This window comes from Dendrobates tinctorius, unplaced genomic scaffold (assembly GCF_039654945.1).
Source record: "Dendrobates tinctorius isolate UK_male_01 unplaced genomic scaffold, ASM3965494v1 ptg000022l, whole genome shotgun sequence".
NCBI lineage: Eukaryota > Metazoa > Chordata > Amphibia > Anura > Dendrobatidae > Dendrobates > Dendrobates tinctorius.
The window spans coordinates 113,796,945-113,941,123 of record NW_027361690.1 but is presented as its reverse complement, the minus strand read 5'-3'; positions in this window follow the sequence as shown (position 1 = coordinate 113,941,123).

Here is a 144,179-nt window from a genome sequence, read left to right as displayed (position 1 = left end):
CACGGTGCAGGGAGACTACAGTACAAAGATGAGGTGCAAACAACAAAGGGTAAATTTATTGGATGGCAAGGAATGAAGAGGATAAGGAAGGTGCAAACAGGGGTATGCAATGGCAAAAGATAGTTTGCAAGAGTTTGAATTCTTTAGCTGGGCCGTCAAATAGCATGGTGCCCCAACTGTTACAGGATCAATATACAGTGCCTTGCGAAAGTATTCGGCCCACTGGAACTTTACAACCTTTTCCCACATATCATGCTTCAAACATAAAGATACCAAATGTAAATTTTTGGTGAAGAATCAACAACAAGTGGGACACAATTGTGAAGTTGAATGAAATTTATTGACTATTTTAAATTTTTGTGGAAATTACTCTTTGTGGATCCCTGAATGATCCATTGTTGTCCTAAATGACTAATGATGATAAATATAATCCACCTGTGTGTAATCAAGTCTCCGTATAAATGCACCTGTTCTGTGATAGTCTCAGGGTTCTGTTTGATGCACAGAGAGCATCATGAAGACCAAGCAACACAACAGGCAGGTACGTGATACTGTTGTGGAAAAGTTTAAAGCTGGATTTGGATACAAAATGATTTCCAAAACTTTAAACATCCCAAGGAGCACTGTGCATGCGATCATATTGAAATGGAAGGAGTATCATACCACTTCAAATCTACCAAGACCAGGCCGTCCCTCTAAACTTTCATCTCTCTCAAGGAGAAGACTGATCAGAGATACAGCCAAGAGGCCCATGATCACTGTGGATGAACTGGAGAGATCTACAGCTGATGTGGGACAGTCTGTCCATAGGACAACAATCAATCGTACACTGCACAAATCTGGCCTTTATGGAAAAGTGGCAAGAAGAAAGTGATTGCTCAAACATATCCATAAAACGTGTTGTTTAAAGTTTGCAACAAGCCACCTGTGAGACATACTAAACATGTGGATAAAGGTGTTCTGGTCAGATGAAACCAAAATCGAACTTTTTTGCAAAAATGCCAAACTATATGTTATGCGTAAAGGCAACCCAGCTTATCACCCTGAACACACCATCCCCACTGTCAAACATGGTGGTGGCGGCATCATGGTTTGGGCCTGCTTTTCTTCAGCAGGGACAGGGAAGATGGTTAAAATTGATGGGAAGATGGATGGAGCCAAATACAGGACCATTCTTGAAGAAAACCTGTTGGAGTCTACAAAAGACCTGAGACTCGGATGGAGATTTGTCTTCCAACAAGACTATGATTTTCCAACATAAAGCAAAATCTACAATGGAATGGTTCACAAATAAACATATCCAGGTGTTAGAATGGCCAAGTCAAAGTCCAGACCTGAATCCAATCGAGAATCTGTGGAAAGAGCTGAAAACTGCTGTTTACAAATGATCTCCATCAAACCTCACTGAGCTCGAGCTGTTTGCCAATGAAGAATGGGCAAGAATTTCAGAATCTTGATGTACAAAACTGATAGAGACATACCCCAAGTGACTTGCAGCTGTAATCGCAGCAAAAGGTGGTGCAACAAAGTATTAAGTTAAAAGGGCCGAATAATATTGCACGCCCCACTTTTCAGTTTTTGAATTTCCACAAAAATTTAAAATAACCAATAAATTTTGTTCAACTTCACAATTGTGTCCTACTTGTTGTGGATTCTTTACCAAAAATTTAAATTTGGTAACTTTTTGTCTGAAGCATGATATGTGGGAAAAGGTTGAAAAGTTCCATGGGGCCAAATACTTTCACAAGGCACTGTATATCACACAGGCAAAACCAAACAATAAACACAGAATGATGCTAATCTACGGATAACCTCCCTGGCCTCTACTAAACAGGCCACACGGCTGTCGTGTTCTGTATGTTGAAGCCTACACTATGCCCTGACATGTGCACAAATGGGATCAAACTCATGGTGATGTTGGGGACTCAGGTCCAGTCCCAGGGGCCCCCTACAGTCTTGAACGGTGGTGCGCACATCTATCTGGCAGATCCATGAAACGTGGTCTTCTACTTGCTTAAGGGTTCAGGAGGTGCTCCTGGAAACTGGAAAAAAGGAGATTGACGGCACTCCAGGAATAAAGAAAAAAAATATATATTATTGTGGCAAATTAAGCTATATTGAAATCAAATTGCCTGACGTGTTTCGAGTGCCTGGTGTGCACTCTTAGTCATAGGATCCTAATAGTAAGAGTAAGAGTGCACACCAGGCACTAGAAATGCATCAGGCAACTTGATTTTAATATGGCTTAATTTGCCACAATAAAATATATATTTTTTCTTTATTCCTGGAGTGCCGTCAATCTCCTTTTTTCCTGATTCAGCTATGCTAACTAGCTTGGACGTGCACCCTCCACATGTGAATTGGCTCTTCTAATTTGGATTCATCTTGTGGCAGCTCCAAGTCCTCCCTCCATGCAGCTCCTGGAAACTGTAAATCCCATTTCACGGTCTCTTCGTGGCTTCTCAAAATAGCACAGGATAGCCACCTTTGCTACATCTGAAAGGTCTGTTCAATCTCACAAGTCCACTAAGTCCCAAGATGTGCGACCTTTTTACACAGCTCCATGCACAGCAGCTCTCAGCAGCAGCTTCCAGCTCACATGCTCTCACAGGCTCAACTCCTCCCTTCCTCAGCCTCGGGCAGTTCAATAACACAGTCCTTTACAGAGGGAGCAGATCATTCCATCACCCCAGACAAGGGGGTGCTGTCTCTTAAAGTGTCAGCATGTTTCTTTTTGTCCATAAGAGCACCACCCCCTTATGCCTCCACCTTACCTGGGAAGTGGGATACCACACCTCTGGGTGAGGTGCAGTACCTCTGTGGTGATTGAACCCTCAGGGGCACCACATACCCCCCATTAAACACAGCACATCCACGAGCTGAAACAGAGCAAAACATAGGTGTTTACAGGAACACACAAAAATATATTTTTCTTAACAGTACTGCCAGCAGTTAGCAATATTCGACATAACTTCCCTTTATGGGAGGCACTTTTGCTTTAACGTTACTTAACATTATATGAAAAGAAAATATTCTTACTGTAATATCCTACTTTACATCATACATTCCTACGTTACCTATTAAATACTACTATTCCTTCTAGGGACTTATTCGTAGCAACCATTACTAGCCCAAGGTTCTCTACCACACTTTCAAACAATCTTCACTATAAAAGATCAGCATCATCAGCTTAAACATTCTGTATCATAATGGTAGATTTATAACATCAGCCCAGACCTTGAAGTGGACATCGCTTTAACTTCCCTAGAGGGAGAAGCCCGTAGAAACATCATTCTCAATCATTCAGAACTCAGCCTTAGTACCCTAAAGGAGTTAGTGAAGTTCCTGGAAGAGATCTACGGTGACACTGCTAGAGCAGGACACCTCCGCGCCAAACTTTTCTTGAGGCTGCAGTGGGAAGAAGAAGGAATTTCTGAATATGCGACAGCACTGCAAGAAGTGTTAGTGGAGGTGCAGAGAAAGGAGTCAGATGGACTTGGTGGCATGGGCTCTAAAGTCTGGATACTCTGGAAACAATTCATTCTGGGATTGCACAGCACATCCTTGAGACAAGCACTGTCAGAATGGGTCTTACATTTCAACAAATCATGGCAGAAACTGTGGCCCGAAGAAAGGAAGAAAGCTACGCATCTGGGGTGATGCATGTCCAGGGCGCCAATACCAGAGGGGACCCAAACCATCAGGAGGTGCAGGTCCAGGTAGTGCAAGACTTGCAGCGGTCCCTTGTCAATGTGCAAGAGAAACTGACCCAGATGGAACGAAGAATGGGAGATCTGTCTGCTGAACATCCCTACATGGCCATGCCGGCCCCCTGTCGGCCCTGCCCATGGCCTGCCGTAAAAGAACTACAAGAGGCACAAGGACAGGCTCGAGGTGCCCCCCAGCGAGGAGGAGCCATCCTATGCTGGGAATGTGGAGGACGGGGGCACCTTGCCAGAGACTGTCAGAATTACGCTCGAGGCCAGCGGAAGCCACTGTTAAACTACCAACCCCCGCAGTAGTGCCGCACTCTGTTGGGGAGGCGAGGAGAGAGGCCACTCCTTTTCATAATGAACACTTGATTGCTGGGTGTCCCATTCTGCGTGCTGAATTCGAGGGTGTTAAAGTAGACTGCTTGATAGATACTGGGTAACAAGTGACAACGATGCCCGAAACATATTTCAAGCAGCATTTCCAGGCCAAAAAACAGACATTGATTCGGTTGTTTGCTGCCAACCAACAACCGATCCCGGTCACAAGGGTCGTGTGGATGAATATTCGAATCTGTGGGCAAGAAGTGGGGAGAAAAGTGATCCTGCTAGTCCCTGAGTCCATCAAATAAGATGTGCCTGTAGTACTGGGAATGAATATTCTATGTGAACTCGATCAGATTATGTTTACAAAACGGGGACCCGGTTATTGGAAGAAGGCTACTATACATATACTTACTCAAGAAGCCCTTTAATGACTGATCCACGTCTGGGACGCAGAAGAGTGTGCCATCTTATCAGACGATAGGGGTCATCAGGGCTCCTGGGAAATAGTCTATAATCCTGCCTCCCGAGCGTGAAAGTATATTACACCTTCCAGTGGGGACTTATCGCATCCTCGACTGGTTGGAAATGATTGTTTAGCCTGTGGTAGGTGGAGGAGTGAACCAAGAAGTCATGATAGCTCGTACGATAGCTGTGGTCCAGCAATGACACGTTCCCATAAGAGTGTTGAATGTGGGCCCCGAGGAGGTCATCTTGCCACGAGGGACAGATCTAGCCCTGGTATACCTACATAAGGGTGAAGTGGTGAGTCAGAAGGAGATGTCTTTATCACCGATAGAAGGTGCGGGGTGGACCCTAGCAGTTGCTGTGGGGGCCGAAGAGATGCCATCACCGGAGAGGAGTGGACTGGTCATCCTTGATCAAATGGAAGTGGATGTGAAGGCTCTTGGCCCTAAGCATGTGCAAAGCGATAAAAACTATGTTGTGGGAAAATCAGGCCGCATTCGAAGATTTCGGCTGTACTGAAGCCATCACGCACGAGATACCAACTGGGGAAGCTCGTCCAATTCGAGAATGATACCGGCAGATCCTGCCCAAGATGTACCAAGAGGTGAAGACATTACTGAGACAGATGCTGGATTCAGGAGTAGTGCAGAGCAGTCAGAGCCCTTGAGTGGCCCCGTTGGTTCTCATCAAGAAAAAGGATGGGACCATCCGGTTCTGTGTAGATTACAGGAAACTCAATGCCTGCACTGTTCGAGACTTGTATCCGTTACCCCGCATCGAGGAATTCTTGACAGCGCTGGGGAATGCAAAGTACTTCTCCACCTTGGACCTAGCAAGTGGATACTGGCAAGTAGCCGTGGCAGAGAAAGACAAAGCAAAAGCCGCCTTCATCCTCCCTATGGGATTGTTTGAGTTTAACCGGATGTCCTTCGAGCTCTCCAATGCTCCAAGCACGTTTCAACGGCTGATGGAAAAGTGTTTGGGAGATTTAAATTTTGAAGCTACCCTGATATATCTGGATGACATCATTGTGTTTTCTGCCTCATTCGAAAAACACCTTGCCCAGCTTGGATAGGTACTCGGAAGACTGCGGTCTCATACCCTGAAGGTGAAGCCAAAGATGTGCCACCTCTTCAAGAGAGAGATTGAGTATCTAGGCCACATAGTGTCACAAGATGGAGTTCTACCCTCACCAGAAAAAGTGGCTGCTATCCAGAAGTGGCAAGTCCCTCGAACAGTGAGAGAACTCCAGGCCTTTCTTGGGCTCACTGGGTACTACTGCCGGTCTGTCAAAGACTTCGCGAAGGTGGCGGGTCCTCTAAATAAGCTGCTGAGGGGGACAGCCGGAGTGCTGAAGAACCAGTGCATCCCTTGGGCCCAGAGACAGGATGAGGCCTTCCAGGCCTTAAAGAATGCCCTTACTTCATCCCCAATTTTGGCCTATGTAGATTTCTATCATCGGTTCCTGTGGTACACAGACTTGTTGTACTTTCTGAGATACAGGATGGACATGAGAGAGTCATCGGGTATGCCAGTAGGTACCTGCGAGACAGCGAAAGAAACCCCCACAGTTACAGCTCCTTCCGGATAGAGCTCCTGGCCCGTGTGGGCCATGAGAGACAAGTTTGCGGGCTTCCTGACAGTGACCATGATTCAAGTTCGAACAGAAAATAATCCCCTGGCCCACCTCGAGAATGCTAAATTGGGGGCCTTAGAACAACGGTGGGTGGTTTGCCTAGCCAAGTTTGACTTTACCGTTCGTTATTGCTCTGCTCTTCCAAACAGCAGTAGATATGGGATGTAACCCGTGGTGGAGTGGACCCGATTGTTGTAGGCCCATCAACTCTGGCAGGTAGTCTGGCCAACATGCCTTCTTATCCTCCAACATTCTCAGCATTTGAAGTAGGGTTCGGTTGAAGAGTTCACACGCTCCGTTGCCTTGAGGGTGGTAAGGGGTGCTCTGGGACCGCTCGATGCCATACATACGGTACAGATCTTCCATCACCTTGCCTTGGAAACATGCATCTTGGTCGGATTGGATGCGGTTTGGGCACCAATACACGTGGATGAAGTCTTGAAAGATGGCCCGCGCCACCGACTCAGCAGTCTGATCTCTAGTCGGGGTGACTAATGTGAACTTGGAGAAATGATCGGTCATCACCAAACTGTACTGTAGCCCCCGGGCCGAGTGTCCCACGAGGAGATATTCTGTCATCAAGACTTCTAACGGTTCCTTAGTTTGTATGGTCTGGATGGGTGCCCTTTGTTCAGCACTCTTAATGAGGTTGCATACTCGACATTGCCAGCAAACCTCTTCCACTGCAGACTCCAACCGACAGCCCGTCAGCATGTGCATTTCCTTGCTCCCTTATGTCTGCCTTTCCAGAGAAGATATCTGTGGCTTGTAGTTAAAGTCCTTAAAGGTGCCTCAACCTTTGGCTTGCTAGCTGAGTCCATTTTTCACTCCACTAGGCTACAGGGCCGACACCACTCTGCAATCTGATCCCTCCACCCGACGTCCATCAGCAAGGAACGAACCCCACAGGCAGTATGGTCACTGCTCCATGCCTCTAGGACCCTTTACCACTACATGGAGCTTCCTTCTGTCTCTGTCCCTTCCAGAAGCTTCTCCAGACCAGGAGCCACTCAACACACATCTGTTCCTTTCTTCCCCTATGGGAAGGCTGTCTACACGCGTCCTTCCACTTCTTCCCCTCAGGGAATACTTTTCTAACTTCCACTCTATTCTCCAGCTCTCCTTCTGTTACACTCCACCCACCCCCAACACCCTTTACTACCCAGCAGGGATGAGATCATCCTCCCATAGGGTCCATCCAGGGTGCCCTGCTGATATAGGTGTTTGTTGAATACGGGTGTTAGAGTACTGTTAGGTGCCTCCACCTTACCTGGGAAGTGGGATGCAACACCTCTGGGTGAGGTACAATACCTCTGTGGTGACTGAACCCTCAGGGGCACCACATCAGTCTTTGTACCTGCCTCCATGGTTTAAGGTTCATTGAATAAAGAATTTTTATGGGATTCTGAGGGCACTATATAACACTGGTGGAAGTTTGGGGGCATAAGGGATCCTACAGATTCTCTTCAATAATTATTCTATTCCCCCATTTCAAATTCACAGTAGTGGAGTAGTATCTGAAGTACTCTATATAAGCAAACATGTTTTGCAACAGCATTCTACAAATTGAATACATGTATGTCACTATTGCTTCACAAGTAAAAATAGAAGGTTGTTACTAGTGCACATTTTGATCAAAGTGGGTGAGCCCATCTAACAGTAACAACGGTTTTTACATAATTTATGATCATGTTATTCACTGTTTCAATACTGGAAAGAATTAAATAAAAAAGCCATATTAGACTTCCTCTATAACCTCTTTCCACCCTACGGTATATGTTTAGTCAATGCAATAGCAACTGTGGAATCTAAGCAATTAGACAGCAAGAGGAGAATACCTCTGTCACCCTGTCTGCCCTATTGAAATGCATGCTAATAGGTTGTGGCAAAGGCCTAACAGTGCCCTAAGGGTGGGTCTGCTATGCAAGGAAGTCTTTAAGGCTTTGCCAGAGGCAGGACCTAACAGGCTGCCAGTTAGTAGAATGCTAACAGGCAGACATAAAACACATTCTATAAAAATACTTTACTGTGGAAAAATATATACCAAAAAACCTACACAAAACTGTTATTGTCACATTTGCAATATCTTGTAATTTGAAAAACCAGGTAAAAAAATTACAGAATTGCTGTTTTTGCTCATCCTGCCTAAGAAAAAATAAATGAAAAACGGTCAAAAAGTCTTAATTTTGTTTGCACTTTTTATTTTGTTTTGTCAACAGAAAACTCTAAAAGTTATGGCTTTCAGAATATAGCAATACAAAGTTTCTTGTGAGTTTTCTTATTATATTCTGAAATAGTATGAAAAGTTAAAAAGATGAAAACTGAATATTGCAATAATCATTTAACATGCCATTTATACATCATGGTAAACACTTAAAATATACTAAATTCTTTAGCAGTTTTAATATTTTTTTGTTCATGTCTGTTCCAGAAAAATAGAACAACAACTGAACAAAATATCATATTATAAATACAAAAGACATCTAAATCTCTCCACACATAAAAAAGCCTTCATATAGCTCAATTGATGTAAAAAGTAAAACATTACGACTTCAGAATATGGAGAAACAAGTAAACGGTGTTTTTTGTAAAGTGATTCTAAAAATTTAAATAAAACAACAACAAAAAGAAGTAAAAAATGAGAGAAGCCAGCGCTGCTTGTGGTCAGAACGCAATATATAAAGTGCACATGGACATATTAATTCCTAACTGTATTTCAAAATGAGACATTTAGCAAAAAATTGATCAATCATTTGAGCTACCCGCCACAAGGCAATCTCATATGGGGCAGTCCTACTCTACATTTTTTATATTCACTGTGCCATTGCGGCCTCTTAAATGTAATAAAAGCAAGACCATATTAAATGCACACTATACCTGAAGCATTTCTGAATCACTCCCATGAAGCCAGAAAGGCGAGCGCAGATAAAGGCCAACCAGGTCCAGAAAGACATATCAGGTCTGACCTCCACACTCTCCTGAACAGCAATCACAGATGAAGGGTGATACAGGCCAGACACAAGTGCACAATTAAATAGAGCCCTGGGGCAGGGTCAGGCTGCTGTGTGTGTGTACAGCAGCCTAGATCAATCATAATGAATACAGAAAAAACGGCGAACATTACCCAGCGTGCACGGCAACAATGGTGGTCAGCCACAAACCAACATCATGTAAAACAGGAGAGAAGCCAGTGCTGCTTGTGGTCAGAACACAATACATAAAGTGCATGTGCACATATTAATTTCTAACTGTATTTCAAAATGAGACATTCTGTATTCATTATGATTGATCTAGGCTGCTGTACACAAACAGCAGCCCGGCCCTGCGCCAGGGCTCTATTTAATTGTGCACCTGTGTCTGGCCTGTATCACCCTTCATCTGTGATTGCTGGTCAGGAGAGTGTGGAGGTTAGACCTGATATGTCTTCCTGGACCTGGTTGGCCTTTATCTGCGCTCACCTTTCTGGCTTCATGGGAGTGATTCTGAAATGTTTCAGGTATAGTGTGCATTTAATATTGTCTTGCTTTTATTACATTTAGGAGGCCGCAATGGCACAGTGAGGCCGGGGTCACACTAACCGACGCAAAATACGGTCCGTAGTTTATATGCGTAATACGGATGAATGACCCCTAAATAGTGCTCCGTATGTCATCCGTAAGCAAGGTGTGGTTGCATATTTTGCGCATGTCTGCATCCATATGCCATCCTTATGCTGAGATTTTCTCGCAGCCTTGCAAAATGGACATTTAACGGTTTTGAGGCCTGCAAACTATTTAAATCATTAGCCTGCACCCTATTTATTGCCTCAGGAACAGGTGGCTGCCACCATTCTGTCCATTTGTGACCTTGCCTTCACTAGGTGTGTTGGTGCTGTATGTGCAACATGGCAGAGGGTCTAAGTTTCAACACAACTGAGCAGGTTCTCTTCAACTGGCTTTTGTCACACCGCTTTGGTCACCCATACCCAGTGATAGTGGATCCGTGGAGGAGGAGACGCATGTGGGTCCATCCATTTTTGAGGCAACGACTCACAAGAGGTCATTTTCACCGCCTCTATTCTTCTCTGCGGGAGCATCCTGTTAAATTTTACCAATACTGTTGTATGAGCATTGCCACATTTGATCGACTCTTGGAGACAGTGCGCCCTGGGATAACCTTTCAGGACACAAGGATGCGCAAAGCTATATCTGCAGAGGAGCGACTTCTACTCACAATACGGTATGTACTACAAAACCACATTCTCTAAGTTCATAATGTGTGGGCCAAAGTATGTATTTTTGGCTTATTGGACTAAGTTTAATGCCCTCATCTTAGTCCACATATGTTTAAACTTACAGACCAGAATGTTAGGTCTAATATGTACTGAATTTCACTTAGTCATTGTGCAACCAAATATGTGTGTGTTAGTCTATCTCAATTCCTACCAAGTTTGGTCAGCATGTAACTGATTTTTTTGGACTTTCTGCATTCTAAAATTATCTATTTCTGTTGTTCTTCAGCTTCCTGTCCACTGGCCTGTCTTATGCCGCCCTCCACCATGAGTTTCTCATTGGAAGATCTACCATTTCTGGCATAGTCAGGTCAACATGTATAGAAATCTGGACAAGACTCCATCATGTCGTCATGCCCGAGCCCAGGATGGAAGACTGGTTGAGGATATCAAGGGACTTTGAGGAGGAATGCCAGTTTCCTAATTGTATTGGGGCCCTTGATGGCAAACATATCCGGGTGCGTAAGCCGCCGAACTCTGGCTCCCAATTCTTCAATTATAAACAATACTTTTCTGTTGTATTGTTGGCTCTGGCAGACCCTCAATACAAGTTTATAATTATTGACATTGTGGCCTATAGAAGGACGGGAGACTCTAGAGTCTTCAATACTTCCATAATGGCTCGGCGGCTACGCACCAACCAGTTGGATCTACCACCACCACGCCAGCTACCAGGCTCCACTGAAGAATCAGTCCCTTATGTCCTTGTGGCAGATGAGGCGTTTCAGTTAACGCGCAATGTCATGAGGCCATATCCCCGGTGCAACCTTGACCACAGGCGCAGAATTTTTAACTTGCGCCTATCACGTGCTAGGCGACAGGTGGAGTGTTCCTTTGGCATTCTTTGTGCCAAATGGCGGGTACTCCAGTTTGCCATTCAGCTGAGTGAAAAAAATGTTAATGAAGTTGTTAAAGCCTGTGTGGTTCTTCATAACTTCACCAGGATACATGATTGTTCCTCCTCGGCTGGTGTTGTGCGTAGGCCGGACAATGTGCGTAGGGTGAAACCACCTATCAACCCTCAACGTAGACCACTCTCTGGGCTCAAAGTGCGTGATATTTTCACTAATTACTTTATCTCACCTGAGTGGGAAACTTCTTGTCAAGAGCATGCTGTGTCTATGTTATAGTTTTTGGTTTTATGTGTGTCTATATATATATATTTACGCTTCTGATTCTATGACTGTTTCATTGCATTGTTAAGCGTATGTTAGTATGCTGACACTGTTTTTGAGAAATCACACCGATACGTAAACTGTAGTAGACAAATTTTTACTTTTGCCTTTTTTTGTTTGTTTCTTAAAGGCAAACATATTATTGCCATATGAAAACTGTGGCAATGGGCCAAATTGCCCTTTTTGCATAAGAAAACTTTTTTGAAAAGTAGCATTTTCAAACAGAACACAAAATAACATTATGCAATAACAACATTGCTAAATTTTCAATCCAACGGAAAAAAGAGGTAGTCTCCAGCACCAAAATTATTGATAAAAGATAACACTCACATTTCTTCTTAATGTTTTCCAAACCTATTAATAATCCACCATGACAGGCAAGGCTACCTTACGCCTTTCAGACAGATAATACATGTCTGAACAAAAGAGAATATTTCACTATACTGTAAAGTCAAAGGATGAAAATACACTACTCACTTGCTAATGCCTAGAAAAGGTGTGCTGGCCTTAGTGAAGTAGTCACTTTTTTGCCAGCTATCTATAGTCACAAATCAAGGCGACCAGCCTTAAGAACATCACGCTCTCTCTATGTCTTAACAAGTGAGTAGTGTATTTTCATCCTTTCACGTGACCAGTATAGCATGGTTCAATATTCTCTTTTGTACAGACATGTAATATCTGTCTGAAAGGCGTAAGGTAGCCTTGCCTGACATGGTGGATTATTAATATTATTGGAAAACATTCTGAAAAAATGTGAGTTTTCACTTTTTTCACAAAGTTTGGTGATCGAGACCACCTGTTTTTTCCTTTGGATTGGTATTAGTAGCACCAGTGAAACCGCACTGGACATCTCCTGGCATCAGACTGATTCTGGACACAGAATTATAAATTCTCATACGTTGGGGAAGGAGAAGGCGGAAGAGCAGCCTGTGGTTGCTGCTGGCTAATCTGCCCAACATCACCCTGTGTGGGGCCATACTGTTGCCCATGATGTGGATAGTGTCCTGCCTCCTGTGATTGTTGGGGGTACTGGCCAGAGTAATAATGAGGAGGGGCATCTTGTTGGCTGTGGTAGGCACGTGTCTCATACCCACCAAGATAGCCATATCGCCCCCAACCAGGTTGGGACCAGCCTCCAACACTGGGTGGGATAAAGTGGCCATATTGGTGTGGTTGGCTAGAGGCAGACATTTGTGGCTGCTGTATTGAAGGTTGGGTGGTGGGAGAAAGGGGGTGAGGTGTAGCCCCACGTATTTGAGGATCATCGGAGATAAAGGGCCAGGCTGCATGAGTATGCCTCCTCCCCATCATCACTATTTACTCTATTGGATAAATAATTTAGGACCCCAGTGTCCACATTAGTGCGGTTATCAGTGGCAGGTATTTGCCGCCTTCGGCTTCTTGCTCGCTGGGATGTGCCAGCAGGATGTGGGGAGCCCCGGATGTGGTCAGTTGGGCTGCTGCTGATGTTGCCCTGCTCCTCTGCTCTTGCTGATGCTGCAGCAGCACCAGATGGTCCTGGTGGTGGGCTTTGGGGCGCAGGCAATGGCACTTCCTGACTAGAATCTTCAGCCATGCTCCTAGTAGGGGGAGAAGATGGGCCAGCGACCTCTTCCCCTGCAGACACAGGATCGATGATGGGGTCGGTTTCGGAGCCAGTTCCTCTGTCCGTAAGGTTGGACTGAGTTCTGTTATGAAATAGAACAGAGCCAAAAATAACTAAATATTGTTGGCCCTGCAAAGTATCTGTGTAATGTGGTGTGAGGTATCTACTTACGGTCTGAGATCCAGACGCCTCCTTTCTTGCCCGGTTGGCAAAATGGGCATCACGTTGGTCCCATAGTTCGGGACGCTCCTGCACCAGGACAATTAGCATTTCCACATTCAGAAAAAATGTCGCCATGACGCTGCTGTACTCCGTGGAGGCTGACTTCCTGGATGTCTGGAGCGTTATTTGAGGTGATTTGCATGTATCAGCTTCCTGATGATGGATTGGGCCATTTCCTGGCTGCAGCCAAAAGACCTGTGTATTTCTCGCAGGTCACACGTGTGGTCCGTATGTAATCCGTATTTTTTGCGCACCCATAGACTTGCATTGGCGTACTACAGCCGTAGTACGCTGACAATCGCAGCATGCTGCGTTTGGCAAGGACCATAGAATACGGATGAGAAATATACGGCTGGTGCGAGGTACCCCATAGAGAATCATTTGTCCGTGTCTAATGCGTGCTTTTAACGCCTCTCACTCATCCGTATTCCTCTCTAGTGTGACCCCGGCCTGAATATAAAAAACGTAGAGTAGGACTGCCCGATATGAGAATGCCTTGACATGATGGGGTAGGTCAAATGATTGATCAATTTTTTGCTAAATGTCTCATTTTGAAATACAGTTAGAAATTAATATTTGCATATGCACTTTATGTATTGCGTTCTGACCACAAGCAGCGCTGGCTTATCCCCTTTTTAACAAAAAGAAGTACTTTATGTTTCCCAAAATGATACAATTGATAACTGCAGCCGATGATGCTAAATAATTAGATCACATACAGCTTTGTTCATTTAAACATTAAAAAGTTATGACTCTCGGTAAATGGAGACACAAAAACATTTTTTTATCTGTTTTTCTGGAACAAAAGTAGTAACTTACAGTCCTCAAGATTGAAATTGCAATACCAAGAATGAAAAGTTGTGGAATTCTGGAACTCAAGAAATCACAGGATATATAGACATGTGAATGATAATCAAATCAAAAATTGAAAACAAAATATAAAAAATATCTTGATTTATGCAGTATTAACTATGAGCGCCATGTGAAGAAATACACTTACTGTTATCAATGAGGTTATTAGTAGTTGTCTGAGGAATGTTCTGCAATGCTGAATGCACCTGGACAAATTATCAAGATTCTTCTGCTGGCAGCTCGTTTTGCAATTACCAACCAATGATGTCTCAAATGTGCATGAAGGGAGACAAGTTGGGAAAAACTGCAGGCAATGGTGGCATGTTTAGGCCACTCAGGCTGACAATAGTATCATGAGTAACATGGTACCTGGTACTGTCATTTTGAAAAATGGCTCCTAGTACAGTTTGAAGAAATGGCTTTACTACTGGTTTTATCATCAAATTAATAATTAATGTAATGCCGAGCTGTTAATGTATCTGGAATGAAGTCTAGAGGGGTCCGGGTACCATACATTATGCCACACCTCATCATAAACCTGTGAGATTCTATTGTGATTAAGACCACTTAATGGTTGAAGGATTCAAAATTAAGAGACTGGCTGATGAAGTCTGTTGAGTTTTCCAGACAACTTGTGAAACACAAGTGTGGAACACAGAAGAGAGTAGTAGCTCTCGCAAGGCGTGGACAGGTGCATAACACCTTCTCATGAAGGAAGTAATAATAGGGTAAGCTTTTATTATCTAATAAGGATTGGGAGCATGAGTTGGAGGGAAGTACAGTATGTGTGAAAAGACAGCATGGGAAGTGGAGGGAAATGCATGAGGACACAATATGGGCAGCGGGGGTATGTGTGAGGGGACAGTATGGGGAGCAAGGGAGAAGGCAATGTGTGAGGATAAACAGATAAACAGTATGAGGAGTGGAGAGGAAAGTGTGAAAAAACGGTATGTGGAGCGGGGAGACAATGTGTGAGGAGACAATATTGGGAAGAGGAAATTTGAGGAGACAGTATGGGGGGAGAAAAGTGTGAGAGGGCACTTTATAAAGATGAGTATTGTGATCGGGGCAGTGTAGGAAAGCACAGGAATGTGGGATGCAGTGATGAGCAGGAGGCAGATCAAGAGTTAAAGGGGATTTATTACAGAGGATACTTCATGCAGGGAGGTTATTGGTAATGAAGGGGGTGAAAGGAGAACGCATAAAACACAGGGGAAACAATAAAGTTAGCTAAGTTACTGGCAAAATTATCAGTCTGAAGTTTTCAGGGTGATGCCGGTTGGTGCACGTGAAGTCTCTGGCTTGGTCATGAAGATAGTCGAGGCACTGTTGCCTGACAAAAACGGTGTGTTCGAGTTCCCTTGGGTGAGGTCCTGCGGAGATGGAGCAGTCTCTAACTCCACCAGAGTTATGCAGAATTCAATGGTGGAGGCGGGATGTGAGCCAGCCGGCTCCAGCTGACAACGCTGTTCAAGGGTAGGCCGCGCGCCCACGTTGGTTTGCGGAATGACACACATGGTGAATTCTGTCTCAGAGTTAAGTGTAGGCACGCAGTCAATGCCTTCACGGTCAAGGGAGAAGTCCGGCAGAGTACGACAGTGAGGAACAGTATCCAGAAGTCGTCTCACGGAGAGTTAACTGTCTCCTGCTGCATACTCTGTCTTCCCGCCAAGTCTCCCTGGTTCCCATGCACAGCCCCTTTTATCCCCATCATGCCCCCTTCAGTCCAGTGCAAAGGTGGTCCAGGTCTGATTATCTTCACCCCTGCAACAATGGTGACAGTCCCTTTGGTTCCGGGACTGGCACAGGAGAGGCACCACTGGCCGGCTCCATCTTCCAACAGCAGCATGAAGGGGACAGTGTAAGGGAATCAGTATGGAGGGAAAAGTATATCAAGGAAGGAAAATTGGAGGAGGGGCCACAGTATAGAGACTATGGCGAGGAGGTGTGGAGGCCATGTACCATCAGAGTGACAGGGTGGGGATCATATTTTATACAGAGAGCACAGTGAGGGGCAATTATTTATTCAAGGGCAGAGTATTTGCATTCAGTAGCACTATAATCATAGCGGCACCATGTCAGGATTTGTTGTAGAAAATCGGAGAAGAGAGAAGTTTGCCGACATGAACTGTGGATGTGAAAAGTCAATATGGCATCTGGACCAGCTGTAGAAGAAAAAAAGGAGAACTACTCCAGTCAGAGGAGATATCATCTACGTGGATGTAAATGTTTACTTGTGATACATAGGGATGAAAAAACCATGAACATGGACTATTTACTGCACGTCCAGTTTAGTATTCAGGTTCGGCAGTACAAGAAAGCATGTTGAAAGGCCACAGCACAGCCCATCAACATGCTTTTAGAATCTGGTCACTTTAGGAGCCATCACAGCCATGCCAAGCATTGGCATGGTGGTGAATGGCCAGTGCCCCACGTAGCCCAGACTGTATAAAGGCCGGATCACGAGTGCCACTGATATTCTGCTATTGTTAGTGTAGTGGTAGGACACAGCTAGAGTGAGGGACAAGATTATGACTGCACACTCAACAAAAAAAAGCTGTGTGTACTCTGCAACCCGTATATGCGTAAGACGCAAGGTACACAGATAAAAATATTTTTTATTATTAACGAATGAATTAAAATATACATAAAAAGGTAAGACACAAGAAAATCATGGCTGGTTGACAAACCGAGATACAGCTGACTTGATGCAAAAAATATATATGAAGAGACAATTCAGAATTAGTAGGTAACACAAATAGTCTCAATGGTGTAAAGTGCATAACACTGTCCCAATATAACCGAGGTATACCAATGTATAAAAGTATACAGACATATACGAGGGGCGATCCAAAAGTAATGATAATCAATAATAAACACAATGAATATAGTCAAAAAAATTTTTTATTTTTCTACATAGTCTCCTAACAAGTCTATACATTTAGTCCATCTCTTTTCTAAACTTAGAATTCCCTTCGAAAAAAATTCTTGATCTTGACCCTCAAAAAACTCCCCTACAGCGGTTATCACGTCGCTATTGTCATCAAATTTCTTGCCCCGGAGGTGTTCCTTGAGCCGAGGAAAGAGAAAGAAGTCACTGGGGGCTAGATCTGGCGAATAGGGGGGGTGTTCCACCAGTTCAAAGCCCGCTTCTTGAATGGTAGCCATGGCAACTGCAGCTTTGTGAGCCGGTGCGTTATCTTGGTGAAACAGCACTCCAGCCCGCAGTTTGCCGCACCTTTTCTCCTTGATAGCCTCCCGCAATCTTCTTATTTGTTCTGCGTAGTAGGAGCCCATAATAGTGGCTCCCTTCTCCAAATAGTCAACCATAATAATTCCTTCAGCGTCCCAAAAAACGGACGCCATAACCTTCCCTGCTGAGCTTGACACTTTGAATTTCTTCGGCGTCGGTTCGTCGGCTCGTTTCCATGTCATCGATTGTTGTTTTGTTTCGGGATCAAAGTGGTGGATCCAGGTCTCATCCATGGTCAAAAAACGTGACAAAAAATTCTCCTTGTCTGCTTGGAACTTTTCGAGATTTTCTATTGAAATGTCAACTCGTTTCTTCTTTTGCTCGTCGGTTAACATTTTTGGCACCCAATGTGCGGAGACCTTTCTCATATGCAATTCTTTTGCAAGGATTCTTTGAACACTGCCATATGAGATCCCTGTGACCTAAGCTACATGCCTGATAGTCACTCTTCGATCTGCCAACACAACTTCTTCAACTTTTTTCACGTTTTCTTCATTGAGGGACGTGGATGGGCGTCCTTCGCGATGTTCATCTTCCGTCAATGTTCTTCCCAGCTTAAATTCCTTGGCCCAGCGTGCAACTGTGGAATATGGAGGAGAAGAGTCCCCCAATGTTTCCACCAAGTCACTGTGTATGTCTTTGGTAGACATTTTTTTCAAGCAGAGGTATTTGATGACAGCTCTGAGCTCGTTTTTTTCCATTTTGATGTTCACTCCTTGGCAGTTCATATTCAAATGAAATACCGCCTTATATTCTGCCATCTCCTAGCAGCGGTCTTACCATCTGCCGCACGGTGGACCCCGGGTGGCGAAGGCTCTTTATTCATAATTTTTATTTAGTGCCTTCCGCCACTCCTAACACCTAGTTGCCATTTCAAGGCCAAAGAAATAATTTTTCAGCACCGCTGTGTTTATACTACTGCTGCAAATAAATAAATCTTATCTTCTGCCATATTTTTGCAAGTAGTGTTTAGAAAAATCACTTCCAAAAATACAGTAGAGTATGAAATAGTGGATGTGGTCATGGTGGTGCTGGTGTAGCTGCTGATGGTGGTGGTGTAGCTGATGCAGGGAGAGAACGTGGTTGTTCTGTACCTGTTATGTGCCTAAATACAACACCTTCCACTGGTGCATACGGGTGACAGGACGTTAGTTGTTCTTTCATGGGCCTGAGTACCACTGCAGAAATGGTGATGCCACAAGATGTTGAAAAGGTGAGAGTGGCTCCAGTTCCTTCACATTGTCTTCCACCCAGTCCACTGCAGAAAGTGCAGAGTTGGCACTTGAGGACCACGGTCATCCATCTTTCCACCTCACCCCACTTGCAAATCACCCATGCAGTCTGAGCTTCAAGACATGCAGCAGTCTCTTCTGCTTTTTGATGACTTTGCTGGCTGTTGTTCAGTGGCCTATCCACCTGGACCTGCCGAAGAAGTGGAAGAGACTGAGTGCACTGATGCCCGACTACTTATTAAGTTGGAGGGTGAATACGTGGAAGGGATATTGCACACGGTCAGTGGACCACTGCAGCGCATGTAAGATGATGACGAAACTCAGTTCAAAACTGCTGCGTCTTTCTGATGTGTGCAGACCGGCAAGAAGTGCAGGGTTGAAGAGATGGTGAAAGATGATGCAGGAATGATGAGGTCCTAGACTCCACATGGAGCAGAGACCATCCTAGTGACAAAGCAGGGTGCAAATGCAAAGCGCGCTGCCCTTAGCCAGTATGTTGGCTGCTACTGCCCACTGCACCGCTGAAATAAGCACACCAAAGACAGCTCAAAAGAGCTCCCTAGTGTGGCATTTCTTCAGGGAATATGCTGCTGACAAGCGACAGGTAGTTTACACCCTGTGCCGTCAGATCCTGAAGCAAGGCAAAAATATTCTGAACCTGAGCAACATCTGTATGATGAGGCACCTGAATTCCAAGCACAATATGCAGTGGAGTACACACCTTAAAAAACAAAAAACCTACAAGAGACAAAATGAGAAAAAACCCTGCTGTAACTAAAGAAGTAAAAAGCAAAAGTGCATTGAAATAGCACAGAGTTCTTAGTAATACTGTTTTTGATCAAAAATATCACAAAAGCCATCACACCGTTGATAGTACTGTGCGCAACCAAAGATTTTATAATTTTCAACTGTGTCGGTGGGAGTGATGTGCGTCTAAACATTTTTCTACTCTTCTGCAACCATGTCTGTGATGGTACTGTGCCAAAAGCAGCTGTGTATATTCCTTAGCTCATATTTGTGGGAGTACTTTGCCCAAAGCTGCTGTGTGTATTCAATATTTAACCCTTATCTGTGGAAGAACTGTGCTTTAAGCTGCTGTGTGTACTCTGCAACCTTTCTTATGGGGTTACTGTGCCCAATTGCCTGTGTCTGAAATTTTTAATCAGCTTTCTCAGGGAAATGTAAAACCATGATCTGTTGGTGAAATTTGTTATCAGTTTCTGTGGGATACACTTTGAAACATGCTCTGTGGCTGAAATTAGTTATTAGGCTTTGTGGGGTATGTAAACATGATATGTGGGTGAGATTTCTTATTAGCTACTGTGGGGGTCTGTACAAGTAGGTTGCCTATGTGGCCCTGTGTCTTTGCTGCCACAAAATGGTCAAATATGTACTATTTTATATTTGTTTTGTAAATGATGGGAGCTATGCTTTCTCTGCTGGAGACAATTGCACACACAATTTTACCCCACTCCCTTACTTGCCTGAAGCTTAGAGCTTTGCAGAGATACCCTAACTGGGAGAAGAGGAGTTTTTAGCTGGTGTGGGAGGAAAGACGGTGTGAAGAAAAGTGGAGAATGTTCTTGGAGCAGTTACATGTCCTTTCTCCAGGAGCAATGCTGAGAAGGATCAGGGCTTCAGCCCCTAGGCCCTCGATGCTTCTAGAGTCAGATGGTAAGCTGAGAGGCTGCGTGGTTTACACAACTAGCAGTGGAGTGTCTTCTCCCAGAAAAACTACAGCAACAGAGAATCAGTGAGGGATTGTGCCAGAACAAACATATGCTTCACATAGGATTCAAGCTGCCTGTTGCCAGGGCAGAAAACACTGTGAGTACTGGTAGTACTGGAAGTTTCAGACTCTGGGAAACCTTTATCCCTGTAGGGATTAGAACAGCAGGATGTTTACACTCAACCACAGCAGAGAGGGATAACTCCCATCATGCAGAGCAGGCTGTAAACCTGGTGAGAGAGTTGTATTTTATCCTCTGAACTGCATCTGGGCTTCAGTAAATGATAAAGTGACTTTTCTTGTCTCCTGCCTTGTTACTCTGTGCCATCTACTTCTATCACTATCTCTGGGGGCCAGCCCTAGTTGGAGGGGGTTAAACACCTGCACTGCCATCATCATCTACCCCCCCCCCAGGGATCATCTGCAGTGCCGGCTATCTTACAGTCAAACACTCCAACTGGCGTCACAAACTCTTTTTCTAATTTTTTTTTGTTTTCCTGTTTTATTTTTCTTTTATTTTTAACCCCTATTTCACTGTCCCCAGAGCACAGGCATCGGGCACGGCTGCCACCCCCGTGACCCCCTGAATCCAACGCTGCTCGGCGACCTGAGTCCCCCGCTCTGGGTTATACACCTACAAAATCATTTTACTCCACCTTTGTGGCCAGGCCTAATGATCATTAAAGCATTTAGCTACTCATTCCAAGTACAAAGCCTCTAAATTCTCATGGATGGCTATTTTGTATCGCAACATCAACTGCTGACTCCGTTGAGAAGTGCTTCATTTGCTTGACTGCTGCCTTTCTACCATTTCTTGGATGACGTACACATTTATCAGACTGCTTTTCTGGAATAGAACACTGATTTTCTGTTAACTGTGGGTACTCTGCAACCATTCCTGTTGGTGGTTTGAGATTGGTTGGCTGAGAGTACGTCCAGTTTCTTCACTTTGTGTTCCACCGGGTCCCTTCTTAATCATGGTCCCAGTTTGAACAAACAAGAAAATAGAAAAGATAAGCCAAGGAAATCAAATTAAGGTTTTTCAAATGGAAAGGCAGTGGGAATGTTCCCTTATTTTTCTGCAGTCCATCTGGTGTAGGTGTGAATTGTGCTCATAATGGGCACATTCCCACATAGCAATAAAAAATGGAAAACTTGTACCACATATCACCACAACAAATACTTTCCGCATACCAAGCACAAAGCAGAACTATAGGATCATGGATTTTTTTTCACGTACATCCTCCAATGTGGTGTACATGGAACAATGTACAAGGTGCCCTGAAGAAATCTACATTGGGGAAACCATGAAAAAACTACAAACAAGGATAGATCTACACCGAGACACAATCAGGAATGATCTGGACAACTGTGGAAAAACATTTCTCTGGACCTCAACACTGTATGACATATTTAGAGAGAGAGAGAGAGATTTTTTTTTTTTGTCCGGCACCCAGACAGAATTTTGGTTTAAATCAGTGTCTGGAGGATCCGCCGGCCAGAAAAACGTTGCAAGCTCCGTTTTGAAATCTTTGAGGATGTTGATGGACAGCAACATTATGGCGGATCCGCACAAAAACGGATGCAACGGACGGCAATCCGTCAAGATCCGCCTATAATGAAAGTCAATGGGGAAAAAAACGGATCCGCAAAAAAAAATTGCGGATCGTTTTTTTTCAAAACCTGGCGGATTTTGACTGATTGTAAAAAACGGAAGTGTGAGAGAGGCCTTAGGATGTACAATTCTTTGACCATAGAACTCAATTTAACACCTGGATTTATGAACTACCACATGGACACAATTCACACCTCCACCACACGAACTCGAAATGATTAATAGAACATTCCCACTGCCTCTCCGTCTCAAAAACCCTAATTTGATTTACCTGACTTATCCTTAGGAGGCATCATCCCTTCTACCTTATCAACAAATGTCATGTTGTAGTATCTCTTAAATGCTGTGCTCTTGTCGTATTAATTGATTTATAAACCTGCCTAAAGAAGGAGCCCCCTGTGCTCTGAAAGCTTGCAAATGTATATATTTTTTGGTTAGCCAAAAAAAGTCATCACTCCAAGAATACTTCTGTCATTTTTGGGCATAAAAGTATTTACATCGGTTTTCCTGGCTAATACAGTACCACAACATAATTTTTTATTGTACATCATGAAGGTGTGGTAAAGGCAGGTACGCGGGATGCAGTGACAAGACACGAGACGGATGTAACTTTTGGTGGTGCTTTTATGTATATGGATGCCTACGGGGCTATCCTGAGCAACCGAACAAGATAACAACAATTGTCCTCGCAGGGACCAAACACAAATAAACACGGGTAATGAGAACATGAGTAACCCGACGAAGGCCTGGTCACTATAGGGCCGCGATATGGCCGACTACGGGTCCTTAGTTACTATTTGTCACTTAGCCATCCTGATGTCCTACGGCGTGCTGTCTGATGATGCAGGCCCCAGCCGCGGGCTGGAGTGGGGCGGCAACGGCCGCGGGCGGCAGCCGTGGGCTAGAGTGAAGTGGCAACGGCCGCGTGGGGCAGCGGGCAGGCCGCAGCTGCTAGCTGGAATGCAGCAGTGGCTCTCTGTCGGTCTGCTTGGTGCCGTCTCCTTGCGGTCCACAGAGAGTCTCTCTCCTGTCGCTGTCCTCTCTGGTTGCTGCTGGAGGCTCTGGCTCCCTGGCGCTCTCTCAGTCTCCTGCTCCTTCTCTCCCAATCTGCTGACTCACTCTGACGCGCATCCTCTGCCCCTTTTTTAGTAGCTCCTCCCCCAACCTTCCCAGGAGTCTCTGCGGTCCGTCCCCTAATTGTGTCCCCTAGAAACAGTCTCCCTAGGAACCTTTGTGACAGCCCCCTTGGATCCAGCCTGCATACAGAGCGGGGACTCCTCCTCCTACAAAGGCACTGTTAAAATTTTAGTGTTATTCATTTACATCCTATCTTACCATGATTGCTATGGTGACAGAACCCCTTTAAGTCAATTCCCTATCCATATTTGTTTGCAGGGCAATAGTCCTGCTCTTACCCCCATTTTTCTTCCTTTGCAGCTCCCTAGTTCTTAATCTGACTATTTTCAAGCGCTGAAGTTTGAGTCAACATTAACTTACTGTATATGGGGTTCAGCGTTCAGGGTCAAGTTCGGTTGAATTTCAGGTCCCGAATTAGATTTTTTAAAATGTGTTGCTAACCACCCGAAAATCCACAGGTTTGCTATTCACTAGTGATACAGCCTGTGTCTCATCAGTCTTGTGGTTCTTGTATGGTTCGCTGTTTGATGATGACAACAACTCTGAGCATCAACTTACCAACTTACAATTGTTAAGGACATACTGGCAATTTTTGATTCATGCAATGCATTTTTATATGATGCAGAAGGCAGAGACGCCAGTGCTACAGTTGCTACATTTGTATTTATTTTAGTGGCATAAAAGGGGTTGCCCATGCGTATGATGAAAATCTTCTATGTGACTGTAGACTTCTAAATCCTTGCAGCATGTACACTGCACCCTGTCAGGTTTCTTCAGTGTCGATGGTGAGAGTGGGGGAGATCATGTAACCACATCTATGCAATTTGAATACATGTGGTCATATGCCAACTATGCCTCACATCACCATATTTTTATTATTTTATTTTTATTTTAGGCGTATTCGACGTGCGTGAAAAATCGCTGCATGCTGTGATTGTACACGCATAGCATTCGAGACTCGCCAATGCAAGCCTATGGGTGCGAGAAAAACTTGGACGCCACACGGACCATCCGCCTAGCTTGCGACAAATACCCTCACATTTTCTTCATTTCAGCCCATTGAGCAATTTAAATCAATGTGGAAAGACAGTGAGAAATGTAAAGCCATATGAATATCATACGGATGCCATACGGATACATGGGTGGGACAAAATCGCATCATCGGATTGCAAAAGCATTGCACACGGATGACCATTCAGAGAAAACTTGTGCGACTCTCAGCAGGGAGACTAAGACCAATTTTCCATACGTTTAGTGGGGCACCAGCCTAAGTCTGCAAATCGCATATGAGCAGCCACATGACAACTACTCAGAGCTGTGTATAGAAGGGGTAACCAAACTGAATTTTCACTCTGGGTTCTTGAAAGCCTTTGGTTAAAGTGCTGCGATTGGCACTTTGTCCGGTTTAAGCACTTGCAGCCGTAGCCTGGCCGTGTGTATCAGCTGGCTCCTGCTACGGATGACATGGGCACAACTCCTGCAACTGTGCAATTCATGAGACGTAACTGTATGCCAGTTTTCAGGAAATCACTTGTAATCTGACGCAAAATTGCGGGAAGGTGTTAATAGCACAAGTTATGTGCACCTTGATTACTAAAAAATGGGGCAGTGAACATGAGAAAAATTTACTTCTGTCTGTGGTTTTGTTTTCCTTTCTGCATCAGAGCATAAATGTAGGCGCTAGGGATGACATTGGCACAGACATTGTGCCTATACCATGTGCAATGGGAGCCAACTGTAAGTGCCACCGCAACTACTCAGACTGGAGACAGCCAATTCCTCAAATGCCACAATAACTAGTACTCCCTCTATCCGCCCATCTCAGACCCCACCACAGGCAATGTGCTGTGCCACCACCACTCCTAGAACATTTATTTTTCTTACCATCTGACAGCAGTAATTTTACTACAAACCAATGTTTTATGAGTCTTAGTTACTTGATACATTAACTCTCATTAATCAGAACAACTACACCTGGGATACATACATTTAAAATTACAAGTGTTTGTATAATTGGCACTTTTTCAGATGTTCTTTATGTATTTTAAGTATGTATGTATTTTACAGTGCCGTGCCCAAGATAAGACACCCACGCAACCTGCAGAATACCTCATACACATGCACTTTAATTCAGAACAGTGTACAGAACGTTCTTCTCCACTGAATCACACAGCTGCGTCACTTTAACTTCCTGTGGTCCGACATCAGTGTGACATATAGAACATATCAGATGACCTATTGATAATGACGATAAACACTGTAGGTTGCTCAAAGGTCACTTCACAAGTACTCTAGTGTTGCAAATATTTACTAATGCATTATTAGTCCATTTAATTATCTTGCTTTTCTAATATACTTTTTAATATAACGCATAATTTACTTATGTTTTATTACATTCATTGCAGTGAAATGGTTATTATTATTTTAATAAACTTTATATAAATCAATAGAGCAAGCAAAAAAAAGAAACTTTGTAATATCTACTTTTTTTCTCAATTTATGATCCACTTCTCCCCATGTCCTGAATTACCCATTCACTCACTCTGAAACACTACCAAAATTCATCTTGAAGAAATCATCTCAGCACTGGATTCACAGCAACACGACTCAGTACTCCAGTATAATATCGTCCTTGCTGCTGCTGTTTCTGAACATGTCCTACATAGAGGCAGGAATCTCTCATGTCTGTGTGTACTAGTGAAAAATGAAGGATTAGGCTACTTTCACACATCCGTCTTTTTGAATCCGGCACGATGCGGCAAAAAGTGTGAAAACCGGATCCGGAATAGGATCTGGTTTTGTCACATAGAAAGTAATGATCGCCGCATCGTGCCGGATGTACATGCGGCGGCCCCGGTTCTTTCCGGATACGACAAAAATGCGCCATCCGGCGTCTGCAAGAAACGTTCCCTGCAACGTTTTTTGGCAGCGCCGGAATGGCTTTTTAAAGTGTGCATGCCCGGACACTGTGTGATTTAACCCCACAGGTGCCCGGCAAGCGCAAGTCTCTCTCTCTCTCTCCCTTTCTTTGTCTGACTCACTTGTCGCTCCGCTCTCTCCAGATGACTCTCATCGCTGCGGCTCCTGGCTCTCATCGACCAGTGCTGCGGCTCCTTTAAATTTTATCCAGGCCGCATATGGCGACGCATCCACATCTGGTGTCACCGCTACAGGCCGGTTCCGGTGGCACGGATTTTCGCCGCACGCCGCCGAAACCCTGAAACTGGATGTGTGAAAGAGGCCTTAGTCATATAAGGGATAGAAATTTTGCCACTTATTTATATTTATATAATGTCTGTATATACATAGACATACAGCTCTGGAAAAAAATTAAGAAACCACTAGCAAATGTTCAGTTTGTCTGATTTTTCTTTTTATCGGTATATTTTTGAGTAAAATGTAAATTGTTCTTTTAGTCTACAAACTTCTGAGAATATTAATTTTGTTATTTTTTTCTGAAAAGGAGAAATGGTCAAAATAAAAAAAAAGTGCTTTCAGACCTCAAATAATGCAAAGAAAACAAGTTCATAATCGTTTACAAACAACAATACTAATGTTTTAACTCAGGAAGAGTTCAGAAATCAGTATTTTGTGGAATAACCATGATTTTTTAAAAAAACAGCTTTCATGCATCTTGGCATACTTTCCACGAGTCTTTCACGCTGCTTCTGGCTCAAAAATGTAAGCAGTTCTACTTTGTTTGATGGCTTGTGACTATCTATCATTCTCTTGATTACATTCCAGTTGTTTTCAATGGGGTTTTGATGTGGTGGTCTCCTAATTTTTGCCAGAGCTGTATATTCATGACGGCTTATTCTAAACAGTCCCATGGAATGACTTGTAGAATTTAAACACCAGTTGAAATGTATTCTTTTGGACAATTAATTGATATATAATGATCTTCCAAATTTTTATTCTTGAGTTTTACTTTATAATATGCCTTATAAAAGGTAAACCTAATTGCCCAATGTGTACCATAAGCAGAAACCCCAAAAATAATAATGGAATTACAGGGTTTTTTTACCATTTCACCCTATTTTTTCCCCCAGTTTTCAGTACAATATATAGTACTATATATACAATGGCATGTAAAAGTTTGGGCACTCTTGGTCAAAACTACTGTTATTGTGAGCAGTTAAGCAGGTTGAAGATGAAATTATCTCTAGAAGGCCTAAATTAAAAATGACACTTTCTTTGTATTTTAATCAAAAAAAAAATGTTTTTTTCTCATCTTTTACATTTTAAAAATTGCAAAAATTAAAATGGGACAAAACAAAAGTTTGGCCACTTTGCATGGCTAGTACCTAGTGGTACCCCTGTTTGAAAGTATCACAGCTTGTAAATGCTATTTGTAGCCAGACAAGAGTCTTTCAAGTCTTGTTTGATAGATTTTCATCCAGTCTTCTTCGCAAAATTCTTCTGGTTCTGTTCTGTGATATTCGTGAGTCATCTTGCCTTCTCTGCTATTTTGAGGTTTAGCCACAGATTTTCAATCATGTTCAGGTCAAGGGACTGTGAGGACCATTATAAAACCTTCAGCTTGTGCCTCTTGAGGTAGGCTATTGTTGATTTTGTCTTGTGTTTAGGTTCATTATCCATTTGTAGAAGCCATTCTCTTTTCAACTTCAGTTTTTTACAGATGGTGTTGGCATCAAGAATTTGTTGAAAGTTCATTGAATTCATTCTGTCCTCTATCTGTAAAATGTTCCCCCTGCCATTGGCTGCAACACAACCCCTAAGCATGATTGATCCACCCCCATGCTTAATGGTTGTCGAGATGGTCTGTTCCTGAAATTCTGTGCCCTTTTTTCTCCATGCATAGCTCAGATCGTTGTGGCCAAAGAGTTCTATTTGAAACTCATTTGTCCACAGAACTTGTTTCTAAAATACATCAGGCTTGTATACATGTTTTTTTGCATACTTCTGATGCTGAAAGTTATGGTGAGAATACAGGAGGGGTTTTTTTCTTATGACTCTTCTTCCATGAAGGCAATATTTGTGCAGGTGTCTTTGAACAGTAGAACAATATAACACAACTCCAGAGTTTGCTAAATCTTTCTCAAGGTCTTTTGCACTCAAGTGGGGATTCTGATTTGCCTGTCTAGCAATCCTACAAGAAGCTCTCACTGAATTTTTTCTTGGTCTTCCAGACCTTATCTTGACCTCCACTGTTCCTGTTAACTGACATTTCTTAATTACATTTCAAACTAAGGAAAGGGCAACTTGAAAACGCTTTTCAGTCTTCTTAGGCTGGTTTCACACTTGCGTTTTTTTGCGCTGTACTTTAGCGTTAAAAAACGCATGCGTTTTTTTCCCTATATTTTACATGGGATGCGCTTATGTGCGCATACACATGCGTTTGTATGCGTTTTTACGCTCATGCGTTTTTTTGTGGTGTGCACTCGGGCGCACAAAATGCATCCTGTTGCATTTTTTGGGCGTCCGACTTGCCTCAAAAAAACGCATGTGCGCGCAATGTGTTTTTTTACAGCAAGACACCCATTATAAGTCTATGGGTGCGCATATGTGCGCATTGGCATGCTCATGTATGCGTTTTTTGCGCATGCTTTTTTTGTTGACCATTAGTTAGACAATGGAATTTAGGGGTTTGGGTTAGAGTTAGGGTTAGTTAACCCCTTCACTACCAAGGGTGGTTTGCACGTTAACTCCCGGGCCAATTTTTACAATTCTGACCACTGTACCTTTATGAGGTCATAACTCTGGAACGCTTTCATGGATCCCGGTGATTCTGACATTGTTTTCTCGTGACATATTGTACTTCATGTTAGTGGTAAAATTGCATTCAAATAACTTGCGTTTATTTGTGAAAAAAACGGAAATTTGGCGAAAATTTTGAAAATTTCGCAGTTTTCCAACTTTGAATTTTTATGCCCTTAAATCACAGTGATACAGCACACAAAAAACTTAATACATAACATTTCCCACATGTTTACTTTACATCAGCACAATTTTGGAACCAAAATTTTTTTTTGTTAGGAAGTTATAAGGGTTAAAAATTGACCAGCGATTTCTCATTTTTGCAACACCATTTTATTTTTAGGGACCACTTCACATTTGAAGCCACTTTGAGGGGTCTATATGATAGAAAATACCCAAAAGTGACACCATTCTAAAAACTGCACCCCTTAAGGTGCTTAAAACCACATTCAAGAAGTTTATTAACCCTTTAGGTGCGTCACAGGAATTTTTTGAATATTAAAAAAAAATGAACATTTAACTTTTTTTCACAAAAAAAATACTTTAGGTTCAATTTTCTTTATTTTACCAAGGGTAACAGGAGAAATTGGACTGCAAAAGTTATTGTGCAATTTGTCCTGAGTACGCTGATACCTGATATGTGGGGGGGAACCACTGTTTCGGCGCATGGCAGACCTCAGTAGGGAAGGAGCGCCGTTTGACTTTTTCAATGCAAAATTGGCTGGAATTCAGATCGGACGCCATGTCGCGTTTGGAGAGCCCCTGATGTACCTAAACAGTGGAAACCCCCCAAGTGACCCCATTTTGGAAACTAGACCCCCCAAGGAACTTATCTAGATATGTGGTGAGAACTTTGAACCCACAAGGGCTTCACAGAAGTTTATAACGTACAGCGGTACAATTAAAAAATCATATTTTTTCCACAAAAATGATCTTTTCACCCCCAATTTTTATTTTTCCAAGGGTAACAGGACCCTAAAAGTTATTGTGCAATTTGTCCTGAGTACGCTGATACCCCATATGTGGGTGTAAATGACTATTTGGGTGCATAGCAGAGCTCGGAAGGGAAGCAGCTCCATTTGACGTTTTTGGCTAGAATTGAGATCGGACACCATGTCGCGATTGGAAAACCCCTGATGTACCAAAACAGTGGAAACCCCCCACAAATGACACCATTTTGGAATCTAGACCCCCCAAGGAACTTATCTAGATGTGTGGTGAGAACTTTGAACCCCCAAGGGCTTCACAGAAGTTTATAACGTACAGCAGTACAATTAAAAAATCATATTTTTTCCGCAAAAATGATCTTTTCACCCTCAATTCTTATTTTTCCAAAAGTAACAGGACCCTAAAAGATATTGTGCAATTTATCCTGAGTACGCTGATACCCCACATGTGGGTGTAAACCACTATTTGGGCGCATGGCAGAGCTCGGAAGGGAAGCAGCGCCATTTGACGTTTTTGGCTGGAATTGAGATCGGACACCATGTCGCGTTAGGAAAGCCCCTGATGTACCTAAACAGTAGAAACCCCCCACAAATGACACCATTTTGGAAACTAGACCCCCCAAGGAACTTATCTAGATGTGTGGTGAGCACTTTGAACCCCCCAGTGCTTCACTGAAGTTTATAACGTCCGGGCGTGAAAATAAAAAAATCGTATTTTTTCCACAAACATGATCTTTTAGTCCCCATTTTTTTATTTTCCCAAGGGTAACAGGAGAAATTGGACCCCAAAAGTTGTTGTCCAATTTGTCCTGAGTACGCTGATACCTCATATGTGGGAGAAAACTACTGTATGGGCACACGTCAGGGCTCGGAAGGGAAGTAGTGACGTTTTGGAATGCAGACTTTGATGGATTGGTCTGCGGGTGTCATGTGCGTTTGGAGAGCCCCTGATGTACCTAAACAGTGGAAACCCCCCACATGTGACCCCATTTTGGAAACTAGACCCCCTAATGAACTTATCTAGATGTGTGGTGAGCACTTTGAACTCCCCAGTGCTTCACAGAAGTTTATAACGACCGGGCGTGAAAATAAAAATATCGTATTTTTTCAACAAACATCATCTTTTAGTCCCCATTTTTTTATTTTTCCAAGGGTAACAGGAGAAATTGGACCCCAAAAGTTGTTGTCCAATTTGTCCTGAGTACGCTGATACCTCATATGTGGGAGAAAACTACTGTATGGGCACACGTCGGGGCTCGGAAGGGAAGTAGTGACGTTTTGGAATGCAGACTTTGATGGATTGGTATGCGGGTGTCATGTGCGTTTGGAGAGCCCCTGATGTACCTAAACTATTGAAACTCCCCACAAGTGACCCCATTTTGGAAACTAGACCCCCCCCACGGAGCTTATCTAGATGTGCGGAGAGCACTTTGAACCCCCAAGTGCTTCACAGAAGTTTATAACGCCTGGGCGTGAAAATAAAAAAAACATTTTTTTCCGCAAAATTATATTTTTGCCCCCAATTTTTTATTTTCCTAAGGGTAACAGGAGAAATTGGACCCCAAAAGTTGTTTTGTAATTTGTCCTGAGTAGGCTGATACCCTACATGTGGGGGTAAAACACTGTTTGGGCACATGGCAGAGCTTGGAAGGGAAGGAGCACCATTTGACTTTTTCAACGCAGAATTGGCTGGAATTGAGATCAGATGCCATGTTGCCTTTGGAGAGCACCTGATGTGCCCAAACAGTGGAAACCCCCAATTATAACTCCAACCCTAATTTCAACACACCCCTAACCCTAATCTGAGCCCTAGCCCTAACCCTAGCCCTAACCCTAGCCCTAGCCCTAGCCCTAACCCTAACCCTAGCCCTAACCCTAGCCCTAACCCTAGCCCTAACCCTAACCCTAGCCCTAACCCTAACCCTAGCGAGAAAATGGAAATAAATACATTTTCTTTTAGTTTTATTATTTTTCCCTAACTAAGGGGGTGATAACGGGGGGTTTGATTTACGATTTATGGCGGTTTTTATGTTTGGCGGCTGTCGCACGCTAAAAGACGCTTTTTATTGTAAAAATAGTTTTTGCATCACCACATATTGTGAGCTATAATTTTTCCGTATTTTGACCCACCGTGTCATGTGAGGTCTTATTCTTTGCGGGACGAGTTGACGTTTTTATCGGTACCATTTTCGGGCACGTGACATTTTTTGATCGCTTTTTATTCCGATTTTTGGGACGCAGAATGAACAAAAACCAGCGTTTCATGAATTTCTTTTGGGGGGTGCGTTTACACCGTTCCGCGTGCGGTAAAATTGATAACGCGTTTTTATTCTTCGGGTCAGTACGGTTACAGCAATACCTCATTTAGGTCGTTTTTTTATGTTTTGTCGGTTTTTTGCAATGAAAACAATTTTATATAAAAAATAATTATTTTTGTATCGCTTTATTCTGCGAGCTATAACTTTTTTATTTTTTGCGGATGATGCTGTATGGCAGCTCGTTTTTTGCAGGACAAGATGACATTTTCAGCGGTACCATGGATATTTATATGCGTCTTTTTGATCGCGCGTTATTACACTTTTTGTTCGGTGGTATGATAATAAATCATTATTTTTTGCTTCGTTTTTTATTTTTATTTTTTAAGGGGTTCGCTAAAGGGGTTAACTAATGGGACAGTTTTATAGGGCAGGTCATTACGGATGCGGCGATACCAAATATGTGTACTTTTATTGTTTTTGTTTTTTTTTATTTTGAAAAAATGGATTTATTGGGGAATATTTTTTTTTTTTTTTACTAATTTATTTTGCGATTTTTTTAAAATTATTTTTAACACTTTTTTTTTTTTTTTTTTTACTTTATTACCTTGTCCCAGGTGGGACATCACTGTCCTGTGACAGATCGCTGATCTGTCACATCACAGATCACTGTGACAGATCATCGATCTGTCACAGGCACTGCTGCAGACTTCCTCATGCCTGCGCTTTGCAGGCAGTGAGGAAGTCAGCTCCCTGCAGGCCCCCGTCGCCATCTTGGATCCGGGGGCCTGTAGGGAAAGAGCCCCCCGCAGCAGCGCTGCACATTGCACTGCCGTGGGGGGCTCAGGGAAGCACGGAGGGAGCCCCCTCCCTGCCGATGCTTCCCTTTAACCCCCGGTACACCGCGATCGCGTTTGATCGCGGTGTGCAAGGGGTTAATGTGTCGGGGGCGGTCCGTGACCGCCCCTGACACATTGTGCCGAGTGTCAGCTATGATAATTAGCTGACACTCGGCCGCGATCAGCGGCGCTCACCACGTGGGCGCCGCTGATCGCGATGACGTAATATTCCGTCCATGGTAATTAGGTCCATGGTCACATGGACGGAATATTACGTCAATTGTAGGTAAGGGGTTAAGGGGGTTTAAGGTTAGGGTTTGGGTTAGGGTTAGTATGGTTTGGTTAAGGGTTAGGGTTTAGGGTTAGTTAGGGTTTAGGGTTAGGGTTAAGGTTTGGGTAGGGTTTGGTTAAGGGTTAGGGTTAGGGTTAGTATGGTTTGGTTAAGGGTTAGGGTCAGGGTTAGGGTTAGGGTATGGTTTGGTTAAGGGTTAGGGTTAGGGTCAGGGTTAGGGTCAGGGTTAGGGTCAGGGTTAGGATTAGGGTTAGGGTTAGGGTTAGTAAAGTCATGGTTTGGGTTAGTGTGAGGGGCCAACTAATGTTGGGAAAAAACGCAAACGCACTAAAAACGCATACAAACACATAGAAGCACTGCGTTTTTTTCATGCATGCTCATAAAAATGCTTGAAAAAAACGCAGCATTTGTATGCGTTTGTATGCGTTTTTTCTATGCGTTTTTTTGCGGGAAAAACGCGCTGCAAAACAAAGCAAGTGTGAAAGCAGCCTTATAGCCTTGTCCTGCTTTGTGGGCCTCCACAAAGCAGGACACATTTTCATTTTCAGAGTACTAGACATCTGCTTATAAGTACTCATGGTTGTTGTTTTTTTTTGCACAAGGTTAGATGAGGCTTGGTTTTTAAAAAGCAGGGAAATTTTCATCACCTGGCCTCCACTAATGATGATCGTGTACAAGCCATAACCCTAACAAGCTAATTAAGTTCTGAAACTTTGGTCAAAGTTATCTGAATGCACAATTCTCCAAGGTTACAGAAGTAAAGGGGAATTTATACAGTCTAATAATCCTTCAGATTCTAACATTCATGATAATTGTGTAATGTGAATGGATTGAGCGACTGAACGATGTGTCCAAAAATGCTCATTTGTCATCCATGAAATATTTTATGCAAATGAAAAAAATCTTGCTCATGTTTTGAAAATTGTGCTTTATAAATGGAGACTGTTCACTCGTTCTATGATTAGAGGGACAAAAAGAATACGTGGAAATTCTAAATCCTAAATAGTAATGGCTTTCAGTGATTGGTTGATTGTGTTCTGAGCAAATTGGTCAGTAGCAGTTGGAGCATTGGATTAGGTACATATTCATTTGATGTTGGTCATCATTATTATTGCAAATGCAGCTGTTCCTATAAAATAAAAATAGACTATTTATTGAACATTTTATCGCTAATTAAATTTGCGTTGAAAATTTTTATACAATATTTAATGAATTTATGTATTCAAAACAAATAAGATAAGATAAGATAAGATAATCCTTCAATCGTCCCACCATGGGGAAATTCAGAGCATTACAGCAGCAAGGCAGGAACAAGTACAGATACAGATGCATAAAGGCATTACATTGACAGTAGGTAGGTACATATACGAAAAAAAAAAAAAAATGTAACCGGACTGTCACAACTTTGGATCTCTGTTTGGGTCGTTCTCCGTTTTGGACAGTGCTGGTTATACAGCCTAACTGCAGCAGGAAGGAAGGACTTTCGATAGCGCTCCCTCTCACATTTAGGATGAAGTAGCCGGTCACTGACAGTACTGCACGGTCTCATGCATGGGATGGGAATCATTCTGCACCATGTAGCTCACCTTGGCCAGTATCCTCCTGTCGCCTACTTCCTGAACTGGGTCAAGGGGGCATCCCAGGACAGAGCTGGCCCTTCTAATCAGTTTGTCCAGCCTATTCCTGTCCCTGGTTGATATGCCACTACCCCAGCACGCCACACCAAAGAAGATGACTGATGCCACAACAGATTTGAAGAAGGATGCAAGGAGTGCCCCTCTAACTCCGAAGGCTCTCAGCCTTCTGAGCAGATAAAGCCTGCTTTGGCCCTTCTTGTACACTGCATCCAAGTGATGGGCCCAGTCAAGCTTATTATTGAGGATCACACCAAGGTACTTATAGGTGTCGACTATCTCAATGTCATTTCCCTGAATGTTCACCACTACTGGTGGATTTTTGCCCTTGCGAAAGTCCACCACCAATTCCTTGGTCTTCCGGGAATTAATCCTAAGGTGGTTCCTCTGACACCACTCCACAAAAGCTTGGTTAGTATCTCTGTACTCTCTTTCATCTCCTCCTGTGATGAGGCCTACTATTGCAGAGTCATCAGAATACTTCTGCAAGTAGCAGCTAGATGAGTTGCACCTAAAATCCGCAGTGTACAGTGTGAAGAGAAAAGGGGCAAGAACTGTACCTTGAGGTGCCCCTGTATTGCAGATTACTGTGTCTGACACACTGTCCCGAACCTTTACAAACTGAGGTCGGTTCGTGAGGTAGTTAAGGATCCAGGTGGAGAGTTGGAGGTCCACACCAACAAGGGCCAGCTTGTCTCTCAGTAGACCTGCCTGTATGGTGTTAAAAGCACTAGAGAAATCGAAGAGAAATATTATCACCTAAGGCATTTGGACATCGAGCATAGCTACACTCCAGATTATCTGTCTGTGTCACCTTAGTGAACGATGTAACGATCATTATTCAATAATTCATTCCCAATTCTTAACCTGTATAAACAATTGTCTGACATTGTTTTCTCATTGTGAGCTATGATCCCATTGTTCTCTGTTTAACTTCTTCGGGACAGCCTACAGACTTTAAATGTCCAGGCGATTCCGGTTCCTACTCTGTAGTGACGTTCTAAGATTTGACAGCCTAAAAGCACATCTACCCACAATTCCCACAGAGAGGCGTTATTACTGTGTGTGCCTTCTCCATCGCTGTATGAACAGCACTGAAGAAGCACCGTGTACACAGCAATAGGATGTGCTGATGGCACTTCCTCCTACATACCCAGCTGTCATGTGAGCGCCAATTCTAGTTAGGGAGTAGGAGCTGCTGGGGCAAAGTCTGTATTTCCCATGATACTGAGGCCGATAAGTCAGCACTAGTTACATGGGAAATAGCATGAAAATTAAAATATTGAAATATTTAAATGCCCCCCCCCCTGAAAAAAAAGGTATTTTTTGACCTCATGGGGGGAGCCATGTTTAAGATAAGTAAAAAACAAGTAAATAACAGACTACAGGTATTGATGAATAAATAAAAATGACAATATGAATCCAAATGCCTATTACTATCCCCGCCGCTATAAAAAAAAGTGTCCAATTTATAAAAATATTTGTTACAGAATTGGGAACAAATTTTTAAATGTATAATAAAGGTTTTGTGTGATCATGAAAAAATGGGAAAAACACATTTGTTTCCCTTATTTTTCACCGATATCGCCCCAATATCAGCAAAAAAAAGAGAATATGACAGTGACATAAACAGGAAGCCCCATGTATCATGAAAAAAAAAGCAAAAATTATTTGAATATCTGAACAAGAAGGTAAAAAGTATGTAGCTCTTTAAATCGCATGTACTAAAAGAAAACACAAACTAAAATGTGCCTGGTCCTTATGTAATTGTGCAAATAAACCCTAAGTAAAGCAATCTTGCAAAAAAAAGTGCAGCTACTGGTTTGCAATGTTTTCAGGTATGAATCCTATCCTCTCTGATCAGTAACTAAAGAAAATCCTGGCTGTATAAATAGCCAATACTTTAAAATCCATGATGAATCAAGCCCTTGTGTTGTTGCGTGGCTATTTGATCACATAACATGGCTCTCCAACTTTTGTTCCCTTCTAGTAATGTGACCGACCTTAGAACGCAAGAGAAGTTTCTGTTTCTTAATTTTTGCTCATATCCATCTTCTCCATCATTATTGGCTTCACTTAATGAAATACTCCATGTTTCATCCACAGTATGTTTCCAGTGAACGGCGTCTCTCAGACAGTTAGGTTACAAATGTCACTGCTGTGCCAGCATGTGTGAAGAAGACAGCTTGTAACCAGGGCAGAGATATCACACTGATGAGACTGACTCCATGACTTTGATAAGACGTTCAACTCCGGTCAACCCAGAGTGGAATGTAAATCTACTCTCAATATAATTTTCTTAAGAAATATCTTGTCCTATAGATACTATATCTCTAAACGTACTGGCAAGCTTTAAAAAGATGTCTAATTCATTGGGATACAGGAAAGGTGTATATCATTGTACCGATATCCAGTAGATAAATATTTAGAATTGAGAGTCCTCAGTGGTTGATACCTTTTAATGGCTAAGGCTGGAGTCACACACAACGTTTTAAAAATCGGTCCGATTTTAACGGTACGAAATCGCACAAAGGTTTCTGGTCCAGAGATCCATCTGTCATCCCATTTTCCGGTGATGAACCGATTTTATTCGCATCTAAGCATCAAACTGACATCCAATGCCAATGCCTGATGCTCTTCCCTGTTGACCAGGAGAAGTCTTGCGATTTAATCGCAAGTCACACGTGTGGTCCGTTTTCAATGTGATTTTTAATCGCATCCATAGACTTGCATTGGCGATTCCGATCCGAAAATCGGTGACAATCGCAGCATGCTGAGATTGTCTCGGTCCGAGGAACGGATCCGATCAAAAAACGCATGATGGGAGCAGCACCATTGAATAACATTGGAACGAATGCCCCCGATGTAACCTGAAAGATAAGAAAAATGAGTTGTATTATACTCACCCAGGGGCAGTCTGGGTCCAATGGGCGTCACGGTTGAGGTCCGGCACCTCCCATCTTCTAGCGATGTTATGTCCTCTTCCCATGGCGGCTACAGCACAGGCATACTGCTCTGCTCTGCTGAGGGCAGAGCAGAGTACTGCAGTGCACAGGCGCTGGGCCTATCTGACCTAGTCCGGCGCCTGTGCACTGCAGTACTCTGCTCTGCCCTCAACAAGGCAGAGCAGTACACCTGCACCGGTGCCACGATGGGAAGCAAAGAAGAGAATGCCATCGCTAGAAGATGGGAGGTGCCGGACCTGGACCACGACACCCATCGGACCCGGCCCGGACCCGGACTGCCCCTGGGTGAGTATAATATAACTCTTTTTTCTTATCTTTCAGGTTACATCGGGGGCTTATCTACAGCATTACAGAATGCAGTATATAAGCCCCTGATGGCGGTGGCTGCATCTTATATGCCAAAAATGGGGTGACAGCTTCTCTTTAAGCAGATTTGACATTGCCTTTGCAGCAACATAACAGCACACAGGTACTAAAACTGGCAAGATCCAGAGAGCCAGAAAACTTCATAGCAGCACTTACAAGCTGAATTGCAAACATTTTTCAAGTACACATCCCTGCTTAGGAAACCATCCTTCTCTGATAGAGGCCAATAACCTAGTCAATGATGTTTACTGATTGTCTGCATGTATCCTTAAAAATCGCTCCATTCTTGAGAACGGAGACTATTTTTAAGAAGAGGTCAATTTGGAAAGTTGCTTGTTTTTACAAGTATTATGCAATTTTACCCATCTAAGAAATTGAGATGACCCCTTTAAAGTGCATTACAAAGAGCTAAGGGGTGCCACATCTATTACATGTAGGAAATCTGTGAAGGTGCCAGTTCTTTGTGAATGGTTACTTAACGTGATTACCCCACCGGTCCTTTGTAATGATTTATACCAATCTCATCCATTGTTTGTTTCTCTGGTCCACAGAGCGTTTGTGTGTTCATTTTTTTTCATTAAACACATTAATCTCGTAAAGTTGTCATTAGCCTGGTTCCCTGCAGGTAGACTGCACAATGGCTCACAGTAATTGCAGTGCCAGGTATATTCGGCACCGGACGGCACTGTGCTGCTTTCACACAGTCTCTTCACAGGTAAATAAAAGCAAATATAGATTCACCGTCCCACTGGCCTGCTCTTATTCTGCTTTATGAATAGCAGGCTATGGTATGTTTATAATTGGATCTTTAATCACTTTCTTGCTTCCCTGTAAACTTCCTTTCCTCAAGATATTAATGGCAGGAGGCAACATAATACACATTTGCTAAAATAAGGTTTGTCTTCTAGGATGCCGGCAGTGCTTATGTTACCTGTTTGGTAAGTTTCTCAAAATTATTTTTTTAATATATGGAAATTCATTCTTGTAATTACCCAGAGGATTTGTATCATATAAAAATTACATTTTTAAAATATCTTTTCAATGTTTATCTTTTCATGGAAATCTGTAGAAAAATAATTTACAAAATATGATTGCTTTCATTTGAACAAACATCTATTAACCAAAAATGCTACAAATCACGTGGCAAGTAAAAATCATTTCATTTTACAGTTTATTAAAATTGATGCTTTCACGTCATCATTAACACAAAAAGTGTTAAATTCTTTGTTTCATTGCAGCCATTTGGCAAATTCAAAAATGTTCATTTTTTCTCATTAATGTACATTTCGCACCCCATCTTGACTAAAAAAAAAGCAGAAATGTAGAAATTTTTGCAAGTTTATTAAAAAAGAAAAACTGAAATATCACATGGTCATAAGTATTCAGACCCTTTGCTCAGTATTGAGTAGAAGCACTCTTTTGAGCTAGTGCAGCCATGAGTCTTCTTGGGAATGATGCAATAAGTTGTTCACACCTGATTTGGGGATCCTCTGCCATTCTTCCTTGCAGATCCTCTCCAGTTCCGTCAGGTTGGATGGTGAACGTTGGTGGACAGCCATTTTCAGGTCTCTCCAGAGATGCTCAATTGGGTTTAGGTCAGAGCTCTGGCTGGGCCAGTCAAGAATGGTCACAGAGTTGTTCTGAAGCCACTCCTTTGTTATTTTATCGGTGTGCTTAGGGTCACTGTCTTGTTGGAAGGTGAGTCTGAGATCCAGAGCACTCTGGAAGAAGTTTTCATCCAGGATATCTCTGTACTTGGCCACATTCATGTTTCCTTCAATGGCAACCAGTCATCCTGTTCCTATAGCTGAAAAACACCCCCATAGCATGATGCTTCTGTAAGGGGATCAAGGAATGTGTTTTCCTTTGTTACTCACTCTTAATAGGTTCTGATATCGTTTGCTGTAATGTTAATAGTATTGTTATGGTACTGCTACACTTATAGTGTATTACCACTCATATGGAAGGGTATTGCTACACCTACTGGTGTATTACCTTAGAAGTTAAATCTATAATGTGTATATATGTTCTGCTATGTCTTTATGTATACTGTATTATATCTTTTGCTGCTATATACATAGGTTGTGCACTGTGGTTTATAGGAAGAGCGTAGTACCTTCATTTGGCCACAAGATGGTGGGCTTTTCAGTACATACAGTTCTAAAGCCCCTGTCACACACAGCGATCTCGCTAGCGAGATCGCTGCTGAGTCACAAGTTTTGTGATGCAACAGCGATCTTCCCAGCGAGATCTCTGTGTGTGACACCTATCAGCAACCGGCTCCCCTGCCGGGTATCGCTGATCGTTATGGAAAGCCCTGGACATCTTTTTGATCGTTGGTCTCCCGCTGGCCAGCACGCATCGCTGCGTGTGACAGGCGGGAGACCAGCGATCAGCAAGCTGGCAACCAAGGTAAACAGTGGGTTTCTAAGCGCCACACGGCGCTTAGAAACCTGCTGTGTACCTTGGTTACCAGCACGCTGATTCAGAGAGCTGGTAACCAAGGTAAACAGCGCGTTTATAAGTGCCACGCAGCGCTTAGAAACCCGCTGTTTACCTTGGTTACCAGCTCCCTGCACCAAGCCCTGGTATCTAAGGTACACAGTGACACGCGCGCTTGTCGTCACTGGTGCTGATCGCTGGTAAAGCTGGCTGTTTGGCAGCTCACCAGCGATCATTTAGGGACACACCAGCGATCCCGACAAGTTCATATCGTTGTCAGAATCGCTGGTGAGTCGCTATGTGTGACGAGGCCCTTAGATTAATATACAAGTCAGGACATGTTTAGCTTAGGAGGGGCTTGCTGTAAGTTAAGCTGCAGGATTTCCTGTATCAAGTCAGTCGGGCTAGGGAGCTGGAGGAGCTCAGTTGGGGCCAGAGAGCCCCTCATCATTCAGGGGGCTAATGCCCTGGGGACAACGCAGTGGCGCCGTAACATTGAAAGCTTAAGCCCAGCCATCCAGGGCCAGTGGGAAGAAGACTGCAGCAGTGACAGCTTTGAGAGCAGTGTCAGTGCAAGGAGAGGCCAGTGTTCTAATTGTGGACACAGCAAAAAGGACGGGCAGGTCACTCATCATGTGGCAGATCGCAGTCTGGGTGCATCCTCTCACAGCCGGGGCAATATGGCTAAGGGAACCACCAGTGAAAGTGAGTCTGGACAGGGAGGACTCTGTCACAGTCCAACCTGGGTATGTGCAGTGCGACAGTGAGAGAAGTACAGGGAAGTGGAGATATGTACTGCTTGAAACGTGATGTTAATGCTGTAAGAGGACTGGATGTGCTGTGTCCTGAAGTCAGTAAAGTTGTTCAGTTGAAAGTTGATATGGACTGTGTCTCAATTCTTGCAAATCTGCCTGGAGAGGGTCTCCTGCAGCAGAGGGAAGATCCTGAAGGAGCTGGATCTGGAGACACAGGTATGCTAAATAATGGACATTATTTTCATGTAAGAAGAGGTCAGGGCACAGAGATGAATAAGTGTGCGGCCATGACAACAACCCTGGCCCTCCCTTACACTGTGACCACCATGTTTCACTGTTGAGATGGTATTGGGCAGGTGATGAGCAGTGCCTGGTTTTTTCGACACATACCACTTAGAATTATCACCACAAAGGACTGTCTTTATCTCATCAGACCAGAGAATCAAATTTTTCATAGTCTGGGAGTCCTTCATGTGTTTTTTTTTAGCAAACTCTATATGGGCTTTCATATGTCTTGCACTGCAAAAACTAAAAAGAGGAGGAGCACACTAAGGCGGTAAATGAGGGACACCAGCGTGTTTAACAAAGGTAATCCACTCACCTGATGTGGTTGTGAAGGGTCACAACCACCTAAGGAAGTTTTGGCCGCTGCAGATCCCGGGATGCAGATAAAACAGTAGAGAAGAGAAAAGCCGGGGTTCGTCCGCGCTAGACCACAAGGAATCAACCGAAGATGCAAGCAAACCTTTATTCACATTCAAGCCAACACGTTTCATGGCCTCCTGGCCACTTCAGTCAGGGCCCTGACCCTCTGCTTTGGGTTCAGCTCCTGTGACCATTTACCGTGCGTGCGGTTCTCTGAGACCTGTGAGTCCAACAGGCTCAGTATTTACTTTTAAGTTCTAAGCGTCTCTGTGGAGATAACAGAGTACGCTCAGTGCACACCGGGTAACGTTCAACCCGTGAGTGATATACCGCCATATTGTGCGTCTGCCATTAACTAGCAGCGGTGTAATATCTACTGCATGGTGGCCCCCGGGCGGCGAATGCACTTATTATTTATTTATTAGTGCGTTCCCCCATCCCTAACATTCACTGTGAGCTGTCAGGTCTTATGTAGACACGTGTATGCCTTTCCAAATCAAGTCCTATCAGTTTAATTAAACACAGCTGGACTCCAATGAAGGAGTAGAACCATCTCAAGGAGGATCACAAGGAAATGGACAGCACAGCATGTGACATAAATATGAGTGTCTGAGCAAAGGGTCTGAATACTTATGACCATGTGATAGTTTGTTTTTTCTTGTTTTATAAATTTGCAAAAATTTCTACATTTCTGTTTTTTTCTGTCACGATGGGGTGCAAGAGTGTACATTAATGAGAAAAAAAATGAACTTTTTTGAATTTACCAAATGGGTGCAATCAAACAACGATTGAAAAATTTAAAGGGGTCTAAATACTTTCTGTACCCACCATATGTAAGCTCTTATGGTGAGGCAAGTCCTTTCTCTATTCTGTAAAGTGTATGCTCTTATGATCAGCAGGGTCTTTTCTCTCTATTCTGTATAATGGTAAGCAAGGTGCGCTCTCTTCTGTAATGTGTAAGGTCTTATAATCACCAGGGTCCTCTCTCGCTTCTGTAAATTCTAAGCTCTTATGGTTAGCAAGGTGCTCTCTCTTCTGTAATGTGTAAGGTCTTATAATCACCAGGGTCCTCTCTCGCTTCTGTAAATTGTAAGCTCTTATGGTTAGCAAGGTGCTCTCTCTTCTGTAATGTGTATGCTCTTATGATCAGCAGGGTCCTTTCTCTCTATTCTGTAAAGTGTATGCTTTTACGGTCAATGGGTTTCTCTCGCTTCTGTGAAGTGTAAGCTTTTATGGTCAGCGAGTTCCTCTCTCTTTTGTAAAGTGTAAGCTTTTATGGTCAGTGGGTTTCTCTCACTTCTGTAAAGTGTAAGCTCTTATGGTCAGCGAAGTCCTCTCTTCTCTTCTGTATAGTGTAAGCTCATTGTCATGACACAGAACGGGGTTTTTTTCTCCCCTCCTGGTCAGTTGGGGGTTAACTTTGTTTAGCTTACCTTTGGTTCAGGGAGGGCTATTTAGGTCTGCTGCTGGCCTGGTTCTGTGTCAGTGATACTTCTGCTTACCCAGCTTGAGTTGCTGACCCAGGTTATCATTCTGATATCATTGTGCCTCTGTGTGCTTGTGTTTTCCAGTGTATGACCCTGCTAAGACTCTGTTTCTCCTTCTGTCTCTTGATTTGGTACTGCTTTGCATTCCTTGGTTCTGACTCCCAGCTCTGTCCCTGACCACTCTCTGTCTTGCCCTTTGGACCCGCGCTTCATCTGTTTACCGACTTCGGCTTGTCCCCCACCATCCTTCTGTCTCGTCCCTGGAAACTGTTTGTCTTCCCGGCTTTTGACCTCTGCTTGCCTGACTATGTACTCGGTGCTCATCCAGCTGTCAGCTCTCGTCCGTTCATGGAGGTTAACTCCGCCCCCCTTCAGACGCCTCCCCGGCTGTCACGTGATCTGCCAGGTCCTGCTCCGTGCTCCTCGCACACTGCGTTGTCCGTGCGTCCCCTGACTGTCCTGTGAGTCATGTGCAGCGACTGCTAGAAAGACACACAGTATGTGTGTCTTTACATTACCACTGACCGTTATACATTTAACGACTTGGGGGGCACTTGTTTTTTTTGTGTAATATGTATCCCCTGCATACTCTGTCCGAGCAGGGTTCAAATCTTTCCCAAATGATGCAAAACCTGTCAGTAGAACAGAGGGCACTCTCTCAATCTCATCAACAGGTGTAGAGAGAGAGATGGCGGATACGGATAAAACCGTTAGGAGTGCTTCTCTTTCTGGCCGTACGAAAGGCGGTGTGACTGATGTCTCCTTTCCTTCTTCTGAACCCTCCATTAAACTTCCGGATACTTTTTCTGGGGGAAAAAATAAGATTCAGGTTTTAAGAGATGGGTGCAAACTGTTGTTTTTCCTGCAACCTTGATCTTCGAGCGACAAGGGTCAAACTGTGGGGATCATCATATCTCTGTTGAGGGAGGGTCCGTAGGCGTGGGTTTTTTCTCTTTCTCCTACCGATCCTGAGAGAATGTCTGTGGATCAGTTCTTCGAGGCCCTAGGGCAGATCTGTGATGAACCCGATCGTGTGAGATTGGCTGAGGACACGATTATGAGTCTGTCCTAGGGGAAGCGCTCTGCTGAAAAGTATTGTTCTGAATTTAGGCGTTGGACTGCAGAGGTATCCTGGGACGACTCTGCTCTCAGGGGCTTGTTCCGCAGAAGTTTTTCCGAACATCCGAAGGACTTTCTGGCCCTGCACCCGACACCTGACTCTCTGGAAGAAGCCATGACACAGGCCGTCCGTATGGACCGCAGACTTCGATAGAGGCGAGTGGTGCAACAGGAAGCCTCTCTGTTTCCTGTTAAAACTGAAGTTTCTTTGTCTGTTGAACCCATGGAAATTGCAGCAGTTTCAGTTAAGGAGAAGGAGAGTGTCACGCCGTTCTGTTTATTTGGTTGTCGGCGTGACAATGCATGTTTTTTGCTTTAACCCTTTGCTCCTTCCCCCCCTAATTGAGCTGGGATACTGCTGGCTTTTACCTGTATGGAGCCTGCTCAGTTCCCTGCTCTGCTGCGTAGCTGCACATGTGGTGATAGGTCTTTGCTCTGCTGCTTGACATTTCACATGTGTGGTCCCTGGTCACCGCTGTGGAAGCTGTCCGCGGGTTGTGAGGTCATTTGCAGCTGGTGAATGACTTTCCACGTGTGTCTAGGCTTGCAGACGATGCCAGGTGCTCTAAGCTGCAGTTCCTGCACTGATTGTGCTGCAATGGTTTCTGTGTGTGCTTAGGCCGTGCGCAGCCAGACCTTCCCTGCTTTTATCAGGGTTAGTGTGTGTACTTGAAATGCTGTCCCCAGCCAATTGCTGAGGGGCAGCTCCTTTATAAACTGACTCGGCCCTATGGGCGGGGCCAGAGCTACTCACAAAGCTCCTGGACTTTGCCATGTGTGTCTCATGTCTTTGGACCTCGTCTGTCTCGGTTATGGTACCAAATTCCCTACCTTGATTCCTGCTTTGTCCTGTTCCCTCGCCCTGCCCCAGAGGCAGTATATCGGGGCCTGAATCCCTGATCCTGTACCTGTCCTGTACCTGACCCTGTCTAAATTCACTCTGGCCTAGAGGCGGTGTATCCAGGCTTGAATCCTTGATCCTGTACCTATCCTGTACCTGACCATGTCTGAACTGTCTTCTATGTTGTGTTCCTGGAATCCCTCTGTGTTTGGAGCCCTGCACCCAGTGACTCTGAGACTCTTGTAACCGGTGTTCCTGCTGAGCATCTACCATGCTGTGCTCTGACTACCATGTGGTCCTAGCTCCATGCAGGCCCAGCAATCCTGCGGTGTTAGCACCATCACGCTTGAGTTCCTTCCTAGGTCCGACGCCCGGAGCCTGACGACCGCAGTCTGGAACCTGATGACCGCTGCCTGGAGCCTGGAGCTAGATGACTGCAGTGGTGCCTGTAGGTCATGTTGGATGTCCGGAACCAAACGACTCCCGTCTGATGTCTGCCGGTGACTCTGATGTCCCGTGGGTGACCCTGATGTCCTGCCTGTGTCTGGATGACCTCATGTATCCTGATGAGCTCGTGTGTCCTGATGTCCTGATGACCTCGTGTGTCCTGATGTCCTCGTGTGTCCTGATGACTTTGTGTGTCCTGGTTTTGTCTATGTACTGTGACTTTACTTTAAGTAAACCTTACTTTATTTATACCTGAAGTTGTGTGGTGTCATCAAGTGCTACGTGTCCTTGTCCACATGCTCAGCTGCCACAGAATCCCGGTCGCTGCCCTTCCTTAGTTCGGGTAGGCCCGGGTCCCCCTCTGTGGTATAGAGGGTCCATAGTGCATCCCCGGGGGACGCCCGCCCCCTCGCCATGGCGTGGAGGTGCCTGTTGGGCCGCCTCTGTGGCTGCAGTCGTGACAGAGAGGAGACATCATAAGGAGGACAAGTTCTGCTTCTACTATGGGGACCGGGGACACTGGAGGAAGGACTGCCCATCCTGCCCCCCGTCTTCTAAGGTGTCTGGAAATGCCTAGGTCTGGGTAACTGTTGAGGAGGTAACCCAGACCCTCAGGTACATTTTTCCTCAGTTTGTAAATTGTTGCTTCAGGTGGAACTGGGTGTGAATAACTGTCTATTTCCTGCTATGGCTTTTGTGAACCTTATTGACTCGAAATTTGTGACTCATTGCAAGATAGGGACAGTTAGGTTAAATGCTCCCATGAAAGTGGTAGCCATCATCTCTACTATGCTCACCAAGGATGGGATCACTTCTGTTTCTGAGGTTTTCCGCCTCAAGGTGGGTTCTGCATACCTAGAGCACATAGCTTGTTTTGTTCTGGATAATTTACCTGCGGGATTTGTTCTGGGGTTTCACTGGTTGCAATGTCACAACCCTGTCATTAAATGGGTTACTCGGGAGATTGTTCAATTGGGTACGAACTGTCTTAACAAATGTCTGAAACCTGTATCTGTGTCGTCTGTTGGTCTGAAGGGTATTCCGGAGTACCTGATGGATTTCGAAGACGTGTTCTCCAAAAGCGAGGCTGAGGCTCTGCCACCCCACCACCCCTTTGATTGCACTATTGACCTGATTCTGGGTGCCAAATTGACCAAGGCCCATTTGAGCAGGTTGCCATGAAAGAGTATATTTATTCTGAGTGTCTCCGTAAAAGGCACATTTGCCCTTCTGTTTCTCCTGTGGCAGCTGGGTTCTTTTTTGTAAAAAAAAAAAAAAAGCGTGGTCTTCACCCTTGCCTCGACTCTCGGGAACTCAATAAGATCACTGTTCGAAACACATACCCACTTCCTCTAATCCGTGATTTGTGTAACCAACTGTTTGGGGCCAAATGGTTTTCTAAACTTAATTATACGGGGGGCCTATAATTTGATACAGCTATGAGAGGGGGACGAGTGGAAGACAGCGTTCCTCACATCTGAGGGATTGTTCGAGAATCTTGTTATGCCCTTTGGTTTAACCAATGCCCCAGCAGTCTTTCAGAATTTTATCAATTTTGTGTTCTCTGACTTTATTGAACATTTTGAGGTAATATATCTGGATGACATCCTCATTTATTCATCTGATAAGCAAACTCATCTTGATCATCTGCGTTTGGTTCTCCAAAGGCTCAGGGAGAATCAACTCTTCACTAAGTTGGAAAAATGCTTGTTTTTTTGTTCAAGAACTGTCATTTTTGGGGTTCATTGTTTCAGAGGAGGGGTTTCGCATGGATCCCAAGAAGGTTCAGGTCATCATTGATTGGGTTCAACCCCGAGATTTGAAGGGTTTGCAGCGCTTCTTGGAATTCGCTAACTATCATCAAAGGTTCATCAAAGGGTTTTCACAGGTGGTCAAACCCCTCACTGATCTGACACGTAAAGGGGCAGATATAAACAATTGGTCTAATGCAGCCATAGCATCATTTCTGTCATTGAAAAAGAGTTTCATGTCTGCTCCGTTTCTGGTCCAACCAGACAGGTCCAAACCTTTTATTGTAGAGGTTAATGCTTCAGAGGTGGGGGTGGGGGCAGTGTTGTCACAGGGGCCCGCCACTTTGACCAATTTGAAACTCTGTGCCTTCTTTTCCAAGACGTTCTCTCCGGCCGAGAAAAACTATGATGTGGGCAATTTTCTTGCTATTAAGTTGGCTTTTGAGGAATGGAGGCATTTTTTGGAGGGTGCTACTCATCCTATTACTGTGGTGACTGACCATAAGAACCTGGCTTACATTGAATCAGCCAAAAGGTTGACTCTCAGGCAAGCCAGGTGGTTGCTTTTTTTCTCTCGTTTCCAGTTCTTGATTACATTTCGTCCGGGATCTAAGAATATTAAGGCTGATGCTCTGTCTCGGAGTTTGGATCCGGTGTCCCCATCTTCCATTCTTCAACCAGGGGTGGTGGTAGCGGACATTTCATCTGAGTTGGAATGGGAGATTATAGAGGCTCAGTCTCAAGCACCCAGCTCTAAGCCTGATGGTAAATTGTTTGTCCTGGTGCAGTTTGCATCTCAGGGTTCTCCGTGAGTTCCATGAGTTGGCTTTCAGTGGACATCCTTGGATCTTGGCTACCCGGGGGCCATTGTGAGGGTTTTTTGGTGGCCCTCGCTTGCTTCTGATGTTGGTAAATTTGTTTCTGTTTGTGGGGTTTGTGCACGTGCTAAGAGCTCTCATAACCGGCTGGCCTGGGAATTGGTGTTTTTGCCAATTCCGGATAGACCGTTGACCCACCTGCCCATGGATTTTATCACCAATCTCCCTCCCTCCAGGGGCAATACTGTGGTGTAGGTGGTTGTGGACAGGCTTTCTAAGCAAGCTCATTTTGTACCTTTGACTGGTTTGCCCTCTGCGGAAACTTTGTCCAGGTTATTTGTGCAACATGTGGTCCTTTTGCATGAAGTGCCGTTGATTATGGTGTCTGACCGTGGTGTGCAGTTTGTTTCCAAGTTTAGAAGGGCGTTCTGCAAAAGGTTGGGTATCACCCTGTCCTTCTCTTCTGCATACCAACCAGAGACGAATGGTTAGACTGAGCGAACCAAACAATACTTTGAGCAAATTCTGCATTGTTTGTCTACTCCCGTCTGGCTACCGACTTTGGCTTGTCCCCCACCACCATCCTTCTGTCTCGTCCCTGGCTACTGCTTGTCTTCCTGGCTTCTGACCTCGGCTTGCCAGACTACGTACTTGGTCCTCATCCAGCTGTCGGCTCTCGTCCGTTCACGGAGCTTAACTCTGCCCACCTCCAGGCGTCTCCCTGTCTGTCACGTGATCTGCCAGGTTCTCCTCTGTGCACCTCGCGCACTGCGGTGTCCGTGCGTCCCCTGATTGTCCTGTGTCTCATGTGCAGTGACTGCTAGAAAGACACACAGTTTGTGTGTGTGTCTTTACACTCGTACGATCAGCGGGGTTCTCCACTCCACTCGCCCACATGTATTGTGAAGTTGGCAAATTCGAATTTCAAGAGATTCACTCTTCTCTAACAACTGCAAAAAAAATTACATTATTATTTTTTATGCACACTTCTATTTTTCCAGACTGTCCACAAATCAATGGGCGGCTGGTAAGTCTGAATATAAATTTTCTCTAACTTATTTCCTCTACTACTTAGATGTGAAGAGGTGCATTTAGGTTTCTCCTCTTTCCTCCTCTAAACAAAACATTTCACCAAGCGCAGAACTATAGAATAAAAAAAACTGCAACTTGTGAACAGAATTAAATTTCAGGTTTCATTTACTAAAATGTTACATTCAACTGTACATTTACCATTAACGACAGATTACATGCCCATAATCGAAGTTTCTTAAAAGTTGCAATGCAGGTATGGTACAGAATAGATAATGGAGTAATGGAGTGATATTGATGCTTAAGGGAAATGGGAAAAATAATGATACAGTGGAGCAAAAACGGTTTAGGAGTTGGTTGAGTATACTGATATTTTAGGACAACAAAAGAATGTAAGAGAAGAAGAAATATTCTAAAAAGTAGAGATTATTTATAGAATGCAAGATAAACTACTACTATTGGGGCTAGTAATTGCTATGCACACTGGTCTGTAAATATCAGGTCATTATAGAAAAATCAATCAGAAGTTAAGATCTCTTAGAATCATAACCGTGTCCTATAAATTGATCATTACAGAGCGGCAAGGAAAGCTATAAATGAATTCAGAGTACAGACTGAAGCAAAGTATGGTGTATAAAAAGGTGGAGAACATGACTATTTTAATATATAATGATATACCACCGTAAGACTCATCTATTTGGAAGCTATAGTTGACCAACCGGCAAGCTGCCAGCATTCAGCGGCTCCTTATATTAATGACTTCTTTGAACTTCAACAATATTATAACTTTTTATAGTATTAAAAAGATACCTCATGTACACAAACTAAAAAGCAAGACGGTACCGTAATTGTATTTGGAAAATAGCCAGAGTTGGACCAGAAGCAGACTGGAATCTGTGCAATCTTTGTAGTAAGAGGCCAGATCAATCTAGGGCCAAGAAACATTTCAGAGATAATGGCTATAAAACATAAAAGACGGAAGACAAAAAGCAGTTGTGGTGAGCAGCCAAAGATGTCTCAGCTGCAACTTATCAGTTGTCAGGAGAAGTTGTTAAAGCGGCCTGTACCAGATGGAGGAGAAAAAAAAAATCATTCAGTATTGCTGCACAAAACCATTATGCAGCTCAGATTTTTTGACAACTCGTATGCTACTATTCCCTTTCTCAATAAGATGTCACTAAATAGTTTCTACGTGAATTTTAAATGCTTTCAGACTCCATAAAGACTCAGTCTTTTGCGGCACATAATGGTAATACCCAATTGTCTATTTATTTGCATATTTTCAGGATGAAAAACAGAGGAACAGCACAATTTAAAGTTCCAAGGAAATGTATTCTAGAATTGCTATTTCTTGAGCAATACAAATAATGCATTGCTATGTTTTAAAATGATGTTTTTTTCTATTTTGGGCCCAGCAACAGTGAGTTAGCAGCAGACAGGGTTAGTTATTGGGAGGAGTTACTTTGGCACAAAGGAAGACAGTTTCCTGTTGCTTAGGTGGATAGGGAAAGCACTGAGAAGGTAACAAACCAATAATCTAGCTGCTCACCGACATGCTTTGTAACGGTTGTTCGTGTGCGAAGAGGGGTCCACCATATATCATATTATATGTTCTGCAGAAAAGCAAGGATTGAGTGGCAACAGGATTCCAGATCTCAGGCAGAGGGCCTAGCAAAAACAAAAGGGAATACAAGTTCCTTATCACAGGCCAGAAGGCCTAAAGGCCCCGTTAAACACAACAATGTCCCAGCGATCCCACCAACGATCCGACATGGATGGGATCGCTGGGACATAGTTAGGCTAGTTAGACAGACTCACCAGCGATCAGGACCAGTGAGCAAGCTGGTTTCCAAGGTAAACAGCGGGTAACTAAGAGCCACGCGGCTCTTAAATACCCGCTGTTTACATTGGAAACCAGCTCCCAGCGTCGCTGATCGTTGGTCCCTCGCTGCCACACGCAGCGATGCGTGCTGGCCAGCGGGAGACCAACGATCAAAAAATGGCCGAGGACGTTCGAGCGCAATCAGCGATTCCTGGTGGGGGGCTGGTCGCTGATGCATGTCACACACAGCGATCGCGATGTCGCTGTGTGTGACGGGGCCTTAAGGCAAGGGCTAAGCTGGAGGAAGGATTCCTTATGTCACAAAAGCACATCTTTACCTTCTTATCTAGTACAGATAATTGTTTGCTTAAAGGGGGTTTTACACTAAGCGATATCGCTAGCAATATCGCTAAAACGTCACTGGTTTTGTGACGTTATAGCGATATCGCTAGCGATATCGCTATGTGTGATACTTACCAGCGACCGGCTCCCCTGCTGTCCATCGCTGATCGCGCGAGAATGTCCGGCTCCATTTCTCGTCGGGCGCTTCCTGCTGAGACTTCCTGCTGTGATGACGAGCGACGCGTGGAGGCGGGCGGGAGGACGTCAGGATCGCTGTGTGTGAATGGTAAGTATCGTGCGCTGCGTCGCTGCTGCATCGCTGTGAGATCTTTCTGTATGAAAGCTCACTAGCGATCATTTAGCGATGCACCAGCGATCCTGACCGGGTCGTATCGCTGGTCGGATCGCTGGTGCATCACTAAATGTAAAAGGGCCTTAAGTCTCTCCATACACTTACAAGAGTTCTCCTATAGAGAGCTGAAGATGCAGTGGCACAGAAAGGAATGCATCGCCCTTATCAAATGGATTTTGAGAGTAGTAGTGGAGAGTCATACCAATGTATCTAAGCCAGTGAGGTCTCCATAAATCAACAGAGTTTAGACTGGCAGTGAGGGACCACAGCAACACACATCAACCCGTGCATTCCTCACTGGGGAAGATGGAACTTCCAATAATAGTTTGATGGACTGTTGTAATAAGTGATGGAAGTAATGTACCGCTATTTGTAACCGTACAGTTTCAGTCTTTGGATTGTACAGAAGAAGCGGTCTTGAAGTGATGTGCCTGTTATCTAACATATATGCTTCTCATCAAGTTGTGGTTCAATAAAAAAAATATTTTTGAACTTTGGTATTGATCATTCATCTCTACCTCATCTGGTTCTGGCCCGCTGAGTTGAGCAGTAGCATGTATTCTACAAAGGCTTATCGCCAAGGTAACCATAGTACACACAACTAGCCAAGATCCCTATTTTTCGGTAGCATGGCAGGGGGTGAATGATGCTCACTTCTATCATGATGCATTGACAGGATCAAGTCTCACAGAACAAAGAGAAAAGAAATGTGGGGAAGACTCCTCAAAATGGTATCTCAAGCGTGTTCAAAGATAGAGTCTGAATTGAATGGCAAGATGATGGCTGGTGTCACAGTACAAAAAGGAGAAGCTAGTAGCTACCCATTATGAACAGAGAAGACACAAAAGGGCACAAAGAATTGCCCAGTTCTTCAGAAGTTCCACCCCAAGAAGAGAATGCCCTGCAAAGAGTTTCCAGCTCTCTTTGGGAGGTGCCAGCCTGGGAAAGGTGAGATGGAAGGAAAAAGCCTGCCCATCAGAGGGAGATAAAAGAAGTCACAGTAATGAATCAGAAATCTTGAGTCCAGAAGAAGATGGAGAACTCCTGAAGGGTGCAATCTTAGTAATCTGAAAGCTGAAAAATCTACCAAGTTGTGCTTGTTGCACCCCAGAGCTGGAGTAGTTCAAAAGGCTTGAAGTTGCAAATACCAGTGGAACTACATAAAAAAAGAGGACTGTTTATTCACTCAACTAGGCTGAGGACGGCCTCCATCTACAGTAGCCAGAAAGCTGAAATGCTTTCTTGTTTTTGTTAGGGACGGCGGAACGCACAAAATATAAAATAACGTAAAGTGCGTTCACCGCCCGGGGTCCACTGTGCAGAAGGTGTTAACACTATTGCTAGCTAATGGCGGACATACAATATGGCGGTATTACGCACGCGGGTCGAACGTCACCCAGGTGCGCTGAGCGATCTCTGTTTACTCACAAGATGCCTTAAGTGAAAAACACAAAAAGGCTGAGCCTGTTAGCATCACAGGTCTCAAAGAAGTGCACGCACGGTATATGGTCACAGGAGCTGGGCCCTAGGCAGAGAGTCTGCGTCCGTCTAGACCTACTGTGCGTGTGGCGTCGCAACTACGGATGCCAAGAGGAGCTGCAGACTGCACCGCAGCGAGAGACACTGCCTCTAGTGGACAATGCCCAGAAGCAGGCACACTGTCGGACGCTAGCACTGTGGAGGATGCTGTAGTGGCTTGTAGCTTGCCACTGGCTGGCGCTGACTCTATAGCTAAGTCCCTATACACACTCGTAATATCAGAGGGAGGGGATCTTAATGAGTCATTCGCAGGTTCATGCATCCATCACCATTCACACAGTAGCAACTAGAGACTATACTAGCGCATGGCTGAGCGGCCATGCAAACCTTTTATAGCCAGGATTTTCCAGAAGCTTCCAGATCCCTGAGATGGACCAATCAGATCTGGAGAAGGACCTGGACATGTGGATCCCGATCTCCAATGGGAGATCATCTCGTGAGCATGCTCAGTGGAGCAACAGAAGGACTTAGCCTCTGGAGCAATTTGCTGCTGAGCAGCCTGCATTGCCATTGCTGACTCAAAGGTGGCAGCAATAGCCAGCCCCACAGAGCAGGTCTGGGCAGAGCGTCTGGGAAGCCGGGATTGATGAGCAATCTCCTCTGTGGTCGAAAGACAATGGGAGACCGCAGAATGTGAGGCTCTGGATTCCTGTTGAACCGCTGCAGGAACCCGACGCCTAGCAGTTTTGCTGTACCTGTTTCACCTCTTTCTGCTGGAATAAAGGTGCTAAAGTGTCTGGAGGTCTTACACCTCCATCTATGGACTGAGCCGTATCCAGGACTCTTGCTTCACTTCATGGACTGTGCTTCTGCTTGAGGGTCCTTACCAAGAAGTACCAGGCAAATCCTATGCACTATTAACAGGTTAAAAGACTCTGTTTGCTGCTGTTCCATGGTCGTTACCAAGAAGGACAAATTAAATTCAAAAGTCTGTTGCACTTTAAATGAGAAGACCTTCCAGAGCTTCACAAATTTAAGAATGCATTATATATTATTTTATAACCCCCAATACAAAAATAAAAAAAGCCACAGCATATGTTGGTATAAGTGTAATGCATAGGTGTGCATTCAGACTGTGGCCATGAAACAGACAGAACCCAGGATAAAAACAAAATGAGCAAATACCATATAAGAAGTGAATAGTATTAGTACATGTAAATAAAAAAGGGTATTTATTTAGCACTATTTTAATAGAAAGAAAAGGTAAAAGCCATCTGTCATGGGTTTACCATGACAAAGAGGAGCCAGAAAATAGCAACATCTGATTCCTCCTACTCCTGCGCTGAATAGAAGCACTTCACCTTCATATTAAATTATGTAAATTTCTTTGGGCAGTGCAGGGGTTAATCTGCTCTCAGCTGGGCACTGTTAGCCACTCCCATCTCCTTTATAATCTGAGTGCTAACACACACATTGTCAGAGTTAGCTTTTTCTGCTTGGCTTGGAGTCACCAAGGAGGAAAACAAGACCAAGCCAAGTCACAGAAAACCAGAGAGGTTGGTAACTAAGCGGATTGCAGACCCCTGATCCTAACCACACAACTAACAGCAGCCGTGGAGCGTAGGCACCTCGTCACAGCTGGAGGACTAAATAAGCCTAAAGCAAGAAAAGGGGAAACCTAAAACTGCCCCAGAGCAGACCCCAAAGGAATAGACAGCCCCCACACATGTATTGATGGTGAGACAAAATGAAAACATGAACACAGGTAGGAAAATAGGCTGAGCAAACGATGGGGCCCACACTAGCTAGAAAGAACAGGAAAGGAAAGATACTGTCTGCAATCACGCCAAAAAACCCTGCAAAAATGTCCAACACTTCTGATAGCAAAAAATATCCTGAAGTCACTAGACTTCTCCCACTGTATCAGCACTCTGGCATATTCTGAGAACAGAGCAAAAAGAGGCCAATCTCATAAGGGACAAAAAGCAAACTGGCACATACAGTGACATAAGAGTGGAAATTCAGCACAGCCCCAGCCGGGGATGGCTGACCACACAAAAAACTGAATAGACCAAACCAAATCAAATGTGAACATTAGCAAAGACAACTTAGCTTGAGAAGACAGGAACTGAGCTGGAAACTATAACCTCAGGAGGCAGGAAAAAATCACCAGCATGGGAATAGGGAGTCGGCTGTCTTAAATCCAGTCTGAGACTCCAGATGTCCACTCCTTTTCCTCATTATCAGGTGGCAGGTCTCTGTTAATTAGATCAGCATCACTACCTCCTGCCACCACCAGAGGGAGCCCGGAAAGAGAACTCACAACTCCTCTGTCAGCACAACCAGCTCCCTCACCAAAAACCAGAGGCAGACCAGAAAATGAGTTCACAACAGAGGTTGTTGTTAACGGCTATTGGAATAGGTGGTTGGTGGATTTAAGTATGACTGTTGCTTGGTTTTGAGTGTGTGATATTTCCTTTTCTTCTCCAACTTTGGTTTAACCCCAACCTCCACTCCCTGGTGCACACATGTTATATGTGTGTGTATATTTGTATGTTTGGTATTTTCCACAACCCCTGATTGTATTACCTTGCTAAGTCTGGTTGGTGTATTGCATTACACTACTACTCCCCTCTTCCCTTGGTAAGGGAAGGGTACAGACCGAGGGCGAATTCAGCAGTTAAGATAAGGTACGTGGCCCCGGTATCTTCACCATCAGAAGTAATCCGGAGAGCAGGGTGAGTTAGGGTGCCCATTTCCTATTACTTTACTCTATGGAAACCAGCTATAATGGTAAAATACTGATAAAATTGAAGCAGTGACTGAACAACACTGCTAGGCAGGACTCAAATACAGTACATTAGATGAGGAGGCAGAAACAGAACACTGGCTTTATTGAAAAACTGAGGATTTTATGCCAGGCAATAAGGCTCACAGATAGAGTTGAGCGAAACGGGTCGAAATATTTCAAAAGTCGCCGACTTTTGGCAAAGTTGGGTTTCATGAAACGAAACCCGACCCTAGGATGAGGTCGGCCACGAGGTCGGCGACTTACGCGCCAAAGTCGCGTTTCAAAAGTTTGTTTTGCGCTCTTTTTCAGCCAATCAGGATCCACGGACACTGTGGGCAACGTGATGACATAGGCAGGGGTCACCACCATCTTTCAGAAGGGCATGCAAGTGATTGGCTTGCTTTGGTGGGTGTCACAGGGGGTATAAAAGGGCGTGCACGCCGACCGCCATCTTACTTCTGCCGATCTCAGTATAGGGAGAGGTTGCTGCTGATTCTGTAGGGAGAGCGTTAGGCAGGGAAGAAGACAAAAAAACTGCTTCTGCTGCTAGCGATTTGGCCTGCACAACACACCAGTCACTGTGTGTGCAGTGCAAGGGGAGGCTAAATAGTGGTGTATCAGTGGTGTTGGTTGTTGGGCTGCCTTCTAAGGCTTCCTGACATTCCTGCATTGCTGTTTACCCACTGCTCCGCAAACTGCTTTTTTAAAAGCAATCCCAATTTTTTTTTTTTGTCCTGCTGAGAAGAAAAAAAAACTGCTTCTGCTGCTAGCGATTTGGCCTGTACAACACACCAGTCACTGTGTGTGCAGTGCAAGGGGAGGCTATATAGTGGTGTATCAGTGGTGTTGGTTGTTGGGCTGCCTTCTAAGGCTTCCTGACATTCCTGCATTGCTGTTTACCCACTGCTCCGCAAACTGCTTTTTTAAAAGCAATCCCAATTTTTTTTTCTGTCCTGCTGAGAAGAAAAAAAAACTGCTTCTGCTGCTAGCGATTTGGCCTGCACAACACACCAGTCACTGTGTGTGCAGTGCAAGGGGAGGCTATATTGTGGTGTATCAGTGGTGTTGGTTGTTGGGCTGCCTTTTAAGGCTTCCTGACAGGCTGGCATTGCTGTTTACCCACTGCTCTGCAAACTGCTTTTTTAAAAGCAATCCAATCTCCCTTATCCTCTAGTCACTTTTGTCACAGCTGTGCCATCGAGCCTGTGACATAGCGCTCAGATATCAGTGGGCCTCACACAATCCAAAAGTGTCCAGTGTCCACAAGTGTCTGCAGAAATTCAAAATCTCCCTTATCCTCTCGTCACTTTTGTCACAGCTGTGCCATCGAGCCTGTGACATAGCGCTCAGATATCAGTGGCCCTTACACAATCCAAAAGTGTCCAGTGTCCACAAGTGTGTGCAGAAATTCAAAATCTCCCTTATCCTCTAGTCACTTTGGTCACAGCTGTGCCATCGAGCCTGTCACATAGCGCTCAGATATTCATTGGGCCTCACACAATCCAAAAGTGTCCAGTGTCCACAAGTGTGTGCAGAAATTCAAAATCTCCCTTATCCTCTAGTCACTTTGGTCACAGCTGTGCCATCGAGCCTGTCACATAGCGCTCAGATATTCATTGGGCCTCACACAATCCAAAAGTGTCCAGTGTCCACAAGTGTGTGCAGAAATTCAAAATCTCCCTTATCCTCTAGTAACTTTTGTCACAGCTGTGCCATCGAGCCTGTCACATAGCGCTCAGATATTCATTGGGTCTCACACAATCCAAAAGTGTCCAGTGTCCACAAGTGTGTGCAGAAATTCAAAATCTCCCTTATCCTCTCGTCACTTTTGTCACAGCTGTGCCATCGAGCCTGTGACATACCGCTCAGATATCAGTGGGCCTGACACAATCCAAAAGTGTCCAGTGTCCACAAGTGTCTGCAGAAATTCAAAATCTCCCTTATCCTCTAGTCACTTTGGTCACAGCTGTGCCATCGAGCCTGTCACATAGCGCTCAGATATTCATTGGGCCTCACACAATCCAAAAGTGTCCAGTGTCCACAAGTGTGTGCAGAAATTCAAAATCTCCCTTATCCTCTAGTCACTTTGGTCACAGCTGTGCCATCAAGCCTGTCACATAGCGCTCAGATATTCATTGGGCCTCACACAATCCAAAAGTGTCCAGTGTCCACAAGTGTGTGCAGAAATTCAAAATCTCCCTTATCCTCTAGTCACTTTGGTCACAGCTGTGCCATCGAGCCTGTCACATAGCGCTCAGATATTCATTGGGTCTCACACAATCCAAACGTGTCCAGTGTCCACAAGTGTGTGCAGAAATTCAAAATCTCCCTTATCCTCTCGTCACTTTTGTCACAGCTGTGCCATCGAGCCTGTGACATAGCGCTCATATATCAGTGGGCCTCACACAATCCAAAAGTGTCCAGTGTCCACAAGTGTCTGCAGAAATTCAAAATCTCCCTTATCCTCTAGTCACTTTGGTCACAGCTGTGCCATCGAGCCTGTCACATAGTGCTCAGATATTCATTGGGCATCACACAATCCAAAAGTGTCCAGTGTCCACAAGTGTGTGCAGAAATTCAAAATCTCCCTTATCCTCTAGTCACTTTGGTCACAGCTGTGCCATCGAGCCTGTCACATAGCGCTCAGATATTCATTGGGCCTCACACAATCCAAAAGTGTCCAGTGTCCACAAGTGTGTGCAGAAATTCAAAATCTCCCTTATCCTCTAGTCACTTTTGTCACAGCTGTGTCATCGAGCCTGTGACATAGCGCTCAGATATCAGTGGGCCTCACACAATCCAAAAGTGTCCAGTGTCCACAAGTGTGTGCAGAAATTCAAAATCTCCCCTGTCCTATAGACACCTTGTACCTTGTTTTACATTACTATATAGTTTGTTGGATTTTGTCTACACTTCTACCAAAAATGAGGAAGGCTGGTGGAAGAGGCCGTGGAATTGGGCGGGGGTTGGCAGCTGGTAATGATGGTGTTGGTGGTGGATCTGATGGTAGTGGCAAGAGCAAAATAGGACCGAATGCAGGAGGTGATGAGCCTGCGTCATCGTCTGGCTACATAAGGCCTCGAACGCTTAGTTTTCTAGGAGTTGGCAAACCGCTTTTAAAGCCAGAGCATCAGGAAAAAGTTTTGTCTTACATTGCTGACTCAGCCTCCAGCTCTATCGCCTCCTCTTCTTCAGTTGTAAAAAGTAAAAGCACTGAGTCGTCATTGGAGGCTCATGTTCATGAACCACAACTTTCCTTGTGTCCTTCACCCCAACCAAGATTGAAGGATGACGCAGGCCATACTACTGATTACTCCATGGAGCTGTTTTCACATACCATGCCTGGATTATCAAGTCAAATGGTGAATTACCCAGGCCAAGATGAATCTGACATGGAGTGCACTGATGGATGATTGGATGATTCTGCTGGTACATTCACTCAGAGCACTACATTGTCCTCGCAGTGTACAGAGCCAGATTCTGACCCTGATGAGACTCAGGTGCCCCTTCCCGCACACTATACCACCATACACGGTGACACAGAGGAAGGTGCACATGACATAGAAGAGGAGGTGATGGATGACCCCAGTTGTTGACCCAGATTGGCATCCATTGGGGGGAAGAGGGTGCTGCTTCCAATAGCTCAGATGAGGAGCATCCACAGCAGACATCGACATCGCAACAGCTGTTATCTGGCAGGCCCGGAGCACTCCAAAGACAGGTTCCAAACATCAAAAGAGTTGCTGGACAGCTTGTCCAGAGGGTCAAAAGATCACAGCGTGCTAGGCCGCAAAATGTCTGCCAAAGTAGGAAGAGTGCAGTGTGGCACTTTTTTGAACAAAATCCTCATGATCAGGCCAAGGTTATCTGTAAGAAGTGCGCAAAGACCTTTAGCCGAGGGAAAAATCTGAAAAATTTGAATACCAGTTGCATGCTTAGACATTCAACCAGCATGCACTTGCAAGCGTGGACACAACACCAAACCTCAAGTGCCACATGTGCAACTGATCACAACGAAGGTAGTCAGCAACGCTACATTGTTTCCCCCACTGTAAGCCCACCGGTTAGCACAGCAGCAAATGTTGAGGTGTCGTTGCAAGGCCACAGCAGTCAGGGAATCCCACTGTTATATCAACGAAAGACTGATTCTAGGCCATGAGAAAGAACACCAACTCCATCACCATCATCAACCCTCTCTCAGTCCGCCCTGTCCACCGCTACTTACACCATATGCAGCTCTCAAGTCCAGCTTACCCTCCCAGACACTATGAGTAGGTCAAGAAAGTACTCAGTCTCTCATCCGCGTACACTGGGTTTGAACGCCCACATTGCCAAACTAATCTCGTTTGAGATGATGCCCTTTCGGTTGGTGGAAAGCACAGCTTTCCGCGAACTCATGGCCTATGCAATACCACGCTATGACCTACCCAGTCGCCACTTCTTCTCTCGCAAAGCCATCCCAGCCCTCCACCATCATGTGAAAGACCGCATTGTCCATGCACTCAAGCAGTCAGTGAGCGGAAAGGTGCACCTCACAACTGGTGCATGGTCCAGTCGGCATGGCCAGGGCCGTTACGTGTCCATCACTGCGCACTGGGTTAATGTGGGGGATGCAGGGTCCACAGGGGACAGCGGTGGTGGGACAGTGCTGCCTAGCCCACGGTATAGGAAACAGCTGGCTGTAGGCGTTCGACCCTCCTCCTCCTCCTCCAGAAGCGAAAGCTCGTCCACAGAGCGCAGTCGTACGAGCACTCCATCTGCAGCTGCCACTGTTTCACACGATGTGTCCCCCTATCGAGCAGCTAGTGGAAAGCGTCAGCAGGCTGTGTTGCAGATGATGTGTTTGGGCAACAGACACACCGCCGAGGTGCTGGCCGAGTACTTGAAGTGACAAACTGAGTCATGGCTGGGCAGTGTACATCTTGAGGCAGGCAAGGTAGTTAGTGATAACGGCCGTAATTTTGTGGCAGCCATAGCCCTTTCAAAACTCAGCCATATACCTTGCTTGGCTCACACCTTGAACCTGGTGGTGCAGTGCTTCCTCAAAAATTATCCGGAGTTAACAGCCCTGCTCCAGAAGGTGCGAAGACTGTGCGCGCACATCCGCCGGTCGCCTGTACACTCCGTTCGTATGCAGAAGCTGCAGCGATTGCTCCACTTTCCCAACCACCGCCTCATTATCGACATTGCAACAAGGTGGAACTCCACCCTGCACATGGTGGAGCGGCTGTGCGAGCAGAGGCAGGCCATAATGCATTTGTGGGAGGATACACGGCCAGGCACTTTGAGAGCAGACATGGAGTTGACAGGTGTGCAGTGGTCGAAGCTGAAAGACCTCTGTAAAGTCCTTCAGTGTTTTGAGGAATGCACACGGCTGGTAAGCGCAGACAACGCCATCCTAAGCATGAGCATCCCACTTATGCGTCTGCTCATGCAAACTTTGACGCACCTTAAGGAGCAGGCGTCTGCAGCCAATGTTGATGAGGAGGAAGAGGAGGAGGGAATCCTTGATGACATTCAGCCATTGTCTGCTCAGGGACCTCTGGACGAGGTGGAGGAAGAAGAGGAGGAGGAGGAGGATGATGGGGATGATTACTTAGGGGAGGAGGATGAATCTCGTGGGGCAAGTGAAAATGTTGGCGTGGCAAGGTCTGGTACAGGGTTTGTGCGTGACTGGAGGGATGTGGATTTGCCAGAAAGTGCTCCTCCAACCAGCACTCGCAGTGCATCATTGACATCGGGAACATTGGCCCACATGTCAAATTATGCCTTGCAGATCCTAAAAAGGGACCCACGCATTGCCAAAATGATGAACGATGACGACTACTGGTTGGCCAGCATCCTGGATCCACGCTATAAAGGCAAATTACAAAACATCATGCCACAGGAGAACCTTGACCTAATATTGGCTAATAAACAAGCAACTCTGGTAAATCGGTTGCTTGAGGCATTCCCAGCACACAGTAGCGGTGATGGTTCTCACACGAGCCGTACGGGCCGGGGGCAGCTTGGCAGAGGTGTTCGTGGTGCACACAGCAGAAGTGGCGTTGGAGACAGGGGTTTCATGACAATGTTGTGGACTGATTTTTCAAGTACCGCTCACACAACTGGTAATACTGCATCGATGGAAAGTGACATGAGACAGCAGTTGTCAACTATGGTTACAAACTACTTTTCCTCCCATATCGATGTTCTCCCACACAGGTGATTCCCCTTTGACTATTGGGCCGCTAAACTGGACACCTGGCCTGAATTGGCACAATATGCCTTACAGGAGCTCGCTTGCCCAGCTGCAAGTGTGCTATCGGAAAGAGTCTTCAGTGCAGCTGGATCAATCCTGACAGAAAAAAGGACCCGTCTGTCAACCCAAAATGTGGATGATCTAACCTTCATTAAAATGAACCACGCATGGGTTTCCAAGGATTTTGTCCCACCTTCCCCTGATGACACATAGGGTGACAGAAAAAAGGCTTGCTTTGGTCCACCTCTTCCTGGGACTTGACCTATTTCACCTTTTGCATCAGCTGAATGTCCAACATCAACATATGCCACTTTCTAAAACTCCCTAACTGTGCTGCCTCCCCCCCATGGCCGGGGTCACCACCTAGCGCACGACACCGTGCGAGTGCCATTGCCCTGGACAGGTGGGTAGGCCGACTCTTGGGCGCGGGCACTGGCACAGGGTCCTTCATAGTGCAATCAAGTGTCTCTGACGGTGGTGGTGCACACCCGCCGTCAGACACGCCGCCGTACTATGAGGGGCCCAGTGCCAGTACCGACGCCCACAAGTGGGCCCCCCTTGCTTGGGCAGGGCCCCAGCATTTGCAATCTTTACCTCTCCCTGCTCCTCCGCTGTGTAGTCTGGGCCGTCAAATCCATACTGTGCCTGACACCGTCTGAGCCTGCCTCCTGATGTATAGACATATATTTTGAATGTGTACGCTATCCATACATGTTATCTGGGGATACGGTACCCTTTCTAACCTTTGTGCAATCACGTGCAATCCATACTGGGCCTAACACCGTCTGAGCCTGCCTCCTGATGTATAGACATATATTTTGAATGTGTACGCTATCCATACATGTTATCCGGGGAAACGGTACCCTTTCTAACCTTTGTGCAATCATGTGCAATCCATACTGGGCCTAACACCGTCTGAGCCTGCCTCCTGATGTATAGACATATATTTTGAATGTGTACGCTATCCATACATGTTATCCGGGGAAACGGTACCCTTTCTAACCTTTGTGCAATCACGTGCAATCCATACTGGGCCTAACACCGTCTGAGCCTGCCTCCTGATGTATAGACATATATTTTGAATGTGTACGCTATCCATACATGTTATCTGGGGATACGGTACCCTTTCTAACCTTTGTGCAATCACGTGCAATCCATACTGGGCCTAACACCGTTTGAGCCTGCCTCCTGATGTATAGACATATATTTTGAATGTGTACGCTATCCATACATGTTATCCGGGGAAACGGTACCCTTTCTAACCTTTGTGCAATCATGTGCAATCCATACTGGGCCTAACACCGTCTGAGCCTGCCTCCTGATGTATAGACATATATTTTGAATGTGTACGCTATCCATACATGTTATCCGGGGAAACGGTACCCTTTCTAACCTTTGTGCAATCACGTGCAATCCATACTGGGCCTAACACCGTCTGAGCCTGCCTCCTGTTGTATAGACATATATTTTGAATGTGTACGCTATCCATACATGTTATCTGGGGATACGGTACCCTTTCTAACCTTTGTGCAATCACGTGCAATCCATACTGGGCCTAACACCGTCTGAGCCTGCCTCCTGATGTATAGACATATATTTTGAATGTGTACGCTATCCATACATGTTATCCGGGGATACGGTACCCTTTCTAACCTTTGTGCAATCACGTGCAATCCATACTGGGCCTAACACCGTCTGAGCCTGCCTCCTGATGTATAGACATATATTTTGAATGTGTACGCTATCCATACATGTTATCCGGGGAAACAGTACCCTTTCTAACCTTTGTGCAATCACGTGCAATCCATACTGGGCCTAACACCGTCTCAGCCTGCCTCCTGATGTATAGACATATATTTTGAATGTGTACGCTATCCATACATGTTATCTGGGGATACGGTACCCTTTCTAACCTTTGTGCAATCACGTGCAATCCATACTGGGCCTAACACCGTCTGAGCCTGCCTCCTGATGTATAGACATATATTTTGAATGTGTACGCTATCCATACATGTTATCCGGGGAAACAGTACCCTTTCTAACCTTTGTGCAATCACGTGCAATCCATACTGGGCCTAACACCGTCTGAGCCTGCCTCCTGATGTATAGACATATATTTTGAATGTGTACGCTATCCATACATGTTATCCAGGGAAACGGTACCCTTTCTAACCTTTGTGCAATCATGTGCAATCCATACTGGGCCTAACACCGTCTGAGCCTGCCTCCTGATGTATAGACATATATTTTGAATGTGTACGCTATCCATACATGTTATCCGGGGAAACGGTACCCTTTCTAACCTTTGTGCAATCACGTGCAATCCATACTGGGCCTAACACCGTCTGAGCCTGCCTCCTGTTGTATAGACATATATTTTGAATGTGTACGCTATCCATACATGTTATCTGGGGATACGGTACCCTTTCTAACCTTTGTGCAATCACGTGCAATCCATACTGGGCCTAACACCGTCTGAGCCTGCCTCCTGATGTATAGACATATATTTTGAATGTGTACGCTATCCATACATGTTATCCGGGGATACGGTACCCTTTCTAACCTTTGTGCAATCACGTGCAATCCATACTGGGCCTAACACCGTCTGAGCCTGCCTCCTGATGTATAGACATATATTTTGAATGTGTACGCTATCCATACATGTTATCCGGGGAAACGGTACCCTTTCTAACCTTTGTGCAATCACGTGCAATCCATACTGGGCCTAACACCGTCTGAGCCTGCCTCCTGATGTATAGACATATATTTTGAATGTGTACGCTATCCATACATGTTATCTGGGGATACGGTACCCTTTCTAACCTTTGTGCAATCATGTGCAATCCATACTGGGCCTAACACCGTCTGAGCCTGCCTCCTGATGTATAGACATATATTTTGAATGTGTACGCTATCCATACATGTTATCCGGGGAAACGGTACCCTTTCTAACCTTTGTGCAATCACGTGCAATCCATACTGGGCCTAACACCGTCTGAGCCTGCCTCCTGATGTATAGACATATATTTTGAATGTGTACGCTATCCATACATGTTATCTGGGGATACGGTACCCTTTCTAACCTTTGTGCAATCATGTGCAATCCATACTGGGCCTAACACCGTCTGAGCCTGCCTCCTGATGTATAGACATATATTTTGAATGTGTACACTATCCATACATGTTATCTGGGGATACGCTACCCTTTCTAACCTTTGTGCAATCACGTGCAATCCATACTGGGCCTAACACCGTCTGAGCCTGCCTCCTGATGTATAGACATATATTTTGAATGTGTACGCTATCCATTCATGTTATCCGGGGAAACGGTACCCTTTCTAACCTTTGTGCAATCACGTGCAATCCATACTGGGCCTAACACCGTCTGAGCCTGCCTCCTGATGTATAGACATATATTTTGAATGTGTACGCTATCCATACATGTTATCTGGGGATACGGTACCCTTTCTAACCTTTGTGCAATCACGTGCAATCCATTCTGGGCCTGACACCGTCTGAGCCTGCCTCCTGATGTATAGACATATATTTTGAATGTGTACGCTATCCATACATGTTATCTGGGGATACGGTACCATTTCTAACCTTTGTGCAATCACGTGCAATCCATACTGGGCCTAACACCGTCTGAGCCTGCCTCCTGATGTATAGACATATATTTTGAATGTGTACGCTATCCATACATGTTATCTGGGGATACGGTACCCTTTCTAACCTTTGTGCAATCACGTGCAATCCATACTGGGCCTAACACTGTCTGAGCCTGGCTCCTGATGTATAGACATATATTTTGAATGTGTACGCTATCCATACATGTTATCTGGGGATACGGTACCCTTTCTCACCTTTGTGCAATCACGTGTAATCCATACTGGGCGTGAGAACGGCTGGCGAGCTGTTAAGCAAGCTACAGCACCTGTGGTTTGCACACGTAAGTTTTTCATTTTTTCAGGAATGACGGTTAGGCCTAATTCCGGAACTGCGGTTGACCTGCACTTCTGGGAAATCATTGTTCGTGGGTAATAATTGTAATCAGTGATCCCCATCACTAACGTTGTTCAGCGGGTTATCTGCACCTGTAAGCGACAAACGCTGGCCTTTTCAGTGTAGCGCACATGCAGCCACGGACATGTAAGGGCATGACACACCAGTTATTGGCCAATCTCATGTGCCAGAGCCTCACGTGTCCCTCTAGTAAGCCGGACTCGGACCGCGGGGCATGACGGAGTCTCATTCGTTAACGGAATTAAGCTTGCAATGTGTGCGTCTGTTCTGTAGCTGGCATGGTTGAGGTTTCCCAGGTGGAGTCGAATTTAACCGTAGGCTCCACTCCTGGTGGTGCCCTTCTGGACATTCCTTTAAGGTTCAGCTTTGCAACCATACTGCCCACGTAAAACAAACACTTTGCCTTCATGAACGCTGTTTGGAGGGTCATGACTCGTGGGAATAACGCAGCCCAATCAGTTAACCTGCTAGAGAGATCGTTCGTTGCTCCCAAGCATGACATCACACTCCCAGGGAGAAGGTAATGCCACTGTGGCGACCGTACTCCTGGGGGCGACACAAGTGCACTGATGCCCAGCCACTGCTCGATGAATCTGCTGGTACATTGACCCAAACCACTACATTCCCCTCGCACGCTACACGACCTGAATCTGACCCTGATGAAACTCAGGTTACCCTTCCCATATACAGTTCCATCTTACACGGTGACAAAGAGGAAGCTGCAGATGAAAGTGCAGGTTCGGCCCACCCGCCATCAGACACACCACCGTACTATCAGGGGCTCTGTGCCAGTGCCGTCGCCAACAAGTGGGCCCCCCCGCTTGCTCAGGATCACAGCACTTGCAAAGTTGAAATACTGTGCAGTGAGATGGAAGATGGGGACGACGAGGAGTCCAGACAAGTACAGGGATTCCCTAGCGAGGAGACTTATTTGATTGTTTTCAATGTTGGGACAGCAATTTTTGGGGAGCACTATACTCTGGAGAATGATAGATGGGGCCCACCATACACTGGAACATTCCAAAGGTGGACATCAGACACTGGAGCAGCATTTACAGGGCCCATTATACACTAGAGCATTAGAAATGGGGCCCATTATGTTTGGAGCATTATTTGGGTCCATAAGACAGTGGAGCTTCATCCATGGGGACCAACATATACTGTAGCATTATGTGGAGCTCATCATATACTGTTTCAAACATTATATGGGACCAATGATTCTGTATGGAGAAATAGATGGGCCTCGTCATGAGATTTAAAAAGTGAGGTATTTTTCATTGTACTATACCGCCATTTCTCTGCCGTATCGGAGCATGATGAGTTGTGGTATGTGTTAAAGGGGCGCTCTTTCGCCCAGGGCACATGAAAACCTGCAGCCAGCCCTCCCCCCCCACAACTTTAGCCAAATAACCCCCATTTTTCAGTGCGTAACTTGTATTATGAAGTTAATTAAGGTTGACAAGCTTAAGTAAGAAGAATTGATGCTTTTGGCATTCAAATGGGCACTGTAGGTGTGTTTCCTGTCCTCCTCTCACTGCCGACTTTTATTCCCCATTGACTTACATTGGGTTTCGTGTTTCGGGACGACCCCGACTTTTCCCTATAATCGGACGATCTTGCTCGACCCGACTTTTGGAAAAGTCGGGTTTCACGAAACGAAACGCGACCCTAAAAAACCAAAAGTCGCTCAACTCTACTCACAGATATTGTAATGAGAACAGTAATATTAGATACAAAGGGAGATAGCTGGAGCACATCATACAAGCTGCGCTCGAGCTATGGCAATGCAATGCAAATTTCAGTACAAACAGTATAAACATGTTTCACAAAGTTAATTAAATAAAAATAGATAATTTGCGCTAACAGGATAAGTACTGAACGAACAGTATATGAACTCACACAGTGTGTAAGCACACACAAGACCCTTCTCACACCAGGGGTAGTCCGGTTTAAACGTTACAAAGAAATACCCACAGTGGAACTGGTTTACAAAATGTATATAGCAATACCTTCGTTCGGATGAATAAGGAACTAGTAGAAGACTCCTTCCTCAAGCAGGGTCCCGGTGAAGAAATAACGTTGCAAGCAGTGGTGAAAATGACGGTGGTAAGCTTTAGAGCGTAAAAGCTCAGTTGGAGAGTGCAGGTATTGGACGCTGCTCCGGCAGTAATATTAGATACAAAGGGAGATAGCTGGAGCACATCATACAAGCTGCGCTCGAGCTATGGCAATGCAATGCAAATTTCAGTACAAACAGTATAAACATGTTTCACAAAGTACTCTCTTCTAACTTACTACTTGGCTTCCGATAATCAGCATCCTAAATAAAGATCTCTGCTCTACACCTTAACACAGTTATCTCTGGTGTGACTCACAGTTCTGTAGATTTAGAAGAAAGTCTGGTAGCTGTTACTTGGTCCTGATCCAGCTGAGCCCAATTGGTTGTGCTGATCTCTTCCTTCAGGTCAACAAATCTCTCTTTCCTGTGTCTGGCCAAGTCTAATTCCCCCTTTCAATGTGGAGAGATGGCTGGTACAGCAGTGTTATTTTCCTCTCAGGTTACAAGTGTTTCAGGAAAACTGTCCTAAATGTATGATATGACTCTTTCCCTCTTTGGACAAAGTCCGGGTGATAAATTATGCAGTGTATGGGCACTATCTTCTACCTTGAAGCAGGTAGTTCACTTTTATCAGTCTCTCACAGCAAAACCCATCTTGTCAGTGTCCCTCACACATGAGGCCCCCTTCACTTCCTGCTTCTTGTCCACAACCAACACACAGCAACCTGCAGGGAAGAAAGGATTAGTCCAAATGCACACAACTCAGAAGGGAGCATGGTCTCTTAAAGCCACATTGTCATTCAGTAACTAGCAAGGGCCAACTCCCTACAAAATAGCGTAGCAAGAGACTGATATTGTGTTATGTGGCTTTTCATTTACAGTGACCAGTTACTGTTTCTGCCATAATTCGTGTTTCAATTCTAAAGGGGGTTTTACACAGAGCGATATCGCTATAACGTCATTTTGTGACGCAGCAGCGATGTTGCTAGCGATATCGCTATGTGTGATACTTACCTCCGACTGGCTCCCCCGCTGGTTAGCGCTGATCGCGCGAGAATGTCCGGCTCCATTTCTCATCGTCAGCTTCCTGCTGGGGCTTCCTGCTGTGACGACGAGCAACGCGTGGAGGCGGGCGGGAGGACGTCTTCATCGCTGTGTGTGAAAGGTATCGTCCGCTGTATCGCTGATGCATCGCTGTGAGATCTTTCTGTGTGAAAGCTCACTAGCGATCATTTAGCGACGTACCAGCGATCCTGACCGGGTCGGATCGCTGGTCGGATCGCTGGTGCATCGCTAAATGTTAAAGGGCCTTAAGACTAATGGGTGACAGGGACAATATTTCTTCAGCATTTTCATTGTTAGTCATTTACTGTAATATAATTTCCAGTGCAGCGGTGCTGTAATAGTATTCATTAGAATGTGACATCGTAATAACAGATAATAAGTTAAACCTGATAAAATATGCCTTGCTGTACTGTCTATCAATATTTTATTTGTAGCACATTCACTTTGAGAAAATTGCTACTCATTTGTCTGAAACATGTTTGTGACAACCTGTTTTATCCCATCTCTGTGACGAGTAATCTTTTCTAACACACAGACCAATGCAGATGACTTCAGATCAATGGTGATTATGATTGTAACAAACACGTTGACAAGGGGTGTCAACAGAACCCAGATCCAGATGTAGGTGACCATGAAGTCTGTACAAGAGAATGGCTAGCAATAAAATGCAGGATGGGAGGGTATTGTGATTGGTATAGTGTGCATTGAGGCTGACATGATGGGTAATGGTATTTGGGGTTTTTAGGAGGTCATGAAGTGGAGGAAAAGTAGGTAAAAGCAAGGAGCTAAAGATGTCTGGGTGGCAAATTCAGCATACGCATCAGATTTGAGAAGAGCCTTCATAATGACCTGGCCAGATAGAAGAGAAAATTTCTACAGTCAGAGACGTCAACTGCAAGTCATTTGATTTAATTAATGTATTTACCGGTCCCATATGGTGGAAATAATGGTTGATATGACAGTAACAATTATATAACAATGTAACAATTATATAATTTATTTTTAGAGGTGAGCTACATGTATTGATAATGAGCAAAATTATTTTTCCTGGAATTAAATTTTTCTATTGGGAAAACGATTTTCTCTCTAAGATATAATAATGCCACCACCACTCTCTAGAGTCCCTGGGGTCCTTAGAATTACAGTTGCCTACACTTAACATGTGCTTTTATGACTTTTTGGTAAGGCCAGATTAACACATCAGTTTTTCCTTTCTCATGTGGAAAATGGTCTGTATGTTTTTTGTTTTCATGGTGTTGGGCACATTTTTGCTCTAGATCCTTGTGGCACTTGTTTTTCTTGTAAGAAAGAAAACGTCAGCTTCTCCTACCCATTAACATTGACATCCGTGTCCTACCAATCTTTCATTTCAGAGGGACATTGACTTTGTGACTTTGATCTGTAACACGTATCAAAGTAGGACATTTCTCTGCTTTGTTTTGTTTCGAGGACAATTGGTCAGTGGAAAAAAGGAAACCTGAAAATGCACATTCACTGTAATGGGTCCATGATCTATCCACAAAAATAGTGGCTATCACATATACCATAAAAACTCATGTGTTAAAGAGTCCTTAGGTATATTTGGGGGAAGGGCAAATTTTTGCAAAATATCAGCGTGAATGATTCCTAACTACAGTATCTTGTGTGGTATCAGATCTTGGAAACATAGACATTGGAACCAGTTTGCAGCCAATGTGCTCAAAATATGATGAATGAATGCTGTATTTTTACTTGATGCTAAATGAAGGCAACCCATTTTCTCTATTTGATGAGCTCTATAAAAGTATAAAAGGCTAAATGTGATCCACTTGATATAGACAGACATCAGACGGAGAGGCACTGTCATATTGCTCTATTCTCACTGTGTGAAGGCACTGAAGCCTGAAAGATAAGCAGCTATAGAACTAGTATCGTATTGCTCGACCAAAGATAGTATTGCTCCACCAAACATACTGTAAAATCAAAAGTTAAAGGGCTTTTCTGAGCTGTTGACAATTTTCTGCAGTCATATTATTGTAAGTGAATGCAGACTGCCTAATCATGATTGCATGCTCCCACTGGAAATACAAGGAAATTAATGACAACTTGTATACATGCAGTCATGTGCCGACAAGAGGCTTTAACCGCTTTTATCGTGTGCAATTTACAAATCAGCAATCTATGGTCTAAAACTTGGAATACCCCTTTAAAAAAAAGTGGGAGAATGTATTAATTTATGCCCCTTGTAGGCTACACCAGATTCAACATGGAAAAATTAATTTACTAAATGAGTCATACTAAGCATGACTATGAAACAACAACCACTTTTTTCTGATAATAAAAAAGTGATATGATCAGCTCACCCATCCACGAGTGCACAGGATCCCAAATCCAAGGAAAAGCAGCCCATGAAGAGAAGAAAGTTGATCCAGGACTTACAATAAAATTTAAAACTTTATTCCAAAATTGTTTCCATCAGTAAAAACATGATTCAAGGAAAAATCCACATTCTGGAATGGATAAATGAATCATCCGAGGAGAAAGTCCCAAGAGAAACTGAATGTCCTGGTTGACGTGTTTCAAAATGATACGCCTTATTCATAACCTTACGAATAAGAAGCATTACTTCGAAACTCGGCAACCAGGATATTCATTTTCTCTTGGGACTTTCTCCTCGGATAATACATATCATACGGAGGTGCTAGACCATGCCAGGGGTACACCAAGCACTCTAGTTTGCGTACGGGAATACAATTGATTATCTGGACAAAGAATAGAGCTGTACATAAACTAAAAGTATGGGTGATGTTAGCAGTTAAATACAATTTTGTTGAGTTATTATACAATTATCTAAAAAGAATAGTACGTTTTTACTACAAGCCCAGAAGGAGGGCTTGTTTGCATTTTTACCTAGGGAGAATTGAACGTGAGTGGGAAATTTGGATTATGATGCATGGTAGAATTCAAGTGCATTTACACTGAAAGATTATTGTGTACAAGAGGTCTTAGGAACACTCATCTCACAATAAGATTACAGTTAAATAGGCTGCCAGTCACCGGACCAACAGATGAAATGCTCATCCATTGGATGAAATGATCCCATAGACATGGCCTTCCACCTAAACTGACATTTCAAGCAAGAAACAAGAAGGGATTATAGGGAGAAAAATGGGAAGCGCAAGCTTCTAAGTGTAGTAATTAGTTTCTAAAGGTATATACTCAGTGTGAATACATTCGCCTATTTGGTGTCTTGCATGTAAATCCAATCCCTGGATCACTCCATTCCTCCTTCCATTCAGTTTGCTGCAAAGATCTGGGAACTAGTGAGAGCCCTGGACAGTGCTGTCATAGGCTATAACACTTGGTGAGTGTTTTTCCCAGCAATATGCACTCCTGAAGGATGATGATGGAACGTGATATTCAGATTCAAGGGCCTGCTGCATCCCGCAGAATATTAGTATTATGACCAGGTATGGGTAAGTATGGCCTCTTTTTCTGTGATGTCTTTTAGACTTGATGTCCACAAAAAAGAGTTTGATCCAGCACTGTTGTTTATATTCCTTTTAGATTTCATGTCCCAGCCATGTAGCCTTATCCACTTTGCTATTAGTGATGTGTGCCATGACTGGTAGACTCAGCTTGGAAAGACTAATGCTGCAGGAAGATGTTAGGTATCGGGCTCAATTACATAGCCGTATAGCGCGTCTGTTATATACACCGCTGTAATGCAGCAATCATAGAGATCTGCAATGCTTTAGTCTACCTCTAAATGCTTCTGATTTTATACACATGACCCAGTATGGCCAATTCTTTCCATTCTAACCTTCCGTCATCTACCAATGTCCCAGTTCAACTCCCTGTCAACTGGAAGAACACACACAGGAGACGTGATTTGGATTAAATTGTCCGCAGTGGCCATTTATTGAAACAAATAATAACATTAACAATTATAAATACTGAACAAGGGTGATCTTTGGAGCTAACATTTCTAGCACCCACATTAACCAACTTATTGAAAATAGAATATTTTTACCCACAGCCATAAGCCCCAGCTGGAGGGCACAATAAGCCCACGATAATCACATTACTGGCTCCCAGGGTCCACCTCTTTCCAGAGTGCCAAAACATGGCATATCAGTCACAGCTTAAATCCATCCTCAAGGTAACCATCCATATAATTCCCCCCGCAACCAATTTTGCACGAACTCCAAAGACCTTCCCTATGGCTCAGCCACTGCGACCCAAAACATATAAAATAAACTTTTAAAATGTGCAAATTTCCCCCCTGGTAGACAAACTACGTCGCCATTCATATACCCTAAAATGTATGTACCGTATTTCTTTTCATATATATATACTTTTTATATATTCATAAATAAAAGGGTGAGCAAGTTGGACTTTTCTGAACTGTGCAATCTTCTAAAATCCCCACACTTCCCCCCCTTATATGCACCATTACATTGCTTCAATTATTCAACTTTTAATATTGATTCATACTGCTTTAAAAACACAATACTCTTTCAAAATATCACAATTATTAAACCAAGCCACATCAAGAGCTAAAATAATGAGAAGCCTAGAGATTACACTCCTGATTACCTTGGATTACAAGGTGCTCGCACATCCAGATATCTACTGCTGATTATTAATTGCGCGTTGCACCTGCCTGTATTTCGTATGGGTCATCAAACTCAGTGATGAATGGTGCCCCCATCTACCTTTCAATGCTCAGTCAGAGGGAATGCATTACTGGTAGCACCAAAATTATAAAAAGGTATTAAAAGGGCATCCATTCATTCGCGTGCTTCACTAGAGCCTGGCATCGGAAGCACAAAAACAAAATACTTCAATAACCCCTGGCAGAGAATCCAAGATGAAATCAAGAAATATTCGTCAACAAGGTTTAATTACTGATGTATGTCACAGTGCGTGAATAATAACAGAGGACCAACATTATTATACAAAAGTGCGGAGAATTTGGGTTTGTGTTTGTTGCTGTTGGAAAATAACAATCAGGTGGACATATGTGTAATTGCCTATTCATCGGGAGACCCTAGAAATGATTTATTCAAGTTAATTTCATAGAAACCAAATTAGTGACTTGGGATGTTTTTGTGCATAGAAGGAAAATGTTAGATTTAATCCTTAGTTATAGACTAGGAAGCCTTTGGGAGATTTGATGTTAACCCATTCTGCAACCAGGGCAGACAGAAATGTATGGCTTCGGGATACAATGTAAATATATGCTTAATCCAAAAAGACATGTGGCGCTCCTGTTGGTTCAGTCGCAAAAGAGGTACTGCACCTCAGCCAGAGGTGTGGTATTGCACTCTCAAGTAAGGAGGGGGAACTACCCAGAACCCAGACACTTGCATCCAACACCAGACCTCTCCAGGCCAGGGAGGGATTAGGCGGAGGGTGTGGGTGCAGAAAGAAACGTGGGGAGAGCTGAAAGAAGTGACAGGGGTGAGAGACACAGTTGGAGCTGGGGACTTGAGCAGTATGGAGCTCGTCCCTAGACCAGAAGACAGTAGAAAGAGGAAAGACAGAAGAACAGAAAGCTTCAGTGGAAGATAGAAAGAAGGGGCCCTAGGGGAAAGGGTAGTGAGGAGTCCACCCGTGGGGCCCGTATCCATGCCGACCGTAGTCAGGTGGAGGGACCAGGTCACAGTAGCGGACTAGTCCCAGACTAGTGGACAAACTAAGGACTCAGCTAGCTAACCGGAGGTTGCAGTATCTGCATGTGGGTCGCCCTCCCAGGGCTGTGGGGTACTCGGTACCGGGCTGGTGTCAGCGGGATGTGTCACAGCGGCGGTGACCCGGTCTGTGGCCCTGGGTGCCCAAGTAATGGCGGGAATTGAAATGGTGGAATGTAGTGGATTAAATGCATAGTTCGTGACGCCACCTGTGGTGTTTGGCAATTGAGATGTTAAGCCGGCGCTGCATGCAGATCCTCTGGGACTGGTGGTGTGGTGCAGCCAAGATGGTGAAGCTCCCCACAGGTGGAGCTGTAGTCCCAGGGCAGTGTAGATGTGGGGGTAGAGGGGAGGCACAGGCGGTGTAGAAGCTGGTACCCCGATGTAGTGGTACAGGGTGTGTTAGCGCAGGAATAATTGGAGGACACCAGGGCATGTAGTTCCAAAGCTTTACTCACAGTCTGTAGTACACAGTTGCCTGCCTCCGTGCTGTGTCCTCCGGGTCAGGGACCCAGTCAACCTCCAGGTCAGATGGAATGCTCCCTTCCAACACTCCGCCAACATGTGCCTTTCTGAACGTCTCCTCTTATAGCGCCTTTGGTGTGAAGTACTCCTAGTACTGAGTTACACTGGAGTTCCTCCTGACAAATGTTCCCAAGAACTATACTTGTACGGCAGACAGCTGTAGCCTGCTTCGGGGACTCCTCACTCCTGAGTCCCTGCTCCCTATCCAAGTTGCTGTTGTGCCCTCAAGTCTTAGATGGGAGTAGTGCATATAAAGCTCACTACTCCACCGGTGTCTGCTGTAGGACCATGAGTATCCATACAACCTCGGGGACTGGGCCCCGGCCTTGCGCTTAGAATTCTAGGCTGGGTTCTCTCCTAACCCACGTCCTCTGTTCCCTTTTACTCCTACGTTCCGTACTAGTCTCTCCTTCTTATGGAAGATCAGGTTTCTGTTCAATGTCTTTCTCCTTCTTTCCTTTCCCATGCCAGCAGACCCAGGTCACTGAGATCTGCTGCAGCACCTCCTTCCTCCTTCCCTCTCCCAGGGATCTTCTCTCCTCACTCTCCAACTCTGACTCATTGACTGACTGAACTCTCTGAAATCCTAAACCCTCCCACTCTTTTATGTATTCTAACTCCACTCGCCTCCCAGCACGTTTCGTGTTCCAAGCAGGGAGCCACCAAAGGTGCTCTGCTACACTTCAAACAGGGAACCGCAATGTGGCTTTGCTGAACTACTGTGTTGTGTGGGATGCAAGTGTTGGAGCGTGGTCAGGAGCCTCCAACCTACCTGGATGGTGGGGTACTACACCTCAGGAGGAGATGCAGTACCTCTGTGGCAACTGAATCCTCAGGGGCACCACACATGTGCTGCAGCCACATCCATACACATTCGCTGAAAAGGCAGCCGGATAGGATCAACGGGACCTAGAGCACGTCGCCCGAAAGGATCTGAGGCTGCTGGCTCGGGACACTGTGTGTGTGAAGGGGCAGGAGAAGAGGGAGCCAGTGCAGTGAGACAGCCAGGGAAGGAACATTCTGACAGTGTACCCCAAATTACCTGTGAGCTGGCTGGAGCACCGACCCGGAGGACACAGCACCCCGGCTGGGGATTGCAACTGGAAGAACTGTGAGTAAAAGTGTGAAGACTGCACTCCACTGTGTCCTCTGACTTATTTACAGCATCACTTGCCTTGCACCATGACTAAACAACTATCATCACATTTATCACCATAACTGCCCTGGGGTCTAGCTCTACCGGTGGAGAGCTGTACCAACATCACAAATTATCCCCATCTTTATTCCCTAAAATCATCATCATCATTTCCATTGCACTCCCAGGGCCACTGACCGAGTCACTGCTGCCGTGACATCCCCTTTCAGAACTGGCCGGCCCGGTACCGAGTAACCCCTGGCCCTAGCTGGTGTAGCAGACACATTGTATAGAAAAAAAAATAAATTAGCAGTTATGTAAACTAGATTCAGGGACATAATTTACATTTTAGCATTTATGTTAATTCTTTACATTATCAGCAGCACTTCTACATACAAATTCTAATGTAATGACATATGGTTCAAATATATTACCTTTCCAGTATGAGAATTATTAAGAGGTTTCAACTCACCACCTCTATTACTAACATCATCACAGCCATTCTAGACATGAGGAAATAATACATACTGGCAAACATAGACACAATTCAGATAAAGTACAAGTTAGAAGATTAGTTTAAAGTTTTTTTCTTATCTGTTGGTATTATGCTGGGATTACAACAAACCAAACCATTAGGCTATGTGCACACGTAGCGGAACTCTCACGGAAGTTACCATGAGAATTTCAGAATTCCATTCCGCAAGAAAATCGCATTTTAAATTCCCACGATTTTACCGCGGATCAACTAGCGATTTGCAAGCATAATTAGCTTGCAGAATGCTAGCGTTTTCCAAGCGATCTGAAGCATCGCTTGGAGAACTGATTGACAGGTTGTTCACACTCGTCAAACATAGTGTTTGACGAGTGTGACCAACTTTTTACTACTGAGGCTGCCTATGCAGCAGAAGTAGTAAAAGATAAAATGTAAAAAATAATAAAAAAAATAAAAAATATTGTTATTCTCAACTTCCGGCGTTCTGCGCAGCCTTCCTGCCTCTCTCCACACTACCGGTCCCAGTAATCCTTTGCGCGAATGACCGCGAGACGTCGCGCTCCCGCGAGATCTCGATGCATTTGCGGTCATTCTCGCAAAGGATTACTGGGACCGGGAGCGTGGAGAGAGGCGGGAAGGCTGCGCGGGACGCCGGAAGGTGAGAATGACAATATTTTAATTCTATTTTTTACAGGGATACAGCCACATGCGGGAAGTGGAACAATGCAATCCTATGGATGCGGGATAGCCGCGATTCCGCATGCTGTTTTTTACCGCGAAGCGATTCCGCCGCGGAAAAAAATGCAGCATTAGCACAGCATTACGGAATCCCATGGGATTGCATGAGATGCTTATTTTTCATGGCAAAATCGCGTTTTTAAAACCGCCACGAAAACAACGCGACGTGTGAACTCAGCCTTACCGATGATAATAATGATGTTGCTGCAGCCAGAAGTCCTGTCAGATAATCATGAAGGGTAGACAAAAGTGAAATTGAACATGTTCACGCTCCCGTGCTCCAACAATTATCAACAAAGAGGAATTCATAGGAGCTCCATCGAATTCATCAAGAGTAAAAGTCGTCTCCAATTGGGAGTCAAGATAGCTGTCTTCCAGAGCTTCTTGATATCCAACTTGAGATGAACTCTTGGCCAATCCGAATCAACATATTGAACTGTGGAGCTTCAGACATATCCATATTGAGTGTAAAGCACTAGTCTTTCATAACAAAGTTCTGCTTTGCAAAGTTGGGTTCACCAGAACACTGGTACAGGCATGGCCCTCTCTAACATTTGTAAAGTCATCACCAAGACCATGATTTGCTTTCTTTGGTGCTCTAAAATGGACAAAGTGAAAAGACCAGTTATGTACAAGGAGTCATGCAAATGTGGGTAAAGATTTACTGATATGTCCACCTTGCTCTTTTGCATGTGAGTATCTACATAGGATTTGGAGAATAAAAAAAATAGTCTCTACGGACAGGTCAATGTCTCTTATTTTTCTTTCCCCTCTCATGGGGGCAGGGACAAGTCCTCAGCCTCTACCCATTTGGTGCTGTGTGGATTATTTCTTGGGGATCATACAATTGTTCCAACCAGAAGACCTGGAGTCTTATGAACCTTTTTTCTATCCTGTGACCACCTTGTTTTACTAAGGGAAAGTTTGTCAGTCCAGGATTGCTACAGGCTGAATGACAGGCTGCTCAGAGAATATTCCATTTTGGAATATCCATGCATTCAAGAAGAAGAATATTAACAGCCCTAACCTTCCCTTTCTCCACCACTGAATATATGAATGGTCCCTCAATAAAGAATCAAGCATGTGATTTGCCCTCCCTATCCCCTCTGTTCCACTCGCAATCTATTCTTACTTCCCATCGCTTATCACTTGTTTATGGGCTTAAAGGGAATCTGTCATATTAAATATACAGTCCAATCTACATGATGATATAGAGCATTAAGAGCTGAGCAAGTTGATATAAGTTTTTAGGAAATCTTTTTGTTTAACTTGTGTTTTGTTCACTTAGAGTTCTGCTCGTTTCAGCCTTTTCATTGGGCAGGCCTACTGAGTGATTTACAACCTTCTCTGTACCAGTTCGTTAGAACTACCCACTTGGCTGAAAAGCCCAGAATAAACTGATTTAATTGAATAAAACCCAATGTTGAATTCCCTACTCTTTAGTATGATGCCTGCAGGTTGGACTGAATATTCAATGTGTATGCAGAAGTGTAAGTGTAACATGAGATATGATGAGTAGTATAAGTTAATACATTATGTATGGTTAATATTATTTGTGTGCACCTTCATAGCCTGTATTGCAATAAATCATGTCTTTAGGTGTGACGTTTCATTCTTAATAAAGGTTTTCAAAACAAAGAGGAAGCAAAAATAAACCTTGAGCCATCAATCTACTAACCATATAAACAGAACTACTAACTGTATAATAGTACCCTAAACATCCAAGCTCCTCATGGTGATTATGGTAACTCTATAGCCTTTGGTAGAGGTCTCTCCCTAGATTGGGAGAATGATTTGAAAACACCACACCTTTTAAAGGGATTGTGTCAACAGCATTTAACACCTCCCCCCCCCAAAAAAAAAAAGTTGATATGTGCATGCTGCTCTTTCAAACACAAGTCCCGCAATACCTTTACATGGCCAGACCATTCTTCCATTACTGAGAAATCAGCATTTGAATTTATATGAAAATGAGGCTGTAAATCTGCAGCCTTTGTCACTCCAGCTCTATTTCCCACGGAGCGCCACCTCCTTCTGCTTGACTCGCAGCCTTTAACTTCAAGCAAATTTGACGGTCAAGCAGGATGTGGTGCTGGGTGGGAAGTAAAGCTGGAGTGACAGAGGCTTCAGATCTACAGCCTCACTTTCATATTAATTTAATCATAGTTTTTCAGCAATGGAAGGAAAAAAAACTGGCCATGTAAAGGTATCGCTGGACTTGTCATTGAAAGAGATGCATGACCATATAAATAGTTTGGGGTGTGAAATCTTGTTAACCAATTCCCTTCAAGTAGCCCAAGTAAATTCTGCCTGGCACCTATCCATTTTTTAATTGACTTCTAGCAAACCCACATTTTTGGGAATTTGATTCACTCTAATAAAGCAAGATAATGGCAAGTAAGCTATTTTGCTGGATTCATATGGTAAAGAAAGAGGTTAAAAACATTAAAATGCCATACTCATCTCACCAGTCTCTGCCACCACAGCACCGATCTTCTCTTCACTCCTTGCTGGTGCTTTTATTTTTTTTTAACCCTTTTTGACCCATATACTTTATTATGTCTTTTTTTTATGAAAATTGGGGAACATTTGATATGCATTGAATAAATTTGATGCTGATGAATTTTCTCTGCAGAATTTCGGCGAATCTGTCGAATTAGAATTTTGCCAGATTTTCTCATGTCTACTGCATTGTTATGTAAGTTACATGAGAGAGAGGAGACTGACCTGACATGGATGAATGGGGGTCCACCCTGCATCACACTCCATGCACATGATGGGTGGGCGCTAGTACTAACATTTGCCAGTTACCTTCTGAGCAGGGAGCATGAATTCGAGAGCCGACTGCTCCACTTACTGTATTTCTGCTTTACAAAACTCTATCAGCAGCCACAAATAAGAGGCAGCGATAGACGAGCACCTCCTAATAATAAACTGTCGCGTTATATTGAGAGAGACGGATTGTACAGTATCTTCTCCCTTCACTGACTTCTGAAGATGGAATATTAGCATCTACTTCTAATGAATAATTCTTGACTGCATAGAGTGTGAAAATATTCCCTTATCTGTACATGGCTAATAGCTTTGCTTCACTGTCTGGTTGGACTATTTAATTTAGGCTCTGAGACAGCCTTTGTGTTTTATCCTTGAAATTAATTAAACTCAGTGATCTGATCTAGAGGATCCTCTAAGGAACAAAAGCACAATCTGATATCTTTATATAGAGGTCTTGAGGAATGTTATCCATAATGGAGTTGCTTATTTGCAAATGTCAGAACCTAGAATGATAACACGTACTAAACAGTGTCTATGAATCAGCATTACATTCATAGACCATCTAAGCTGAAAATATTCCAAATACTCAATATTCATTGATCTCTTAAAGTGTTGATAATATTTCAGCGAGAAAAAAATAGAAATAATTTACATGCAATATCATGCATTACCACAAGGAGTGCTGTTCATTCATGCCCTACGATGCACTTAAAGGGATTTTGTCACCAGGTTTTTGCCACCTAATATAAGAGCAGCGTGATGTAGAGACAGAGAGCCTGATTAAAGCGATGTGTCACTTTCTGGGCTGCTTAGCATAGTTTTGATAAAAATCACTGATTTATCAGTAAATGACCACAAAAGGACTTGTAAACCTGCTACCTTGCGCATATGCATGAGCTCTGTGTACCCTGCCCAAGTCACTGATTGGCAGCTTTCTGCCTAAAACACACAGAAATCTGCCAATCGGTGATGTGGGCATGGTTATACAGAGATCAACATTCAGAGAACTGGTAGATCTGCAGCAGATAAATCAGTGATTTTATGAAAATGTCAGCAAGCAGCCCAGTAAGTGATACATTGTTAGAATCAGGGTCTCTACCTCTACATTATGCTGCTCTCGGATGGGTCGCAAAATCCTGCTAACATATTCCTTTTAAAAGGTGCTTTACCACTATAAAAAAATACATCCTGTCTAAAAGCTCTTTGATAAATAATACACTTCTAAAAAAAAAGAATTCAGTTCCATAAAATCAACCTTCAAACTTCTGATCAGTGGTCTTCTAATTTGCTTCAAACTGCATAATTGGTTCACCAGCAGCTGTTGCAGATGATAGGTGTAGTGTTAAGTATGACAGTGCACAAATCCATTACTTGGGCCCAGGACAGAAAGCAAAGTTCTCATAGGCAGCTGCCAGACCCAGGAACGTGCAGGCCAGTGGCCATTGAGAGCAGCGCTCATGACTAGAGTTGAGTGAAACGGGTCAAAAAATTTCAAAAGTCGCCGACTTTTGGCAAAGTCGGGTTTCATTAAACGAAACCCGACCCTAGGATGAGGTCGGCCACGAGGTCGGCGACTTACGCGCCAAAGTCGCATTTCAAAAGTTTGTTTTGCGCTCTTTTTCAGCCAATCAGGATCCACGGACACTGTGGGCAACGTGATGACATAGGCAGGGGTCACCACCATCTTTCAGAAGGGCATGCAAGTGATTGGCTTGCTTTGGTGGGCGTCACAGGGGTTATAAAAGGGCGTGCACGCCGACCGCCATCTTACTTCTGCCGATCTTAGCATAGGGAGAGGTTGCTGATTCTGTAGGGAGAGCGTTAGGCAGGGAAGAAGAAAAAAAAACTGCTTCTGCTGCTAGCGATTTTGCCTGTACAACACACCAGTCACTGTGTGTGCAGTGCAAGGGGAGGCTATATTGTGGTGGATCAGCGGTGTTGGTTGTTAGGCTGCCTTCTAAGGCTTCCTGACAGCTGCATTGCTGTTTACCCACTGCTCTGCAAACTGCTTTTTTAAAAGCAATCCCAATTTTTTTTTTGTCCTGCTGAGGTACTGAGCGTGCATTTTTTCACACCATACAGCGGTGTAAGCTCCTCACACAGTACCGTGTAACGGCTGTTATCACAGCCACAGTGAAGCTATCTGTGTGTCACTCTGTGAGAATAAGTCGAGGACATGTTCCGTTCTTACAGACCTGCACCTACTAGTTTTGTCTAGCTTTCAAACAGTTAAATATATTTGCTGTTTGATCACATTCAAAACTATAGAGAGACAGCGTGTGTCAGTCCGTATACTTAAAAAACACAGAGCTTGACAATTTTACGTACACCGGACAGCCGTGTACGTGCAAGCTCCTCTCAGTACCGTGTAACGGCTGTTATCACGGCCACAGTGAAGCTATCTGTGTGTCACTGGAAGGATAAGTGGAGGACTTGTTCCGTTCTTACAGACCTACACTCTAGGGAGATTCCTATTCTGCCCAATTCTACATACACCTTGTAGTTTGTGATACACTAGCCAATTTCTGCCTGTGACATAGCGCTCTGATATTCAGTGGGCCTCACACAATCCAAAAGTGTCCAGTGTCCACTAGTGTGTGCAGAAATTCAAAATCTCCCTTATCCTGTAGTCACTTTTTTCACACCTGTGCCATCGAGCCTGTGACATAGCGCTCTGATATTCAGTGGGCCTCACACAATTCATAAGTGTCCAGTGTCCACAACTGTGTGCAGAAATTCAAAATCTCTGTGATCCTGTAGTCACTTTTTTCACACCTGTGCCATCGAGCCTGTGACATAGCGCTCTGATATTCAGTTGGCCTCACACAATCCAAAAGTGTCCAGTGTCCACTAGTGTGTGCAGAAATTCAAAATCTCCCTTATCCTGTAGTCACTTTTTTCACACCTGTGCCATCGAGCCTGTGACATAGCGCTCTGATATTCAGTGGGCCTCACACAATCCATAAGTGTCCAGTGTCCACAAGTGTGTGCAGAAATTCAAAATCTCTGTGATCCTGTAGTCACTTTTTTCACACCTGTGCCATCGAGCCTGTGACATAGCGCTCTGATATTCAGTTGGCCTCACACAATCCAAAAGTATGCAGTGTCCACTAGTGTGTGCAGAAATTCAAAATCTCCCTTATCCTGTAGTCACTTTTTTCACACCTGTCCCATCGAGCCTGTGACATAGCGCTGTGATATTCAGTGGGCCTCACACAATCCATAAGTGTCCAGTGTCCACAAGTGTGTGCAGAAATTCAAAATCTCTGTGATCCTGTAGTCACTTTTCTCACACCTGTGCCATCGAGCCTGTGACATAGCGCTCTGATATTCAGTGGGCCTCACACAATCCAAAAGTGTCCAGTGTCCACTAGTGTGTGCAGAAATTCAAAATCTCCCTTATCCTGTAGTCAATTTTTTCACACCTGTGCCATCGAGCCTGTGACATAGCGCTCTGATATTCAGTGGGCCTCACACAATCCATAAGTGTCCAGTGTCCACAAGTGTGTGCAGAAATTCAAAATCTCTGTGATCCTGTAGTCAATTTTTTCACACCTGTGCCATCGAGCCTGTGACATAGCGCTCTGATATTCAGTGGGCCTCACACAATCCATAAGTGTCCAGTGTCCACAAGTGTGTGCAGAAATTCAAAATCTCTGTGATCCTGTAGTCACTTTTTTCACACCTGTGCCATCGAGCCTGTGACATAGCGCTCTGATATTCAGTGGGCCTCACACAATCCAAAAGTGTCCAGTGTCCACTAGTGTGTGCAGAAATTCAAAATCTCCCTTATCCTGTAGTCACTTTTTTCACACCTGTGCCATCGAGCCTGTGACATAGCGCTCTGATATTCAGTGGGCCTCACACAATCCATAAGTGTCCAGTGTCCACAAGTGTTTGCAGAAATTCAAAATCTCTGTGATCCTGTAGTCACTTTTTTCACACCTGTGCCATCGAGCCTGTGACATAGCGCTCTGATATTCAGTGGGCCTCACACAATCCAAAAGTGTCCAGTGTCCACTAGTGTGTGCACAAATTCAAAATCTCCCTTATCCTGTAGTCACTTTTTTCACACCTGTGCCATCGAGCCTGTGACATAGCGCTCTGATATTCAGTGGGCCTCACACAATCCATAAGTGTCCAGTGTCCACAACTGTGTGCAGAAATTCAAAATCTCTGTGATCCTGTAGTCACTTTTTTCACACCTGTGCCATCGAGCCTGTGACATAGCGCTCTGATATTCAGTGGGCCTCACACAATCCAAAAGTGTCCAGTGTCCACTAGTGTGTGCAGAAATTCAAAATCTCCCTTATCCTGTAGTCACTTTTTTCACACCTGTGCCATCGAGCCTGTGACATAGCGCTCTGATATTCAGTGGGCCTCACACAATCCATAAGTGTCCAGTATCCACAAGTGTGTGCAGAAATTCAAAATCTCCCCTGTCCTATAGACAACTTGTACCTTGTTTTACATTACTATATAGTTTGTTGGATTTTGTCTACATTTCTACCAAAAATGAGGAAGGCTGGTGGAAGAGGCCGTGGAATTGGGTGGGGGTTGGCAGCTGGTAATGATGGTGTTGGTGGTGGATCTGATGGTAGTGGCAAGAGCAAAATAGGACCGAATGCAGGAGGTGTTGAGCCTGCGTCATCGTCTGGCTCCATAAGGCTTCGAAGGCTTAGTTTTCTAGGAGTTGGCAAACCGCTTTTAAAGCCAGAGCATCAGGAAAAAGTTTTGTCTTACATTGCTGACTCAGCCTCCAGCTCTATCGCCTCCTCTTCTTCAGTTGTAAAAAGTAAAACCACTGAGTCGTCATTGGAGGCTCATGTTCATGAACCACACCTTTCCTTGTGTCCTTCACCCCAACCAAGATTGAAGGATGATGCAGGCCATACTACTGATTACTCCATGGAGCTGTTTTCACATACCATGCCTGGATTATCAAGTGAAATGGTGAATTACCCAGGCCAAGATGAATCTGACATGGAGTGCACTGATGCACAGCCGCTGATAGATGATTCTGCTGGTACATTCACTCAGAGCACTACATTGTCCTCGCAGTGTACAGAGCCAGTTTCTGACCCTGATGAGACTCAGGTGCCCCTTCCCGCACACTATACCACCATACACGGTGACACAGAGGAAGGTGCACATGACATTGAAGAGGAGGTGATGGATGACCCAGTTGTTGACCCAGATTGGCATCCATTGGGGGAAGAGGGTGCTGCTTCCAATAGCTCAGATGAGGAGCATCCACAGCAGACATCGACATCGCAACAGCTGTTATCTGGCAGGCCCGGAGCACTCCAAAGACAGGTTCCAAAAATCAAAAGAGTTGCTGGACAGCTTGTCCAGAGGGTCAAAACATCACAGCGTGGTAGGCCGCAAAATGTCTGCCAAAGTAGGAAGAGTGCAGTGTGGCACTTTTTTGAACAAAATCCTCATGATCAGGCCAAGGTTATCTGTAAGAAGTGCGCAAAGACCTTTAGCCGAGGGAAAAACCTCAAGTGCCACATGTGCAACTGATCACAAAGAAGGTAGTCAGCAACGCTACATTGTTTCCCCCACTGTAAGCCCACCGGTTAGCACAGCAGCAAATGTTGAGGTGTCGTTGCAAGGCCACAGCAGTCAGGGAATCCCACTGTTATATCAACGAAATACTGAATCTAGGCCATCAGAAAGAACACCAACTCCATCACCATCATCAACCCTCTCTCAGTCCGCCCTGTCCACCGCTACTTCCACCATATGCAGCTCTCAAGTCCAGCTCACCCTCCCAGACACTATGAGTAGGTCAAGAAAGTACTCAGTCTCTCATCCGCGTACACTGAGTTTGAACGCCCACATTGCCAAACTAATCTCATTTGAGATGATGCCCTATCGGTTGGTGGAAAGCGCAGCTTTCCGCGAACTCATGGCCTATGCAGTACCACGCTATGACCTACCCAGTCGCCACTTCTTCTCTCGCAAAGCCATCCCAGCCCTCCACCATCATGTAAAAGACCGCATTGTCCATGCACTCAAGCAGTCAGTGAATGGAAAGGTACACCTCACAACTGATGCATGGTCCAGTCGGCATGGCCAGGGCAGTTACGTGTCCATCACTGCGCACTGGGTTAATGTGGTGGATGCAGGGTCCACAGGGGACAGCGGTGGTGGGACAGTGCTGCCTAGCCCACGGTATAGGAAACAGTTGGCTGTAGGCGTTCGACCCTCCTCCTCCTCCTCCTCCTCCAGAAGCGAAAGCTCGTCCACAGAGCGCAGTCGTACGAGCACTCCATCTGCAGCTGCCACTGTTGCACACGAGGTGTCCCCCTATCGAGCAGCTAGTGGAAAGCGTCAGCAGGCTGTTTTGCAGATGATGTGTTTGGGCGACAGACACACCGCCGAGGTGCTGGCCGAGTACTTGAAGCGACAAACTGAGTCATGGCTGGGCAGTGTACATCTTGAGGCAGGCAAGGTAGTTAGTGATAACGGCCGTAATTTTGTGGCAGCCATAGCCCTTTCAAAACTCAGCCACATACCTTGCTTGGCTCACACCTTGAACCTGGTGGTGCAGTGCTTCCTCAAAAATTATCCGGAGTTAACAGCCCTGCTCCAGAAGGTGCGAAGACTGTGCGCGCACATCCGCCGGTCGCCTGTACACTCCGTTCGTATGCAGAAGCTGCAGCGATTGCTCCACCTTCCCAACCACCGCCTCATTATCGACATTGCAACAAGGTGGAACTCCACCCTGCACATGGTGGAGCGGCTGTGCGAGCAGAGGCAGGCCATAGTGCATTTGTGGGAGGATACACGGCCAGGCACTTTGAGAGCAGACATGGAGTTGACAGGTGTGCAGTGGTCGAAGCTGAAAGACCTCTGTAAAGTCCTTCAGTGTTTTGAGGAATGCACACGGCTGGTAAGCGCAGACGACACCATCCTAAGCATGAGCATCCCACTTATGCGTCTGCTCATGCAAACTTTGACGCACCTTAAGGAGCAGGCGTCTGCAGCCAATGTTGACGAGGAGGGAATCCTTGATGACATTCAGCCATTGTCTGCTCAGGGACCTCTCCTGGACGAGGTGGAGGAAGAAGAGGAGGAGGAGGATGATGATGGGGATGATTACTTAGGGGAGGAGGATGCTTCTCGTGGGGCAAGTGAAAATGTTGGCGTGGCAAGGTCTAGTACAGGGTTTGTGCGTGACTGGAGGGATGTGGATTTGCCAGAAAGTGCTCCTCCAACAAGCACTCGCAGTGCATCATTGACACCGGGAACATTGGCCCACATGTCAGATTATGCCTTGCAGATCCTAAAAAGGGACCCCCGCATTGTCAAAATGATGAACGATGACGACTACTGGTTGGCCAGCATCCTGGATCCACGCTATAAAGGCAAATTACAAAACATCATGCCACAGGAGAACCTTGACCTAATATTGGCTAATAAACAAGCAACTCTGGTAAATCGGTTGCTTGAGGCATTCCCAGCACACAGCAGCGGTGATGGTTCTCACACGAGCCGTACGGGCCGGGGGCAGCTTGGCAGAGGTGTTCATGGTGCACACAGCAGAAGTGGCGTTGGAGACAGGGGTTTCATGACAATGTTGTGGACTGATTTTTCAAGTACCGCTCACACAACTGGTAATACTGCATCGATGGAAAGTGACAGGAGATAGCAGTTGTCAACTATGGTTACAAACTACTTTTCCTCCCATATCGATGTTCTCTCACACAGGTCAATCCCCTTTGACTATTGGGCCGCTAAACTGGACACCTGGCCTGAATTGGCACAATATGCCTTACAGGAGCTCGCTTGCCCAGCTGCAAGTGTGCTATCGGAAAGAGTCTTCAGTGCAGCTGGATCAATCCTGACAGAAAAAAGGACCCGTCTGTCAACCCAAAATGTGGATGATCTAACCTTCATTAAAATGAACCATGCATGGGTTTCCAAGGATTTTGTCCCACCTTCCCCTGATGACACATTGGGTGACAGAAAAATGGCTTGCTTTGGTCCACCTCTTCCTGGGACTTGACCTATTTCGCCTTTTGTATCAGCTGAATGTCCAACATCAACATATGTCACTTTCTAAAACTCCCTAACTGTGCTGCCTCTCCCCCCATGGCCGGGGTCACCACCTAGCGCATGACACCGTGCGAGTGTCGTTGCCCTGGACAGGTGGGTAGGCCGACTCTTGGGCGCGGGCACTGGCACAGGGTCCCTCATAGTGCAATCAAGTGTCTCTGACGGTGGTGGTGCACACCCGCCGTCAGACACACCACCGTACTATGAGGAGCCCAGTGCCAGTACCGACGCCCACGAGTAGGCCCCCCTTGCTTGGGCAGGGCCCCAGCATTTGCAATCTTTATCTCTCCCTGCTCCTCCGCTGTGTAGTCTGGGCCGTCAAATCCATACTGTGCCTGACACCGTCTGAGCCTGCCTCCTGATGTATAGACATATATTTTGAATGTGTACGCTATCCATACATGTTATCCGGGGATACGGTACCCTTTCTCACCTTTGTGCAATCACGTGCAAGCCATACTGGGCCTAACACCGTCTGAGCCTGCCTCCTGATGCATAGACATCTATTTTGAATGTGTACGCTATCCATACATGTTATCCGGGGATACGGTACCCTTTCTCACCTTTGTGCAATCACGTGCAAGCCATACTGGGCCTAACACCGTCTGAGCCTGTCTCCTGATATATAGACATATATTTTGAATGTGTACATTATCCATACATGTTATCCGGGGATACGGTACCCTTTCTCACCTTTGTGCAATCACGTGCAAGCCATACTGGGCCTAACACCGTCTGAGCCTGCCTCCTGATGTATAGACATATATTTTGAATGTGTACGCTATCCATACATGTTATCCGGGGATACGGTACCCTTTCTCACCTTTGTGCAATCACGTGTAATCCATACTGGGCGTGAGAACGGCTGGCGAGCTGTTAAGCAAGCTACAGCACCTGTGGTTTGCACACGTAAGTTTTTCATTTTTTCAGGAATGACGGTTAGGCCTAATTCTGGAACTGCGGTTGACCTGCACTTACTGGGAAATCATCGTTCGCGGGTAATAATTGTAATCATTGATCCCCATCACTAACGTTGTTCAGCGGGTTATCTGCACCTGTAAGCGACAAACGCTGGCCTTTTCAGTGTAGCGCACATGCAGCCACGGACATGTAAGGGCATGACACACCAGTTATTGGCCAATCTCATGTGCCAGAGCCTCACGTGTCCCTCTAGTAAGCCGGACTCGGACCGTGGGGCATGACGGAGTCTCGTTCGTTAACGGAATTAAGCTTGCAATGTGTGCATCTTTTCTGTAGCTGGAATGGTTGAGGTTTCCCAGGTGGAGTCGAATTTAACCGTAGGCTCCACTCCTGGTGGTGCCCTTCTGGACATTCCTTTAAGGTTCAGCTTTGCAACCATACTGCCCACGTAAAACAAACACTTTGCCTTCATGAACGCTGTTTGGAGGGTCATGACTCGTGGGAATAATGCCGCCCAATCAGTTAACCTGCTAGAGAGATCCTTCGTTGCTCCCAAGCATGACATCACACTCCCTAGGAAGAAGGTAATGCCACTGTGGCGACCGTACTCCTGGGGGCGACACAAGTGCACTGATGCCCAGCCACTGCTCGATGAATCTGCTGGTACATTGACCCAGACCACTACATTCCCCTCGCACGCTACACGGCCTGAATCTGACCCTGATGAAACTCAGGTTACCCTTCCCATATACAGTTCCATCTTACACGGTGACAAAGAGGAAGCTGCAGATGAAAGTGCAGGTTCGGCCCACCCGCCATCAGACACACCACCGTACTATCAGGGGCCCTGTGCCAGTGCCGTCGCCAACGAGTGGGCCCCCCCTGCTTGCTCAGGATCACAGCACTTGCAAGGTTGAAATACTGTGCAGTGAGATGGAAGATGGGGACGACGAGGAGTCCAGACTAGTACAGGGATTCCTTAGCGAGGAGACTTATTTGATTGTTTTCAATGTTGGGACAGCAATTTTTGGGGAGCACTATACTCTGGAGAATGATAGATGGGGCCCAACATACACTGGAACATTCCAAAGGTGGACATCAGACACTGGAGCAGCATTTACAGGGCCCATTATACACTAGAGCATTAGAAATGGGGCCAATTATGTTTGGAGCATTATTTGGGCCCATAAGGCTGGTTTCACATTTGCGTTTTTTAGCGCTGGAAAAAAACGCATATGTGCGCATGCGTTTTTTCCCCTATATTTAACATGGGTGCGCATACCTGCGCGCTTGTAAGCACATGTATGCGATTTTCATGCGCTGCGTTTTTTTGGGGTGTGCGTTTGTATTTTCCAGACGCAGCATGTTGCATTTTTTGGCCCTGCAAAAAAGCGCATGCGCACATATGTGCACGTCTTGCGCTAAAAATGGCCATTATAGCCTATGGATGCGCATATGTGCGCACTGGCATGCTCATGTATGCGTTTTTTTGCATATGCGTTTTTTTTTTTTAACCATGGAATTTAGGGGTTTGGGTTAGAGTTAGGGTTAGTTAAGGGGGTTTAGGGTTAGGGTTAGGGTCAGGGTCAGGGTTAGGGTTGGGGTTTGGGTCAGGGTTAGGGTTAAGTATGGTTTGGTTAAGGGTTAGGGTCAGGGTTAGGGTCAGGATTAGGGTTAAGTATGGTTTTGTTAAGGGTTAGGGTCAGGGTTAGGGTTAGGGTTAGGGTTAGGGTCAGGGTTAGGGTTAGGGTTAGGGTCAGGGTTAGGGTTAGGGTCAGGGTTAGGGTTATGTATGGTTTTGTTAAGGATTAGGGTCAGGGTTAGGGTCAGGATTAGGGTTAAGTATGGTTTGGTTAAGGGTTAGGGTCAGGGTTAGGGTTAGGGTTAGGGTTAGGGTCAGGGTTAGGGTTAGGGTCAGGGTTAGGGTTAAGTATGGTTTTGTTAAGGGTTAGGGTCAGGGTTAGGGTCAGGATTAGGGTTAAGTATGGTTTTGTTAAGGGTTAGGGTCAGGGTTAGGGTTAGGGTTAGGGTTAGGGTCAGGGTTAGGGTCAGGATTAGGGTTAAGTATGGTTTGGTTAAGGGTTAGGGTCAGGGTTAGGGTTAGGGTCAGGGTTAGGGTTAAGTATGGTTTTGTTAAGGGTTAGGGTCAGGGTTAGGGTTAGGGTTAGGGTCAGGGTTAGGGTTAGGGTTAGGGTTAGGGTCAGGGTCAGGGTTAGGGTTAGGGTTAGTTAGGGTTTAGGGTTTGGGTTAGGGTTAAGTATGATTTGGTTAAGGGTTAGGGTCAGGGTTAGGGTTAGTAAAGTCATGGTTTGGGTAGTGTGAGGGGCCACCTAAAAATGTTGGAAAAAAACGCAAACGCGGTAAAAACGCACTAAAAACGCATACAAACGCATAAAAACGCTGCGTTTTTTTCATGCATGCTCATAAAAATGCTTGAAAAAAACGCAGCAGTTGTATGCTTTTGTATGCGTTTTTTCAATGCGTTTTTTTGCGGGAAAAAATGCGCTGCAAAAAAAAGCAAGTGTGAAACTAGCCTAAGACAGTGGAGCTTCATCCATGGGGACCAACATATACTGTAGCATTATGTGGAGCTCATCATATACTGTTTCAAACATTATATGGGACCAATGATTCTGTATGGAGAAATAGATGGGCCTCGTCATGAGATGTAAAAAGTGAAGTATTTTTCATTGTACTATACCGCTATTTCTCTGCCGTATCGGAGCATGATGAGTTGTGGTATGTGTTAAAGGGGCGCTCTTTCGCCCAGGGCACATGAAAACCTGGAGCCAGCCCTACCCCCCCACAACTTTAGCCAAATAACCCTCATTTTTCAGTGCGTAACTTGTATTATGAAGTTAATTAAGGTTGACAAGCTTAAGTAAGAAGAATTGATGCTTTTGGCATTCAAATGGGCACTGTAGGTGTGTTTCCTGTCCTCCTCTCACTGCCGACTTTTATTCCCCATTGACTTACATTGGGTTTCGTGTTTCGGGACGACCCCGACTTTTCCCTATAATCGGCCGATCTTGCTCGACCCGACTTTTGGAAAAGTCGGGTTTCACGAAACGAAACTCGACCCTAAAAAACCAAAAGTCGCTCAACTCTACTCATGACTATGTGCCGGTGAGAGTGTTCCTATAAGGGCTCATACTCACTTGCAAGAAATACGGACGAGTCCAATCTGTTAAAAAAACGGATTGCACTCAGACCAATGTTATTCAATGGGTGATATCTCATCTGCGATTTTTTTCACACAATAGAATAGATATATACACATAGAATACATATATATATATATATACACACACACACACGTCATTGAGACATATATATATATACTGTACATATATATTTCATAGAGTTCTACATAGCATAATAGCTGCTAAATCAATTGCTGGCTTCTGTAAAATCATTACAATCCCGACATGAAATGACACATGGTTTGCATACAGTAAACCATTTCATTTCATTTAGTTTTTTTATATGTCTTGAGTAGGTGTTAAATTAACGGGTAAATTTGCTGAATGAAAAAAATTGCGTGGGCTACCGTGGTAATTTCTCCACCAGAGAGGGAAAGCTAGTGAGTGAGGGCAGATTTTAATAGCCTAGAGAGGGACCATTGTTTTTGCCCCCCGGCTAAAAAAAAATCTGCCCCCAGCCACCCCAGAAAAGGCGCATCTATAAGATGTGCCTTTTCTGGCACTTAGCCTTTCTATTCCCATTGCTTTTAGCGGTGGCTCATGGGTTAATATTAATGGGTCAATGTCACCTTGCTATTGAAAGGTGACATTACGCCGGGTTAATAATGGAGAGGTGTCAATAAGACACCTCTCCATTATTAATCCTATAGTAGTAAAAGGTTAAAAAAGACACATTATTAAAAATTCTTTTAATGAAATAATCACACAAAGTTTTTGTCAAAATGTATTATTCTGCTAATCCAAAAGAATCCCTTGTTGTCCTGTAAAAAAACAAAAAGTAAAAAAACCAACAATATCCATACTTCTCCGCCCTTCAGTCTGGTCCTCCGCTACAATCCATCACAAGGGGTTAAGTAGCTTACAACAGGGAGCTTTGCTAATGCTACTGGCCTCGCTGTAAACCACTGAAGAATGAATGAATTCATCTCTGCGCAGATGCCCCAGCTGGCAGGAGATGAAGTAATAAGCTTGAGGAAAGTTTCTGAACATTTTTCCCACGCTGTCAGTTCACCTCCGGACAGCCGGGGACTCCGCGCAGCCTCACTGACGTCAGCGGTAGTATCGCAATACTTTCGGGCCATAGAACGTAATGGCGTATGTTGGTGTATGCGCAATAATGATTTTATGCCTTGCCCACAGTTGGGCAAAGCATACTGCGCACGCGCGGGAGGACATTTGAATGCGCACGTGCACTAAATCTACATAGCCTGAAAATTTCCGTTTTTCTCACAAATAAACGCAAGTCATATTGAAGACTTTTTGCCGCAAACATGAAGTACAATATGTGAAGAAAAAACATTTTCAGAATCAGTGGGATCCATTAAAGCGTTCCACAGTTATTACCTGTGGTCTGAATTGTAAAAATTGGCCTGGTCATTAAGCTGCAAATTGGCTCTGTCACTAAGGCCATGTGCACACGCTGCGGTTTTTGCTGCGGTTTTTGCTGCAGTTTTGACCGCAGCAGAACTGCAGCAGTTCTGCAGACAGTGTACAGTAGCATGTTATCCTATGGGATTAACATTCTGCTGTGCACATGCTGCGGATTTTTACCTGCGGAAATGCTGTGATTTTTTTTCCGCAGCATGTCAATTGTTTCTGCGGACTCTGCTGTGGTTTGCCACCTATTCCATTGTCCAGGTGGCAAACCGCAGGGCAAAACCGCAGGCCTATCCGCAGGAAAAACCGCAGGTCATTTTACCTGCGGTTTTACCTGCGGTTCCGCAGATATGAATTCGCAGACGAATCTGCAGTGTGTGCACGTAACAGAACAAACTACGGAAAACCGAACTAGTATCCAAAATTTTTTATTATTAAAACATATACAAAAAATATATATATGCATACGTATATACACTCACTGGCCACTTTATTAGGTACACCTGTCCAACTGTGTGTTAAGACTTAATTTCTAATCAGCCAATCACATGACGGCAACTCAGTGCATTTAGGCATGTAGACATGGTCAAGACAATCTCCTGCAGTTCAAACCGAGCATCAGTATGGGGAAGAAAGGTGATTTGAGTGCCTTTGAACGTGGCATGATTGTTGGTGCCAGAAGGGCTGGTCTGAGTATTTCAGAAACTGCTGATCTACTGGGATTTTCACGCACAACCATCTCTAGGGTTTACAGAGAATGGTCCGAAAAAGAAAAAAAATCCAGTGAGCGGCAGTTCTGTGGCCGGAAATGCCTTGTTGATGCCAGAGGTCAGAGGAGAATGGGCAGACTGGTTCGAGCTGATAGAAAGGCAACAGTGACTCAAATTGCCACCCGTTACAACCAAGGTAGGCAGAAGAGCATCTCTGAACGCACAGTGCGTCGAACTTTGAGGCAGATGGGCTACAGCAGCAGAAGACCACACTGGGTACCACTCCTCTCAGCTAAGAACAGGAAACTGAGGCTACAATTTGCACAAGCTCGTCGAAATTGGACAGTAGAAGATTGGAAAAACGTTGCCTGGTCTGATGAGTCTCGATTTCTGCTGCGACATTCGGATGGTAGGGTCAGAATTTGGCGTAAACAACATGAAAGCATGGATCCATCCTGCCTTGTATCAACGGTTCAGGCTGGTGGTGGTGGTGTCATGGTGTGGGGAATTTTTTCTTGGCACTCTTTGGGCCCCTTGGTACCAATTGAGCATCGTTGCAACGCCACAGCCTACCTGAGTATTGTTGCTGACCATGTCCATCCCTTTATGACCACAATGTACCCAACATCTGATGGCTACTTTCAGCAGGATAATGCGCCATGTCATAAAGCTCGAATCATCTCAGATTGGTTTCTTGAACATGACAATGAGTTCACTGTACTCAAATGGCCTCCTCAGTCACCAGATCTCAATCCAATAGAGCATCTTTGGGATGTGGTGGAACGGGAGATTCGCATCAGGGATGTGCAGCCGACAAATCTGCGCCAACTGTGTGATGCCATCATGTCAATATGGTCCAAAATCTCTGAGGAATGCTTCCAGCACCTTGTTGAATCTCTGCCACGAAGAATTGAGGCAGTTCTGAAGGCAAAAGGGGGTCCAACCCGTTACTAGCATGGTGTACCTAATAAAGTGGCCAGTGAGTGTATATATATATAAAAATTGGGGGGTGGAATCCCAATACCCAAATGGAGGAATACGGGAAAACAATATGGCATCAATATATTTACACAATACATATAGTTATAATAGAGTGTCCTCAATGAAATGCAAATTATTGAGCACATATCATGGTGAAAAAATGTGTAGACTGTGGTTTAACCAAAATGTATACAACATGGCGTGATTAGCTTAAATGGTATAGTAACCAATAATGTGCAACAGATACCGTCCCGGGGATCTCAGCCTATCGCATCCACGTCCCCTGTGTCTGCGATTTTCATTCGCAGCCGCGGGGATCACATGGGGCGGAGGGGCGGGATATCCCGGTGACGTTCGATGTTTGTGCGCGTCATATCCCCCGCTCCCTCTCTTATTGGCTCTATACCACATAAAAACCTACCCCTATGTGGATGACGCCACCCCCTGATGAAGGCAGACGCCGAAACGCGCTTTTATTTAAAAAAAAAAAAAAAAAAAAAAGGGGTCGGACGTGTACTGGGAACCTGACACTAACAGACATTAGGTATTTACAGCTATTTTCTGAACATGTGTTTCTCATGATTATATATATTGTGGCACGGCTATTTTGCCTGTAGCACACTAGTGCACATAGAGTGGCACTAGTTTATAGTATATAAAAGTGCATTGCGGTATTGTACATCTTATTGTTCTCTTTTTAACATGTGTCCCTCTCAATTGTATGCAATTTGGCATGGTTATTTAGCTTGCAGCACATTGGTGCATACAGAGTGGCATTAGTTCACAGTATATAAATGTGCATTATGTAATTGTGTATTCATCCTTTTCATGTTGGCACTAGTCTGCAGTGAAATATGTATGCTTATATTAGTACTGGTATCTGTTGCACATTATTGGTTACTATACCATTTAAGCTAATCACGCCATGTTGTATACATTTTGGTTAAACCACAGTATACACATTTTTTCACCATGATATGTGCTCAATAATTTGCATTTCATTGAGGACACTCTATTACAACTATATGTATTGTGTAAATATATTGATGCCATATTGTTTTCCAGTATTCCTCCATTTGGGTATTGGGATTCCACCCACCAATTATATATATATATATATATATATATATATATATATATATATATATATATATATACGTATGCATATATATATTTTTTGTATATGTTTTAATAATAAAAAATTTTGGATACTAGTTCGGTTTCCCGTAGTTTGTTCTGTTTAGTTTTCCGAATTATCCTCTATCTGTCCATTGGTGTGCATAAATTGGTTTATTACAAATAATACATTTAATCAGGATCAGCACTATTGTCTTGGAATTCCTTTTGTACAGTGTGTGCACGTAGCCTAAGGGGTTAAACAAGTCAAAGGAGGGATTGGAGGCTTTTTTAAAAAAATATTATTACAGGTTATGGGTACTAGATTTCTGCAATAGGATGTGGAGTCAAGGAATTATTCTGATAACCATCTTTGAATTCCAATAGGATTTTTTTTCCCATAATGTGAGTCAATTCGCATTTGCCTCATGGGATTTAGCTTTGCCCTGGCTTAATATATAGATTTATCAATCTGTCTAAAGCTGTGTACTATTTCAACCATGAGAATTCTGAAACAATTTTCTGAAATGTCATACTTTAAAAATGCAGAAATAAAGCAGCAAAATAAAAATGTACCATATATCAGAGGAAAAACTATTAGACAAAAAGTGTTGTGAATTTATTTTACCAATGATATGCTTTGTTTGTTATTTCGAGGCTACAAGCTCACAAGAAAATTGAATACCTTGTAACAAAATGATGTGTATGACACCACCATAAATATAGACCAAATTATCACATACAGGAATTGCTTCATTTAAGAGAGTCAAAACCCGAGCCGTACCTGTAAATACTATTGTACAAACAGAACGCACTACTTAAGCTGCAATCGGTAATTCAAACAGTTTTCAGGTTGTTCAAGTTGTTAACAAAAGAACATTACATTTCATGCAACACTTGACACTGTGTGGGAGCAGAAACCTCTCAGTATCCTCGGTATAATGGGAAAATAAATTGCCATTTCCCAATCTGTCAGAAAGAGGAAAATATTAAAAATGCACATTATATTAAATTCAATTTATATGACAAGAAGAAAATATGAAGTGACATAAAAGAGATCTTGATTCCAGCTATTGGTTATTCAGGTGACCAGTTCAGCGATCATTCACTATATAGAACCAAAAATGAGATATAATATATGATATATTACCTTTAGGGATGAACGAAAATGCTCAATAATACTCGGATATCACTCAAGTATCTGGGTGCTCGACACTGTGAGAAATAGCCGGTGCTCGTTTTCTAACTCTCATCCCCGCATGTTTGACACCTCTTACAGAGCAAATAAGCATACAGGAATTGCCTGTGAGTCACTGTAATGCTGTAGCCGTCTTGGTAGTGGTAATAATAATTACTGTGATTGACTTGCCTTGTGATATCATCAGGAGTTCTAAAAGGACAGGCGCTGCCAGGCTCGGCACCCTGACGCCAATGCACATTGCTATCTTTGACAGTGCATATTGGATTGAGAGAGCACTTGTCCAGGCATCTGTGTGAACAGTTTACCGAATCAGAGTCCTATATTTTTGATGCTGGTGCTGAAGCTGAGCCATCATACTAACAGTCCTTGAAAGTCTGTGTGCCCGCGATGCGTTTTGTTAAGCGTTTCCGCAGCGTTTGTGCCGGATCAGACGTTGCAGAAATGCTTAAAAGATGCATCAAATTTAGAGTTGAGCAAAACGGGTCGAAAAATTTCAAAAGTCGCCAACTTTTGGCAAAGTCGGGTTTCATGAAACGAAACCCGACCCTAGGATGAGGTCGGCCACGAGGTCGGCGACTTACGCGCCAAAGTCGCGTTTCAAAAGTTTGTTTTGCGCTCTTTTTCAGCCAATCAGGATCCACGGACACTGTGGGCAACATGATGACATAGGCAGGGGTCACCACCATCTTTCAGAAGGGCATGCAAGTGATTGGCTTGCTTTGGTGGGCGTCACAGGGGTTATAAAAGTGTGTGCACGCCGACCGCCATCTTACTTCTGCCGATCTTAGCATAGGGAGAGGTTGCTGATTCTGTAGGGAGAGCGTTAGGCAGGGAAGAAGAAAAAAAAAATGCTTCTGCTGCTAGCGATTTTGCCTGTGCAACACACCAGTCACTGTGTGTGCAGTGCAAGGGGAGGCTATATTGTGGTGGATCAGCGGTGTTGGTTGTTAGGCTGCCTTCTAAGGCTTCCTGACAGCTGCATTGCTGTTTCCCCAATGCTCTGCAAACTGCTTTTTTAAAAGCAATCCCAATTTTTTTTTTTGTCCTGCTGAGGTACTGAGCGTGCATTTATTCACACCATACAGCGGTGTACGCTCCTCACACAGTACCGTGTAACGGCTGTTATCACAGCCACAGTGACGCTATCTGTGTGTAACTGTGGAAGGATAAGTGGAGGACTTGTTCCGTTCTACACTCTAGGGAGATTCCTATTCTGCCCAATTCTACATACATCTTGTAGTTTGTGATACACTAGCCAATTTCTGCCTGTGACATAGTGCTCTGATATTCAGTGGGCCTCACACAATCCAAAAGTGTCCAGTGTCCACAAGTGTCTGCAGAAATTCAAAATCTCCCTTATCCTGTAGTCACTTTTTTCACACCTGTGCCATCGAGCCTGTGACATAGCGCTCTGATATTCAGTGGGCCTCACACAATCCAAAAGTGTCCAGTGTCCACAAGTGTCTGCAGAAATTCAAAATCTCCCTTATCCTGTAGTCACTTTTTTCACACCTGTGCCATCGAGCCTGTGACATAGCGCTCTGATATTCAGTGGGCCTCACACAATCCATAAGTGTCCAGTGTCCACAAGTGTCTGCAGAAATTCAAAGTCTCCCTTATCCTGTAGTCACTTTTTTCACACCTGCTGCATCGAGCCTATGACATAGCGCTCTGATATTCAGTGGGCCTCACACAATTCAAGTGTCCAGTGTCCACAAGTGTCTGCAGAAATTCAAAATCTCCCTTATCCTGTAGTCACTTTTTTCACACCTGTTGCATCGAGCCTGTGACATAGCGCTCTGAGATTCAGTGGGCCTCACACAATCCAAGTGTCCAGTGTCCACAAGTGTCTGCAGAAATTCAAAATCTCCCTTATCCTGTAGTCACTTTTTTCACACCTGCTGCATCGAGCCTGTGACATAGCGCTCTGATATTCAGTGGGCCTCACACAATCCAAGTGTCCAGTGTCCACAAGTGTCTGCAGAAATTCAAAATCTCCCTTATCCTGTAGTCACTTTTTTCACACCTGTTGCATCGAGCCTGTGACATAGCGCTCTGATATTCAGTGGGCCTCACACAATCCAAGTGTCCAGTGTCCACAAGTGTCTGCAGAAATTCAAAATCTCCCTTATCCTGTAGTCACTTTTTTCACACCTGCTGCATCGAGCCTGTGACATAGCGCTCTGATATTCAGTGGGCCTCACACAATCCAAGTGTCCAGTGTCCACAAGTGTCTGCAGAAATTCAAAATGTCCCTTATCCTGTAGTCACTTTTTTCACACCTGTGCCATCGAGTCTGTGACATAGCGCTCTGATATTCAGTGGGCCTCACACAATCCAAAAGTGTCCAGTGTCCACTAGTGTGTACAGAAAATCTAAATCTCCCCTGTCCTATAGACACCTTGTACCTTGTTTTACATTACTATATAGTTTGTTGGATTTTGTCTACATTTCTACCAAAAATGAGGAAGGCTGGTGGAAGAGGCCGTGGAATTGGGCGGGGGTTGGCAGCTGGTAATGATGGTGTTGGTGGTGGATCTGATGGTAGTGGCAAAAGCAAAATAGGACCGAATGCAGGAGGTGTTGAGCCTGCGTCATCGTCTGGCTCCATAAGGCTTTGAAGGCTTAGTTTTCTAGGAGTTGGCAAACCGCTTTTAACGCCAGAGCATCAGGAAAAAGTTTTGTCTTACATTGCTGACTCAGCCTCCAGCTCTATCGCCTCCTCTTCTGAAGTTGTAAAAAGTAAAAGCACTGAGTCGTCATTGGAGGCTCATGTTCATGAACCACACCTTTCCTTGTGTCCTTCACCCCAACCAAGATTGAAGGATGACGCAGGCCATACTACTGATTACTCCATGGAGCTGTTTTCACATACCATGCCTGGATTATCAAGTGAAATGGTGAATTACCCAGGCCAAGATGAATCTGACATGGAGTGCACTGATGCACAGCCGCTGATAGATGATTCTGCTGGTACATTCACTCAGAGCACTACATTGTCCTCGCAGTGTACAGAGCCAGATTCTGACCCTGATGAGACTCAGGTGCCCCTTCCCGCACACTATACCACCATACACGGTGACACAGAGGAAGGTGCACATGACATTGAAGAGGAGGTGATGGATGACCCAGTTGTTGACCCAGATTGGCATCCATTGGGGGAAGAGGGTGCTGCTTCCAATAGCTCAGATGAGGAGCATCCACAGCAGACATCGACATCGCAACAGCTGTTATCTGGCAGGCCCGGAGCACTCCAAAGACAGGTTCCAAAAATCAAAAGAGTTGCTGGACAGCTTGTCCAGAGGGTCAAAACATCACAGCGTGCTAGGCCGCAAAATGTCTGCCAAAGTAGGAAGAGTGCAGTGTGGCACTTTTTTGAACAAAATCCTCATGATCAGGCCAAAGTTATCTGTAAGAAGTGCGCAAAGACCTTTAGCCGAGGGAAAAATCTGAAAAATTTGAATACCAGTTGCATGCTTAGACATTTAACCACCATGCACTTGCAAGCGTGGACACAACACCAAACCTCAAGTGCCACATGTGCAACTGATCACAAAGAAGGTAGTCAGCAACGCTACATTGTTTCCCCCACTGTAAGCCCACCGGTTAGCACAGCAGCAAATGTTGAGGTGTCGTTGCAAGGCCACAGCAGTCAGGGAATCCCACTGTTATATCAACGAAATACTGAATCTAGGCCATCAGAAAGAACACCAACTCCATCACCATCATCAACCCTCTCTCAGTCCGCCCTGTCCACCGCTACTTCCACCATATGCAGCTCTCAAGTCCAGCTCACCCTCCCAGACACTATGAGTAGGTCAAGAAAGTACTCAGTCTCTCATCCGCGTACACTGGGTTTGAACGCCCACATTGCCAAACTAATCTCGTTTGAGATGATGCCCTATCGGTTGGTGGAAAGTGCAGCTTTCCGCGAACTCATGGCCTATGCAGTACCACGCTATGACCTACCCAGTCGCCACTTCTTCTCTCGCAAAGCCATCCCAGCCCTCCACCATCATGTGAAAGACCGCATTGTCCATGCACTCAAGCAGTCAGTGAGTGGAAAGGTGCACCTCACAACTGATGCATGGTCCAGTCGGCATGGCCAGGGCCGTTACGTGTCCATCACTGCGCACTGGGTTAATGTGGTGGATGCAGGGTCCACAGGGAACAGCGGTGGTGGGACAGTGCTGCCTAGCCCACGGTATAGGAAACAGTTGGCTGTAGGCGTTCGACCCTCCTCCTCCTCCTCCAGAAGCGAAAGCTCGTCCACAGTGCGCAGTCGTACGAGCACTCCATCTGCAGCTGCCACTGTTGCACACGAGGTGTCCCCCTATCGAGCAGCTAGTGGAAAGCGTCAGCAGGCTGTGATGCAGATGATGTGTTTGGGCGACAGACACACCGCCGAGGTGCTGGCCGAGTACTTGAAGCGACAAACTGAGTCATGGCTGGGCAGTGTACATCTTGAGGCAGACAAGGTAGTTAGTGATAACGGCCGTAATTTTGTGGCAGCCATAGCCCTTTCAAAACTCAGCCACATACCTTGCTTGGCTCACACCTTGAACCTGGTGGTGCAGTGCTTCCTCAAAAATTATCCGGAGTTAACAGCCCTGCTCCAGAAGGTGCGAAGACTGTGCGCGCACATCCGCCGGTCGCCTGTACACTCCGTTCGTATGCAGAAGCTGCAGCGATTGCTCCACCTTCCCAACCACCGCCTCATTATCGACATTGCAAAAAGGTGGAACTCCACCTTGCACATGGTGGAGCGGCTGTGCGAACAGAGGCAGGCCATAATGCATTTGTGGGAGGATACACGGCCAGGCACTTTGAGAGCAGACATGGAGTTGACAGGTGTGCAGTGGTCGAAGCTGAAAGACCTCTGTAAAGTCCTTCAGTGTTTTGAGGAATGCACACGGCTGGTAAGCGCAGACGACGCCATCCTAAGCATGAGCATCCCACTTATGCGTCTGCTCATGCAAACTTTGACGCACCTTAAGGAGCAGGCGTCTGCAGCCAATGTTGACGAGGAGGAAGAGGTGGAGGGAATCCTTGATGACATTCAGCCATTGTCTGCTTAGTGACCTCTCCTGGACGAGTTGGAGGAAGAAGAGGAGGAGGATGATGATGGGGATGATTACTTAGGGAAGGAGGATGCATCTCGTGGGGCAAGTGAAAATGTTGGCGTGGCAAGGTCTGGTACAGGGTTTGTGCGTGACTGGAGGGATGTGGATTTGCCAGAAAGTGCTCCTCCAACCAGCACTCGCAGTGCATCATTGACACCGGGAACATTGGCCCACATGTCAGATTATGCCTTGCGGATCCTAAAAAGGGTCCCCCGCATTGCCAAAATGATGAACGATGACGACTACTGGTTGGCCAGCATCCTGGATCCACGCTATAAAGGCAAATTACAAAACATCATGCCACAGGAGAACCTTGACCTAATATTGGCTAATAAACAAGCAACTCTGGTAAATCGGTTGCTTGAGGCATTCCCAGCACACAGCAGCGGTGATGGTTCTCACACGAGCCGTACGGGCCGGGGGCAGCTTGGCAGAGGTGTTCATGGTGCACACAGCAGAAGTGGCTTTGGAGACAGGGGTTTCATGACAATGTTGTGGACTGATTTTTCAAGTACCGCTCACACAACTGGTAATACAGCATCGATGGAAAGTGACATGAGACAGCAGTTGTCAACTATGGTTACAAACTACTTTTCCTCCCATATCGATGTTCTCCCACACAGGTCATTCCCCTTTGACTATTGGGCCGCTAAACTGGACACCTGGCCTGAATTGGCACAATATGCCTTACAGGAGCTCGCTTGCCCAGCTGCAAGTGTGCTATCGGAAAGAGTCTTCAGTGCAGCTGGATCAATCCTGACAGAAAAAAGGACCCATCTGTCAACCCAAAATGTGGATGATCTAACCTTCATTAAAATGAACCATGCTTGGGTTTCCAAGGATTTTGTCCCACCTTCCCCTGATGACACATAGGGTGACAGAAAAATGGCTTGCTTTGGTCCACCTCTTCCTGGGACTTGACCTATTTCGCCTTTTGCATCAGCTGAATGTCCAACATCAACATATGCCACTTTCTAAAACTCCCTAACTGTGCTGCCTCCCCCCCCCATGGCCGGGGTCACCACCTAGCGCACGACACTGTGCGAGTGCCGTTGCCCTGGACAGGTGGGTAGGCCGACTCTTGGGCGCGGGCACTGGCACAGGGTCCCTCATAGTGCAATCAAGTATCTCTGAAGGTGGTGGTGCACACCCGCCGTCAGACACACCGCCGTTCTATGAGGGGCCCAGTGCCAGTACCGACGCCCACGAGTGGGCCCCCCTTGCTTGGGCAGGGCCCCAGCATTTGCAATCTTTACCTCTCCCTGCTCCTCCACTGTGTAGTCTGGGCCTTCAAATCCATACTGTGCCTGACACCGTCTGAGCCTGCCTCCTGATGTATAGACATATCTGTTGAATGTGTACGCTATCCATACATGTTATCCGGGGATACGGTACCCTTTCTCACCTTTGTGCAATCACGTGCAAGCCATACTGGGCCTAACACCGTCGGAGCCTGCCTCCTGATGTATAGACATATATTTTGAATGTGTACGCTATCCATACTTGTTATCCGGAGATACGGTACCCTTTCTCACCTTTATGCAATCACGTGCAAGCCATACTGGGCCTAACACCATCTGAGCCTGCCTCCTGATGTATAGACATATCTTTTGAATGTGTACGCTATCCATACATGTTATCCGTTGATACGGTACCCTTTCTCACCTTTGTGCAATCACGTGCAATCCATACTGGGCCTAACACCGTCTGAGCCTGCCTCCTGATGTATAGACATATCTTTTGAATGTGTACGCTATCCATACATGTTATCCGGGGATACGGTACCCTTTCTCACCTTTGTGCAATCACGTGCAAGCCATACTGGGTCTAACACCGTCTGAGCCTGCCTCCTGATGTATAGACATATCTTTTGAATGTGTACGCTATCCATACATGTTATCCGGGGATACGGTACCCTTTCTCACCTTTGTGCAATCACGTGCAATCCATACTAGGCCTGACACCATCTGAGCCTGCCTCCTGATGTATAGACATATCTTTTGAATGTGTACGCTATCCATACATGTTATCCGTGGATACGGTACCCTTTCTCACCTTTGTGCAATCACGTGCAAGCCATACTGGGCCTAACACCATCTGAGCCTGCCTCCTGATGTATAGACATATCTTTTGAATATGTACGCTATCCATACATGTTATCCGGGGATACGGTACCCTTTCTCACCTTTGTGCAATCACGTGCAAGCCATACTGGGCCTAACACCGTCTGAGCCTGCCTCCTGATGTATAGACATATCTTTTGAATGTGTACACTATCCATACATGTTATCCGGGGATACGGTACCCTTTCTCACCTTTGTGCAATCACATGCAAGCCATACTGGGCCTAACACCGTCTGAGCCTGCCTCCTGATGTATAGACATATATTTTGAATGTGTACGCTATCCATACATGTTATCCGGGGATACGGTACCCTTCCTCACCTTTGTGCAATCACGTGCAAGCCATACTGGGCCTAACACCGTCTGAGCCTGCCTCCTGATGTATAGACATATATTTTGAATGTGTACGCTATCCATACATGTTATCCGGGGATACGGTACCCTTTCTCACCTTTGTGCAATCACGTGTAATCCATACTGGGCGTGAGAACGGCTGGCGAGCTGTTAAGCAAGCTACAGCACCTGTGATTTGCACACGTAAGTTTTTCATTTTTTCTGGAATGACGGTTAGGCCTAATTCCGGAACTGCGGTTGACCTGCACTTACTGGGAAATCATCGTTCGCGGGTAATAATTGTAATCAGTGATCCCCATCACTAACGTTGTTCAGCGGGTTATCTGCACCTGTGAGCGACAAACGCTGGCCTTTTCAGTGTAGCGCACATGCAGCCACGGACATGTAAGGGCATGACACACCAGTTATTGGCCAATCTCATGTGCCAGAGCCTCACGTGTCCCTCTAGTAAGCCGGACTCGGACCGCGGGGCATGACGGAGTCTCGTTCGTTAACGGAATTAAGCTTGCAATGTGTGCATCTGTTCTGTAGCTGGCATGGTTGAGGTTGCCCGTGTTGATTCAAATTACGCCGTAGGCTCCACTCCTGGTGGTGCCCTTCTGGACATTCCTTTAAGGTTCAGCTTTGCAACCATACTGCCCACGTAAAACAAACACTTTGCCTTCATGAACGCTGTTTGGAGGGTCATGACTCGTGGGAATAACGCCGCCCAATCAGTTAACCTGCTAGAGAGATCCTTTGTTGCTCCCAAGCATGACATCACACTCCCTAGGAGGAAGGTAATGCCACTGTGGCGACCGTACTCCTGGGGGCGACACAAGTGCACTGATGCCCAGCCACTGCTTGATGAATCTGCTGGTACATTGACCCAGACCACTACATTCCCCTCGCACGCTACACGGCCTGAATCTGACCCTGATGAAACTCAGGTTACCCTTCCCATATACAGTTCCATCTTACACGGTGACAAAAGGAAGCTGCAGATGAAAGTGCAGGTTTGGCCCACCCGCCATCAGACACACCACCGTACTATCAGGGGCCCTGTGCCAGTGCCGTCGCCAACAAGTGGGCCCCCCCTGCTTGCTCAGGATCACAGCACTTGCAAGGTTGAAATACTGTGCAGTGAGATGGAAGATGGGGACGACGAGGAGTCCAGACTAGTACAGGGATTCCCTAGCGAGGAGACTTATTTGATTGTTTTCAATGTTGGGACAGCAATTTTTGGGGAGCACTATACTCTGGAGAATGATAGATGGGGCCCAACATACACTGGAACATTCCAAAGGTGGACATCAGACACTGGAGCAGCATTTACAGGGCCCATTAAACACTAGAGCATTAGAAATGGGGCCCATTATGTTTGGAGCATTATTTGGGCCCATAAGACAGTGGAGCTTCATCCATGGGGACCAACATATACTGTAGCATTATGTGGAGCTCATCACATACTGTTTCAAACATTATATGGGACCAATGATTCTGTATGGAGAAATAGATGGGCCTCGTCATGAGATGTAAAAAGTGAAGTATTTTTCATTGTACTATACCGCTATTTCTCTGCCGTATCGGAGCATGATGAGTTGTGGTATGTGTTAAAGGGGCGCCCTTTCGCCCAGGGCACATGAAAACCTGGAGCCAGCCCTACCCCCCACAACGTTAGCCAAATAACCCCCATTTTTCAGTGCGTAACTTGTATTATGAAGTTAATTAAGATTGACCAGCTTAGGTAAGAAGAATTGATGCTTTTGGCTTTCAAATGAGCACTGTAGGTGTGTTTCCTGTCCTCCTCTCACTGCCGACTTTTATTTCCCATTGACTTACATTGGGTTTCGTGTTTCGGGACGACCCCAACTTTTCCCTATAATCGACCCGACTTTTGGAAAAGTCGGGTTTCACGAAACGAAACTCGACCCTAAAAAACCAAAAGTCGCTCAACTCTAATCAAATTAATTAGCATGGGTTTTTGGCTTTTTGTGCCAATGCATGCGTTTTTAACCGCTCAGGAATCGCTTAGCGGCTAAAAACGCAGCATGACATTAATTCCCGCATTGCTCAGCGTTTTTAGCCATCCCCAATGTTCCCAGAAATTGCGTGTCAAAAAAAGCGTCAAAAACGCGTCAAAAATGCGCAAGAAACGCGCGGAAAAAGACACACGTTTTCTGGGAAAGGGGATCCTTTTCCTGAGCGTTTATAAACGCTAGCGTGAGCACATAGCCTAAAAGGGTTATTTTGTGTTTTGCTATTTGTATCAGATACATTCTGCATTTAGCCTAGTGAGAGAGAGAGAGTTGTAGAAGCAGGGAGAGTGGCTGGATACAGTCTCTAGGCAAGGATTAGGGCTTTCCAACCAGTTGACCACATTTTTTTGGGCAGGTGAAAAAAAATTGACTATATTGTCATCCATAAAGTGTTACTTGTTTTTTGGTACATTTCTGTGTAACAACACTCAAAAAAGCATTGAAATATTTTTCTGTTTTCAATTGCTCATTCATATACTATTGTGTGCCCTGTGGTACATTTTGTTGTTATATAACAGTCAAAAAAAGTGTAGAAAAATGTTTCTGCCTTCAATTACTCATTCATATACTATTATGTAGTCTGTAGTACATTTTGGTTGGATATAACATTCCGTAAAAGAGTTGAAAAAAGTTTCTGTATTCAATTATTCATCCATACACTATTGCGTGCTTTGTGGTACATTTTGGTGTTATACAGTGTGTCCGTAACTTTATGGTGCACATTTGACAGGGGTTCTGTCAAGCCATGGTCACCACGATCCCTGGATCTGACACCCTTAGACTTTCTTTTGGAGTTATGTGAAACAACATGTGTACATTGAACGTATGAGCGACATTAATAACTTAAAACAGAGAATCACAGACGTTTTTCACTCTGTTACACCAGACGTCCTTACCCATGTGTGGCAAGAACTTCACTATCGTTAGGATGTGTGTAGGGCAACAAATGGAGCCCACATCGAACTGCACTGAATAGGTATGAAACTGGGAGAGTTTTTCTTTTATTTGGAGCAGATTTCACATTTCTATGTTCTTTTGTTGCTTTCCAGTGACTGGTCAAAGGTGCACCATAACTTTACGGACACACTGTATAACAGTCAAAAAAAAAACATTGAAAAATGTGTCTGTATTCAATTAGTCATCCATAGAATATTACATGCTTTCTGTGACATTAGAGTGGTATATAACACTCCAAAAAGTTTTGAAAAATTTGTCTGGATTCAATTACTCATCCATACAGTACAGTATTACATGCTTTGTGTTACTTTTCGGTGGTATATAGCACTCTAAAAAAAAATCCAAAATTTATGGATTCAATTAGTGAATCATACAGTTTAACACAGTTTTGTTACATTACGGTGGTATATAAAACTCCCAAAACACATTCCAAATTTTTTTTTATAGATTTAATTAGTCATCGATACAGTTTAACGTGCTTTGTGTAAAATTTTGATGGCTTAATTTTTAAAAAATTCTTGGTCTGTTACAGTTCATAAAATATTTTTGTTAAAAAATTGCCCATCCGTATATACTGTAGACCCTGCTTTGTTTGAAATGTCATTGGTTTGAAATATAAAACAAAATTGTCTTGCTACAGGTATACAAATTTGGCTGTTCAAAAATTGACTATTGTCATATATACTACAGAACCTGCTCTGGGTGAAAGGTCATTGGTTTGAAGTAAAAAGCAAACTTTGCCTGCTACAAGGTGCTCGGTCCCCAGCGATCACTATTTCACCTTGTGTAGCTTTCCCACCTTGTATGAGTATGTGTTCAGGAACATCACCTGTGTCCTTACCAACACGGTTACTTGGATTGTCCGCTTAATGACAAACACTCAGTACAATAATCATCAAGCACAACATCATACTGTGGCAGAGTGAAAAGGTATTGCTCTCCCAGGGTGAAAACCCAAAAACAATGGGTTAAACAGACAACTCCAAGAAACATAGCAAACAAAATGACAAACACGTGAACAAGCACTTTGTGGCCAGGGATGCTACATTTCCACCTGTTCCTGCACCCCTGTCTACTCCTCATCTTCAATCCCTGACATGCCATCTCAGAGCACAAATCAGCTGGAAGATCTGCAGTACTGGCCCTGTGAAGCGGCAGCAGGCTCTGCTGAAGCTAATTTGTGTAGGAGACAAACCGTACACCCCAGCACAGTTAATAAAAGGAATAACAGACCAGACAGATCTGTGGTTCTTTACGCTGAACCTAGAACCAGACATAGTTGTGTGTGATAATGGCTATTACCTGGTGGTAGCTGTGAAGCTTGGCAAGCTTACACATGTGCTTAGCCCACATGTTCAATTTTGTAGTTCAACAGTTTCTGAAAACATATCCATATTTGCTAGAGTTTCTGGTCAAGGTACACTGTGTCAGCTACAGCTGCCACCGCTCTGGCAGTGCTGCACCAGAGCATGCAAGTACCAGCTCTCCAACTGGTGTGCAATGTGACCATGAACTGGAAGTCCACACGGCACATGCTGTCAAGGCTTTGTGAGCAGCAGAGGCCAGTTGTGGAATGCCAGCTCCAACATGCCCATTGGTATTTTGGGTAGCCTCCGCACATAACTGAAGAGCGGACATGGATTTCTGACATTTATGCAGTTCTCCAAGACTTTGTGGACTCCACAAAGATAGTGAGTGGCGATGACGCAATCAGTGCATTGTACCTACTTAAACAGTCGCTGCTAACAATTAAACATGAAGGTTTGCATTCAGACCAGGTCAAGATGTAGGAAGACATGAGACAGGGAGATACTACCCAGCTCCGTTTCTATCTCATCTGTTCAGTGCAGATTGGGTAGCAATGAGGTAGTGAAGGCTGAGGAGAAGGAGGAACAGAAGCTGGCTAATGTTCCGTCTCTCCTGTGTGAATGGGCAGAGGAGTGAAATGAGGAAGAAGAGATGAAGGAGAAGCAGATGAAGAGCCGTCATCATGGTGGAGATAGGGAAGTAATGGCTGTAGGGACCTTGGCACATATGGCAGACTTTATGCACAGTAGCTTTTCTTGTGACTCTTGCGCTACATTGATGTTGGACAAAAAAAGTACTGGGTGTTCACCCTGCTAGACCAATGCTACATGGAGAACGTTACATCCCTTCTTCCTGAGAAAGAGAGGTCTTCTAAAATGGTGCAATTCCAGAAAGCGGTTGTGGAAAATGTTGAAATAAATCCCAACAGGGCAATGTTAGCGGCAGGGGGCAAGCTTCCTTGTCCTACCAAGATGGAGAGGCTAGTTAGACACATACCAGGTACAGCAGAGGCAGGGGTACACTGTCAAAGGGGTGGGAAAATTTCATGACACGCTCACAGTGTTCATGCCCTGATGGCTGGGTATTTTTGACAATGAGGGAAATGTTATTAAAGCTGGTCAAGCAATACCTGGCTGTCAAAAACCAGCGTACTCCCTAATTCCTCTGTGACCTTCAGCTATTGGGTCTCAAAGCTGGACACCTGACTTGAGCTATGCCTTGGAGGTGTTGTGCTGACCTGCCGCTAGCATCTTATCTGAGAGTGTTTTTAGTGCCGCCGGGGGATTATAGCAGACAGGCTCATTCTGATAACAATGAATGAGGTTCTTGGAAAAAGAGGATGAAGGGAAGGAGAGAGAGAGCACTATCTAAGCATACTAAATGAGTAAATATTGCTTGGTGAGAAAAGTACAACTTGAATCTTGCTTACCTGGTGTGATTTTCCTCTCCCAGAAAAAAATTCCTCCACATGGATGAATGTGAATAAAGATGTTTTTGGGCGCTTCCATCAGAGGATCCTTCACCCAATTTCCATGTATACACCTGATGAAGGCCTACAAGGCCAAAACATGTCGTGTTTTTTCAAACTGTTTTTATTGTCTTTTATAAAGTTTTTTATTTGCGGCGCATAGCCAATAAAATATCATCTGGTTCAACATCAAAGATACTTGTTTTTTTGGCTATATAACCATCTTATTCCAAGTTGGGGTAAGGATCCTCTGAAGGAAGTGCCCTGAAACATCCTTATTCACATTCTGATAACAATGAACAAAGCCTGGATTATACCAGACTTTTCCACACCACCAAATTAAAGCAGCACTTAAAGTGTTTTTAATTTCAATATATGAATGATGTCCAACAGCTGCTGCCTACTAGGGTCTATGGATGACCCTACTTATAATTTTTTCCTGGCTTTGCACTTTGTGCAAAGCCTTTATAAATGTAGAAGTACCACACCTACTCTCTTTTTTTAAGAGGCACTCTAGTTGGTGTTTTCAAGGGTGTATGGATGACACTACTTGCATTTATTGGCAGTCTTTGCACTGTGTGCCAAGCTTTTATGAGTGTAGGAGTAGCACAACTACACATTCTTCACAATATTTGAATGAGACACTAAAGTTGGTGCCTTCAGTAGTTTATGGATGATCCTGCTTGAAACTCTTGTCAGGTTTTGCACTTAGTGCACAGCCTTTATGAGTCCTGGAGTACCATTACATTACAGTTTGAAAAGAATTTGTATGAGGCCCTCCTTTATGTTTAATATAGGGTGTATCTGAGTCCCTAACTTTTGGCACTTCTTGCTTCCTTCATTAATTACACTGAAATTTCCAATTTTTTAATAAAATGTTCAATTTTGGTTTACTAAAATTATAATTGTTTAAATTATTTTTAAATTTTGCCTTATATACAAGTCATTATACAGGAAAAATGTTTCTTTACTTTTTTCTGTAAACTCCAATTTTTTGCAGATTTTGAATGTAGGGTCTGAGGGAAAACTCCTCAGAATTCCCACTGACTCCCTTTATACTTGTTACTCAAAACTATCATCCGAGCACTAGAAATTGCTTGGTTCGAGTAACGAGCATATGAGCATTCTAGTGCTCACTCATCTCTGATTACCGTAAACTATTTTCTCATGGTGCTAGCAGTGATCTCACTGAGGTCACCGTAGTTATTCGTCCTGGCTCACAGTGAACTGCTCGTGGGAAAGGAGCTTCAGTGACCAGTGGTAACCAGAGATGAGTCAGCACTAAAATGCTCAGATGCTTGTTACTCAAACCGAGTAATTCCTAATGCTCAAGCGCTCATTTTGAGTAACGAGTAAAATGGGAGTCAATAGAAAATCTGAGCATTTTTCCGGCAGACCCTAAAAAGAGGTGTGGGGGCAGTAAAAATGTTAAAATGGATGGAAAATGTGCTGAATGGAAGGGAGAGCAGTATAGGGAAAACCTCTGGAAGCATCTCTGACTATCAGATCGCTGCAGAGATCAATGGTGTCACACTTTTATTCCACTTTAAGGACTAATAAAAAAACATTGAAAATAGACACGAAATTGGAGTTTACAGGAAAAAAAATGTTTAAAATTCTTTCCTCCATAATGACTTATGTAAGGCAAAATTTAAAAAGGATTTTTTTTTAAAAATAAAGTAAGCCAAAATTGATAATTTTTGTAAAAAAATGGATATTTCTGTGTAATTTATGAAGGAAGTAAGAACTGCCAAAAATGTGATGTAAGAGGGACTCAGGTACACCCTGTAATAGATATAAAGGTAGGCCTCATACACATTCTCTTCAAATTAACATGTAGTGATACTCCTAGATTCCTGAAGGCTATGCATTAAGTGCAAAGCCTGCCAAAGATTGCAAGCAAGGTCATCAATACAACCTTGAAAGCACCAACCATAGTACCACATTCAAATATTGTGAGCAAAGTGTAGTTGTGTTACTCCTCTGCTCAAAAGTTCTGCACAGGTCAAAGCCTGTCAAAAATTACAAGCAGTGTCAGCTATACACCCTTGAAGGCAACAACTGGACAGCCTCATAAAATTATTAAGAAAGTACACACCTGCGAATTTTGCTTTTTTTTACTTGAAACCAATGAAATTTCACACAAAGTAGGTTCTACAGCATATGACAATAGTCAAGTTTTTGACCAAAAATGTTTTGTAAACTGTACCAGTCCAAGCAGTTTTTAAAAATTTTAACCCACTGTTGTTTTAAATAAAGCAAGTTAAACTGTTTGCAAGTATCAATAAATCCATAAACATTTTTGGAAGTTTTTTTTTTACATTTTAATATACCAGCGAAATATAACAAGAACCATGTTACAGTATATGGATGAATCTATAAACATTTTTCAAGTTTTTTTTATTTTTGTATAACACCAAAATCTAACAGAAAGTGCGTAATACTGTATGGATCAGTAGTAGTAGCCCTGTCTCAAGCTACCTCAAGGAGCCTCTCCTACGTAAGTTCATTCTTCGATAAGGGTTCATCCTGCTCCATTCCTTCAGGATAGCCGATGCATGTGTCGCAGCTGTGTCAGCCACAGCATATACATGGAGAGCCCAACAAACAGGCTCTCCATGCATGTGATGTGACTGACATAGCCGCGACACATGCATCTGCAGTGCCGATCAGCCGGCGTGATCCATGAAGCTTATTCGGTAATCGCTATAGCTTGCCGAATAAGAAGGAACCCGAACAAATTCGCTCAACTCTAATAACAATCACTGCATACCAGCAATGCTGCCCCTCCATTTTTGGGAACGTGACCCTGGTTCCAGCCATCTGCTCTTGCAGCCTTCGAGTCAAGTGTTCTGTCTCTACTGCCCAATGGTTGAATTAGTGTGATGATCAGTCCCACACTCTTCAATGGACCCCCTTCTCTGCTGACGGTCATAAGTAATGACTGGAGAGGAGTGAGCATGCTCTGTAGTGCTCTGTGCTCGCCCAAGCATCACGCTGCTTGGCGAGCGCCAAGCATTTCCGGGGTTGCTCGGCGGGAGCTCGGGGCTCTTTAGAGCACCAATCAACATACAGATATTGTCTGCCAGGCACTGTAATGCCGCAGCCATGTTGGTTGTAGCATTACAGTGATTGGCTGGCCACACAGCGTCATCAGGTCTATATCAGAAAAGCGCAGCCCTGCTTGTCCCTGTCAGCTCCGGACTTAGGCAGTGTAGGGAGAGTTGCTGCAGAGATTGGGACAGATTTGGTGGTGTATAAATTAGTGTGGGAATACCATATGGAATACACAAATCCATCTAAAACAACAGTCCTTCTGAGGACTAATTACGGTGTATATAGACATCAGTGCTAGGCAGGCAGTGTATGTGGCAAACTTCATTGCATACAGCAAGAGGGTCCTTCCATTACTGTCTGCTGCCTTTTACAGATATTTACCGTATATACATAGCTGCAGGTATCAGTGGCAATTTTTTTTGCGTCTTGATTATTTTCTTCAAAAGCAATCCAGAGCCCACTTTTTTTTCTCCATTTGCTTGTTGGCACTGCAGAATACAGCCAGATCCTTTTCATAGTACAGTGTGAAAATCCAGCTATTTTAAACAGGGGTTTGGCCATCACAGCGATCACATCTGAGTGCGCAGACAATTCTGCCATTTTCTGTGCTACTGTAAAATCTTGTTGAAGTGTGTGATACAATTTATGAACATCAGTTTGATGAAAAAGGTTACCTACAGGGCAGATATTTTACGCTGTGTTTTGTCCTCCACATGGGGCACATATCAGTGCGCACAAAATTGTGACTTTCAGGCCTCCATTGCATTTTTTTTCTGTGTCTTAGCCTAGTTATTGACATCCATTTGCTATCCCCCAAAAAGTTGTTACTTCCAGGCCACAGTTTTCCAGCATACGGAGCATATATAAGTTCGCTCCAAATTCAGCCATTTGTACTGAACGTGGAAAATATTGTGCTCCATTTAAAATGGGGAAAGCGCGTGGCAAGGGACGGGGAAGTGGACGTGATGGTGATGGTGCATGCAGAGGCCAAGGCCATGGGCAAGCTGAAATTGTGCCACAACAAACACCCACATCTTATCGCCCGAATTTCCTCTCCCAATTACTAGGTGGCCAAAGCAGCACACCACTATTGAACCCAGAGCAGCGTTAAAAGGTTGTTGGTTAAATAGCAGATAATGCTTCCAGTCACTTAGTTGCCTCCACCCTGTCTTCCACTCGGTGAAGTCTGAGTAGCCATAAATCTGGACCGCATATTCCTCACCCTTATCCTCCTTCCTCCTACCATGCCGAGCGCTCGGAAACAACTGATCCCACACTTGGACACTCCAAAGACCTGTTCACTTTTACATTTATAGATTCTGGCCTCTTGCCTGCTCCACTTGAAGCGGGGCAAGAGGAGATCACATGAAGCGATAAGCAGATATTTGAGCAGCCACGGTCACACGAAGGCGACAGTGGGAAAGTGTCAGAAGAGGTGGACGATGATGAGGCACAATTGCCTGAAAGTCAGGAGGAGGACCAGTGGGTGGAAGTGGAGGATGAGATGGTGGATGATATAGTAACTGACCCAAGCTGGCAGGAGAACATGCAGAGTGAGGACAGCAGCACACAGGGAGGAGAAAGGCGTAGCACCCCAACAGGCAGGGAGTAGCAGTATAATGGCCTCAGACAGACGGCGGGCAACCGTTCCCGAGTCTGGTTGTTTTTATAAAGACTCTGCCAGTAACCCCAAAAAGGCCTTTTTCACCACCTGCCATGCCAATGGATCGCCCACCAGGGCAGTGGGGATACTGGATACCTGGCCACTTTTTAAAGGGGATGTGTCACAGTAGCAGTGACCCGGTCCATGGCCCTGGGCGTCCAATAAAAGGGGAATATTTACAAGGGATGATAAAGTTTATAATGAAGTTTGTGATAAGGTGTTCATGTACCACCTGCGGTTTCTGGTCAGAGGTAACCAGCGCTACAGAGCAGATACTCTGGGACTGGTGTTGATGCAGCAGAGTTGGTATAGGTCTCCACAGGCAAAGCTTAGTCCCAGGGCAGATGTAAGATGTAGAAGGTGATGGTGATGTAGTGTTTAGCAAGAGATGTAGCAGTGCTGAGTAGGTGACTGCGACTCGATCCCTCCACCTGACATCAGCCGGCATGGAACGAGCCCCACGGACAGTATGGTCACTGTGCCATGCTTCTAGGATCCATTCCCTCTTCAGGGAGTTTCATTCAATCTTCTCCTTCCCAGCAGCTCCTCTGACCAGGAGCTGCTTCACACCTGTCCTTCCACTTTCGCCCCTCTGGGAAGACTGTCCTAGCTCACACTCTATTCTCCCGCTCTGAACGTACAAGATCCAAGGTGCCCTGCTGCTATAGGGTGTGAGTTGGGTGCAGGTGTTAGAGTCCTGTGAGGTGCCCCCTCCTTACCAGAGAATGGGGTACCACACCTATGGGTAAGGTGCAGTACCTATGTGGCAACTGAACCCTCAGGGGAACCATATCAACATCAGCAGGGGTAGCAAAACTAGCAGCCTCACCACCACCACCAGCATGATCAGGCACATGGCAGCAAAGCACCTGACTTTGTGGGCCAAACCCCAGGGTCCACAAACAGTGTCTGCAGGTGACACCACTGCTTCTTCTGCTGTTGTGCATGAAAGCCAATCCCCTGTCCATGGTGCATGCGAAGATGCCTCCTGCCCTGCACTTGTCGTTGCACACACTCAACTAGCACCATCAAGCATGTCCACGTCCTTGTCCCAGCGCATTGTTCAGTTGTCCATACCCCAGTTCTTGGAACGCAAGCGCAAATACGCCCCACTACTAAATTCACACATTTCTCATCTGCTTGCACTTGAAATGTTGTCTTTTAGGCCAGTGGAGAAGGAAGCTTTCCACAACCTGATGGCGGCGGCCGTCCCTCGAAACTCGATGCCCAGCCGCCAACATTTCTCCCGGTGTGCTGTCCCTGCATTACACAAGCACGTGTCCCACAACATTAGCCGTGCCCTCAGACCTTGGGATGGAACACGTCCTCCTGATGCGGAGGATTGCGGGCCCTACGTCAGTCAGTATTGCCCCCACAATCTACAGCTCCTGCACCTCCTCCTCCTCACTCTCCATCTCTGAAATGATCACATCAGTCACAAGTTGGAAGCACTGCAGCACTGCATCAGCCAAGCAGCAACAGGCTGTACTAAAGCTAATATGCTTAGGTGACAAATCGCACAATGCTGAAGAGTTGTGGTCAGCTTTTACACAGCTGGCAGATCTGTGGCTGACACCACTGAAGCTACAGCCAGGCATGGTCATGTGTGACAGTGACCGGAATCTTGTGGCAGCTTTGAAGCGACACGAGCCCGCACAGGTACCATGCCTGGCCCATGTGCCTAACCTCTTTGTTCAACGGTTTCTCAAAAGCTACCCAGAGCTGCCGGATCTGCTTGTAAAAGTATGCCGTCTGTGTGCCCATTTTAGAAAATAAGCTAAAGCTTCCACCGCCCTTTCCATGCTTCAGCAGCGTTTGCAGCTTCCGGCTCACTGACTGATGTGTGATGTCCCCACGCATTGGAACCTTACACTGCATATGTTGGAAAGGATTTGTGAGCAGAAGAGGGGAGTTGTTGACTACCAGCATCAACAAGGCCGTAGGAATTCAGTTCACACTCCACACATAAGACCTCAGGACTTGAGTGGACATGGATTTCAGACATATGTACCATCCTCCAAAACTTTGAGAACTTCACCAAGATGGTGAGCAGCGATGACGTCATAATTAGCGTCACCATCCCGCTTCTCTGTGTTCTGAAATGCTCTCTGCTCACAATCAAAGGATGCATTACAGGCGGAGCAAGGAACCATACAGGGTGATTATACACAGCTCAGCCTCATCTCATCCCATCATGGATTGGGTGACAATGAGGAAGAGGAGGAGTCATACCGTCAGTCATACCATCTGTTCAGCATGGATGCCTGAGGACAGGGAGGAGGAGAGCATGGTCAGTCATCTTCTTGGTAATTACTATTGATGGGCAAGCACTAAAATGCTCGGTTGCTCGTTGCTCGGGTAAAGCATATTGAAATGCTCGGGTGCTCGACCCAACCAACGAGCCCAATGTTAGTCTTTGGGAATCTTGAACATTTTTGCTGCAGCCCCCGGGGGTCTTTTTAGGGTCTAAAAACGGCAGAAATCAATGGAAACAGTGCTCAAATGACATGGTAATATCATGGGGAAGACCCTCGGAAGCATTTCTGACTCCCAGGTCACTGCTGTGAACAATGTTGTCAGAGTCTTACACCACTTTTACAGACTTACAATAAAACATACAAAAACGAAACCAAAGTGGATTTTCCTGGGAAACATGTTAAGAAACATCCTTTCCAGGGTAATTTGTATGTAAGGCAAAATAACCCAAATCAAAAATGTTCCTGCACCATTTGGGCTATGTTCACACATAGTGTTTTTGATGCATTTTTAAACTTTAGCATTGCTTTCAACAAAGACAAATGCATTCGCTGAGAAATATAATTTCAACATTTTACAACCTTATCTGGCCATGTGGTGTGTAACACATCATCTGACACATCCTGCTTAATTTATGAAGAAGGGAGTCTGAAAGTCACAAAGCCTATTTTTATAGGGCCATCAGGCGGCCTTTACTATTCTTAGAGAGTCATCAGCGGGCTATGCTTTGTTGTTCTTATTATTAAAACAGTGGGTCCCCTATCATTTAATTGCCTATGCATTGAATGCAAGGCCTGCCCTGCCTCAAAGATACACGCACCCCAATAACCATTTGAACAGACGTCCTGGATGTCCACATGAAACCAAAGTTTCCATTATTATTCATTTGTTACTTCCATACTGTTTGCCTATGCAGTGAATTGCAGTGTTGAGGCTCAAGAACCTGCATTGAAGCATTGCAGTGGTGAGCCTGAAGGACATGCATTGGAGCATTAAAGTGTTGAGGATGAAGACCCGGCAATGGATAATGTCATTTTTGATGCTGAAAAACCTGCAGTGGAGAACTGCAGTGTTGAGGCTCAAGAACCTGCATTGAAGCATTTTAGTGTTGAGCCTGAATTACCTGCATTGGAGAAAGTCAGTGTTGAGGCTGAAGACCCGACAGTGGAGAATTGTATTATTGAAGCTGATCAACCCCTACACCGTTCACATTATTAGGAAGTGGGTCTCCCATGTTGTTTGCCTATGCAGTGAATGCAAGGCCTGCCCCAAACTTGGACGCACCCCAATACCCCTTGGAAGAGACGTGGAGGAGGGTCTCCTAAAAATCTGTTCCCATTACAAAGGAGCGAGTCTCCTATACCTGTAATGTCCATGCATTAAGTATATAATAACACGCTAGTGTCTACATTAGGTCTCCAACAAAATGTCGCCTTCATCAGCTCTTGCGAAGTCACATCCATATCAGTCTCCAATAAATTAGCATCATCGTCAGAGCCTACATTGTTGCATCCATGTTGGTCTACAATAAAATTGCGCCATAAACGGCGCATCCACATCATAATTTGCGGAAGCGAAGGTACCATTTCATTGTCGTCCGATAAGGATATGACTGATCATGCACCGACGGCTGGGCCATTTTATTGGAGACCTAATGTAGGCACCAACACAAACTTGTAAATAGGTGGCAGGTCACTGATGGATCAGTGAAAAATGAGGATGAATGAACTCGTGGAGATCAACATCCAACACTGCGGAGACACCATCACATGTTTCTCAATGCAGTGATTCTAGAGCAATGCCCCCTTCCCTTATGGGAAATGTGTAAAAACATGCAAAACACAAGCCACGGAGACACCATCACATGTTTCTCAACGCAAGCAATGACTAGCCAGGTCTTTCCCTGGGAAGGAACAACCACGGGAAGGGCAGTCTCTAATGAAGGAAACCACCTATGCCAAAACATGGTATCCATCCACAGACAGCTGTTTCGGGGTATTGCCACTCATCAGTGTGGAGTAGGAAACTGGCCAGTAGGAGCAATGCCTAGCAGAAGACTGTGAAAAATGAGGATGAATGAACTCATGGAGATCAACATCCAACACTGCGGAGACACCATCACATGTATCTCAACGCAGTGATTCTAGAGCAATGCCCCCATCCCTTATGGGAAATATGTAAAAACATGCAAAGCACAAGCCGCGGAGGCATCATCACATGTTTCTCAACGCAAGCAATGACTAGCCAGGTCTTTCCCCGGGAAGGAACGTCTCCAATGACGGAAACCACCTATGCCAAAACATGGTATCCATCCACAGACAGCTGTTTCGGGGTATTGCCCCTCATCAGTGTGGAGTAGGAAACTGACCAGTAGGAGCAATATATATATGAGGGGAGGTACCGATACTGAACAGCTGAAATCATCCAGGCAGGAAGCCCTCAGAGACTCAAAGTTGAACAGTTTAAGTCCTGCACTGCTAACAGAAAATTGCACTGTATAATATGAAGGGGATGTGCTTTTAATCATTGCAGGAGTACATGAACATTAAATCAGATGCTGCGGTCATCTGCCCCCTCTCCCTCTCTGTTGCGGTAAACTCATGACACTGTGTGCCACACTAAGCATGGAGAACAGAATGAGGAGAAGAAAACTGTCTGAGGACTTGATAACCAAAAATTCTTGAAAATCAACAATCTCAAGGTTAAAAGTCCATCTCCAGAAATCTAGGTGTTCTTTTGTCCAATATGTGCAGCATAATCAAGAAGCATACAACCCATAGCATTGTAGCTAATCTCCCTGGACAAAAATTGATGAAAGGTTGAAGCACAGGATAGTCTGGATGATCGATAAGCAGCCCCAGTCAAGTACCAAAGAAATTCAAGCTGTCCTGCAGGCTCAAGGTGCAGTGCCAGTGCAAACTATCCATCAATATTTGAATGAAATGCAATGCTATTACAGGACACAGAGGACAGGACACAATGCTATGCAAGACACTGAGCAGCCGCCGTCACCTGAATGGCTGCTCTGCACGGCTCTGCTCGGCGTGCACTCCTCTGTGCCAGCCAACATCCAGACGTCCGTGATGCAATGCTCTGCCTGGCACATGTTACTCTGTGCACCCGCCGATGTCAGTAAGTCTCTCACGTAGCTGCCCCATCTTTGCACGCTGCGGCCTAACGTACCTCTCACTGCGGCTGCGATCCGCACCTGCTCAGCGTTCTGGCAGGAAGAGCCCCTCTGCTCTGCGCAGAACCTTTTTGCTTACTATACCTGTCCTCGCCCTCTTCCACCTAGGTTACCGGCTCACTCTGGCTGCAGTTGCATTCCCTCCAGCAACAGGAGGTGCAGCCCCAGCAGTTCCGGACCTGGTACTTCAGCAACCCGGTCCTCCCTTCTACACCTACAAATTAAGAGTGCTGTATTATCAAATACTGATCCAAGTACTATGTGCAAAAACAAGATTATAAATACCTGTCTGTTGCCACTATTATCCTTCTACCAATTTAGGAAGTGAACAGATAAAGCAAAATTTTTTTTTAAATGATAAACATTTTTTATTGAATTAAAATCAATACCAATAAACAATAAATATATAAAATAAATCTAAAGTAACCTCAGATGTGAAGGACACAAAAAGGCTACTTACTCCTTTAACCACATCATAAAGTGAGTAATAAACTTCAAAATACAAAGAATGTGACTATATGGCCTAAATAAATAAAGTACTACATGCTTACAACTGAGGATTTTATCAAACAGATTGCTGCTACTTAAATAATCCAGACATTTCCATGTCCATATCCTGTGCTAACGAATCTGACCTCTTCCTGAGCATAAAGGTGCTATATTTAATGGCCCAAAATCAGACTAAAATTAGGGCAAACAATTATCTAATCAATATACTCACTCTGCGTGTGTGTGGGGGAATTGTCCATCCACCCCGACGTGCGTTTTGGCAACACTTCTTCAGGGGGCGTGATGCAATGCTCTGCCTGGCGCATGTTACCCAGTGCACCCACCAATGTCAGTAAGTCTCTCACGCAGCCGCCCTATATTTACACGCTGCGGCCTAACGTACCTCTCACTGCGGCTGCGATCCGCACCTGCTCAGCATTCTGGCAGGAATAGCCCCTCTGTTCCACGCAGCACCTTTTTGCTTACTGTACCTGTCTACGCCCCCTTCCACCTAGGTTACCGGCTTACTCCGGCTGCAGTTGCATTCCCTCCAGCAACAGGAGGTGCAGCCCCAGCAGTTGTGGACCCGGTACTTCAGCAGCCACGTCCTCCCTTCTATACCTACACCTGCACCTTAAGAGTGCTGGTAGCTAGGTTCATTTCCATACCTTTCCATAGGAATTCTAATATGACCTTTACTGGAATTTTACCGTCCAAGGAATGCCCTGAACTAGACAAGAACTTTGCCCATCATCTACCATATATTGTAGAAGTTACTGACTTTCTGATTTTAACCCCTTCACCCCGAAGCCTGTTTTCACCTTCCTGACCAGTCCAATTTTTACAATTCTGACCACTATAACTTTGAGGTCATAACTCTAGAACACTTCAATGGATCCTGCTGATTCTGAGGTTGTTTTCTCGTGACATATTGCACTTCATGGTAGTGGTAAAATTTCTTTGATATGGCTTGCGTTTATTTAGTGAAAATTTTGAAAATGTCAAACTTTTAATTTTTATGCCCTTAAAATCAGAGTCATATTGAACAAAATAGTTAATAAATAACATTTCCCACATTTTTACTTTACCGCAGCACAATTTTGTAAACAATTTTTTTGTCAGGAAATTATAAGGGTTAAAAGTTGACCAGCGATTTCTCATTTTTACAAAATTTGCAAAAACATTTTTTTTTTGTTAGGCACTATCTCACATTTGAATTGATTTTGAGGGGCCTACATGAGAGAAAATACCCAAAAAGACACCATTCTAAAAACTGCACCCCTTAAGGTACTCAAAACCACATTCAAGAAGTTTATTAACCATTCAGGTGCTTCACATGAATTTTTGGAATGTGGAAGAAAAAAAATGAACATTTACTTTTCTTTCTCAAAAATTTTCCTTTAGACATTTTTTTTTACTTTTGCAAAGGTAACAGGAGAAAAGGCAATACATTTTGTTGTGTAATTTCTCCTGAGTACACCGATACCCCATATGTGGGGGAATGCTATGGTTTGTGCACATAGCAGTACTGGGAAGGAAAGGAGCGCTATTTGACTTTTTGAATGTAAAATATGCTGGAATAATTAGTGGATGCCATGTCGCTTTTGGAGAGCCCTTGATGTGCCTAAACAGTGGAAAACCCCCTCAAGTGACACCATTTTGGAAATTATAACCTTTTTGGGAATTTATCTACAAATACAGTGACGATTTTGACTCCATGGGTGCTTTCCCATAAACAGGCAGCAATGGATGTTGCTGAGTGAAAATTGCAAACTGCCGTTGTAGTGACAAGAACATTATGCCCAGCTCATGCTTCTGGAGACACACACCTCTAAATTAGTGGGGCTCTCATTACTACAGAAATGCCAAACATGTGGGCATTAAATGTTGTTTAGGCACACTGGGGCTCAGAAGGGAGGGGAGCATTTGGATTTTGGAGTGCAGAATTTGCTGAATTTCTTTTTTTGGGGGGAGGAGTGAAGCTATCTAGCTTTTCCAGAGTCTTTGTACTACCAGTAACATGGAAGCCCGCTATATTTCCGTTAACAGATGACACTCCTGAGAGAGGACTTTTTTTGTGGATTGAGTTGAAACTCTTATTGTGAACATTTTACATAATGTTAGGGATCACATTTATCCATCACTCTACGCTGAGCACTTTGGGGTTGCCATCTAAATCTCTGAATGACATGACAGATGAAACCCCCAAGGGATCTATTCAGTATAATGAGGCATCAGATTTACTCTGGACTCCGTCTGGTCTCTGATCAGTGGTGTTCTTTTCAGAAGTGCACAAAACTGAAAAAAGACAGACAACGCCGTATCACAAGTGCTATGGCATCCACTGTTAGGCATCGGGTTCCTGCCGCTGCACAGCAGGAATCCCAAGCTTTGCCTTTGGCTGTCTCCCATTCCTCTCTGGCCATAGTGGAGCCTGCTCAGAAGACTCGTCGATCCCAGCGCTCTACTCACACCAGCACTGTGGGTTTGGTTGCTGCTGTCACCTCTAGTCCAGCTATAGCATTGCATGCTGGTCAGCAGCGTACGACTCCAGGGACTAAGTCCCCCTTTTGGTCCACTGAGCATGCCCGTGGGACGAGATCGGAGGTCACATGTTCAGGTCCTTCTCAAGCTCGGATTGGATCATCAAGAGGGTCCTGGAAGGACGCTGCTATAAAAGGTTCGCATGGCCGCCCCGCCATGCGCTATGATAGACATTAGTTCTTATGTTTACAGTGGTGTGTGTGATGATGGATGTATGTGACAGGTGAATAACTCATTAAGAAACCCCTTCCCTATGATACGCGTGGTAGTAGGGTTTAGAGGTTAGAGTCAGCACTTAGTACTGGCACTATCTAGCGCTGCAGTGCATTCAGCTCTCTCATCCGTCAGTGCCAGTGGGCACCAATCAGCACAGGCATCACAGTACACGCTCAGAGCGGTAAGCTAATGCTTGCTGCACCCTGTGATGTTTAACAGGGCACAGCGTTCCTGTAGGAACTTTCCCTGGCTCCGCAGTAGTGGTTCCAGGCACTAGCGGGTCTAGAGAGGCATGCTTCTCGTGTCTCAGAAGCAGTGTCCTGTGACCTCACGCTAGCGCTCCTCTAGCCATAGTTTGTGAGGTTTAACAGGCTTCGGCATAGGTTTCTGTGGACTCTGTGCAGTAACAGATCCTGTTTCCTATCACACCGGCTCAGTGGTTACCGGTGTCTAGCGAGCACTTTACTACTCGCCGTCTGTTATTGCATAGCAGCAGTATACCAACTCTGCACGGTGGACCCCAGGATGTGATCGCACCTTTTCATAATTTATATTTGGTGCGATCCACAAGCCCTAACATCCACAGTGCCTCCATCTGCCTCATTATAGGAAATCTTCCTCCAAGGGTTCTGTCTGAATCACGAATTTCAGAGATTTACATGGAAACCTCAAGGTAAGCTCTCAGCACAGAGCGCAGAATAAATGTGCGCCAAGCCTTACTGCGATCTTTGGGAGGCAGAATTTAAAAAAATCAACAGCTGTGAAAAATTAGTTTTATTTATTTTTTATGCCGTTCCTCGTGCGGTATAAATGATTAGGCGACTTTATTCTTTAGGTCGGTGTGATTACAGCGATACCAGATTTCTATGAGGTTTTTATGTTTGGCTGCTGTTACACACTAAAAGACACTTTTATTGCAAAAACTAGTTTTTGCATCACCATATTTTGAGAACTATAATGTTCTCATATTTCGGCCGACAGAGTCATGTGATGGCTTGTTTTTTGTGGGACGAGCTGTCATTATTGGTACTACACTGTGTTCCAAATTAGTATGCAAAAAATATTTCCTCATATTTTCTCTAAATTACCTATATGAATTGCAGTCATTGTTATTTTCCAGTCATCTACTATTCTAGCATAATTGCAATGTTTTTGAACAAACTGCCTATGAAAACAGTATATTTTTAAAAATAATGAACACTCAAAATGCATGTTCCAAATTATTATGCACAGCAGAGTTTTCAACCTTTTTATTTTTATTTTGAACAAAAAAATGGTCAATTGTGAAATTATAAGCATTATCAGCTTATTACAAAATGAAATCAAACAGTTTTCAAGTCAAAACTTTATTCTAGGTGATGTTACATTTGCACATAGGACCCTTGTTCGAAAGAAGCTTCTGAACTCTCTCGTCCATTGAATTTGTCAGTTTTTGGATGGTTTGTGCTTCAATTGTTTGACATGTGGACAGAATACCCTCCCAGAGCTGTTGCTTAGATATGAACTGCCTCCCGCCATCATAGACACTCCTTTTGATGATGCTCCAGAGGTTCTCAATGGGGTTGAGGTCAGGGGAAGATGGTGGCCACACCATAAGTTTGTCCTCTTTTATGCCTATAGCAGCCAGAGATGCAGATGTGTTATTTTCATCATGAGACGGGGCATTATCATGCATGAAAATGATCTTGCTGCGGAAAGCACGGTTCTTCCTCTTGAAACATGGCAGGAAGTGTTGTTTTAGAAACTCCACATAGATTATGGCGTTCATCTTTACCCCTTCAGGGATCCTAAGGGGGCCGACAATCTCTCTCCCCATGATTCCAGCCCAAAACATTACTCCACCTCCTCCTTGTTGGCGCCTTAGCCGTGTTTTCATGGGGTGTCCATCAACCAGCCATCCTCCACTCCATCCATCTGGACCATCGAGCGTTGCACGGCACTCATCGGTGAACAAAACAGTTTGGAAGTCAGTCTTCATGTATCGTTTGGCCCACTGGAGCCGTTGCTGCTTGTGTGCAGTGGACAGAGGTGGTCGACAGGATGGCTTACGCACAGCTGCAAACCTCTGAAGGACCCTGCATCTTGTTGTTCTGGGGACGTTGGAGGCACCAGCAGCTTCAAAAACTTGTCTGCTGCTATGACAAGGCATTTTTGCAGCTGCTCTTTTAACCTGACGCAATTGCCTGTTGGAAAAAGTCCTCAATTTTTCCTTATCAGCACGCACACGTGTGTGCTGGGAATCAGCTACATACTTCTTGATTGTGCGATGATGACGATGAAGTGTCTTGGCAATGTTGATTGTAGTCATGCCTTGACCTAAATACTCCACAATTTGTTGCTTCTCAGCAGCCGACACATCCTTTTTCTTTCCCATTTTGGCAAAAAATGTAGACTGCTTAATAATGTGGAACAGCCTTCTTAAGTAGTCTTGCCTTTATTTGCACACACCTGCCAAACTAATTTGCACAGGTATCTGCAATTGCTTTAAGTGATATAAAGAGCCCTGACACACATCACCATCAATGAGTTTAAATGACAAACAAAAAAATTCTAACCTTATCACTCCTAAACTCTTTTTGCATAATAATTTGGAACACAGTTTATTTTCGGGCAAATGACATTTTTTGATCGCTTTCTCTTCTGATTTTTGGGAGACAGAATGTACAAAAACCTGCAATTCAGGAACTTTTTTTTTTAATATTTTTATACCGTTCCGCATGTGGTAAAATTGGTAAGACAGTCTTAGGGCTTATACTCACTGGCGATAAAATCGGACGATTGCAATCTGATTTTAAATCGGATTGCACTCTGACCAATGTTAGTGAATGTGTGACATCTCACTTGCGATTTTTTTCTTATCCAAAATCGGTCTGAGAAAAAAAATCGCAGTATGCTGCGAATTGCAGCAATTTTTGCCAATACAAGTCAATGGGTGTAATTAAAAAAACGGACCATCCATTTTCCATCCGTTTTTAAACGGATACATTACCATTCTGTGGTATAGAACACTGTAAATGGCCCTGTAAATACCTGTAGAAAAATAGTTGCTGGGAAAAAAAAACGGATTGCAAACGGATGGAAAACGGAAGGAAAACGGATAGAAAACGGATGGAAAGATTACAAATCGCATAGAAATCGCATGACACTCGCATAACACTCCACCCTTTTTTACTGTCCAGAAATCAGACCGTTTTTTTAATTGCCAGTGAGTATAAGGCCTTATTCTTGGGTCTGTATGATTACAGCGATACCTCATTTATATTTTTTTAATGTTTTGGTCCTGAAGGGGTTAACTAGTAGGACAGCTTTATAGAACGGGTCGTTACGGACGTGGCGATACCAAATATGTGTACTTTTATTTTGTTTTTATTTACATAATTAAATGTATTTATTGGAAAAAAAATTTTCTTTATTTAGGGATATTTTTAAAAAAATATTTACACATTCCAATATTTTCTTTACGTTATCCAAGTATGGGATATCACTATATAGTGTTAGATCACTGATATGATGTTCTGCACTACACTTTCAGATCAGCGATCTGACAGGCAGGGATGGAGGCATGCCGGCACCTGCTCTCAACAGGTGCTTGCAAGCCACCTTCCCTGCAGGACCCAGAAGGACCCCATGGCCATCTTGGTGCTGGGGGTCTCCATGGAGACCATCGTGATCACATCACGATGTCCCGATGGAAGCACGCAGGGGACTCCCTCCATGCGCAATGCTTCTCTACGCCACTGTCACTATTTACAGCGGCATCAGAGGGGTTAAACGCCCACAATCGGTCCTAGCACCAAAGGTGGGCATTGCTGCGGGGTGTCAGCTGTCACATACAGCTGACACCAGCACCTGATTGCCGTGGCATTCAGCGTGAGGTCACGTCACAGTAGATATACTGCTCTTTGCGGAAAAGCATCTCCCGCAGAGCAATATATGTATGGCGCGTGTTGGGAAGGGGTTTATCAGGGTAAAGACTAGTTTCAGGGAGAAGCCTTTTTGGATTAATAATGCCCTTTCAAACTCCAGGCCCTCAAAAAACACAGAATAGTCTATAGGTGAGCAATATAATACCAATACATTTTTTAACAACTTTTTTGAGGCTTATATAGAAACGAATTGTACCCAACAAGATGTAATACCCTACTAATGAGTAATATAATACCTTTATTTTTTTAACATGTTTCTTGAGAGTTATATACCAACAAAATGAACTCCAAACCAAGGAATAGTTTATGGGTGAGCAATATCATACCGATAAATTTTGGAACAAGTTTTTTGATGACTACACAGCAATGAAATCTACCCAAGAATATGTAAAAGCCTATAGATGAGCAATATATTAAATCAATCAGTTTTTTGAGGCATAAATAGTAGCGGAATGTACCCAAGAATATGGAAAAGTCCATGGATGAGCAGTATGATACCGATACATTTTTTAACAAGTTTTTTGAGGCTTACATAGCAATGAACTGTACCCAAGAAGAAGTAATATTTTATGAATGGGTGTTATGGACTGACCTGAGTTGGACTAGTGATATTGCAACCATAAGGAGCAGCAGCAGGTAGCGTTGTCAGGAAATAGTCAGAGGTTGGTACATGGACCAGCAGTAGATCCTTGAGGATTAACAGCAGGTGGATAAAAGCTAGACTAAAGATTGGGAGCTCAATCTCACAAAGAAGGAAATGCAGTGCCAGGTTTAACTAGGGTGTTCAGTCAGGAGATCACAGGATCGAGCCAATCAGGAACTAAGGGTGGAGACAATTAGGAACAACACAGGTACTAGTATCTAGTTTAGCAAGGCACTGTCCAGCAAGCTGAATATCTCAGAGGGAAGAGCTTCCACCTGGTTCACAAGAGATGTTAGGTTTATGTCCTGACAATGGCCAATATAATACTGAAAAATTTGTAAACAAGTTTTTTGAGAGTTATATAACAACGAAATGTATCCCAGAAGACGAACTAGTGTATGGGTGAAAAATTTAACACAGAAAAAAAATGTAACGCTCTCTTGGAGTGGTATATATAATAAAAAAGAACCCCTGAACAAGAAATAGTGTTTTGGTGAGAAATGTAACCCAGCTAAATGTTTAAACACTTTTTGGGTGTGTCATATATGATAGAAATGTGGCCAAAACCACGTAATTCTCTATGGCTATAAAATTTAACTCGGCAAAATTTGAGCGTTATATACAGGTGCTTCTCACAAAATTAGAGTATCATCAAAAAGTTAATTTATTTCCGTTCTTCAATGCAAAAAGTGAAACTCATATTATTTGGAGTAGTTGCAAACGAGTGATCTATTTCAAGTGTTTTTCTGTTAATGTTGATGATTATGGCTTACAGTCAATGAAAACCCAAAAGTCATTATCTCAGTAAATTAGAATACTTTATTACACCAGCTGTTAAGCATCAGGTTCCTGCCTCTGCACAGGAGGAATACTGAGCCTTGCCTGCTGCGGTCTCCCATTCAGTCCCAGCTGCAGAGGAGCCTGCTCAGCAAAGACATCGTTCCCAACATCTTCCTCAAGCTAGTGCTGTCAGGTTGGCTGTTCCTACTATTCCTGGTTCAGCTATAGCAGCCTGCACTAGCCAGTGGTGAACAGGTCCTGGGACTAAGTCTCTTTTTCGTTCCACTAAGCATGCCCGTGGCTCAATCTCCCATTGGAGTTCAGAGGTCACATGCTCATGTCCCGTTCCTGTTCCGATTGGACCATCAGGAAGGTCCCGGAAGGACGCGGCTATAAAAGGTTTGCATGGCCGCTCGGCCATGTGCTAGTATAGTCAGTAATTTGTAGTTGTGTGTGTCATGATGGATGCATGTTCTGGTGACTGACTCATTATAACTCCCCTCCCTTGGATACGCATGGTATAGGGCTATTAGAGTTGGAGTCAGCGCCTAGTAGTGGCATTGCCTTTGCGCCACAGTGCTTCCAGTCCTCAGCACCAACACTTAGCGCCAGATTGTGCCATCCAGCACAAGGCACTATTGTACTGCGTCTACTTCAGCGACCGTCAGAGTGGCGCCCTGTGCAAATACAGCACTTTCCAGATCTAAGCTTAGGCTGGTAAGTGGCGTCCGCCAGTGCAGTGCTGTGCGCACGTTGTGAGCTTAATCCTTTTATTTATCTCTTCCTGGCACCGCAGTTGCGGTACCGAGCACTAGTGTGTCTAGAGGGACTCTAACTCAGTGTCTCAGCGGCAGAGTCCTGTGACAATACACTAGTGTTCACATTGCCGAGCTCTGTGAGCATTACCAGGCTACGGCATTTATGTTTGGCGGTCGTGTGGCTCTGTGAGGCAACAGGGTCCGCCTTGGTACACACTGGGTAAAGTTAACCCCATGTGCCCCTCTTTTATACCGCCATATAGCGTCCGCCACTACCGAGCAGCAGCTTTCCATCTCCGCACGGTGGATCCCGGGTTGCGATCGCACTTCCTTATATTTTATATTTAGTGCGATCCGCAACCCTAACACCAGTTTGAAAAAATGATTATAAAATCTGAAATGTTGTCCTACAGATATGTATCTTCCTTAAATTCACTCAATACTTTGTGGGGGCTTCTTTTGCATCAATTACTGCATTAATGTGGCACTGCTGAGGTATTTTGGAAGCCCAGGTTGCTTTGAAAGCTCGTCTGCATTGTTGGGTTTGGTGTCACTCATCTTCTTCTTGACAATACACCATAGATTCTCTATGGGGTCAAGGTCAGGTGAATTTGCTGGCCAATCAAGCACAGTGGTACTGTTGTTTTTAAACCAGATATTGGTACTTTTGGCAGCGTGAACAGGTGCCAAGTCCTGCTGAACAATGAAATTTCCATCTCAAAAAGCTTGTCGGCATGAAGTGCTCTAAAATTTCCTGATAGACAGCTGTGCTGACTTTGGTCTTGCTAAAGCACAGTGACATAGCTCCCCAAACCATCACTGATTGTGGAAACTTCACATTAGACCTCAAGCAGCTTGGATTGTGTGCCTCTCCCCTCTTCCTCCAGACTCTGGGACCTTGATTTCCAAATGAAATTCAAAATTGAATACAACACCATGGACCTCTGAGCAACAGTCCAGTTCTTTTTCTCCTTGGCCGAGCTAAGATGCTTTGGGCATTGTCTATTGGTCATGAGTGGCTTAACACAAGGAATGCAACACTTGAAGCCCTTTTCCTGGATATGTCTGTGTGTGGTAGCACTTGAAGCTTTGATTCTAGCAGCAGTCCACACCTCGTGAATCTCCCCCAAACTTTTGAATGGCCTTTTCTTAACAATCCTTTAATAGCTGTGGTTATCCCAGTTGCTTGTGCACCTGTTATGATGAGTCACCGAAGGAGAAAAAACAAAATACCAGCTAAGTCCAGAAAAACCAGAGAGGTTGGCAGCTATCGGATTGCAGACCCCTGAACCTATCCACAACAACTAGCAGTAGCCGTGGGGGGTTCCTACGGTGCCCTAGACCCCTCGATCACAGCCAGAGAACTATATAGCCTAAAGACAGAAAGGGGAAAAACTAAACTGCCCCAGAGCAGACCCCAAAGCAATAGGCAGCCCCCAACATATAATGACGGTGAAGCAAGATGAAAACACTAACACATATAGAAAGATAGGTTGAGCAAATGATGGGGCCCAAGCTAACTACATAGGACAGGATAGGAAAGCTGCTGTCTGCCATCTGCAAAAACCCTATAAAAATGAGCCAACCGACTGATAGGAAAAACAGGCCCTGAAGTCGCTAGGCTTCAAAAGACTATATCAGCACTCAGGTATATTCTGAAGACAGAGCAAAAGATCAACAGATCAGAGACAAAAATGGAATTCAGCTCAACCCCGGCCGGGGATGGCAGAACTCCCAAAAAACAAGGAAAAACAAAACCAAAACTGAAGAGTACAAAGCAGAGCAGGAAAACTTAGCTTTGAGATGCAGGAATCAGACTGGTCTCCAAGAATCCAGCAGGAAAATCACCAGCCAGGAAGAAGGGCGTCGGCAGCCTTATATCCAGTCCTCAATTCCAGCCACCCAGTCATCATCTAGCTGCCCAGGTGTCTGATAATCAGCCTCACTACCTTCCTTCACCAGAGGAGGGAGTTCATCAGACCTCAATAGTGAAGGGAAAAATGAACTCACAACATGCACCTTTTTCTACCACACTTTGTCCATCCCCTCAACTTCCCATTAATATGCTTGGATACAGCACTCTGTGAACAGCTAGCATCTTTAGCAATGACCTATTGTGGCTTACCCACCTTGTGGAGTGTGTCAATGACTGCCTTCTGGTCATCTGTCAAGTCAATAATCTTCCCCATGATTATGGAGCCTAGTGAAACAGACTAAGGGACCATTTTAAATGCTTAGGAAGCCTTTGCAGGTGTTTTTTTGCTAATTATTCTAATTTACTGAGATAGAGGGGCAATTCATGCCAGAATGTGTCCAGCTTTGAGACCCAATAGTTGAAAGTCACAGAGGAAGTAGGGAGTATGCTGTTTTATTCGACCAGATATTGCTTGACTACCTTTAAATACTTTTCCCTTCTTGTGAAAAATACCCTATCATCAGGTCCTGGACACTGGGCTGGAGTAATAAAAGTGTCCCACACTTTTGACAGTGTACCCCTGTCTCTGCTGTGTGTGTCTTACTGGCCTCTCCTCCTTGGTTGGGCTAGGAAGCTTGCCCTGCCACTTGCATTCTCTGATGTGAATTTTTTCAACATATTTTCCACAATAGCCTTCTGGTTAAGCACAATTTTGAAAGATCTCTGAAACTCAGGAAGAAGACATGCAAAGTTTTCTTTGTTGCTTGGGTCTAGCAGGGTGAACAACAAGTACTCTTTTTTGGCCAAGATGAATGTAATGCAAGGATTTCAGGAAAGGAAGTGGTACATAAAGTTGGCCATATGTACCAAGCTCCATACAGCCAACAATTCCCTGTCTCCACCATGATGATGACTCTCCATCCCTTCCTTTTCATCCTCCCTCTCTTCCTCCTCATTCCCATCCTCAGCCGAGGATGAAGGTTGTATGGCTACTAGCCCCTGTTGCGCTAGCCTCCTTCTCAGCGTCGATCTCCTCATTGTTACCCAACCACGCTGAGCAGATGAGATGAGGCTGGGATGGCTACAATCTCTCTGTGTTATGTCTTCCTATATCACCACCTGGTCTGCATGCAAAGCTTCTTGTTTAATTGTGAGCAGCGACTGTTTAAGTAGGCACAGGAACGGCCTAGTTGCGCTGACTATAGCATCATCACCACTCACCATCTTTGTGGAGTACTCAATTTGTAGGAGAACCACACAAATGTCAGACATCCATGCCCACTTTTCAGTTGTTTAGTGCGGAGACAGACCAGAATACCGAGTGTGTTGGAGCTGGTACTCAACCATTGGCTTCTTCTGCTCACAAAATCTTGCCAGAATGTGCAGTGTGAAGTTCCAGCGTGTGGTGACGTTGCATACCAGTCGTTGAGCTGGCATTTGCAAGCGCTGCTGCAGCACTACCAGAGCGAAGCCAGATGAAGCCGACTTGTGGAAATGGGCGCTGACGCGGCATACCTAGTCAAGACATTCTGTCAAAACTGGGTAGGTATTCAGAAACTGCTGAACTACCAAGCAGCACATGTGCCAAGCATAGCATGTGTGTGAGCTTGCCAAGCTTCACAGCCACCAACAGGTTATGCCCATTATCACACATGACCATTCCTGGTTGGAGGTTCAGCGGCAAAAACCACAAATCTGTCTCGTCTCTTATTCCTTTAAGTAACTCTTGTGGTGTACGGTTTATCTCCTAGACAAAATATCTTCAGCAGAGCCTCTTGCCACTTCGCTGAAGCAGTGCTACAGAGCTTCCAGCTTTCTGATGATGTTTACTACGTGCTCTACGTGCACATTGGAGATCGAGGATGAGGAGGAGCAGGAGTGGGTGCAGGAACTGCTGTATGAGGTGGAGGAAACCCTGAACGAAGTAGGTCCAGCAATCCTTGGCATCGGGAGCACATGTGCCATGGCAGGGTGTGACTCGGCCCCAGCTTCCACAATGTTTACCCAGTGTGCTGTCAGGGAAATGTAGCATCCCTGGCCACAAGTGCTTGACCACATGTCAGTCATTAAGTGAACAATGCCAGTAAGTGTGTTGGCAAGGGCACAGGTAATGTTCCTGGACACGTGTTGTTCCAAGTCGAGGACACCACACTGGGAGAAGAAGTGGCGACTGAGGACCAAATACCGAGGGATGGCTGTCACCATGAGTTGGCAGAAATCCTCTGTGACAAGAAGCCAAAACGGCAATATTTCCATGGCAAGCAGCCTGCAAATGTGTCCATTTAGACTTTGGGCCTGTGGGTGCTTGGCTATAAACTTTCTCTTTCTTTCCAAGGCCTGGGATAGGGACAACTAAATGCTTAGCTGGGACACGGATTTGGAATTTCCTGATAATGGTAAGTCATTATGTGCAAGGACAGTCGCAGGAGGCATCTGTGCCAATGTTTTGGACAGCGGAATGGGAATCACCTAGCACAGGGGAAGAGGCAGTGATGTCACCCGATGGCCCTAATTGGCCCACTGAGTTGAGTGCATAGATGACATATGCCTGATCATGCTGATGGTAGTAATGTTCTTAGTTGACAGACCACTGCTGAACTTGGCATGGCACAGGTTGCAAATGGCCATTTTTTTGTCTCAGAACTCTGTTTAAAAAAAGTCCCAGTCTGGAGACTAACTCTTTGACTGAGAAATTCAGGAGTGTTGGTGCTCTGCGGAACAGTTGCCCGCCTTCTCAATTTGGGCACCCCACTGCCTCTACCTGTCTGTTTTAGTGCTGCCGATCTCTCCCCTACAGCACTGCTGGTGTCGCTCTGCATGCCCGCTTCCCAGGTTGGATCGGTGACTTCGTCATCCACCACCTCATCTTCCATCCCCCTGCATCCTGGTCCTCCTGACTTCATGACATAAAAAACAAAATTTTCTGTTCCCCACTATTGTCTTCTTGTGGCAGTTCTAAGTTGTGTGTATCACTAAACATCATGTCCTCCTGTCCCTCTTAGAGCATGTGGGTTGAGAGGCCACAGCTAAGAAATGTAGTATCCTGTGTGAATCATAGAATCATAGAATCATAGAATCGTAGAGTTGGAAGGGACCTCCTGGGCCATCTGGTCCAACCCCCTGCTCAAAGCAGGATTCGCTAAATCATCCCAGTCAGATGTCTGTCCAGCCTCTGTTTGAAGACTTCCATTGAAGGAGAACTCACCACTTCTCGTGGCAGCCTGTTCCACTCATTGATCACTCTAACTGTCAAAAAGTTTTTTCTAATATCTAATCTGTGTCTCTTCCCATTCAGTTTCATCCCATTGCTTCTAGTCTTTCCTTGTGCAAATGAGAATAAAGTTGATCCTTCTACAATGTGACAGCCCTTTAGATATTTGTAGACAGCTATTAAGTCTCCTCTCAGTCTTCTCTTTTGCAAACTAAACATTCCCAAATCCTGCAACCTTTCCTCATAAGACAGGGTTTGCAGACCGGTCACCATTCTGGTCACTCTTTTCTGAACTTGCTCCAGTTTGTTGATGTCTTTTTTAAAATGTGGTGCCCAAAACTGGACACAATATTCCAGATGAGGTCTGACCAAAGAGGAGTAGAGGGAAATAATGACTTCACGTGATCTAGACTGTATGCTTCTGTTAATACATGCTAGAATTGCATTTGCCTTTTTTGCTGCTGCATCACACTGTTGACTCATATTCAGTCTGTGATCTATTAGTATACCCAAGTCTTTTTCACATGTGCTGTCACTTAGCCCTATTCCTCCCATTCTATATATGCTTTTTTCATTTTTAATGCCCAGATGTAGTACTTTGCATTTCTCCCAGTTAAAAACCATTCTGTTAGTTGCTGCCCACTTCTCCAGTTTATTTAAATCTTTTTGAATCCTCTCTCTCTCTTCTCTAGTATTAGCTATCCCTCCTAGCTTTGTGTCATCAGCAAATTTAATCAGTTTACCCTCAATTCCTTCATCTAAATCGTTGATAAAGATGTTGAACAATACAGGGCCCAGGACAGAGCCCTGTGGTACCCCACTTGAGACATTCTTCCAACTGGATGTGCAGCCATTTACGACCACTCTTTGGGTCCGATCACTAAGCCAGTTATGAATCCACCTAACAGTTGCCTTGTCCATTCCATACTTAGTCATTTTTTCAATAAGGATTGTATGAGAGACTTTGTCAAATGCTTTGCTGAAGTCAAGATATACTATATCTACAGCATTTCCTTGATCCACCCAATCAGTGATACCGTCATAGAAGGAAATTAAGTTAGTCTGACATGACTTATTAGTTAGAAACCCATGCTGACTCTGTTTAATCACTTCATTCTTATCCAGGTATTGACATACATGTTGTTTAATAATTTGTTCAAAGATCTTTCCTGGTATAGAAGTCAGACTCACCGGCCTATAGTTGCCTGGGTCCACCTTCTTCCCCTTTTTGAAGATAGGAACAACATTTGCTCTTCTCCAGTCTTCTGGCACTTCTCCTGTTCTCCAAGAATTTTCAAAGATTATGGAGAGGGGTTCAAAAATTTCTTCTGCTATCTCCTTCAGTACTCTGGGGTGTAATTCATCTGGACCTGGAGACTTGAATTCATTTAGGTTAGCTAGGTGTTTCCTCACTGTCTTTCTGTTTATAGATATCCTGGATTCTTCTATTCCCTTAATAGGACAGTGAATAACAGTTGATGTTGCATTTCCTTTCTGAGAGAAAACAGATGCAAAATAGGAATTTAAAAGTTCAGCCTTCTCAACATCCTGTCTTACCATTTCATCATTTTCATCCTGTAAAAATCCTATAGCATCTTTGACTTTTCTTTTACTTTTGACATATCCCCAAAATCCTTTATTATTGCTTTTGACATCTCTTGCAAGCCTCAGTTCATTTTCAGCTTTAGCTAATCTGATTTGTGCCCTGCAGGTTCTGCAGACAGCATTATATTGTTCTTTAGATATGCCTCCCTCTTTCCATTTTATAAACATTTTTTCCTTCCTTTTTAGCATGTGCTTAAGTTCTGTGTTCATCCATCCTGGTTTCCTTAAATGCTTCCTATTCTTCCCTCTTTTCGGAATTGTTAACAACTGTGCTTTGAGAATTTCATTTTTCAAGATTTCCCATCCTTCCTGGACATTTTTGTCTTTAAGGATATCCAGCCATTGGATCCCTCCAATTCTCTTTCTGAATCCCTTAAAATCTGCCTTTCTGAAATCTAACCTTGACGTCTGAGTCTTCACGGGTCTTCCACCTCTAGTAATCCAAAATTCTAAAATAGCATGGTCGCTACCTCCTAGGGTCCCAGCCACTTTTACCTCCTCAACCATTTCCTCCCTGTTTATAAGGATTAGATCCAAGGTAGCAGTTCCCCTTGTTTTCTCCCTTACCTTTTGGAAGATAAAGTTGTCAGCAAGAGAGGATAAGAATTTCCTTGACCTGTTAGTTTTGCCTGAGAGAGATTCCCAACAAATGTCTGGATAGTTGAAATCTCCCATGACAACTATGTCATATTTTTTGGAGAACTTGGCCATCTGATGCATAAAGAGTTCATCTATATCTTCGGCTTGCACAGGCGGCCTGTAGTAAATGCCTACAATGGTGTCCTTTCCATTGTTCTGTCCTTGTATTCTTACCCAAACAGTTTCCACAGAACTCCCAGTCTCTGAAGCTTCAATCTCTGTGCAGATATACGCGTTTCGAACATACAATGCGACACCCCCTCCTCGTTTATCAAGTCTGTTTCTTGCAAATAAGTTGTATCCTTCTAGTCTTGTATTCCAATCATGTGTTTTGTCCCACCAAGTTTCAGTGATTCCAATTACATCATATTTCTGTTCCTGTGTTAGTAACACAGTGGTACTATGGTATCCATAGTCTCAACATGGTGGGAGGTAGTAGGACCTGGGTGTTAGGCGTTGAGTTTCCCCCACTGCACAGGGGGAATCTTGAGCTATGTCCTCTTAGGTCTCCCATTCCTCTGCGGCCGCAGAGATTCCTGCTCAGCAGAGACGTCGGTCCAGGTGTCTTGCCCAGGCTAATACTAGGCATCTGGTTGATCCTTCAGGCTCTGCTGTAACACCATGTTTAAGTCTCAGGGCACTGTCGTAGCGCGCCAGGTAGCAGTAGCCGCCAGTGCGACGCAGTGCGCAACTCTAGCACTTTCCCCCCACCCTGGGTGGTTAGTGGCGTCCACCGAAGCGGTACTGTGCGTACTTGGCGTGATTGTATATATTGCATCCTTTTGCTGGCACCGCAGCCGCGGTGCCGAGCGCTGATGGTCTAGAGGAACTCTAGTCCTGTGCCTCTGGGACAGAGTTCTGTGACCCCTAATTAGTAGAGTTGAGTGAAACGGGTCGAAAAAATTCAAAAGTCGCCGACTTTTGGCAAAGTCGGGTTTCATGAAACGAAACCCGACCCTAGGATGAGGTCGGCCACGAGGTCGGCGACTTACGCGCCAAAGTCGCGTTTCAAAAGTTTGTTTTGCGCTCTTTTTCAGCCAATCAGGATCCACGGACACTGTGGGCAACGTGATGACATAGGCACGGGTCACCACCATCTTTCAGAAGGGCATGCAAGTCATTGGCTTGCTTTGGTGGGCGTCACAGGGGGTATAAAAGGGCGTGCACGCCGACCGCCATCTTACTTCTGCCGATCTTAGTATAGGGAGAGGTTGCTGCTGATTCTGTAGGGAGAGCGTTAGGCAGGGAAGAAGACAAAAAAACTGCTTCTGCTGCTAGCGATTTGGCCTGCACAACACACAAGTCACTGTGTGTGCAGTGCAAGGGGAGGCTATATTGTGGTGTATCAGTGGTGTTGGTTGTTGGGCTGCCTTTTAAGGCTTCCTGACACGCTGGCATTGCTGTTTACCCACTGCTCCGCAAACTGCTTTTTTAAAAGCAATCCAATCTACCTTATCCTCTCGTCACTTTGGTCACAGGCAGCTGTGCCATCGAGCGTGTCACATAGCGCTCAGATATCAGTGGGCCGCACACAATCCACAAGTGTCCAGTGTCCAAAAGTGTACGCAGAGATTCAAAATCTCCATTATCCTCTCGTCACTTTGGTCACAGGCAGCTGTGCCATCGAGCGTGTCACATAGCGCTCAGATATCAGTGGGCCGCACACAATCCACAAGTGTCCACTGTCCACAAGTGTACGCAGAGATTCAAAATCTCCATTATCCTCTCGTCACTTTGGTCACAGGCAGCTGTGCCATCGAGCGTGTCACATAGCGCTCAGATATCAGTGGGCCGCACACAATCCACAAGTGTCCAGTGTCCAAAAGTGTACGCAGAGATTCAAAATCTCCATTATCCTCTCGTCACTTTGGTCACAGGCAGCTGTGCCATCGAGCGTGTCACATAGCGCTCAGATATCAGTGGGCCGCACACAATCCACAAGTGTCCAGTGTCCACAAGTGTACGCAGAGATTCAAAATCTCCATTATCCTCTCGTCACTTTGGTCACAGGCAGCTGTGCCATCGAGCGTGTCACATAGCGTTCAGATATCAGTGGGCCGCACACAATCCACAAGTGTCCAGTGTCCAAAAGTGTACGCAGAGATTCAAAATCTCCATTATCCTCTCGTCACTTTGGTCACAGGCAGCTGTGCCATCGAGCGTGTCACATAGCGCTCAGATATCAGTGGGCCGCACACAATCCACAAGTGTCCACTGTCCACAAGTGTACGCAGAGATTCAAAATCTCCATTATCCTCTCGTCACTTTGGTCACAGGCAGCTGTGCCATCGAGCGTGTCACATAGCGCTCAGATATCAGTGGGCCGCACACAATCCACAAGTGTCCAGTGTCCAAAAGTGTACGCAGAGATTCAAAATCTCCATTATCCTCTCGTCACTTTGGTCACAGGCAGCTGTGCCATCGAGCGTGTCACATAGCGCTCAGATATCAGTGGGCCGCACACAATCCACAAGTGTCCAGTGTCCAAAAGTGTACGCAGAGATTCAAAATCTCCATTATCCTCTCGTCACTTTGGTCACAGGCAGCTGTGCCATCGAGCGTGTCACATAGCGCTCAGATATCAGTGGGCCGCACACAATCCACAAGTGTCCACTGTCCACAAGTGTACGCAGAGATTCAAAATCTCCATTATCCTCTCGTCACTTTGGTCACAGGCAGCTGTGCCATCGAGCGTGTCACATAGCGCTCAGATATCAGTGGGCCGCACACAATCCACAAGTGTCCAGTGTCCACAAGTGTACGCAGAGATTCAAAATCTCCATTATCCTCTCGTCACTTTGGTCACAGGCAGCTGTGCCATCGAGCGTGTCACATAGCGCTCAGATATCAGTGGGCCGCACACAATCCACAAGTGTCCAGTGTCCAAAAGTGTACGCAGAGATTCAAAATCTCCATTATCCTCTCGTCACTTTGGTCACAGGCAGCTGTGCCATCGAGCGTGTCACATAGCGCTCAGATATCAGTGGGCCGCACACAATCCACAAGTGTCCAGTGTCCACAAGTGTATGCAGAGATTCAAAATTTCCATTATCCTCTCGTCACTTTGGTCACAGGCAGCTGTGCCATCGAGCGTGTCACATAGCGCTCAGATATCAGTGGGCCGCACACAATCCACAAGTGTCCAGTGTCCAAAAGTGTACGCAGAGATTCAAAATCTCCATTATCCTCTCGTCACTTTGGTCACAGGCAGCTGTGCCATCGAGCGTGTCACATAGCGCTCAGATATCAGTGGGCCGCACACAATCCACAAGTGTCCAGTGTCCACAAGTGTACGCAGAGATTCAAAATCTCCATTATCCTCTCGTCACTTTGGTCACAGGCAGCTGTGCCATCGAGCGTGTCACATAGCGCTCAGATATCAGTGGGCCGCACACAATCCACAAGTGTACAGTGTCCAAAAGTGTACGCAGAGATTCAAAATCTCCATTATCCTCTCGTCACTTTGGTCACAGGCAGCAGTGCCATCGAGCGTGTCACATAGCGCTCAGATATCAGTGGGCCGCACACAATCCACAAGTGTCCAGTGTCCAAAAGTGTACGCAGAGATTCAAAATCTCCATTATCCTCTCGTCACTTTGGTCACAGGCAGCTGTGCCATCGAGCGTGTCACATAGCGCTCAGATATCAGTGGGCCGCACACAATCCACAAGTGTCCAGTGTCCAAAAGTGTACGCAGAGATTCAAAATCTCCATTATCCTCTTGTCACTTTGGTCACAGGCAGCTGTGCCATCGAGCGTGTCACATAGCGCTCAGATATCAGTGGGCCGCACACAATCCACAAGTGTCCACTGTCCACAAGTGTACGCAGAGATTCAAAATCTCCATTATCCTCTCGTCACTTTGGTCACAGGCAGCTGTGCCATCGAGCGTGTCACATAGCGCTCAGATATCAGTGGGCCGCACACAATCCACAAGTGTCCACTGTCCACAAGTGTACGCAGAGATTCAAAATCTCCATTATCCTCTCGTCACTTTGGTCACAGGCAGCTGTGCCATCGAGCGTGTCACATAGCGCTCAGATATCAGTGGGCCGCACACAATCCACAAGTGTCCACTGTCCACAAGTGTATGCAGAGATTCAAAATCTCCATTATCCTCTCGTCACTTTGGTCACAGGCAGCTGTGCCATTGAGCGTGTCACATAGCGCTCAGATATCAGTGGGCCGCACACAATCCACAAGTGTCCAGTGTCCAAAAGTGTACGCAGAGATTCAAAATCTCCATTATCCTCTCGTCACTTTGGTCACAGGCAGCTGTGCCATCGAGCGTGTCACATAGCGCTCAGATATCAGTGGGCCGCACACAATCCACAAGTGTCCACTGTCCACAAGTGTACGCAGAGATTCAAAATCTCCATTATCCTCTCGTCACTTTGGTCACAGGCAGCTGTGCCATCGAGCGTGTCACATAGCGCTCAGATATCAGTGGGCCGCACACAATCCACAAGTGTCCAGTGTCCAAAAGTGTAAGCAGAGATTCAAAATCTCCATTATCCTCTCGTCACTTTGGTCACAGGCAGCTGTGCCATCGAGCGTGTCACATAGCGCTCAGATATCAGTGGGCCGCACACAATCCACAAGTGTCCAGTGTCCAAAAGTGTACGCAGAGATTCAAAATCTCCATTATCCTCTCGTCACTTTGGTCACAGGCAGCTGTGCCATCGAGCGTGTCACATAGCGCTCAGATATCAGTGGGCCGCACACAATCCACAAGTGTCCAGTGTCCAAAAGTGTACGCAGAGATTCAAAATCTCCATTATCCTCTCGTCACTTTGGTCACAGGCAGCTGTGCCATCGAGCGTGTCACATAGCGTTCAGATATCAGTGGGCCGCACACAATCCACAAGTGTCCAGTGTCCAAAAGTGTACGCAGAGATTCAAAATCTCCATTATCCTCTCGTCACTTTGGTCACAGGCAGCTGTGCCATCGAGCGTGTCACATAGCGCTCAGATATCAGTGGGCCGCACACAATCCACAAGTGTCCACTGTCCACAAGTGTACGCAGAGATTCAAAATCTCCATTATCCTCTCGTCACTTTGGTCACAGGCAGCTGTGCCATCGAGCATGTCACATAGCGCTCAGATATCAGTGGGCCGCACACAATCCACAAGTGTCCACTGTCCACAAGTGTACGCAGAGATTCAAAATCTCCATTATCCTCTCGTCACTTTGGTCACAGGCAGCTGTGCCATCGAGCGTGTCACATAGCGCTCAGATATCAGTGGGCCACACACAATCCACAAG